The 121,896-nt window shown below is 43.0% G+C and overlaps 2 protein-coding genes across 2 annotated transcripts in view; one reads left to right on the top strand and one right to left on the bottom strand.

Moving 5' to 3' along the window:
- The first annotated feature begins 1,862 nt into the window (after positions 1-1,862).
- Positions 1,863-49,459, top strand: SLC25A17 (solute carrier family 25 member 17). The gene is made up of 9 exons (XM_047868260.1): positions 1,863-2,038; positions 27,632-27,692; positions 30,097-30,163; positions 31,582-31,733; positions 42,386-42,502; positions 44,176-44,321; positions 44,407-44,502; positions 46,633-46,715; positions 48,643-49,459. Exons 1-9 carry the CDS (start codon positions 1,985-1,987, stop codon positions 48,788-48,790), a joined length of 924 nt encoding a protein of 307 aa, XP_047724216.1. The 5' UTR covers positions 1,863-1,984; the 3' UTR covers positions 48,791-49,459.
- A 70,105-nt stretch (positions 49,460-119,564) lies between these two features.
- The window catches only part of MCHR1 (melanin concentrating hormone receptor 1), a 2,533-nt gene continuing 201 nt past the window's right edge, over positions 119,565-121,896 (bottom strand). The window contains exons 1-2 of the mRNA XM_047868043.1: positions 121,865-121,896; positions 119,565-120,544 (exon numbers count right to left, since the gene is read on the bottom strand). The exon at positions 121,865-121,896 is cut by the window's right edge and continues 201 nt beyond it. Of these exons, the coding sequence (XP_047723999.1) occupies positions 119,565-120,544; positions 121,865-121,896 (1,012 nt within the window). The remainder of the gene's footprint in view (positions 120,545-121,864) is intronic.

Here is a 121,896-nt window from a genome sequence, read left to right as displayed (position 1 = left end):
ATTTCTTGTATACTATTTGTATAGTGGGAGACTTGATAGTTCTGTAATTCAGGAAGCCCTCTTTAAGGAAAATACGTCATTATGAATACTAAATTAGGTGTAGAAGTGAATGGTTAGAATTAGAAAAATTGCAAACCTCAAAAATCACAACTGCAGAGATTTAATATGTGGTATAACTATGCAATTACTACTTTTTTCTTTTTGGCTGTATACTCATGACAACGATTTTGTAGTGTTTTCAGTAGGATAACGCTATCTTGATCAAAATATTTTTGAACGTTGGGGATGCAAAAAAATACACAGATTGATATGCTACCTTCTCTGGGTTGGTGCCCTACAAATGGGAGTTCTGATGAATTCTGTTGTGTTTACCAACATAAAGAAGTATTCATAAAATGTTTGTGAATATGTATGCTACGTGGTCTGGTATATTCTTGACCGAGAGCTTCCAATTTGGTAAGTCCGTGAAAACCGAGTCTTCTGCTTAAATTCTGCAGGGACCAGCCTATTCTCATTTGACCTTTGGACCTGTGCCTTTCTGTTGTCATATTAGGGAGTGGGGAGAGTGTTCTAGAAGCCATTTCTACAACCAAATATCTAGCAGTAACTTAACCATGCATACAGATATCACTGAATTCACCTGTGTCCCAAATTCACCTTTCACTTAGCTTGTGGTCACTAGCACCTTCCTAAATGAAGGGAAGATCGTAACCAGTACCAGTTAAAATATTTCACGCAAATTTTGTGAAAACATGACCAAAGAAACATTGTTCTTTGGGCCCTCTCCCAGGGAGTAAATACGATAACGCATAAAGCATGGAGCCTGGCATGTAGTAAACACTCAATTATCGAGGCGCCTGGGTGGGAGTTCAGCTAAGGTCATGATCTCTTGTTTCCTGAGGAAGAGCTCTGCGTAGGGTTCTGTGCTGACATCTCAGAGCCTGGAGCCTGTTTCAGATTCTGTGTCTCCCTCTCTCTGCCCCTACCCCACTCGTGCTCTTTCTCTCAAAAATAAGCATTAAAAAAAATTCTCATAGTGGGTATTAGAAGGGTAAACTTGCTGGTACTGAAACTGACAAGAGACACATGGGAATGACATCCCAGTAGAGTTCAGTTGGAGTCCTGAGACATCGTGTCTCACAGTATGACCTACGTTAGAGATTGAAAGTGGCTTCTGTAGTTCTATGTAGTTTGGTTCTTCACTTGACAACATGTAGTTATTTCTTCAGTATTTTATGAAGTACGTCTACATAAATTAGCTTTTGTAATTCTTACTGCAGTGGAGTTGTATTAACTAATTCTGTCACTTAAAGGAGAAAACCAAAAGGGTGAAATGACTTTAGTTGCTAACGAGTATGATCCCACCTGCATCTAATCACTTTATCTCCAGCTCCGTTTTGTTTTCCCAACACCCCAGGGTTTTTCAGAGTGCAGAACCTTGCCCAATCAGTATTTCCTTTTGGACAAAATGTGACTTTAAAAATACTGTCGATAGAAAATACGAGTTAACTCGCAGGTAAGCAGGAAGATTTGAGTCCCCATCTTGCCTGATTCCGGCCTGTCTTAACGGAGGGAAGGTGCCCATCTAGGCCTCCCTAAGTCCCCAGGTGGAAGAACAGCCAGTCAGGTCCCGGGAACGTGAGGGCACGTCCATCAGACCCAGGGCGTGGCTACCAGCTTTCTGCCTGTCCTGCTGCTCCGCTTGATTGGGCCAGCGCTTCTCTGCCCCGCCCATGCAGGCCCCGAGAGCCAATCAGAGCCAGGGGGCGTCCCCAGGCCTCCCTTTCCCCTCTTCCAGCCCAGTGGCTTCCGGCGGGGAGACAGCGTGCTCGCTAAGACCCGGAAGGGGATGTTCCGGAGGAGGCGGGCCTGAGGAGGTGGAGCTTGTGGCGCTCACATCCCGGTCTCCGGCGCTTCTTTCCTCTCTCGGCTAGCTGCGGCGCCTGAGGGAGAAGTGTTGCTAGGTCTGCGGGAAGCCGCAGCAATGGCCTCAGTGCTGTCCTACGAAAGCCTTGTCCACGCTGTGGCCGGAGCCGTGGTGAGGCGGGGTCTTCACGCCCGGGCCACTGCGGGGTGTGGGGCTTCTCTGGGGCCAGTCCCAGGATGTGGCTGGGGGATGGGGATGAGAGGGAGAGGGTGGGTTGGTATCTGCAGTCGTGACTGTGGGACGGAGAGCAATGAGACATAGGCGAGAAGATGCTGGAACAGTTTGGGGTGAGGGCCAGCACACCCTCCGCCCCTGGCTGCCGTTTTGGTCTCTTCGAAAATATCTGGGATATAGACAGCGATTGTCCCACATACCCACAGGGAGCTTGGAAGAAAATAACTGCTGTTTTCTTTGCCTTCTGAAGTTTAAAGGCCAACCATTTCCCTTAAAGGCCACCGCACACACATAAACTTTGTTTCCTTGGACTGGAGGAAAACGTAGGTGTGAAGCTGTGTTGCTTAATCACATGCTTACCTGTAGTCTGTTTTCACACCCTTGCGGCAGAGAAGTAGGATATCTTTGGCCAATACAGGCAGATGATACATTTTTTTTTTAAATCAAGATTAGGGTTGCCGTCCAGGTGTGGTTTACTATGAGTATGTGCGTGGTTCTTGGGTTTTTGGATGTCTCGGTTCTATTTGACACCACTCCCTTTTCCTTGAAACATTCCACTCCTGGCTTGGGTAACTTACTCAGCGGGTTGTCCTCTTTTCCCTCTGGCTTCCCTTTCTCAGATCCTTTTCTTGCTATCAACATGCACCTTTAGCAGTTGGAATCACTGTGACTTCAGAGGAATATCAGCGTCCTCTCCTTTTAGGGTGCAAAACTTTGCTGAGAGCTCACTTTTCTGTGCACACTAATCAGGATTGAACCCCAGCTCCATCATTCGTTAGATGGGTGACTTGTAAACTTCACTTTCCTAATCTCTAAAGTAAGGGTATCGATACCTACCTCACAGACTTTTTTTTTTTTTTAATGTATTTACTTTTGAGAGAGAAAGACAGAACACGAGCGGGGAAGGGCAGAGAGAGAGAGAGGGAGACATAGAATCCAGAGCAGGGTCCAGGCTCTGAGCTGTCAGCACAGAGCCCAGTGTGGGGTTTGAAGTCCCCAACCGTAAGATCATGACCCAAACGGAAGTCAGACGCTCAACCGACTGAGCCATCCAGGCGCTCCAGACTTGGTTTTTTTTGAGTTAGTTGACACAATACTTCATGGAAGTGCCTGTTTCATTTAATTAAACCAGAAGAGCCTTTCAGCCAGTGCAAAGGTGCTGAAATGGAAGCTTGCTTGACATGCTCTAGGATGGTCAGGGAAGCCTTATGTGTCTGGGGTGGAGGGAACAAAGGGGCATAGGCTTCAGGGGACCAAACTGTGTGAGACTTTAACACTGACTGGGAAAGAGAGCTAACTAGTTATTGGAGGCTTTGAGCACCCGGCAACTTGATGATTTACATTTTAAACATGATCACCCTGGGTGCTCTGTTGAGAGTAGACTGTAAGGGAGTAAAGGTGGGACACAGGGAAATTGTCGGGGGGCTGTGACATCGTTCCAGGCACGAGATGGATGGTGGCTTGGACCAGGACAGCAGCAGTGGAGGTGGTTAGCAGTGATCATTCACCTGGAATATATTTATAAGATAGAGCCACCAGGGTTTGGTGGTGGATTGGATATCGGGTATAAGAGAATGAGGGTTGGTTGGCTCCCAAGAGCTTTTGGCTTGAGCAACTGGAAGCATTTACATTTCCTGAGATGTAATATAACTATAGTACCTCTATTACAACCTCTTCACTATAACTGAACAGTTTCTGGGAGAAAGATTGGTTTGGGACTTTGGATTCTGTTTGAAATGCATAAGAATCATCATGAGACTAGATAAGTGCCAACTGAGAAAGTTGTGAGCATGCCAGAGAATGCGTGTTCTGAAAGTCACATGGAGAAAGGGGTATAGATCAACTGGGTCAAATAAGATGAGGGGTAAGAATTAACCATTGGACTTATTAACTTGCTCATCAATATGATAAATCCAGTGGTTAATTGACAAGACACATTTTGGTAGATAGTGGAGTGAATAGTTGGAGAGCATCTAAGGGAAAATGGGAAGATGTGGAAGTTTTGTTTCCCTTTCTTTCTCTCAGTGAACGCCTTTCACTGAGTGCTTTCTGTGTGTTATGTACTGTTCTAGGTGGTAGAAATATAGTGGAGAACAAAGTTTTTTTCTTCATGAAGATTGCATTCCAGTGGGGGAGTCAGACAATAATTGAGTCAACAAAATAAATAAAATAATTTGATAGTGTTAAGTGCTATAAAAGAAAATAAGGGTTGGCGAATTTTCTCTGTAAGAAGGCAGATGGTAAATATTTTAGATTTTGTGTACAGTCTCTGGTACAGGTACTCAACACTGCCATGATAGTGTGAAAGCAGCCATTGACAATAATAAGTAGATGAATGAGTGGCGCTGAGTTCCAGTAAAATTCTGTTTATAGAACAAAGCAGTGATTGGATTTGGCCGGAGGGCCATAGTTCTCTGAGCCTTACTATAGAGAGTGACTGTAGGTAGAGGTGATATATCTCCATATAACCTACAAAGACATTTCTGGTTTTTTGTCTCCTTGTTGCCTATTTTTCTCTTGTTACAGTTCTTTTTTTTTTAATGTTTTATTTATTTTTGAGACAGAGAGAGACAGAGCATGAACGGGGGAGGGTCAGAGAGAGAGGGAGACACAGAATCGGAAGCAGGCTCCAGGCTCTGAGCTGTCAGCACAGAGCCCGACGCGGGGTTCGAACTCACAGACCTTGCGATCATGACATGAGCTGAACTCGGATGCTTAACCGACTGAGCCACCCAGACACCCCTCTGTTGTTACAGTTCTGCTTGAAATTATGCACCCTGAGTTTGCTAGGGTTTTTCTTTCTCCCATTAATGTAAACTCCCATTAGATTATCTAATACTTTTTAAGAATAATTTTTTTCTCTTGCTTTCCCTTAGAGTAGTAATGTTCCTAGCACATATCTGGGAGGTTGGATTGTGTTTTGTTATTTTTTTGAACTGTCATGCTTAAGGGTGTTCTCAAACTTTTGCTTTCTTTTTTTTTTTTCAAATCCTTGTGTTAAGATTAAACATGTAATGCAAGTGCTAGTTTCTTCTGGTTGCTACTAAAGGGAAAAAAATGTCACCACAAAAATGTCGCTACAGTTGATAAAAAAAAAAAAATGGCATTGCGTTTAGTGCTATAGTACTATGGTGGCTTGTGTTTAATTAAATGTCCTGAGCATAGTGTTCAACCAAAGCTTTGAGATGACCAAGGAAAGTCCGCTTAGCATAATGGTAAGAACACTTAAGTGTTGATGTGCCTGACTTGAGCCAGGCCGCCTGGGTTGGAATCCTGGCTCTGCCTCTCATAGCTGTGTGACTTGCCTAAAACTCCAGGCAAGGCTGCCTACAGTAGTTGCTTCTTCTCCCCCAAAGGATTGTTGGACTGTTGCTTAAGATGTTGATTTACAACCTTTTTGAGTTGACATGTTTCATGTTTATTCACTTCCAAGTTCTACATTCTCTCATCAAGTATGACGTTCTGCATACACACACACACATTTTAAAAATTAAAATAAATTAATGATTTTGAGTGTTTTGTGGCACACTTTGGGGTAATTGCAGATAATCTCGAGTATTTGAAAATTAGAATTGTTGGGGCGCCTGGGTGGCTCAGTTGGTTGAGCATCCGACTCTTGATCTCAGGTCTTGATCTTAGGGTCGTGGGTTTGAGCCTCATACTGGGAGTGGAGCCTACTTTAAAAAAAAAAAGACTTTTACTATTTCAGGAGGATGCTGTAGCTCTAATTGATGACTATTATATGATACAATTAGTGGCCTCATAAACATTTCTCAAAATAGTGAGTATAATTAGATTCATAATTTTATCTTTTTGCTTCTCATTAGATTAGTTTTTAAAAATAGATTTGATTTGTAGAAATGTGGATTTGTAATTAAGGGAAATCTTATTAACCTACTCTTCACCTACCAATTTGAAGAATGAAATTGGTTAGAATTGCCTAAATGAGGTTCAGACACTGAAACAGACTTTGTAATTGAAATGCTAGTAATTAATTAGGACACTTCTTTTTTCCCTGTAGTTAATTTTAATTTTATTTTTTAATTGCATAATTTATGTTAAAAAAATTTTTTTAACATTTATTCGTTTTTTTTTGTTTTTTTTTGTTTTTTTTTTTTTTTTTGAGAGATAGAGAGCAAACAGGGGAGGAGCAGGGAGAGACATACACACAGAATCTGAAGCAGGCTCCAGGCTCTGAGCCACCAGCACAGAGCCCGATGTGGGGCTCGAACTCACCAACCGTGAGATCATGACCTGAACCTTAAACTGATTGAGCCACCCAGGCGCCCTGTGTAATTTACGTGTTAAAAGAATCACATTTCATTGAGTAAATGCTGGCTATTAAAAAATTCAGATCATACAGAAATATAAAAGAGCCCTCCTCGTTTCTCCTTCCACTTTACCTTTTATTGCTTTGTAACTCAGAGCCCAGGCACACCTATCTTTAGAACTGTGTAAGAAGGCTTATTCCAAACATTTTTCTCCAGTTGGTATCAGAAGATAAAATTAGGTCCAACTGCCCAACTCTGTGGCTCAACACTTAATATTACACTGGACGTTTTACCGTATAGACTCAATTCCTACCTTTTAGAAGTAGAAACCAAGTAGAGGAACTTTTTGGTTTGCTGTAAAAGACCTTCTAAATATAAAGGTCAGTGAAAGAGTCCCTGTCCTCAAGAAGCTCTTCTTAAGTGTATAGTAGAGGTACTACACGGCCCCTGGTGGTAGTACTAGGGGAGAAGTGGTGGGCTGCATTTGTGAAGGTGATGGGAAGCCCCCAAACTTGATGTGTTCAGGCCCAGTCTTGAAGGAAGAGTGGGAGTTTCCTAGGCAAAATGAAATAGGAGGGTGATAAGAGACTTTTAGAACAAAAAACGTGTTCAAAGGTCCTTGTGTAAATCAGTGTGCGGGGAATTTCGAATTCTGTTTCTTCAAGTTTTCCTCCTTCTGTTTTCTCTGTGTTTATATACAAATAAGCATTTACAAATAGATTTGTTTGTTTGTTTATATAACTGGTATTACAGAGTTGCATATCCTGGGTTTTTTGGTATGTTTATTTCAGAATATAAAGCATATCCCCATATGTATGAAGGTTCTCTGGTTGCAAACTGGAGAAACAGACTTTGAGTATTTTAACAACAAAAAAAAGAAGTTTATTGGCAGGCTTTTTAGGAGCTCCCAGGATCAGTGGGCAGGCTGAAGACTTGAAGTAGGAGAGAACCGTCATTTTCCGAAAAGATTTCTGAAGCAATCCCTGGAGAGTGTTGGGCGCTACCACTGGAATCAGTAGATTTTGTCCCTCTACAGCATTCTCAAGATTTAAAGTCATGGGAGAACCCCAGTTAGTTGTGCTCAAGATCATGTGCCGAGTCCTTGACTATAACAGGTGGGGAAAGGAAAGGTCCGGCAAAAGGAACCTTCAGGGGCTCTTCAGCAGGTGTAGTGGAGGGTGGGCATCTAGATTTACCATCCTACCAAGATTGTACACAGTGGGAAGAGGTCAAGAAAATCAGGCTGCCCTTAGAAAAAGGAAATGATGCTGTGTGGCCCAAAACATCAGATATCCACTATATCATGTCATTAAAAAAGACTTCAAACAGCATTGTTTTTTTTTTTTTAATATAAAATATTTTATCATGTAAGTGTTCCATAATTTATTTATGGTCATTTACATCATGTCTAACTTTAACTGTAGTAAACATTTGTACAATGTAAATGGTTTTTGGTTTTTTTGTTTTTGTTTTTATTGTTAAACTTACATCCAAGTTAGTTAGCATATAGTGCAACAATGATTTCAGGAGTAGATTCCTTAATGCCCCTTACACATTTAGTCCATCCCCCCTCCCACGGTCCCTCCAGCAGCCCTTTGTCTGTTCTCTATATTTAAGTCTCTTATGTTTTGTCCCCTTCCCTGTTTTTATATTATTTTTGCTTCCCTTCCCTTATGTTCATCTGTTTTGTATTTTAAATTCCTCATATGGGTGAAGTCACATGATACTTGTCTCTCTCTGACTAATTTCGCTTAGCATAATACCCTCTAGTTCTATCCACATAGTTGCAAATGGCAAGATTTCATTCTTTTTGATTGCTGAGTAATACTCCATTGTATATACTACATCTTCTTATCCATTCATCTGTCAATGGACATTTGGGCTCTTTCCATACTTTGGCTATGTACAGTGTAAATGTTAATGTGACCTCCCACAACCCTGTTATGAAGAATCTGTAGGATTGCTTAGTTAAGCGACTTCCCTGATGTCACTCATTAATTTATAGATGAGAAACAAAACGCTGTGTTCTGGATTCAGTTTAGTTTACTCATATTCTAACTTGTAAAATGTTAGTAGCCTCACAGGGTTTTGTGAACGTTAATAAAATAAGTAAGATAGCTTTTATAATATCTGATACATAATAGGGGCCCAATAAATGGAAACTATTAATCATTTTGTGCACAACTCTGTCTTTTAAATTTATTTATTTTGAGAGAGAGTGCATGCATATGCTCACACAAGTGGGTGAGGGGCAGAGAGAATGCCAAGCAGGCTCCACACTGTCAGCACAGAGCCTGATGCAGGGCTTCATCCCACGAGCCATGAGATCATGACATGAGCTGAAATCCAGAGTCAGACACTTAACTGACTGAGCCACCCAGGCCCCCCCACAACTATGTTTTCTAATTTTCTGTGCATCCTAACTTGTTTGAGTTAGTTAATTTCATGTTATATTTAATAATAATATTTAGTATTTAGAATTCCCTGACTTTTTTTTTTTTAAGATTTTTTTTTTTTTTAAGTAATCTCTATACCCAACCTGGGACTTGAACTCGCATCTCTAAGATCAAGAGTCACATGCTCCACCAACGGAGCCAGCCAGGTGCCCCTAGAATTCCCTGACTTCTTAAACCCCTCTCACATCTATTAACAACCCCTAGATAGGCATTGTAACAAGTGGTTAAAAGTGTGGACTCTGAAACCAGACTGCCTGAGTTCAGACTCCAACTCTGTCACTTACCATCTGTGTGAGTTTGGGCATGTCTCTCAATCTCTGCCTCAATTTCTCATCTATAGGAAGGGGGAAATAATAATAATACCCACCTAGTAGGGTTGTTTCCGAGGCTTTTGGACAAGTATCTTTATTCTCTTACAGAGACAGGAAAATGGAAACAGGGATGTTAAATGATTTGGCCAGGGTTACCAGTGAATTGGTCATAGGCAGAAGGCCAGAATCCAGGCCTTTTCTCTTTGCTATGCCTAGCTGCCTTCTCTTCTTGTCTCATTCCTTTGTGTATTTCAAAACCAGGTTAGATTATCAGAAAACAAGTGACATTAAATATTAAGTATACACATGTATAACCAAACTGGAGGCAATTGGACACTAATTGTTTATTGGGAGTACTTTTTTTAATGTTTTATTTTATTTTTGAGAGAGGGAGCGTGAGCGGGGGAGGGAGATGGCCAGAGAGAGAGGGGGACAGAGGATCCAAAGCAGGCTCTGTGCTGACAGAGAGCTGGCTTGAACCCACAAACTGTGAGATCATGACCTGAGCCAAAGTCGGATGCTTAACAAACTGAGCCACCCAGGCGCCCCTTATTGGGAGTACTTTAAACCACAGTTCTAACAATTCATATGTTCAGTTCTCTTTGAAAGGGTTTACTTTTCCACAGGTGATTCATTCACACCCAGATTTTAAATCCAGTGGCTCAGATTCCCATAGAATTAACTTAGGTTAGTATGTATCTGAGGGTATTATGTTACTTGGTTTAAAAACCTCAAAAGGGGGCGCCTGGGTGGCACAGTCGGTTAAGCGTCCGACTTCAGCCAGGTCACGATCTTGCGGTCCGTGAGTTCGAGCGCCGCGTCAGGCTCTGGGCTGATGGCTCGGAGCCTGGAGCCTGTTTCCGATTCTGCGTCTCCCTCTCTCTCTTCCCCTCCCCCGTTCATGCTCTGTCTCTCTCTGTCCCAAAAATAAATAAAAAACGTTGAAAAAAAAATTAAAAAAAAAAAAAAACCTCAAAAGGAGGTAATTGGAGAAAGTCATTATCGTATTATCTTTACTTCCTAGCTTGCTGTTTTATTTCATTTAGGCTTCTGCTAAATCATGATCGAATTATTATATAGTGTTTAGTCTTGAAGACTTCATTGCCTCACTACCCACCATCCGAAATATATCTTGATTTCTTAGTAAACTTTTTTTAAGATTTAATTTTTTAGAGCAGTTTTAGGTTCACAGCAAAATGGAGAAGAAGATACAGAGATTTCCCATATACCCGCAGCCTTCACCCATGCATGGCCTCCCCTATTATTAACATCCCCCCCTGGAGTGGACATTTGTTACAGTTGATAAACCTGCACTGACACATCATTGTCACCCAAAGTCCATAGTGCATATTAGTGTATATTCACTCTTGATGTTTTACATTCTGTGGGTTTGACAAATGTCTGATGACATGAAACCAGCATGAGAGTATCATATGGAGTACTTCCACTGTCCTAAAAATCTTATGTGTTCTGTTTATTCATTCCTCCTGACCCCCTTAATAAACTTTTCAGCTAACAGGGTCATTTCATTTCAGTTCTCCTAATCTTAAAGATTCTTATGCCATCTTTATGGAAATTATTTTTCTAAATTTGCTTCTTTATGCTTGAATCAGAAAAAGGTTAAATAAAGGAAATTGTATTGCCATACATACAGTAGTTTATAACTTAATTTTTTTAAATAAATGTGGTATGGATGCTGAAAAGTTTTGGAGTAAAAATTATCAATGTCATCTTGGGTCATTTATGTTTTCTTCTGAACCTGAGTTTTCTGAGCTTACTGGGGTTCCCAGAGAAGTAAATGTGGTAACACTTGTAGAGCACCTAGTGCAGTATCTGGAGAAGTGTAGTAAGGCCATAATTTATTTATTTTTCCGATATAATCTTGTAAATATAAATATAGTATTTGTACCCAGTTTCAGAAATTAAATACAAGTGAAGTTTGTTCTCTCTTCATATGACCAACTCTGTCCTTTCACTTGTAGCAGGTAATCTCACCTTTTATTCCCTAGATAAAATAGAGGCTTCTTGGGATGAGGTTTCTCACTTTCCATTTTGTCTTATTAAACAATCAATTGCAGTTGTACCCATATGTCCTATATTCTGCTGGCCTCAGGAAAAACAGATACATCCAGTCTCTGCTACCTTTGATCTTGACGCTTCCCCCTTACCCCATCCCCAATTATGTGTTAGGACTTTACTCCATTAATTTTCACTTCTTTCCTATAGCTTTAACCTCTCCATTGTTTGCTTCCCTTCAGCCCTCAAACATGGTTATTAGCCCTGTCCTGTCATACCAGTCTGGTCTGGAGACTTGCCTTTTTCTTTTTTTTCTTTTCTTTAAAAAAATTTTTTTTTGTAGTTTATTTTTTGAGAGAGAGAGCAAGCGAGCAAGGGAGGTGCAGAAAGAGAGGGAGAGAGAATCCCAAGCAGGCTCCATGCGGTCAGCACAGAGCCCATGCAGGGCTCAATCTTAGGAACTGTGAGATCACCACCTGAGCTGAAATCAAGAACTGGACGCTTAACTGACTGAGCCACCCAGGCACCCCCTTCTTTTTTTTTTTTTTAAGTTTATTTATTTATTTTGAGAGAGAGAGAATGTGCACACAAGTGTGTGAGCAGGAGAGGGAGAGAAAGAGGGAGAGAGAGAGAATCCCAAGCAGGCTCCGCACTTCAGCGTGGAGATTTAATGAACCATGAGGTCATGACCTGAGCTAAAGTCAAGAGTAGGATGTTTAACCGACGGAGCCACCCAGGCTCCCAGAGACTGCCTTTTTCTTAGCTGCTGCTGGTTCTCCTAAGTTTACTTAAAGGATATTCTGTACCTACTACCTCTCCTACTCATCCAGGCTAACCACTGGAACTACTCTTCCAGAGGCCATCACTGACTTCCTAACGGTGACTTTTTTCATTCTTACTTGATTGGACTTTTTAGTAATTATTTTATACTGTACACTCTCCTACCTTCTTGAGGTGTCTTCTGAAAGAGTAGTTATTCTTTCTTTTTTAATAAATAAAATTACAGTTGTTCTTTTGGAAGGAACTTAAGTAACCATTACTAATTTTAGGGTCCTAATTAAGATTGAGTTCTAGTGCTAAAAGGTGCTATAAAAAGGATATAGGAACCCACATTTGTTGAGTGCCCAATGTGTACCTGGTATGATGCTAGGTGCTTTTTATTAATTATTTCTCACTTCTCACAGCAATCCTTGATAATTATGTATTGGCCCTAAAATTACAGATGAGGAAATTGAGGTATGGAGATTTGAAGTTATTTATAGTATGTACTATAACTGGGACCTGAACATTGGTTTGTTTTATCCCAAAGCTCATGCTTTTTTCCATAAGACGCTTAGGTGCATTCATTATCTATTAGGCCTTTTGTTTAACTTGTATGTTAAACTTGTATGTTAAAGTTTTGTTTAACTCTGTGTATGGATATGAGAATTTGCTTGATTGCTTTATCAAGGGAAAGACATACTAACTCTGATAGGTAAATAACATTTTTGAATATGAAAGCCACAGTGAGTAGCTTTCAATCTTTGGGATTTCATTAGCTGGAGATCTACCACTGAAAATGTATTTTAGTTGTTTTTCTTTCTAAAATAGCCCTTTTATCAAATAATGCCATGTACTCCCTCAGGGGATGCTGTACACTGATTTCAGTAGTGTTGTGACTCAACCACCATTTCTAGGCTCCTCTCTGGAAATTGACTTTGGAACTGGCATTGCATTTTTTGACTATTTTTCATCCTTCAGGGGTGAATTAACATTTTGGAAATGGTTGAATTCGGTGACTTGGTTGGTAAGCTAACCTAAATGTTATTGTCCTTTAAAGGCATGATGCTCTACTTCTATATGTGTGTGTGTCCCTGTTATTCCCATAAGATTGCACATGCTTAGGGGACCACATCTTGACCAAGTTTACCCTATCGTCTCATTCTGACTCTTGTTTGTGGTGGTAGGTGTTTCAGCTCAACGGCATGTGTGTTTATGTTGGCCAAATAAAAAAAATGGACTTTGAATGTTTATTGACCTTTTACAGGTCAATAAATGAATAAACCACTGTATTTTGGATGTGTAACCTGAAATGTAGATGCTGATACATTATTAAGGAATCCAGGTGCTGACTATGGGACTGTTCACAACAGAGAGAAACAAAAATGCCCTAAGCTGAAACTGGTGTAGGTGACTTGGTTTGCCATTTTTATCTCTAGCTATGATCTGTGTCCTTAAGCTGTAGTATGCTATTACCAACTGCCTAAAGACTTTTTTTTTTTTTTTGCTCTTTAGTCATTAATTGTTAAGTTCCTGCCCTTGAGGTGCCCATAGTCTAATAAGGAAGACAAACTCATTAACAACTAAATACAGTACAGTGATTGCTGTGTAATAGAATTTTGTACACATGATGCACAATAGCATTAGAAGCATCAGGTGAGAGAGTAGTTAATTCATTGTCATCTGAAAGTCACTATGTCCAAGATTGAACTAGTAATTTCTTAAAACTATATCCCTCAAACAACTTTCCTAATTCTGTCGATGGTATCTTCATTTCTTATGACTTTCCCTTCTCTCTTACAATCCATATCCAATAAATCAGAAAATACTATTCTTTTAGATCTTCTGGCAGATATCCCTTCTCCATTTTTTTAAGTTTGTTTATTTTGAGAGAGAGAGAGAGAGCGCGCACAAGTGGGAGAGGGGAAGAGAGAGAGGGAGAGGGACAGGGAAAGGGAGAGAGAGAGAGAGAGAGAGAGAGAGAGAGAGAGAGAGAATCCAAGCAGACTCTGCACTGTAAGCACAGAGCCTGACGCAGGGCTTGAACTCAACAAACCATGATATCGTGACCTGAGCCGGAGTCTGATACTTAACTGACTGAGCCACTCAGGTGCCCCTCCTCCATCTTTTTACTGGTTGTATTTGTGGTCTGGTCTTTCAGGTTGAGAGCTCTTGTGGTTGGTTACTTGGATGGCCCTCTAAAAGGCCTTTGGGATGTATTTTAATGAGATACCTGTGTAGTAAAGGTCTAAATTTAGATTTCTGGCTTTTTTCCTTCTTGATTTTGTCATTTTCCTGATTTTTATATACAGGGTAAAATGGTACTATTTAATGTCTGTTTGATTTTCTTTTGTTTAGTATTACTGTACTAAATTTTATAAATTTTTTGGAGGTGGGTATTAAGTAGAAATACGTTTCTTAGTTCACTTGTTAAATGTCCAGGGAACATGTTAAGAGTGGTGTTATGCTATGAGTGATGTTATGTAGTAATAGATTTGAAATGTGAATGTTACCAACCTGCCCTTACACAATTTTATCATGAAATAAGAACAAAATTGAATAAACAGCAAAGGAATAAACACATTCACAAAGATTTAAAAATATTTATTTGCCAAGACTAGCAATAGTCCATTGTAAAATACTTAAAATGAGATTTTGGTTTCTAACTAAGGAACTAATCAAAGCATCTCCTGAAAACTTCCCTTTATAATTTAAAAAAAAAAAAAAAACCTGTAAAATATTTCTTTAAAAAAATTTTTTTTTTTTTACATTTATTTATTTTTGAGAGATAGAGCATGAGCAGGGGAGGGGCAGAGAGAGAAGGAGACACAGAATCCAAAGCAGGCTCCAGGCTCTGAGCTGTCACCTCAGAGCCCGTTGTGGGGCTCGAACTCACAAACCATGAGTTCATGACCTGAGCTGAAATCGGACACTCAACCAACTGAGCCACCCAGGTGCCTGTGTATAAAATATTTCTTAAGACAACACGAAAGCATTAATAAGGTGACAAGATAAGGAATTCTCAGACTAGAGAGTGAGTGAAGGCAGGACCTAGAGGGAAAGAGAACATTGGCCTTGCAAGAAGTGATTAAGCAGGTAAACATGAGCTTTAGATTTGTAGCTTTCAGACATACAGAGAAGAGAAGGAACCCAATCTGCCTGTAGACAGGAAGTCCAGTAGCAGATCACCCAGTAAACCTGGAATCCCAATGGAATCTGCTGTAGACATGAATGGAAAATAATCTTACTTCTCCCTAGGAATATCAGCTGTCTCCAGTCTTGGCACTGTTTTGAGTAGGGAAATCACTGAAATTTCCCTCTTAGGTTGCAGCCTGAATTCTCACTACTTGGATGATTTGAAAACCTGAAGCCAGTAATTGAACTTGAAGTGATTCAGGTGTGTGGGACCCCAAAGTGCCTTGCAGAAATCCTTTCCAGAAGCACATTATGATGTTTAAAAGAATGCCCCAAAATAAAATTGTCAGGGAAATGAGCAGTTCAAACTAAACTCACAGAGAAACAAGGCATTGTGAACAAAAACATAGCAGACAGCAACAACAATCGGAAAATGGAATTTTCAGTCACAATCTTAAGCTATTTAGTATGTATAAGAGAAAGAAAGACTACCAAATATGTGTGAGGGTACAAGAAACTAAGATTGGCTAAGCATACTTGAAAGTTAACCAAATAGAGTATCTAGAAATGAAAAGTAAAATAACTGAAATTTGAGAGTGGAAGCATGATAGTCGTGGGAACGCTGAATACTTATTTAAGCAAAATCACAGTTCTTAGAAGGATGGGACATGAAGAGGGTAGTAGAACAGAGCTAAATTCTCACTGTCTATAATATGAGATAAATAATGTCTGAAATTGATGAATCAAAAGATACTGGGATACTTTTTAATTATGTGGAGATATTTAGATTTCAAAAGAAACACCTAAAAGATGCTAAAATAATTGCCTGTGGGGAGGAAGATTGGGTAAAATGGAGAAGAGTGGGGAGGAACTACTGTATTTTGCCATTTGTATTACATGATTTTTTAATTTTTTTTTTTCAACGTTTATTTATTTTTGGGACAGAGAGAGACAGAGCATGAACGGGGGAGGGGCAGAGAGAGAGGGAGACACAGAATCAGAAACAAGCTCCAGGCTCTGAGCCATCAGCCCAGAGCCCGACGCGGGGCTCGAACTCACGGACCGCGAGATCGTGACCTGGCTGAAGTTGGACGCTCAACCGACTGCGCCACCCAGGCGCCCCCATGATTTTTTAAAACTATGTGCATGCTTTTGTTTTGATCAAATAAAAATTTAAAGGTAAGATAATTAGTGCATAGCTGTAAATTGATAATTGAAGTTGAGTAATAGGCTTATCAATAAATAAAAACAGGCTTATCAATATATTAGACACAACTGAGGATGGAATTAGCGGTAGCTGACCCCTGATTCTCATTTGCAGTGATTGTAATCAGAAAACTGTGGAGTGTTTTCTTCACTTTGCTGAGAGAAGATGATACTGCCCTAGAATGCTATATCCAGTGAAAATCTTTAAAACGTATGTGAAATGGGGGCGCCTGGGTGGTTCAGTTGGTTGAACGTCCAGCTTCAGCTCAGGTCATGATCTCGCAGTTGACAAGTTTGAGCCCCGCATTGGGCTCTGTGCTGACAGCTCAGAGCCTAGAACCTGCTTAGGATTCTGTGTCTTCCTCTCTCTCTGCCCCTCCCTCGCTCATGCTCTCTCTGTCTCGAAATAAATAAACATTAAAAAACATGAATAAATAAAACATACGTGAAATAGAGACATTTTGAGACCATCAAAAACACTTTGCCACTAGCAAGATCCTCACGAGAAGAAATTCTAAAGGATGTTATTCATGCACAAGGCAGGTGATGCTAGATGAAAAGTATGAGATGGAAGAAGGGATGAAGAGTAGAAAAAGTGGTAAAATATTGCATGTGTCTAAATCTGAACAACTTTAAATGATAAAACAGATCAACTCATTGGTGGACGTTAAAAAAGAAACAAAAGAAGTTAGAATTAAAGTAGATAACAATAGCAGGAAGGTGGGTGGGAGTAAATGGAATTAAATGTCTATTGTTTGGGAGGAGGATAATCATATTAAATGTTTTTAGCATTGATAAGTTAGGAATTTTTTGTGTTGTAATAACTGGATAGCTTGTAAAATTTTATACACACACATACCTCTCCAGAGGGAAGAAATTAAGTAAAAAGAAAAAAACCCAAAAAACCTCTAGTCAAATAAGAAAGCAGGAAAGGGCAGGAAAAGCAACAGAGAACACAAAATAAGATGGCAGCTTTATTATTTTTTAATGGTTTTTTTTTTTAATTTTTAATTTTTGAGAGAGAGAGAGACAGAACACGAGTGGGAAAGGGGCAGAGAGAGAGGAAGACACAGAATCTGAAGCAGGCTCCAGGCTCTGAGCTGTCAGCACAGAGCCCGACGCGGGGCTTGAACTCACGAACTGTGAGATCATGACCTGAGCTGAAGTTGGACACTTAACTGACTGAGCCACCCAGGCGCCCCAACAGCTTTATTTGTTTTTAAGTTAGTTAGTTAGTTAGTTAGTTAGTTTGTTTGTTTATTTTGGAAGAGAGTGCAGAGGGGCAGAGAGAGAAAGGGGGAGAGAGAGAATCCCAAGCAGGCTCCTCTATGTCAGCACAGAGCCCATTGCAGGGCTCTATCTCGATGAACCGTGGGATCATTATCTGAGCTGAACCCAAGAGTCAGATGCTTAACCCACTGAGCCACCCAGGTACCCCTAAGATGCCAGCTTTAAATCCAAATAAATGTCAATGAACTCAATGCTTTGGTTAAAAGAGAATGTACTAGATTGGTTTTTAAAAGAGAAAAATGCAATTTATAAAAGATACGTTTAGAAAAAAAAAGATGCAGAAAGTTTGAAAGCAAAAATATAAGAAAAGACCTATCAGACAAATACTAACCAAATGAGAGCTATTAACATCGGACAAAATAGACTTTATAGCAGTGGCTATATCATTGAGAAAACTCAGTATGTCAGCAAAATAAAGCAGTTTTAAGTTTGTGTTCATCTAATAACAGTCTCAAAATGTTTAAAGCAAAAATTTAGGAATATACCAATCCATCATCAAAATGGAAGATATTAATATATCTCTCAGTAATTGATAAAACAAGTGAGGAGGGCTATAAAAATATAAAGGATTGAATAATGTATTTAACAAACTTGACCTAATAGACATATTCAGAACATTGTACCCAACAACTGCAGAATACACATTCTGTTTAAGCCAAACATGAAAAAGTTATCAAAACTGACCACTTACTTGGTTGTAAAACAAAACTTAGGGTTGAAATAGTACAGAATGAGTTATTAAACCACAGAGCAATAAGTAGCAACCAACAACAAAAAGGTAACTTAAAACAAAAAGCATATATGTTTGGAAATTAAACACATTTCTGAAAGATCTATGGGTTAGAGAAGAAATCATAATGGAAATAAGAAAATATTTAGAACTGAGTGATAGTGCAGATAGTGCATATTGAAACTTGGTACACTGAAGAATATAAACTATCATTGAAAAACATTAAAGACTTGAATAAGTGGGAAGACATCCATGTTCATTGATTGGAAGACAATATAAAGATGGCAATAGTCCCCCAAAGAATCTACAATTCAGTACAATCCCTATCAAAATTCCAATTTGCTTTTTGTAGAAATTGATAAGCTGGTCCTAAAATTCACATGAAAATGCAAAGAATCCAGAAGAGTCAAAATAATCTTGAAAAAGAACAAAGTTGAAGGATTCATATTTCCCAATTTCAAAACCTAATACAGAGCTACAGTAGACAATAAATAGTGTGGTACTGCCATAAGGGTAGATAGATCAATGGAATAGAATTGGGAGTCTCAGAAAGAAACCCTCAATTTTTGTTCATTTGAGTTTTGGCAAGAATGTCAAGATAAATCAATGAGTAGTCTCTTTAATAAATGTTGCAGGCACAACTGGGTATCCACACACAGAAGAATGAAGTTGGACCCCTACTTTACACAATACAAAAAAATTAAGTCAAAATAAACCACAGACCTAATGTAATGGTTTCTTGGATATGACACCAAAAGCACAAGTAATAAATATATATATATGTGTGTATTGCACTTCATTCAAATTAAAACCTTTTTGTGCTTCAAAGACCCCATCATAAGGGGCATCGATTGAGCATCCAACTTAGGCTCAGGTCATGATCTTGCGTTTGTGGGTTTGAGCCCCACATCGGGCTCTGTGCTAACAGCTCAGAGCCTGGAGCCTGTTTTGGATTCTGTTCCCTCCCCTGCTTACGTTCTGTCTCTCAGAAAACAAAATAAAGTGTTAAAAAAAAAAAAAAAAAAAGACCTCATCAAGAAAGTAAAGACAACAGAATAGGAGAACATATTTATAAGTCCTATATCTGTTAAGGGTCTAGTATCCAGAATATATAAAGACTGCCTACAACTCAGTAATAGGCAAATACTCCAATTAAAAGGTAGACAAAGGATTTGAATAGCCATTTCTCCAATAAAGATATACAAGTGACCACTATACGTGAAAAGATGCTTGGCAGCATTAATTATCAGGGGAATGCAAATCAAAACAACAATGAGATACCATTTCACACCCACCAGGATGGCCATAATCAAAAGGACAGATAATAACAAGTATTGCAAATTTATGGGGAAGTTGGAGACCTCATATTTTACTGGTGAGAATTTAAAATTGTGCAGCACTGTGGAAAATAATTTGGTAGTTCCTCAAAATGTTAAAGTTACCAGATGACCCAGCAGTTCTACTTCTAGAGAATTGAAAACCTATATTCAAAAAATTTGTGCCCAAATGTTTATGGCAACATTATTCATAAAGCAGAAAAGTGGAAGCAACTCAAATGCATCAACTTGATGAATGGGTAAACAAAATGTGATGTGTCCATACAACAGAATATTTTTCAGCCATAACACAAAATGCAGTTCTGATTCTATAACATGGATGAGCCTTGAAAGAAGCCAGTCACAAAAGATCATGTATTATTTGATTCCATTTATATGAACTATCCAGAATAGGCAAATAGAGACAGAAAATAGATTAGTGGTTGCCAGGGTGTGGGAGAAGGAGAGAATGGAGAGTATTTGCTAATGGGTACAGGTTTCCTTTTGGGATAATTAAAATGGAGTTAGTGGTGATGATTGCACTTCTGTGAATATATTAAAAACCACTGAGTCATAAAGAAAAAAACCTATCAGACACAGCTAAAACACTTGGAAATGAATAGCCTTTAAATCAAGCTTGGAAAAGAAGAAAGACTTAAAATTAATCAACTAGGCATCCGTCTCAAGAAGTTAGATAAAAATATCAAATTTAGGGGTGCCTGGATGGCTCAGTTGAGCATCTGACTTCGGCTCAGATCATGATCTCACGGGTGGTGAGTTCGAGCCCCACATTGGGCTCTCTGCTGTCAGTGCAGAGCCTTCTTCAGATCCTCTGTCCCCTTCTCTGCTCCTCCCCTGCTTGCATTCTCTCTCTCTCTCAAAAATAAGTAAACATTAAAAAAAAATTTTAATTCTATCAAAATTAACCCAAAGAATGGAAAAGAGGGGCACCTGGGTGGCTCAGTTGGTTAAGCCTCTGCCTCCTGATTTAGGCTCAGGTCATGATCTCACAATTTGTAAGGTGGAGCCTTATGTCAGGCTCTGCATTGACAGCATGGAACCTGCTTGAGATTCTTTTTCTCCCTATGTCTCTCTCTGCCCCTCTCCTACTCTGTCTCTCTCTCAAATAAACATTAAAACAAAATAATCCTTTAATAAATGATTAGGTCTAAGGTGATAATTGTAGGCTATACATATTCTTCTTAGAGTTACTTGCCTTTTATTTTTTTTTTAATGTTTACTTTTTATTGAGAGAGGGGGAGAGAGAGAATTCTAAGCAGGCCCAGCGCCGTCAGCACAGAACCTGATCCCATGAACTGTGAGATCACGACCTGAGTTGAAACCAAGAGTCAGGCACCCCCTAGAGTTACTTGCCTTTTAGAGAATTTCCTGGAGAGGACAGTGGCCAGCCCAAAGGTAGTTGATGTTTTCAGTTGATGTCACAATGGCATAATGCAGTTGAAAGGGATATTAGAAGTGATGCGTTAAATAATTGTTCATAATGTACAGTTACCATATTCAGCGGCATGTTTGTTAACAGCAGTTCTCTTTTTGGTTGAGACTTTTTGGTCTCAAACTTTTTTTTTTTAATTTTTTTTTAATGTTTATTTATTTTTGAGACAGAGAGAGACAGAGCATGAACAGGGGAGGGTCAGAGAGAGAGGGAGACAGAATCTGAAACAGGCTCCGGGCTCTGAGCTGTCAGCACAGAGCCCGATGTGGGGCTCGAACCCACGGACCGCGAGATCATGACCTGGGCTGAAGTCGGACGCTCAACCGACTGAGCCACCCAGGCGCCCCGGTCTCAAACTTTTTATACTCTTAAAAATTATTGCAGACTCTGAAGAGCTTTTGTTTATGTGGTTGTAACTATCAATATTTATTAGAAATTAAAATTGAGAAGTCATTAGGTATTTCTTTATTAACAATATTAAACCTGTTACATGTTAACATATATAACATTAAAAAAATCATTTTCCCCAAAATAGTAAAAATAGCAACATTATTATTATATATTTTTGCAAACCTTTCTAATGTTTGACCTAAGAGAAGATAGCTGGTTCCTTGTATCCGCTTCTGCATTCAGTCTCTTACAATATCACATAGCCTGTACCCTCTAGAAAACTTCACTACATGCTGTGAGCAAATGAGAATGAAAAGGCAAATAATGTCATAGTGTTCCTATGAAAATACTTTTAATCTTGCGGACCCCTACAAAGTGTTTGAGGACTTCCAAGGAGCCCCAGACCATACTTAGAGAATTCCTAGGCTATATTCTCTTGTATTCTGATATCTTTAAAAATATATATTTGCCTAAACTAAATATGTGTTAGCTAAAACTAACACGTGCTTATTGTTAAAAAAAAGTTAATAATTACGTGGAGGGTCAATGAGGGAAATGGGGTTACCTTTAATTCCTTTCCTCTCCTCACATATTCACTGTTAAGTTTTTGTGTGTGTGAGTTTCCCAGATTGTGTGTGTGTGTTGTGTACACTTTTATTTATTTTTTTGAAGTTTATTTATTTTTGGGAGAGGGAGTGTGCATGCATGTGACCACGAGCAGGGTAAGGGCAGAGAGAGAAGGAGAGAGAAAATCCCAAGCAGGCTTCATGCTGTCAGCAGAGCCCAACGCAAGGCTCACTCTTGGAAATCATGAGATCATGGCTTGAGCCGAAATCAAGAGTTGGATGCTTAACTCACTGAGCCATTTAGGCACCCCGTATTGTGTTCACTTTGATAAGCGGAAGAGAAGAGTCAAGTTAAAAATCATTTATGTCTTGACTGAAAAAAGATTGAGAATAAGATAGAACCGTGAACAGGGAACTAGGAGTCCGAGAGCTCTGGGTTCTGACTCAGCCTCTGTCACTCGGGCTTTGGACATACCTCTTCACCATCCTGGCTCAGACTCCTCAGTTCTCGGGTGACAGGACTCCACACAAGGTGATCCAGGTGCCACTGATGTAAGAATTAATTTATTTCCCAAGATCTAATGGTTAAATGCCAGAGAGGGATGGTAGAAAGTTGTAACTAAAAATATTTCCTCCTGGTGAGACACCAGAAGGTTGTTTCTCTGGAAATGGATTCTTTTAAATGGTAATTAATGTTCAGCAGTAGAACTCCCACTTAGATGGTTAGAATTCTGTGGGACTCAAAATAATGGATTTATTTTTATGCCTCTCTGGCACAACAGTATTGTACATCGTGGTTATCGTCTCAGTATTTTGTGCCTCTAATTTTATGTCAGTGAACAGACAGTCCTAGGGAGGGGAGAAAAAAACCACTGAGTATTTATGAAAGAGGAATTTAATGCAGATTCTAAAAAGTCATGTGCTTTTATAGCTTTGGCATGAGACTCGCATCTATAATCAATATTGTCCTTCAGGTAGCAGCTGCTTAGGAAAACGAAAGCAGTCATCTGTGTGTTTGCTTGGTGAGGAGACAAATATAGCAAATCCCCAATGTACAGAATAGCTGTGTTCCAGATTTATCTTTAGCATTTTGAATACATTTTCTCATGGATGTTCGGTTTATTTATAGGTGCATACAGTCATACATGAATTTAACAAGTTCAGGGTTTATGCTATACCGGGCTCTATGCTGAGTTTCCAGACTGGTACACAAAAAAAGATTTGACACCTAAAATAGGTCCCATACTAGCCCCCTTTTTTTTTCTTTTCCAGTAATTTTTAGTAGTATATTAGTAAAATTTTTTTCAAGTATTAATTACAACAGTGGTTAAGAGCGTGAACTCTGGAGCCAGGCTGTCAATGTTTAGACACAGATTCTGCCACTTACAAAGTGTATAACTTTAGGAAAAGTTATAAAACTTCTTGGTGTTTTTTTTTCCTCGTGTAAAATGGAGAGAATACTAGTACATACCTCATCAGGTTGTTGCGAGGATTAAGTGTTTTTGTTTTTGACTGTATAATTCACATAATATAAAATTAACCATTTTATTTTTTTTTTAATTTTTTTTTTTCAACGTTTTTATTTTTATTTTTGGGACAGAGAGAGACAGAGCATGAACGGGGGGGGGGCAGAGAGAGAGGGTGACACAGACTCGGAAACAGGCTCCAGGCTCCGAGCCATCAGCCCAGAGCCTGACGCGGGGCTCGAACTCACGGACCGTGAGATCGTGACCTGGCTGAAGTCGGACGCTTAACCGACTGCGCCACCCAGGCGCCCCTAAAATTAACCATTTTAAAGTGTACAGTTCAGGGCCACCCATCTGGCTCAGTCCAAAGAGCATGCAACTCTTGATCTCGAGGTCCTAAATTCAAGCCCAATATCGGGTGTGGAGATTACTAAAAAACAAACTTTAAAGTGTACATTTCAGCAGTACTTAGTACGTTCACAGTGTTGTGCAACTCCTACGTCTGTATCATTCCAAAACGTTTTGAGTAAACACAACGTAGTATATATACACAATCGAATATTACTTGGCCATAAAAAGGAATGAAGTACTGATATATGCTCCAAAGTGGATAAACCTTGAAAACATTATGCTACGTGAAAGAAGTCATACACAAGAGGTCACATTTTGCATGAATGTTTTTATATGAAATATCAGAGTCAGGGCTGAGTGGAGGGGGAAATAGAACATGCCTGCTTTTCTTTTGAGGTGATGATCTTTTGGAATTTGATAGAGGTCGTGGTTGCACGACATTGTGAATATACTAAATGTCACTGGTATACTTTTAAATGTTTTTTTGTTGTTGTTTTTTTGTTTTAGTGTTTCTTTGTGTGTGTGTGTGTGTGTGTGTGTGTGTGTGTGTGTGTGTGTGTGTTTTGTGAGAGCACGAGCAGAAGGGGGCAGAAAGAGGGAGACAGAGGATCCAAAGCAGGCTCTGTGCTGACAGCAGCAAGCCCGATATGGGGCTCCAACTCACCAACCATGAAATCATGACCTGAGCTGAAGTCGGACGCTCAACCAAGCCATCCAGGCGCCCTGAATGGCATACTTTTAAATGGTTAATATATGTTATGTGAATTCCACTTCAATTTAAAAGTGGTAATGAAGCCACTTGATCAATTAGACTGGCAAAAAATTCTTAGGCGACCAAAGCCAGCATCTGCTTAATTCTGAGGGTTTCTACTCTTCTTTCTTTCTGCCTCCAGTTGATTTCCCTTACTTTCTTGTGAGCTCAGCTAAGCATTTAAAGGATGTTTGTTATATTTTTTTTTATGTTATGTAACAGTACTAGGTATTTTGCACCATGTTGTCTAGACCACCATATTGCTGGAAATGGAAGCCCTCATTTCACCCTTAAATTTTTAACTCTCACATTTAAACTTAGGTTTTCTAACAAAACCTGGAATAAATGTGTGTGTCTGTGTCTGTGTCTTCTCCTTAAATAGGTAAAACTGGTAAGCTTTTCTTTTCCTCCCCATTCCACACTCCTCCCCCCTGCCTATGCTTGTTTACTGCTGCTGGCCTCCAGGGGAATGTGATGAAAAGGTGGCATTGTCTTCCCGCAGGGTATGACAATGGCAAGCTTTCTGGTCTCAAGTTTTTCCTAGTTTCCCCCATTCTGACTGAGTGTTCCTGACAGATAAACCACCTGAGACTGAGACACCTGACTTCAGTTGTTAGGGTACCCAACTAATCAACCAGAAAGTCACCCCAGAGCTCCCTTCTGCTTCCCAATGCTCATTCTCACCATTTGTAGTAATCCTGTTGTATTAGAGTTCTATTGGTGCTGTAACAAATTACCCCAGGTTAAGTGGTTTAAAACAACACAGATTTTATATCTGTAGGTCCATAGGTCAGAGGTCGGATGCAGGTCTCACTGAGCTAGAATCAAAGGTGTCAGCAGGGCTGTGTTCTTTAATGGAGGCTGTAGGGGAGAATCCATTTCCTTGCCTTTTCTGGCTTCTAGAGACACTTTTTTCCTTGACTAGTGACCCCTTTGTCTAAAAGCCATCAGTAGTGGTTGAACCTGCACATTGCCTTACTCCCACGTATTCTAGCTCCTTCTACTTTTAAGGACCCTTGTGATTACATTGGACCCACTCACATAATCCAGAATAATCTCCCTATTTTAAAGTCGGTGATCAGCAACCTGCCATGTAATACAATGTGTTCACGGGTGCTGAGGATTAGGCCATCGACATCTTTCAGGGGACTGTTATTCTGCTTACCACACCTATCTCCTGTGCATTTTGTCTGTGAGTTCTTTCAAAATAGCCTCACTGCTATCCTTTTAATTTCTGGTCCACCAATAGACCCTTCTTTGTTTTTCTATACAACACTTTCATATATAAGCCTTTTCTGTGATTATTAGTGATTGGAATGAGGGAGGAGGCAATGCTGGGTTTTCAGTTCACTATCTTGATCTAGTCTTTCCACTACTAATAAGTTTTACACTTGATCTTAGTCAAAAGGCCAAGAAACAATTCCAGTACTAATAAATTTTAAAAAGTTTTTTTAGTTTTACTAAATTTGAACTCATTTTACTAGATTTGAACTTTTTATGTTAGTTCCTGAGGAGGTAATAGACCATTGAGCTCTTTGGACTGGCTGTTCTCTTTATCTTGGTGTAAGATGTACTTCCCTTTAAGATTTCAAGGTAGGTAGGCAGGGGTTTCTAAGTTAGAAACTTTGGGTGTATGTTTAAAGCTGGCAAGGAAGAGGAATGGAGATGTCCCAGTTGTTTGAAAAAGTTTCCAGACAGGATTTTTCTGCCTGAAATGCCCCGTTTTTGCAATACCGGCATGGACACATAGTACTATGCAATAGGAAAAAAAATGCCACAGCCTTAATAACCTTAGTAAGCATTGTCCAGCTTTGCAGTCCTCATTTTTCTTGGAAATTGCCTGTAACGCGAGCAAGGATGCCAGAAGCATCTCTGTAGACTATAAGCCTTTGTAGGTCCAGTGTTCCTTGGGACATCAAATATTACCTAGTCCTTACTAGAAAAGAACATTTATATTGGAGTCATCAAAAAAGCATAAATAACTGAAGGGTAAGTTGAATAAATATTTCATTAATCTATGTTATACAAAGAGATAGAGTGAACTGTCTTATAATCCTGTAGAGGAGACATATAAACAAGTGCCGTGGGAACACAGAGCATGAACAACATATCGTAATGTAACCTGATAGGCAGGGGGTGGTAACATTCAATCTGAGGTTTGAAGCATTCTAATAGGACAATACAGTGCTCTCCCTTGTCAAACAGGCTGACCTATTTAAATAACTAAGCGATCTGGCAAATGTTTCTTCTTATCTATAAAGTTGACCTAATTTCCAGTTGTTACCATGATTAAAATATTGTACATAACCATTATTAGATCAGTAGCTCAACACTTGATACTCTGCCTGAGAATATATACCAGTGGGCCTCCATCTAGGTTGAGAACCATAAACCCACCTGGAGATTTCATCTGTATAATTTCATCCCTAACTATATGCTTGTGGTTTTTATCTGTCATAAAGTTTTATGAATGGAAAGACCGGTTGCTGGCTTCTTTCCCTGATAATTTTTATCATTGTGTTACCCTGGATGAATTATTTATAGAATATTGAGCTGAGATTGTCCCTATTTTATTACAAACACAAGTAAACAAAGCTATTGTAAAGAACAATATGATTTTTATACCTCTTTTACTTTGTGGTAAATACATTGACTAAGCAAAGAGACTAGAAGTATTTATCTGTTTTATTACTAGATATTTTGGCTTGTAAGGTTATCAGAGAATAGGAACAGCAACTGATCTATAAAAGGTTAAAAAAATCAATTTATCTGCTATTTTTTATGTGTGTCCTGGGTTGCAAACCTCTATGTTTTTCTCTTCAGGGACCCACTTCATTTTCTTTTTCAGTATGAGAGAGAAAAAGATTTCTTCTGGAAAATGAAATACTTGTGTTTAAGTGTATAACTTTAGAACTTGAACAGAAAGAATCCCAATATTGTATATGTCTGTTCACTGGAAATCTGATTTGACCCCCGGTTAATAATGAACTTTTGTTCATTTAAAAGTTGTGGCTCTTTATTTTTGTGAAACTATAATGGCTAAAGTCTTTTCAAATTTTTCAGGGAAGTGTGACAGCAATGACAGTATTCTTTCCCTTGGATACAGCTCGACTTCGACTTCAAGGTGAGTAACTTTTCTAGGCATCATATTCTTTTCATTTGGTGTCAGGAAACAAACAAATTTTTCTAGTAATGTAAGAATATCTGTTTTGTTAGGGATCTACCCTTGTCCTTTTCCACTGACTTTAAATACTGGCCATCAGTGCTGTTTACTCATTAACAGAGAGGCGTTCATAAATGAGTCATAGCCTCAAGCATTCTCTAATCTGAGAGAACCTGAGGGGGCTTGCTTTAGTACTTTAGAATCATTACAATTCTTTCCAATAAACAATATGACTTTTTAAAAAAGATTTTATTATTTTTTTTAAGTAATCTCTACACCCATTATGGAGCTCGAACTTACAACCCCAGGATCAAGCATTACATGCTCTACCAACTGAGCCAACTAGGAGCCCCAACAATATGACTTTTTAAAGGCACAATGTGGAGAGTTTTTGCTGGGAGTAGATCTTCTCAAAAGAGAACAGAGAAGAAATAGGAAATGCATTGAAGCCAAACACCCACTGTCACTGCTAAATTGGGCATGTAGTCTTAGTTTGCCTTTTTTTGCATTATTGGACTGTGCAACCCTCTATAATTCCTGCTTGTTTTTCCCTCAGTATTTTTCAACTTGAAATTATAAACCTGTGCCAGAACTTACATGAAGAAATAAAAGAGTAAGATTAGCTTTGAATAAACTAATTCCTACAATAAAACCCTTCATGGCTATTATTTTACATTAATTTTAGAGTTTTGTGATTGGTAATAATTTCACATGACTCAAAAGCCAAAAATCTATAAAACGATACACAGTATGGTGGAAAATCTCACTGTAATCTGCCCCTTCTTTCCCTCTCTTCTCTCCCTTGGAGATAATGTCTTTATTAATCTCTCAAATAGTCTTGCAGAGTTTTGTTATGGAATAACAAGCAAGTAAAAAAATATATATAGGGGCACCTGGGTGATTCAGTTGGTTGAGTGTCTGATGTCAGCTCAGGTCATGATCTCAAGGTTCTTGAGTTCGAGCCCCACATCAGGCACGCTGCTGTCAGCCTGTCAACGCAGAGCCTGTTTCAGATCCTCTGTCCCCCTCTCTCTGCCCCTCCCCAACTTGCACGCTCCCAAAAATAAATAAATATTAAAAAAAAATAATATATACATTCTTAGTTTTCTCCCTTTCTTACACAAAAAGCATTTTTGCTACACTGTTCTGCACCTTATATTTTTCACTTAACAGCATATTGTAAATGCCTTCCAAATCAATGCTTTGGGAGCTTCTTCATCCTTCTGACTGTAGAGTGTTCCATAGTGTGGATGCTCCATAACCTGTTTACCCTTCCCCCTTTCTAGATTCTTGGGTGGTTTCTTCTCTTTTGTAGAATAGACTTGTTCATATGCTGCTTTGTTTTTGTAAGTTCAATGTGATAAATTCCCAGAAATGAGATTGCTGGATCAAAGGGTTAAACCTGTTTGTAAATTTTTTTTTTTTTTACAATCGTTGCATTTGTCTTTTATTTTATTTTTATTTCTTTTTTTTTAAATATAATTTATTGTCAAGTTAGCTAACATACAGTGTATACAGTGTGCTCTTGACTTCGGGAGTATATTCCTGTGATGTATCACTTACATAGGACACCCAGTGCTCATCCCAAAAAGTGCCTTCCTCAATGCCTGCCACCCATTTTCCCTGTAATGTTTTTTTTAATGTTTATTTTTGAGAGAGAGACAAAGTGTTAACAGGGGAGAGGCAGAGAGAGAGAGGGAGACACAGAATCTGAAGCAGGCTCCAGGCTCTGAGCTGTCAGCACAGAGCCCGAAGTGGGGCTTGAGCTCATGAACCGAGTTTGAGCCCTCCTAGGTGAGGCTCTTAGATGCTGAGTGAGCCTCCTAGGTGCCCCAATTCTGATCCTTTTGAGACCTTTTAGTTTTTAGGTTAGGAAACCGAGCACAAGCCTAAAACTTTGAAAACTTGAGTTTTAATCCTGGCCCTGCTGCCAACTACATGTGTCCTTCACAGCTTTTGGGTCTGTAGCCTCTTCCCTAACAGGGAGATGGTAATTTATTTCCACTCTACTTTATAAGATGTTAAGATAAAAATGAGAATATGTAACTTCGAAAAAAAAAAAAAGCCCCAAACAAGATAAGCCTTATGAAATAGAAGATCTCCTGTCACATCTTTTGCTTTGGAAATTAGGTGTTGAATTAAAATGCTTTATGGTTCGTGAATACCAGATGAAACCCAAGGGATCCACAGTTGGGAATTGAGCACATGGGAACAAGGAGGGTTGTTGAGTTCTGAGGCAAGCTAAGGAGCTCAAATAGGGCAGGAGATCGCTCAGGTGAGGTAAATGGCATTTCAGTGAAACTTGCTGATGCTGAAGATCATAATTCTCAGATTTAGTTTAAATGTATATTCTTTCATCTTATAGTTGATGAGAAAAGAAAGTCCAAAACTACACACATGGTGCTCCTGGAGATCATTAAGGAAGAAGGCCTGTGAGTACCAACCACCTTGCTCGTCCTTGTTAGAGCAGGCAGCCCGTTGGGAGATTGCCAGGCTTCTGGCAAATCTGCACTCTCTCTTCCCGTTCTCGCAGCCTTACAGTAGTTGTGGATTTTAATTGCCCAACTTATAAGTACATAATTGTTTTCACCTCCTTGAAGTTCTGTGGTTGGTTGGCCATTTTGACTCTTGATCATAGAGTCTTCCATGAAACCAATGCTTTATGGTTTTGTTTTGTTTTTTACAGTGAGCTGAAGAAGGTGATAATTTAGTTTGTTCTATGATATATTCAGACAGATTATGTACTTCTTTTGGTTGTTTTCTTTTTACTTTTTATTTGGAAATAATTTCAAATGCACAAAAAATTATGAAACTAAAAATAGTACAAAGACTATCAGTATATGCTTTATGCAGATGGACCTATTATACTTTTTCCCATTTATTTTACCATCTGTGCTCATATTCTCTCCCCTCTCACCCTCCCTCTTCTCTGTTACACACACACACACACACACACACACACACACCACACAAACTTTTTTCAAAATTATTTAAGAGTAAGGTACACACACACACCATACATCAAAGCTTTTACCCCTATCACATTAACAATTTTAAAGAATATAACTCCCCTCCCTTTTTTTTTTTTAATAACATACTTCTCATTTTAACTTTGCCTCACATTTCTTTATGATTAGTTTGAAGCTTTGCATTCTTGGCCAGAGTAATGCATAGGTGATATTGTGTCCTTAGGATATCACATCTGGAGTCACATATTGTCCACTGGCCCATCATTGCTTAATTATGGTTTCTCAGATTTGGGTTAGCCACTGAATAATTTTTCCTCTCTTGCAACTATAAACAGTCTATGAAAAGAAACTTTAGTATCAGTATTAAACTCAAAAATTCCTGCTTTTTCCGTGGCTTATAACTGATTACTATATGATATTATTTTGGTGCTTAAATTGTCCCAGGTGTGGCTAGTAGGAGCCCTTCAGCCATGTTCCTGTGCCCTTATAACATGCGCCCAACCACTTCTTTTTTTTATACTTGCTATCTATATTTTCTTCATTTTAAATGCTGTTACCTTGTAGTAAAATGTGAGTGATGCCACATTTACTAATAGCCATGAAGAAATTGTCTCTAATCTTACATAGTAACTTGCTAAAGGAAATCAATGGGAGGAAATCAGTAAAATCAATCATTGAAAGTGTGTTGTTTCTTTGGCATCATTAATGGTAGTTGGTTTGGGTATCTTTCAGAATATGAAATATATGTGCAGTTTGGAGCATGTTGTAATACAGAAGTGAACTTCGAGAATATGTGAATGATCAGCTTTTCCTGGGACTTTGCCCATTTCTACTGGCTTTTGTCCAGCATCTTTACTTGGCTTATTGTGTTTTTCCTCTAGCCTGGCACCATATCGAGGGTGGTTTCCAGTTATCTCCAGTCTGTGCTGCTCCAATTTTGTCTATTTCTACACTTTTAATAGTCTCAAAGCAGTCTGGGTCAAAGGTCAACGTTCTACTACTGGAAAAGATTTAGTAGTTGGATTTGTTGCAGGTAACAAAGTTTTCTGAGTATAAAATTTTTTATATTTTAATATTTATCTTGTGGTTCATATATTCTGTAAAGTTTATTTTAGCACAAATTAATGCTACAAAGAATGTAATTCGTTTTTTGACTTAGCTGTGTGTGTGTGTGTGTGTGTGTGTGTGTGTGTGTGTGTGATAAAAACACATAACATATAATTTGCCATTTTAACCATTTTTAAGTGTATACTTAAGTAGTAAGTTCATTTATATTATTGTGAAGCAGATCTTCAGAACATTTTCAAACTCTATAACCATTAGACAGCAAACTCTCCCTTCCTCCCTCCCCCTGATAATCACCATTCTACTTTCTATTTCTGTGAATCTGACTACTTGAGATGCCTCATATAACTGGAATCATACAGTATTTGTCTTTTGTGACTGCCTTATTTCATTCAGCATAATGCCCTCAAGGTTCATTCATGTTTTGCTCTTTTTTTTTTTTTTAAGGCCAAATACTATTCATTTGTATGTATATACCACATTTTGTTTATCTATTGATGGGCATTTAAGTTGTTTTGGCCTCTTGGCCACTGTGAATAGTTGCTGTTACGAACATGGGTTGTGTAAATAAATCTTTTTGAGTCCCTGCTTTCAGTTCCTTTGGATATATACCCAGAAGTGAGGTTGCTGTCATATGGTAGTTTCTTTTTTTTTTTTTTTTTTTTTAATTTTGTGAGGAACCACCATACTGTTTCGCACTGTGTCATATAATCCCACCAGCAGTGCACAGCGGTTTTAAGCTCTCCACGTCCCCACCAGCTCTTGTTATTTTCTGGGTGTTTTAGTTTTGATGGTAGCCATCCTGATGATGATAACCATCCTGATAGTGAAGTGATATTTCACTGTGGTTTGATTTGCATTTCTATCGTTTCATACGCTTGTTGGCCATTTGTATGTGATCTTTGGAGAAGTGTCTATTCAAGTCCTTTGCCCATTTTTTAATCAAGTTGCTTGATTTTTTTGTTGTTGAGCTGTAGATTTTTTTCTTATTTTTTTTATTTTAGAGAGAGAGAGCATGTGAGCAGGAGAGAGGGGCAGAGGGAGAGAAAAACCATATATATGTGGTCTTTAATCCATTTAGAGTTAACTTTTGTATGTGGTGGAAGATACAGGTCCAACTTCATTCTTTTGTATGTGGATATCCAGATACCCAGTTTTCCTAATACCATTGAAGAGATCGTCCTTTCCTATTTGAATGGTCTTGACATCCTTGTGGAAGATTGTTGACTAATTACACAAAGGTTTATTTCTGAGCTGAGTTGGCTTACTTTTTTCTTTTTTTTAAGTTTATTTATTTATTTTGAGAGACCAGCTACCCGTCTAAATAAATAAACTTAAATAAATAAATAAATGATTTAATTGAAAAACAGTTACCAGGGGGTGCCCGGGTGTCTCGGTCGGTTAAGCATCCAGCTTCAGCTCAGGTCATGATCTCGCGGCTGATGGGTTTGAGCCCTACCCAGGGCTCTGTGTTGACAGCTCAGAGCCTGGAGCCTTCTTTGGATTCTGTGTCTCCCTCGCTCTCTGCCTCTCCCCCTTGCACGCTCTCTCTTTTTCTCTCTCTCTCAAAAATGAATAAACATTAAAAAAAAAAATTAAAAAAACAGTTATCGGGCTAGGAGTTTTCATGTCCCCTCAGTTTTCCTCTTTACCTGTATGAAACCACAGATGTTTTGGGGCGCCTGGGTGGCTCAGTTGGTTGAGCGTCTGACTTCGGCTCAGGTCATGATCTCACAGCTCATGAGTTCAAGCCCCGCATCAGGCTTTGTGCTGACAGCTCGGAGCCTGGAGCCTGCTTCGGGTTTTGTGCCTCCCTCTCTCTCTGCCCCAACCCACTCGCATTCTGTTTCTGTCTCTCTCAAAAATAAATAAACATTAAAAAAAAAAAAAAAAAATTATGGGGGCACCTGGGTGGCGCAGTCGGTTAAGCGTCCGACTTCAGCCAGGTCACGATCTCGCGGTCCGGGAGTTTGAGCCCCGCGTCAGGCTCTGGGCTGATGGCTCAGAGCCTGGAGCCTGTTTCCGATTCTGTGTCTCCCTCTCTCTCTGCCCCTCCCCCGTTCATGCTCTGTCTCTCTCTGTCCCCAAAATAAATAAACGTTGAAAAAAAAAAAAAAAATTTAAAAAAAAAAAATTATGAAACCACAGATGTTTCATGGCTTGGTCTCTGAGCCTTTCTTCCATGTAATACTCCCGTTTTGGTCTTAAGTTGATTTTATCTAATTACCTTTCACTTGTACCAGGTTTTTTTAAATTGAGATATAATTAACATATAATATTATATTAGTTTCAGGTATACAACATAATGATTTGATATTTATATACCACCATAGTAATTCTAGTAAACATCTATCACCACACAGTTAATTTTTTTCCTTGTGGTTAGAACTTTTTTTTAAGATTTTAATTTAAGTAATCTCTATGCCCAACGTGGGGCTCCAACCCACGACCCCGAGATCAAGAGTCACATGCTCCAGGTGCCTAGGTGACTCAGTCAGTTAAATGTCTAACTCTTGATTTTGGCTCAGGTCATGATCTCATGGTTCATGAGATTAAGCCTCTCTGCCTCTCTCGCTGCCCCTCCCCTGCTCGGTCATGCATGCTCTCTCTCAAAATAAATAAACATTTTTTTTAAAAAGTGGGGGGAGGGGCACGCCTGGGTGGCTCAGTTGGTTGAGCATCCAACTTTGGCTCAGGTCATGGGTCTTGCGGTTCGTGTGTTCAAGCCCCGCATCTGGCTCTGTACTGACGACTCAGAGCCTAGAGCCTGCTTCAGATTCTGTGTCTCCCTCTCTCTCTGCCCCTCCCCTGCTTGTGCTCTGTCTCTCTCTAAAATAAATAAACGTTGGGGCGCCTGGGTGGCGCAGTCGGTTAAGCGTCCGACTTCAGCCAGGTCACGATCTCGCGGTCTGTGAGTTCGAGCCCCGGTCAGGCTCTGGGCTGATGGCTCAGAGCCTGGAGCCTGTTTCCGATTCTGTGTCTCCCTCTCTCTCTGCCCCTCCCCTGTTCATGCTCTGTCTCTCTCTGTCCCAAAAATAAATAAACGTTCAAAAAAAATTAAAATAAATAAACGTTAAAAAAATTTTTTTTTAAAAAGAGTCACATGCTCCACTGACTGACCCAGCCAGGCGCCCCTGTGGTGAGAACTTTTAAGATCTACTCTCTTAGGGGGCGCCTGGGTGGCGCAGTCGGTTAAGCGTCCGACTTCAGCCAGGTCACGATCTCGCGGTCCGCGAGTTCGAGCCCCGCGTCGGGCTCTGGGCTGATGGCTCAGAGCCTGGAGCCTGTTTCCGATTCTGTGTCTCCCTCTCTCTCTGCCCCTCCCCCGTTCATGCTCTGTCTCTCTCTGTCCCAAAAATAAATAAACGTTGAAAAAAAAAATTTTATAAAAAAAAAAAAAAAAAGATCTACTCTCTTAGTAACTTTCAAATACACAATACAGTATTATTAACTGTAGTCATTATGGTGTACATTACATCCCCATGACTTACTTATTTTATAACTGAAAGTCTGTACCTTTTGACCCCCCACCAGACCAAGTTTTACATAAAGAGTATAGCACACAGGATTTCATTCTTTGTGGAAATGAATACTTGTAGGTAACAGAAGACGTGAACAGAAGTTTCTCCAAAGAAGACATATACATGGCTAACAGACCCATGAAAAAATGCTCAATGTCACTCATTATCAGGGGGAAAAAATCAAAACCACAATGAGATACCGCCTCACACCTCTCAGAATGACTAAAATTAATTCAGGAAACAATAAATGTTGGCGAGAATGCAGAGAAAGGGGAACCCCCTTACACTGTTGGTGGGAATGCAAACTGGTGCACCCACTCTGGGAAACAGTGTGAAGTTTCCTCAGAAAGTTAAAGATGGAACTATCTTATGACCCAGCAATTGCACTACTAAGTATTTATCCAAAGGGTACAAAAATACTGATTTGAAGGAGCACATCCACCCCAATGTTTATAGCAGCACTATCAATAATAGCCAAATTATGGAAAGAGCCCAAATGTCCATCAACTGATGAATGGATGAAGAAGAAGATATATATATATATTATATGGAATTATGGATATATGGAGTATTGTATATTCCATATAATGGAATATTACTCAAATGTCCATCAACTGATGAATGGATGAAGAAGATATATATATATATATTATATGGAATTATATATATGGAATATTATATATTCCATATAATGGAATATTACTCAGCCATTAAAAAGAATGAAATTTTGCCATTTGCAGTGATGTGGATGGAACTAGAGTGTATTATGGTAAGCAAAATAATCCAGTCAGAGAAAGGAAAATACCGTATGATTTCACTCATATGTGGAATTTAAGAAACAAAACACAGGAACATAGGGGAAGGGAAGGAAAAATAAAATAAGATAAAAATAGAGAGGGAGGCAAACAATAAGAGGCTCTTAACTATAGAGAACAAACTGAGGGTTGCTGGAGGGGAAGTGGGTGGGGGGATGATCTCAATGTGTGATGGGCATTAAGGACGGCACTTGTTATGATGAACACCTGGTGTTATTTTTTAAAATTTTCTTTTTTTTTTTTGAACGTTTATTTATTTTTGGGACAGAGAGAGACAGAGCATGAACGGGGAGGGGCAGAGAGAGAGGGAGACACAGAATCGGAAACAGGCTCCAGGCTCTGAGCCATCAGCCCAGAGCCTGACGCGGGGCTCGAACTCACGGACCGCGAGATTGTGATCTGGCTGAAGTCGGATGCTTAACCGACTGCGCCACCCAGGCGCCCCGAACACCTGGTGTTATACGTGAGTCATGAATCACTAAATTCTACTCCTGAAACCAATACTATACTATATGTTAACTAACTTGAATCTAAATGAAACTTTGGAAGAGGAAAAAAAAGAGAGTGTGCCCAACTGCACAAAGTGGCTTGTGATCTAGCAAATATAATGCCTTAAAAAAGTAAAAATTTTAAAAATTCTAAAAAAATGAATACCTGTAGTAAGTAACTCAGGATAGAAACCCAGGAGTCATTATAGCAAGTGCTGCCTCACCCTCCACATTTGTTTCGTCATCAGGAACCATCAGTCTCAACCAAGAGCAAACTGTATACACTGCATATTAGCTAATTTGACAATAAATTATATATATGTAAAGGAACCATCAGTCTCAGGGATGCCTGGCTGACTCAGTCAGTAGATCATGTGACTCTTGGTCTTGGGGTCATGAGTTCAAGCCCCATGTTGGACATAGAGATTACTTTAAAAAAAAAAAAAAAGAACCATCATCATTCTGTTTCTTAAGTATCTCTAGAATCTGTTCCCTCTTTTCCATATACATAGCCATTTCCCAAAATCAAGCACCATCATCTCTCACCTGGACCATTGTTCTATTCTGTTCTTGCCTCTGAGGTCTTCCTCACTAACCTACTTTGCATGGTCTTGCCCAGCTAACCTTTCTGGAAGAATAGTTTTCTAACACTGTCATAACTCAAAGAACTCAAGTTTGAGATTTGTTCACTTGGGAAAAAAAAGTCAGAATAGATCCTGAGATGTCTTATACAGAAGGGATCTTCCTTTTTACACAATTGCAACAGATGGCAATCTAGTATTATCCTTAATACTTGAGACCAAGTATTTGTAATGTCTTAATTTTTTTTTAATGTTTATTTATTTTGAGAGAGAGTGTGCATGATCAGGGGAGGGGCAGAAAGAGAGGGAGAGAGAGAATCCCAAGCAGGCCTATGCTCTCAGCACAGAACCTGACACAGGGCTAGAGCCCATGAACCGTGAGATCATGACCTGAGCTGATACCCAGAGTTGGATCCTTAACCTACTGAGCTGCACAGGTGCCCCTGTAATATCTTGATTTCAATACATTTTAGATTCTATGGTTTTATGTATTTACATTTAAAAGATTACGAGTCACAGTCAAGGACTAGCTCATATAACTTTCCATGAAACTGCTAATTCATGAGATATATGATGAAATCTTTTTTAATTTTTCAGAAATGTTTATTTGCTAATATCTCACATCCCATTCTCCACCAGGCACACAACACCCTTGTTATTTTCTCTCACTGTGCTCTGTTTGTTTCCTTTCTGTTACACATCTACCATTACAGTAGATTCCCCTATACCTAACACTGCTAGACTGGTATAGTAGAGCACTTAGTTTTTAAAAGTCATTTCACCCTCCCCTGTTCATGCTCTGTCTCTCTCTGTCTCAAAAATAAATAAACGTTAAAAAAAAAAATTTTAAAAAAAGGGGGGGGCGCCTGGGTGGCTCAGTTGGTTGAGCGGCCAACTTCGGCTCAGGTCATGATCTCACGGTCAGTGAGTTCAAGCCCTGTGCTGACAGCTCAGAGCCTGGAGCCTGTTTCAGATTCTGTGTCTCCCTCTCTCTGACCCTCCCCCGTTCATGCCCTGTCTCTGTCTCAAAAATAAATAAACGTTAAAAAAAAAAATTTATAAAAGTCATTTGACCTAGGGAGTATCATAAATAGCATACTTTATATTTTATTTTAACTTAAGATGTATATATGTGTATTTTAATCCTTATTTATTTTTGAGAGGGAGGGCAGAGAGAAGGAGACAGAGGATCCGATGTAGGCTCTATGCTGACAGCAGAGAGCCTGATGTGGGGTTTGAACTCAAGAATGCGAGATCATGACCTGAGCTGAAATCAGTTGCTTAACCGACTGAGCCACCCAGGCGCCCCTCATTTTTTTTAGTATATGGCCAAGGTATATCAGTTCACTATGGGAGTTTTGTGCCTTTTCTTGTACATACCCCATATTTGCAGAGTTTTGCCTGCATAACAGATACAATTGACATAACTAGGTTGGAGAAAAGACATAGTATCAGTCTAATTCACTTATATTCTGTAGTGTCTTCTTGAGTATGTGAAAGAAAGGTGCAATGGGTCTGTGTCAGTTGTGAGCATCATCTGTTACATGTCTTCTCAGAGAGATGGTGGAGAACTGCTGTCCTGAAACCCAAATCTGATTAGGTTATCCCCAGCTTCAAACCCTTCCATGTCTGCCACCTGCAAATAGGATAAAGTCATGGCACCTGTAGTGTAAAAGGATGAGAACCCAACATACAAGATCTGTGTTGATACTGCTTACCTCTAGCTTGATCTCTATTGGCTCCCATCCTCTCTTGGAAAACTGATTCCTTGAACATACTGATCCATTTAATAACTCCATTCCTCTACAACTATTGTTGTCTGTCCGATACTGACTGTTGTTCATCTGATATACAGCGTCCCCACTCCTGCCCCCAAACAAAGGATTATCCAGCCCAGAATCAAAATGTCAGTTGTATCACAGTTGAGAGACACTTGGTCAAATGGATTTTGTCCTCCTTTATAATTCTGAGATTCTCTGATTATAGGTTGTCTTTTTCTGAAGGCAGGGAATTCTTTGGAAATGCCTTTTTGAGTTTTAAAATTTTCCTTGTAAAATGTTTTCTCACATCTTAATACCTATGCATTCTTAGAATTAGAACCACTTTTTCTTTTCCTGCTGTGGGCCATGTCATGTACTAAAATCACTGTAGAAATGAGTTTCTTTGTCTCCGAGGAGTACTGGAAACAGTATTATTGTTATTCAAGTTCTGCTCGAAACATAGAAATTTATTACTTACTGTATTTTCATAGGAAAAAGACTCATATAGCTTGATACCTTGGGAAAGGATTTGGGAACAGAATCTTAAAGAAAACTTAAATGAAGAAGATAATTGCCACTTTTATGAAATCGGGATTTTTACCAATAACTGTTTTTGAATGCCAGTGGTGTTACTGTTAGGACAGTTCATATTCCTCTCCTGCCCTCCGGTCTTTAATCTGGTAAGGCGGGTTTGTTCCCCCTTGGGTGTCAAGTTGCATTCCTTCATAGGGAGCCCTATGGTTAGATTTATAGCCTTGATCCGCCTACCCTTTTCCTTTATCAGTAGTAATTGCACTTATTTCCCAGAGGCACACACATAATTAGCAGACTTTCCGATGTTTTCTCTCCTTTAACAAAGAAGACTCACTGGTGATAAAACTATTTTGTTTTCAAGATTCCAGAAGTAGATAGCTGTATTCCAATTATTCCCTGAATCAGTGAATACGATTTTAGTATGTGTGTTCAGTTACTGTTCATCTCTTCTTACTTGTGCTTCTGTTTTCTTATAAATGATTTTTTACAAGTAAAAATAGAATCATTCAAATTGAAAGAAAAACAATTTCTTGTATTTAAGTAGATAAAGTGTTAGTATTCCCATCTTCGAGCTGAAGCATCAGCCACAGCTTGGAACTGAAAGAAGAATTTTCTACCCAGGTTTGTAAATAAGCAGAGAACTTTCTTTCCCCTTCAGCCATATCCCTCGTGCATTAGTGACGGTTGGAATCCCTCATCATGACCATTTGTAGCTTGTTTTTCTCCCATGGAATGCTGTCCTTTGCTTGATTATATAGGTTGTAAGTTTTTAGTAAAGTTTTGAATCCTCAAATATTTTGAGTGTCTTTTCTTAGAACTCGTAAAATTATAGTGGCCAAAAAATACCTCTCCATCTATTTTGGCTTAGAGGATGAACAAGTACTTGAACTTTTCAGATACAAAGCTTTGAAATACTAATGTTTTCACAAGGATTTTATGTACTCTTCTTTAGATGATGGAGTGCATTTTTGTACTTGAGATTGTTCTTAGAACCCTCTCCATTTTCAGCTCATGTTAATAACAGAGATATGAAAGCAGAATTTTTTTCTTTTTCTTTTTCTTTCTTTTTTCTTTTTCTTTTCTTTTTTTTTTTTTTTTTTTTTTTTTTTGGTGCAAAAAAGTGATTTTATTAAAGCATGGGGACAGGACCCATGGGCGGAAAGAGCTATGAAAGCAGAATTTTCAATGATGGTTACATCTTAACTGAGGCTGCATTGCCTCAGTTGTGTGTGCCTACCTCTTGAATAGAACATGAAAGAATTTTGATTTCTAAAGAATTTGTTTAACAGACAACCCATTTCATTTGTGTAGGAAGGTATGTATGTTGTCTACAGTATCCACAGAAGCCTGTGATCTCTGTTCCTGAGCTTTCCTGTCTTCGTGTTAAAAAAAAAAAAAAAAAAAGTAGACTGCTCAGTAGTACCTTCTAGTCTGATTTTTCCGGCTGTTGATTTTTCAGTCAAGTGATGTGTACATTGAATAGGAAGACATTATAAAGTCTGGGCAAAAAGCCATTAAAAAGTCATGTACTGATACTCTTCTGTCGTGGTTTTCTGGGCACTGGCACTTTTTAAAAACAAGACGAGCAAGAATCTCTAGGTAAGGCTTTTTCAGGTAATGATCAATGCCTTATGTGACAGTGCATGAATACAGTGAGTCATAGCTTAAAGATGACTCAAGTTATGTGACTCTTTAAAAATATAATAAATACAGCTCATAAAATTTTTTGATGTCTTTCATTTTGAGAAATGTGTTCTCATGATGCTCTTAAGAAAGGGGTAACAAAATGTCTCTCTTTAGCAACTGTATACAGCAAATGAAAAAATTGGACTTGAATCTCTTGGCTGTTTCCTCAAGCTTATCTTTAGTTAGACTGTGTTTTCTGAATAGTGTGTTTTGAGATTCCTTAAATCAAAACATTCTTTCTCCTATTGTATTTAAATGACTTTAGTAAAAGTAGATTTCTCTTCCTTAGGATTTTGCCTCTTGGTTCCTCAGAGCATGGCTAGAGCCAGACAGCTTTATGTGTGGTTGTTTGCTGAATTTGTTCATTGGTTCATTTGTTCAACATTTATTTAACAAATATTTATAAAGTATCTACTATGTGTCAGGCACTTTGTTACAACTCTATCTGGTATTTTTTTTAAATCATTCCAGGACTGATGAGGAATATTTTAAAATTTCAAGATGGTGTTAACTTGGGATCATGTGTTTTCAAAAAAGAAGCACCTGGCTCATTGTATTGTTCCACTCTGAGGCAACTTTGGGGGGCCAAGACCCCCATCCTTAAGCTTGTAAGGATCGCGATGCTTGCGGAGCTGTTTCAGGTGTTTTGTGGTGGTTCATAACTACTGCTTGCTGCCTGCCTATCCTAATTCCCTAAGTGATGAGGAACTCTTCTGTGAGCCTCTATCTAGTCCTTGGTGAAGCTCTTTCAAATGTCATCACTTTCTCCCACCTGTCACCCATTGTACCAAATCCATACTCATTTAAAACCATGCAAGCTACTTACGTGAGAGTTGTAAGTTGTATGTTTTATCGGATATTGTCATGGACTTAGCATGTGATCAATAAGCCTTCTGTTATTTTAAAAATGTACATAAGGCTAGATCAAAATTGCTGCTTTGGATGCTCTACAAATTGACAAATAGATCACGTCCTGTTATACAAGTGAGGAAACTTGCTCTTTTCACGTGGAAAGTGTTGCTGCCAGCCAGTTTGCTATCTGCAAGGCTTCTGAATTGCTTCTAACAGTAGTGGCTTGTGTTGTACCCTGTCACAGAGACACGCCTTACCTCAGGTCTCCTAGTAGGTCAGTGGCAGAAGTAGAAATGAAACATTGGTACATAGATGTAAGGTAAGACAGCAAAGCTTGAAAGGTTACATTTTGCTTTCCCTTTGTCTCCTCTTTGTTTTGGAAGGTGTGGTGAATGTGTTGCTAACAACTCCACTCTGGGTGGTAAACACCAGACTGAAGCTGCAAGGGGCAAAATTTAGGAATGAAGACATTGTACCAACCAACTACAAAGGTATTATTGGTAAGTGTTTCTTGGGTAAGTTCCTATTTAAGGAGTTTCTTTTCTCTATCTGGAATGTATTGCCTCCATAATGCTGCCTATCCGAGAGCCTCAAATCTTGACATCTAACAGTGAGCATTTGTTTAGCTCATGTGTCTGTGGATTGACAAGAATTTGACTCGTTGAGGCTGGGGCCAGCCTGCACATATTCTTCTCTTGGTGATGGCAGAAGCACAAGAGGACACGTCCAGTCGTACAAGGATATTTCCAGCCCCTGTTCACATCTTGTTTGCTAACGTCCTTTTGGCCAAAGCACATCTCATGGCCAAACCCAAAGTCAGGGGCTAGAGAAGTATACTGTTGTTACATGGACTATTGGTGGAAAGGGGTAAATATTTCTAAAAAATAATCTACACTGTTGTGGTTTTTATTGTTGTTGTTGTTTTTTAGTGTTGTCTTTGGATAAAACTATCTTATTAATATCTGATGACTTTGAGCTTAATAGTACTACATAACCTGGTTCTCCTTTCCCATGTTTCCATCTTTGTAATGAGAACAGTAGTTTCCTTATTAGTCAGATCCTATATAATGGACCCAGGGAGCTATCTCTTGTTGTCCTGGACTTTGCTATGAAACACATAGGGTATCAGTTCACAATTCTCTGTAATATAGAGTTCCCAATGGTGGTGGTGGTGGTGGAGGTGGTTATTACTTAGGAAAACCTGACTTTCTTTCTTTCTTTCTTTCTTTCTTTCTTTCTTTCTTTCTTTCTTTCTTTTTTTAATTTATGCATTTATTTTAATTTTATTTTTTACTATTTTTTAATTTACATCCAAATTAGTTAGCATATAGTGCAACAATGATTTCAGGAGTAGATTCCTTAGTGCCCCTTGCCCATTTAGCCCATCCCCCTCTCCCACAACACCTCCCGTAACCCTCGGTTTGTTCTCCATATTTATAAATCTCTTCTGTTTTGTCCCCCTCCCTGTTTTTATATTATTTTTGCTTCCCTTCCCTTATGTTCATCTGTTCTGTGTCTTAAAGTCCTCATATGAGTGAAATCATATGATGTTTGTCTTTCTCTGACTGACTAATTTCGTTCAGCATAATACCCTCTAGTTCCATCCACGTAGTTGCAAGTGGCAAGATGTCATTCTTTTTGATTGCCCGGTAATACTCCATTGTATATATATATATACCACATCTTCTTTATCCATTCATCCATCGATGGACATGTGGGCTCTTTCCATACTTTGGCTATTGTTGATTGTGCTGCCATAAACATGGTGCATGTGTCCCTTCGAAACAGCACACCTATATCCCGTAGATAAAGGACTAATAGTGCAATTGCTGGGTCGTAGGGTAGTTCTGTTTTTAGTTTTTTGAGGAACTCCCATACTGTTTTCCAGAGTGGCTGCACCAGCTTGCATTCCCAGAAAACTTGACTTTGTAATGCCAGATTGTCAGGAAGAGTTATCTATGATTTAGGTTGGTGTCTCAATAATCTGGTGACTGTCAGTGTCCAATGATTATCAAAAAGTAGTTAACTGATGAGGTTGCCCCCAGAATATCATTGCAAGAAGGAAATTTTAATAGAACCAGTATGATTTGTGTTCTGGGTACATTTGAACAAAATTCACATTGTGTTGTCCAGTTAGGGGATTGTCCTCAGAAGTCCTTGATTTCTTGCCTAGATGCTTTTCACCAGATCATTCGAGACGAAGGAATCTTGGCTTTATGGAATGGCACATTTCCTTCCTTGCTGTTGGTCTTCAATCCTGCCATCCAGTTCATGTTCTATGAAGGTTTAAAACGGCAACTTCTAAAGAAACGAATGAAGGTAATCCCTGATTGTGAAAGCAGCAAATAATCTCAGACATTGTCTTATTTGCATTGATGTGGTTTGTTCTTTTTTCGCTTTCCAGCTTTCTTCTTTGGATGTGTTCATCATTGGTGCAATATCCAAAGCGATTGCTACCACAGTCACTTATCCCATGCAGACGGTACAGTCAATTCTGAGGGTGAGTGCTGGGGTTCTCCCTGCATCTAATCAAACAACGTTCTAAAATATGTGGTGTCTCAGGGTGCCTGGGTGGCTCAGTTAAGCATCCGACTTTCGCCCAGGTCACAATCTCGCGGTTTGTGGTTCGAGCCCTGCTTTGGGCTCTGTGCTGACAGCTCAGAGCCTGGAGCCTACTTCGGATTCTGTGTCTCCCTCTCTCTCTGCCCCTTCCCCACTCATGCTGTGTCTGTCTGTCTGTCTGTCTGTCTGTCTCTCTGTCTCTCAAGAATAAATAAACATTTTTTAAAAAATTTTTAAGTAAATAAAATATAGGGGTGCCTAGGTGGCTCAGTTGGTTGGGCGGCCGACTTCGGCTCAGGTCATGATCTCGCGGTCCATGAGTTCGAGACCCGCATCGGGCTCTGTGCTGACAGCTTGGAGCCTGGAACCTGTTTCAGATTCTGTGTCTCCCTCTCTCTGACCCTCCCCCGTTCATGCTCTGTCTCTCTCTGTCTCAAAAATAAATAAACGTTAAAAAAATAATAAATTAAAAAAAAAAGAAAATAAAATATATGATTTCTCTGTTTAAAACAGTGTTAACAAAGCAATAAAGTAGTCAGTTGGTAGGCTGGAGCATTCCTTATGCATTTTTTCATTTGTTTGATATATTGCCCGCTAGGCTGGCTGTCACTTGGTTTCCTGTTTGGTTTGGAACAAAGATTATATTTGTAATTTCCAGTTAACATAGTGTCTCAGAAAACCCAAATGTGGGGCAAATTTCTTTAACAACCTTGGGAAAGTATAAGTTTGTTTCCTTCTCATGAAAGGTGATTTGGTTAGGTTAATCTTTACAAAATCAGAAGTTGATTCCTTTAGTTCATTCAGGAGGAATTAATGATTTAGTTTTTCTGGAGAGCTTTCAAATTTCTGTTTTTTTCATTCAATTATTTAATGCTCACTCTGTGTGAGGAGCTGGCTACACATGGTGAATAAATATCCTAATCCCTGCCCTCCTGGAGGTAACAGAGGAAAGAATGAACCAATAAATAAGCAGAATAAATAGGTTGTTATAAATTGAGAAAAGAGCTATCTAGGAAGTGAACTGCATTCTGAGATTTAGTGGAGGGGGGCATGGTGCAGATGTTCTTAGATGGGATGATTGAAGATGACTGGGCTCCTCTGAGGAGGCATGTATAAAAATCAAGACTTAAAAGAAGCTAAGGATCCAGGTATCAAAGAGCATTCTAGGTAGAGGGAACATGTTGTGCTAAGAGCTTGGTGAATATTGGGAAATGAAAACAGGCTACTGTGGCTGGAGAGTGGGCTCCGGATGAGATCAGGAAAGTAGCAGGGAAGCCCATAAAGGAGGATTCTAGATTTTATTCTCACCTGAGTGGGAAGCTTTTGAAGGCCTTTCAGCTAGGGAGTGGTGTGATCTGATTTACAATTCGAGAAGATTCCTCTGGTTCTTCTGTGGTGAATTGGTCATAGGGTTAAGAGATAAGGGTGGGAGGGCAATCAGGAGGCCATTTCCATAGTACAGGTAAGAGGTGATGGTGGCCTACACTGAGGTGGTAGCAGAGGAGAGGAGAGAGAAGACATGGACAGATTCACAATCAGTTTTAGAGAAAAAAATTCAAAGTATTTATGGTAGATAAAATGGGGGTGATAGTGAAAGTATTTCAGTTCAAAAATTTATTACCTTCTGTTAGAAGTATTTCTACTGATGTGCTATTTTTAAATTGATACTTAATACAAGGAATTCAGCAGCATCTAAATAAATGTATTTTGGTACTTTTACACTATAAACATGTAATGTGAAGAGCTTAGACCGAAGAGGTTCTGATTTGTGGTTATCAGAACTTTTAAAGGACTGGAGGGCAAACCATACCATCGGTATCTAAATCTTCATTGTGGGCATGTTTGTTTTCTTTTGAGGTAGAGTGTTCCCATAATTCTCTGTAAAGTGAAAATTCTCATGCTTGATTCATTGAAAAATATTTCTTATTTTCACTTATTTTATTGAAAAAGAGAAGATTCATGAAATCTACATAGTAATTGGATATTTTTATTACTGTATACTATAAGACCTTACTCAAACCTAATTTCCTCTGCAGGTAGAAATTGATCTTTTTTTCTTCTTCCCCAGTTTGGACGCCACAGACTAAACCCAGAAAACAGAACATTGGGAAGTCTTCGGAATGTTCTCTATCTTCTTCACCAACGAGTAAAGTGAGCTTTGTAAATGCTTCACATTCTGTCCTGTCTTTCAACAGCCATCTCTGCCAGGGAGTAGCTAATTCTGCTTAACTTGCACTACTGCCTTGGCAGTGGTAGCCTAGAAACCTCTTCTTGCATGTTGTGCTCAGACATTTCTCATTTTAGGGGCTTAGTGCAGTATGATAGCGTTTGGGGAAGTTACAGAAAAAGTTCAGGTCTTTATTCTTTGTTACTTAGAAATATACGGGACTCCTGTAGAGAGGGAAGCCTCCTATAATCTGATGTAGAGACTGTTCTGCCCTAGTAGTGCTGTCATCAGTGGTATATCCTGTGACTTCTCTTGTAGATACAAATAAACAGATATTATAGAGCAGTAGTCATAGTGAGAGAAGGAGGGGGTAGTAGAAAGAGTAAGAGTAATTATCGTAATGATGACGACAGTGATGATGATGATAAGAGTAGCTAACATTTTGAGTGTTTGCTTTGCAGCAGACCCTGAGCTCCGTGCGTCACGTGGGTAATCTCACTTAATCCTAACAGTAGCCCTGTGAGGCAGGTGCCTTCATCATTTCCCTGAATTCATTTCATTTAAAGAAGCTGACCCTTAGGGATGTCAAATAAGTCAGGGGCCTCCTTTGAAGCAAAAGCTGCCATAACTTTCTGTTCCTAGATGTAAGATATTTTGAAAATAAATGTATTGTAAAAACAGAATATGCTTGAGACACGTGGGTGGTCAGTCAGTTAAGCATCTGGCTTGGACTCAGGTCATGATCTTGCACTTCATGGGTTCAAGCCCCACAATCAGGCTCTGTGCTGACAGCTCAGAGCCTGGAGCCTGCTTCGGATTCTGTGTCTCCCTCTCTGTCTGTTCCTCCATGCTCACACTCTGTCTCTTGGGGGGGGGGGGGGGGGGGATTGTCTAAAAAAATCCAGAATATGCTCGGGATGAAAAAAAATCAAAGATAAAGAATTGGTATAAAGTAAAAACTATAAATAATCACCATACCAAGTGTTGGCAAGAATGTGGAGCATCCAGAACTTTCCTTGTGCTGCTGGTGGGAAAATGAAATGGTACGATGACCACTTTGGAAAGCAGTTTGCCATTTTCTTCAAAAGTTAAACATAGAACTACCATAGGACCTAGCCATTCCAGTCAATTTATATACCCAAAAGAAGTGAAATATGTCTGCACAAAAACTTTTATACAGATATTAATAGTTTCATTTGTAAGAATCAAAAACTGAAAAGAACACAGATGTCCCATCATCGAGTGAATAGATACACAAATTATATATCTACATAGTGAAATACTGCTCGTAAAAAAGAAGGACTCTCTAATGTTGTATACATGCAACAATATGGATCTCAAAATAATTGTGCTGAGTGAAAGAAATCAGACAAAAAATTCATACTGTATGATTCCACTTATATAAAATTTGGGAAATGCAAATACAATATCCACACCCCACCCCACCCCCCCTTATCTACAGTTTCCCTTCCCATGGTTTCAGGTGTCCACAGTCAGCCATGGTATGGAAACAGACGATCTTCCTTCTGACTTATCATCAGAAAGTCGATAGGACCTAGCACCAAGTCCCAATGCCTGTGTCATCCGCCTCACTCCCCCTCAGAACAGAGATGTTATGAGAGAGAGAGACCACATTCACGTAACTGTTATTTCAGTATATTGTTGTTCTATTTTATTATTAGTTTTTGTTGTTAATCTCTTACTGTGCCTAATTTACAAGTGAAACTTTATGATAGGTGTGTATGTATAGGAAAAAAATAGGGGGTTCAGTACTACCCACGGTTTCAGGCGTCCACTGAGGGTCTTGGAATGGATCCCCCCGGGGCTAAGCGGTGGCGTGCCTCTTTGATGCGAGAGTTGACTTTTGTGAAGAAAACCTTAACTATTTTTTTCAAACCTCTTTCCTCTCAGGCGGTTTGGAATAATGGGACTCTACAAAGGCCTTGAAGCCAAACTGCTGCAGACAGTCCTCACCGCTGCTCTCATGTTCCTTGTTTACGAGAAACTGACGGCCGCTACCTTCACAGTTATGGGGCTGAAGAACGTACGCAAGCGCTGAGACACCTCGCCCCGCAGAGTGCAGAAGGCTACTCAAGATGCGGGCTTCCCTCCGTGCGAAGGGAAGTGATTCTCTTTTTACTCGTGGCTGCCTGCTCCATGAATTTTACCCTCATAGGCTGGAAAAGCATCTAAGGGTAAACATGGAATAGAGCCAGCTGGACCTGTCGACCACTTCATTTTTATGATGGTTGGCTGAATTTTGTTGGGGAGGTTGGTCTGATGGTCATATGAAAAGAAAACATTATTGAAAACGTAAAAATGAAAGATTGTGGGTGTTTGTTGTTTTTCTTAAGGGGAATGGACTGTTGCTCTCGTGTGTTATCTTTTCCAGTTAAAATCTTTCTTAAATTTACCAGCTGTTCTTTTTCCCTGAACCCCCAGGTTCTAGGAATGTATTTAATACCATGTAATTCTCCTCTTAGGCTTTTGTATGTCTTAATCTTGGTATTTTCCTCACTAAACATACTATGATTGTGCCACAGGCATGACTTTATTTTTGTTGAGCTTTATTCCTCCTCCTTAGGGAAAGGTGTCGTCTTTAGTACATGAGCTGTTTATTTTGTGGGAGAAATGAAAACAATTCATCCCAAATGATTCTCTTATGAAGTATTTGTAAACATCACTTATTCATTAGTACTTGACATAATTAAAAAATATTTATTTTGAATCAGGCTTTTCATTACAAAAGGCTTGAAGTTTTATGTTTTTCCATGCAAGCCCCATCAAGTCAAGCCCCAATAAACTGTCAGCACAAAAGACATTTTAAAAAGTTGCCCCTTATTCAAGTATCACATTGGGTTTACAGCCAGATGGTAAAAATCATAGAAAAGAGAGAGAGAGCAGACACCTTGTTTAGGTTCTGGAGTATTCTCTTCCTTTCCAAAATCCTGGTGAAGGCTGTATATTTTGAGAATAAATGTCTGATTGAGGTGACTTCTATTTGGGAACATCCCTTATAGCCCTCCCACTTGGAGTACCTGCATCGAGCAGCGTCACTGACATCACTCGGGAGCTTGTTGGGCACGTGGACCCAGACCTTCTGAATCATAGTCTACGGTTTAACAAGATCCCTGGGTGGTTCATACATTAAAGTTTGAGAGACCTTAGAGCCCCTGACTTACCAGAAGCTATGACTGGTTTCAAGGATAGAAACCAAGACAAAGATTTTTCTTAAAGGAAAGTTGGACTAATGCATTGAAACCACCCCTGACAAAACTGAGTGTCCCACACATCACATCCTTTCCTTTCACCTCCGAGCCCGTGTTAAGGCGGTAGGACTTGAATTATGCAGCTAGGAGTGGATTTAGACCTCTCAAGCCACCCAAGGAGGAAACTCTGGTCATTAGGTGAACAGCTCTTTGGGCTCCTTTGACTTAGTTTTTGTCCCTATAACCAAACATCACGTTTTTCATGCATGAGTCTGATTCAGCCAGAGTCCAAGAGGAATAATGACATATCTGTGGGCTCTAGTATTTTAGCTCAGTTTTGAAAGTGGCAATGTCTTTCTCTTATTTCCTTTCTGGTTCCTGTGGTAATTTCAAATCATGTGATGATCGAACTCCTAATAACTGAAAGATGGTTGTGTATTCTAGAAAGCAAGAATTAGGAGGGGCTAATAATCTGGGAACTAGACTGAACACTCAACCCCTATTTAAGCCAAAGGATTGAAGACAGAATTGGCCCCTTTACTACTTTTCTTTTTTCTTTTTTCCTTTTTTTTTGAGAGAGCATCATGCGTGTGCAGGAGCAGGTGAGGGGCAGGAGGAGAGGGAGAGTCTTAAGCAGACTCCATGCCCAGCATCCCAGCACAGAGCCCAAAGCAGGGCTCCATTTCACTGACCATGAGATCACGACCTGAGCCAAAATCAAGAGTCAGATGCTTAACTGACTGAGCCACCCAGGCGCCCCCTCCCCCTGCATTACTACTTTTTATTTTACTTTAAGGTTCCTATGTGTCTGGCAGGGCTTGGGTGGGAAGCACAAGACTTATTTTTATACAGGAGAAGAATGATCATAAAGGTGCCATGTGTACTTTTGTTGTCTTACTTATGCAAGTTGCTTTGGAATTTGAATTTTGAGCTCAGGTTGGTATGTTAGAGTAATTTCCAAGTCAAATTATGTAGTTAAATGAGATTTTATGATGTGAAAATCTATTTGATGCTTCTTTTTTCTGATTTTATGAGTGAACAATTTAATATTGAGGTTTTGTGCTCCCTGTAGAAGCTTGCAGACTCACTAGTGAAACTAGGTAATGATTCACCCAGTTTTGTAACCTTTGGTTAATAATAAGTTATTTGAGAAAACTAAGGAGCTGAAGTCTGTACTGTAGAAATGGAAAATTTTTATTTTTGATTCTTTATGCAGTTTCTCTAGAATGTGAGGATGAGAGCCTTTGGGATTATATTAGTGTCACCACAGTGGAAAACTTAATTTCTGTAAGTATTTAATCTGTGTTTTGAAGTGGACACTAATATTTCTACCCTCATCTTAATTTTACTATTAAATTTGAAATGCAGAAATAGGCTTGACCATAAGATCATAAGCAGTGGGAGTTAGAATCTTGGGTTTTATTCCCAGCTCTGCCACCGACCAACTAGCAAATTACATCATCTCCTTGAGCTTCAGCTTTTTGATGAGTGGAGGTAATAATACTACCCACTTCAGAGGATTTTTGAGAACTAATGATGTCAGCTAAATCCCTTTATGATCTCAACAGGGAAAATCTGAATGAACCATGTGACTGTTCCTGGATTTATGTAGCAGTTTGTCTTCTTCAAGCTTCAATACTTTCTCATCTTATAATCCCAATGTCTCTGTGAGGTACAAGGAACACTGTCCCCATTTAATTAAGAAGCAAATTGACACAGAACTATCAAATGACTTGCGTGGTTGGAGCCAAAACTAGAGTTGATTTTCCTGCAGTCAAAGATAATGATGTAAAGATTGGGTTCTGGAATTAGACCTAGGTTCAACTCTGGCTCCACTTCTCACCAGCTGTGAGAACAAAGCAATTAGGGAATTTGTATAAAACTTCGTTTCTTTGACTATGAAATGGAGGTCTTGATAAAGCCACCTCAGAGGGTGATTGTGATGATTAAAGAGATCATCATTGTGATGATTAAAGAGATATTCAAATTGCTTAGCACAGTGCTTGCCACATGAGAAGAGCTAGATAAATGTTAGCAATGACTCATCATAATACGATTATTACTGTTGAGGGGTATGGCTGCTTGATAGATACCACTGCTCACTGTAGTGAAGTGAGTGGTAAGCACTCTGGGTTTTGAGCCAGACCTGGGTTCAGATTTTCATCTACTACTTAATAGTATCGTGGCCACAGACAGGTCACTTGCTCATCTTTCTGAATCTGTGTCTTCATCTGTCTGATGGAAATGATTACCTCACAAGGCTATAACACATCTTTATATAGATATAGACCTATCTTCTTTAATCTCAGAACAGCTCGCAAGACTGAAATATGTATCTGTCTATAGATGGATATACAGAGATAGATGTATCTATCTATAGATAGATACCTTCTTTAATCCTTAATCCTCAGAAGAGCCCTGCAAAGTAATACTTTCTCTGGGACAGATGGAGAGATATATGTATGTACATCTGGCACAGTACATGACATATATATGTGCTTCATAAATGCTGTTTTTTATATTGAGATGTATATAACATTAGTTCCGGGTATACAACATAATGATTCAATATATGTATGTATTGCAAAATGATCACCACAGTAAGTCTAGTTAACGTCTGTTACCAAAACATTCATCAGATAAGTGATGTTTGAACCAAGAAAATCAACTAGGTTTTACTTTGGGGCAGCATTTCCTCTTTCCATTTGTTTGAATTGTGAGCATGTCTTTGCTGGGAGTCTTTCAGTGTACCTCCCCAAAAGAGAAGCCAAATCCAGTAATTTCATGTGTCATTCAGTATTCAGATTAAGTCCCCCAAATATGTATCAGTTAATCAGTAAAATACATACCGGTTCAGTAGCAAAAAGTCACTGGCTAAGTTAGTGTCTCATCTTGGCTCTCTAGAAAAGCTAAAGAATAGTGACTTCATGGGGCCAGATGCCACACATCTAAGGAAAGCCCTCCCTCTGAGCAGCTGAATTACTTACCTGGCGATGTTAAATGTCAGCAGAATACCAAATATATACAAAGGCTCATTTGTAGGATGTTTACATATGCAGTAAATATAACTGTGACTTGCAGGGTTTTTACCACCATAAGAATGAAAGGGCCTTGGGTTAGTGCTGCTGTTTGGGGGGCAAACTGGTAGCCCCTGAAAAGTAGGTTCAGTGGGACATAGTGGACAAGAAAAAAAGTTTTCCATGGGCTGGTCAAGAGAAGGAAAGAAAAAAAATTACTATTTAAAGACAAAGTGAAAATGGGAGTCAGCGGAGGGGGGAGACAAGGCACCAATGCCTAGCAGAGCCCTCAAAGAAGGCGCACTAAAAAATGGGTGACAGGCACATAGACTTGGCAGTAAACTGTGGAACCTAGTAAATGAGGTCCAGTCTGTGATGAAGTGAAAAGAGAAAGAAACCCTGGTTTGAAAATGGGCAATGGAACTTCCATGCATTCAGTGCCTACAAAATGCCAGGCACAATTGATTTGCATACATCTTGATATCCTTGTAATAACTCTAAATAGATGAGGATCATTCCTGTTCACAGATGAGTTAGTTAAATCCTAAAGAGTAACTTACCAATGTCAACATACCTAGTGAATGGGGATCGGGATTTGAAATTTAGGCTGACTCCAGAACTTTCTACACTGCCACACCACATTCCTCAGATGTCCTTAAGAGTAAGGCTTCTAAATGAGTGTGTGGTTCTCTTTTACAACTTAGAGGAGCATGTAAGTGAAGATGTATTTGTTTCTGTAATGAACTGTCTTCACCCCAATATGACACCACAAGGCTCAAAAGAAGCCTATGGCCTCTGTGTCCAAGAATGGTTCATTGAATCCATTGAGGATATTTCTTGCCTCTGTGTCCAGGAATGGTTCATTGAATCTATTGGGGCTATTTCTTGCCTCACTGTCTTTGTTTACGCTTTCCAGTGTGTTGAGAATCCTCTTCCTACTCTTTCTGGTGAATTCCTGCCCAGATCCGTCATCACTTCTTCCCAGAAGCCTCTCTGGAAGTTTGTGCCCTCCCACTCACTCCTCCAACCCCAAAGACTTTTGTACAAAAATGTCTGTCATCACACCTACTACATTGTATTCTGAATTGCAGTAGTCCATCTGTATCTCTGCCTTCCTCTAGATACAAGTTCTTTTCAGGACAGGAAATGAGTCCTTTTTAAAAAAATGTTTATTTTTTTAGAGGGAGAGATAGGGTGAGCACACATGCATAGGGAAGGGGCAGAGAGAGAGAGAGAGAGAGAGAGAGAGAGAATCCCAAGCAGTCCCCACTCTTTCAGCACAGAACCTGACACTGGGCTCAAACTCACAAACCAAGAGATCATAACCTGAGCAGAAACCAAGAGTCAGTTGTTTAACCAACTGAGCCACCCAGGGGCCCCTGGACAGGAAATGAGTCTCACATGAGTGTTTCAAGTAGCATAGTGTCTCACTCATGGTAGGCACTCAGTTGTTGCAGGAGTGCTTTTGGTTTAACACAGGGTTAGGGCACCTGGGTGGCTCAGTCGGTTAAGCATCTGACTTCGGCTCAGGTCATGATCTCACGGTTCATGAGTTTGAGCCCTGCATCAGTCTCTGTGTTGACAGGTCAGAGTCTGGAGCTTGCTTTGAATTCTGTGTCTCCCTCTCTCTGCCCCTCCCCCACTAGCTCTATCTCTGTCTCTCTCTCTTTCTCTCAAAAACAAATAAAAACATTAAAAGAATTTTTTTTTAAAGACAGAGTTGACATTTCTCTAATCAAATTGACCTGTTAATTAACAGTTTACATGTTTTTAGGGGTGCCTGGCTGGCTCAGTCAGTAAAGCATGCAACTCTTGATCTCAGGGTCATGAATTTGAGCCCTACCTTGGGTGTAGAGTTTACTTTAAAAAAATAAATAAATAAATAAATAAAAGAGTTTACATGATTTCAGAATTCTTGCACTCTGGTGTTTTCTTGGTTGTTGATTTTCAGTTTTTCAGATTTCTTTGCCTTAATTAGCTCACACTTAAGGATAAAGATTCATTATTTCTTTGCTTTGGTTGGAGTCACCAAAATTATCTACCTTGTGGTATCACCCAAATTCTTTGATGTACTTCATCCTTTTTTGTTTTTAATGTTTATTTATTATTGAGAGAGCATGAGCATGGGAGGGCAGAGAGAGGGGGAGACACAGAATCCAAAGCAGGCTCCAGGCTCTGAGCTGTCAGCACTGAGCCCAAAGCGGGGCTCGAACTCACAAACTGCAAGATCATGGCCTGAGCCGAAGTCAGATGCTTAACCAACTGAGCCACCCAGGCGCCCCACTTCATCCTTGTTTTGCTTTAGTTTCTATAGAACCCACTGGCAGAGCAGATGGTTGGCCAAGTAAGTGATTCCCTATGTAAGGAGGACCTTATTAAATTGCAGATTCCTATTCTAGGAATAACATTTTATCCATTTATTCAAAAAGTATTACCTTCCATATCCAAGCACTATACCAATTGCTGGGATTATCCAGATGAATAATGCCCAGTGTCTGCCTTCATGTACCTCACTGTTTGGCATGGGAGACAGACAAAAAACAACTTGGAATTTTACCGACGATGAATTCTGATGAGAGTTCAGTTCAGTAGTTGTTTCGGGAGCATGGAGAAGCTGGGGCTAACTCTGTCTTTGTCTATGTGACCAGAAGGCAACATTTGAATTAGGAACATACCAAGAAGTAGGTAAAGGACCTTTTTTTTTTTTTTTTTTTTTTTTTAATGTTTATTTATTTTGAGAGAGCCTGCATGAGCAGGTTAGGGGCCATGAGACAGGGAGAGAGAGAAACCTAAGCCAGCTCTGGACGCTGGGCTCGAACTCACAAACTGAGACCATGACCTGAGCTGAAACCAAGAGTTGGATGCTTAACCAACAGAGCCACCCAGGTGCCCCAGGACCTTCTTGACAGAAGAAATAAATAGCATTTACAAAGTAGAAACGGGATGATGGTTTGTTATTTGTACATTGGTTGAATTAGATCCAGATGCTTCCCAACCTAGATCTCAGAGTTGAATACTTGTTGGAATGGGGGAAGGTTAGAGCATCATCAGGTCACTGACCGCCTGCAACAAGGGAAAAGAGGTGATCATGACCCCCAACTTTCCTGACAGTTTTGTCTGCAGTTATACTTGGATCTAAAGAGAGAAGATACCTTCCCTCTACTCTATGAATTTAAAATCTAATTTTGCCCATACTTTAAAAATTAGACATAACACGAATCATTAGTTTCACCTCTATGAAGATAGGCCAGCAAAGCAGTTTAGGCTTAACTTTATCTTGATCAATATGGAAATGTTTACTTGGAAAACAGCTTCCTAGTTGAGGCTAAGACCCTGAGTACTTTCTCATGCATTTGTTAGTGTGTTAAAAATTACTAAAGCAAAGGCGCCTGGCTGGCTCAGTCAGAAGAGCATGTGACTCTTGATCTCTGGGTCCTGAGTTCAAATGCCGCCTTGTGGGTAGAGATTACTAAAAAAATAAATAAATAAATAAGATTTAAAAACATATATATATGTAGTGAAGTCTTAAGGGAAGGGGAATTTAAAAATTGAGGAAGTCCTTTATTTCTTTTTTAATTTGCAACTAGGTGTGACATTTACAGATTTTTTTCTAATGTGTTCACATTTTATTCTCTATTGTGAGATTTATTTAAAGAATTTCTGTACTGTATAGACGGGGAAATTGAGACACAGATCTGGCTTAGGTCACGTAGTAAAGGATTAGAGAGATAGAAACAGGAATTCCTACCTCCTTGATATTCTAGCCAGTAATCTTTCACTGGCTTGTACTGCTTGAAGATAACGGTATTTTCTATTTTGGTTTAAATTTTTTCTTTTAGCTTTTTTTGTTTTTAAGTTTATTTATTTTGGGAGCAGAAGCAAGGGAGGGGTAAAGAGAGGAGGAGAGAGAGAGAATCCCTAGCAGGCTCCACACTATCAGTGTAGAGCCTGATACAGGGCTTGAACTCACAAACCAGGAGATCATGACTGGAGCCAAAGTCAAGAACTGGTTACTTAACCAACTGTGCCACCCAGGCGCCCTGATTTTGTTTCTTCTTATAAAAATGATACATTCATTATAAACATTTCAGAAAATATAGAAGAGAATAAAGCTATATTCCTATATATGTATATATACCTATACTCGCAATATCTAGAAATCCCTCCAATATTTTAGTATATCTATTTTCAGACTTGTTTAAATATATACAGGTATAGGGATTTAGTTAATACACACACACATTTATTTATAGAGTTTTTAAATAAATTTTGTAAAATTTCATCTCAAATATATATTTACTGTCAAATATGTCATAATTTTAGTTGCTTCATAGAATTGTACTGTGTGAACGTATCATTATTTAGTTAGACTCTGGGTTGTTGGACTTCTGGGTTGTTTCCAATTTTTTGCTATTATAAATGTAATAACATCCTTAATCTATGCGTCTTTTGCCATCATTTTGTTAAGAAAATTTCTAGGAATCCAGTTCCTGGGTCAAAAGGTATGCCTACTGTGACATTCTGTTACTAAACTAAAACTTCATCCTATCTGTTCCTTTATGTTCATTGTCACTTTGGACTATGTAAACACTGTTTGCTCACCTCTACTTGGGCTGCAGGAGAAATTCCATTCAGAGTGTGACAGGGAAGAGGCGCTGTATGCCACAGGCTGGGCTTTGCACGCTTTTTCTGGTAATTCTCACAACAATCCTATGAAATATACAATTAAATGAGGTATTATCAAAAGTGCTACAGGAGTTTAGAGCTGAAAATATGATTTCGTCCAACCAGTGACTGAGATCATTTAAATACCTCATACTAAAACATAATAATAGCTACCATTTACTGAGCACCTACTATGCACTGGTTGTCATCCTAGGTGCTTTACGTATATTATTTAATCCTACAAAGATTCCAAAGCCCATGCACTTTCCATACTTCTCCACTTCGACCTTTGCTTCTACGTCTGCATCCTAGTCCCTGTGCTTTTGTTAGATGGCAGATTCCAGAGTGCAGGGACTTGCTATTAATCATTTTGTGAATCACCGTAAGCACGGGGTTACATTGGGCAGGGAGGGGTCTCTGTAGAAATGCTTTATGATTATAAAGCTTTTGAAATCAAGGACAACTTTTACAATTTATCTTTGTTGACTTTTATGTGTCTGGTTTTTATTTAAATTCTAGTTGGTTAACATATAGTGTAATATTAGTTTCAGAAGTAGAATTTAGTGATTCATTACTTATATATGACACCCAGGGCTCATCCCAACAAATGCCCTCCTTTTTTTTAAATTAACTTCTTTATTTTAAAAAAATGTTTTTTAATGTTTTTATTTATTTTTGAGACAGAGAGAGACAGAGCATGAGCAGAGGAGGGGCAGAGAGAGGGGGAGACATAGAATCCGAAGCAGGCTCCAGGCTCTCAGCTGTCAGCACACAGCCCGACGCGGGGCTTGAACTCACAGACTGTGAGATCATGACCTGAGCTGAAGTCAGACGCTTAACCAACTGAGCCACCCAGATGCCCCCTCTTTTTTTTTTTTTTTAATGTTTATTTATTTCTGAGAGAGAGAATGTGAGCGGGTGAGGGGCAGAGAGAGAGAGAGACACAGAATCTGAAGCAGATTCCAGGCTCTGAGCTGTCAGCACAGAGCCCAGTGCAGGGTTTGAACCCATGAACTGTGAGCTCATGACCTGAGCCCAAGTCGGCCACTTAACTGACTGAGCCACCCAGGTTCCCCACAAGTGCCCCCTCTGAATACCCATCACCCATTTAGCATCCTCCCACCCACCTCCCCTTCAGCAACCCTTAGTGTGTTCTCTTATAGTTAAGAGTCTGTTTTGTGATTTGCCTCCCTCTCTTTTTTGTTCCCCTGTAGTTCATCTGTTTTGTTTCTTAAATTCCATGTATGTATGAAATCATAGGGTATTTGTCTTATTTTGACTTATTTCACTTAGCATAACACACTCTAGCTCCATCCACTTTGTTGACTTTTTAATATATAAATAAGCTCCTATTTGATGGAAAATGGCTGGGTTGTTTTGTTTTATTTTGTTTCATTTTGCAATCGCAGATACGGAAAAACCTTCAGGCCACCAGAGGGCCTTGCAGTCAGCCTCCTGTATCATCTTCATTGTAAATCACTGCTGTCAGAGATGTTTAGTGCAATTTGTTCTCTATGAAACCAAAAACAGAAGCATTCTTAGACCCGCTTAGCAATCTGAATAGGATCTGTGACTTGAACTTGGTGGAGCACTATCTTGGAGCATCTTTTTTATCTATAAAAGCAAAGAAGGGAGTAGGAAGTATTTTGCTAAAAATATATTCTTTTACTTTTTCCTTTCCCCAAGCGTATGCCCGCAGTTTTAATTTGTCATCCATAATTTATAATCTTCTCTTGGCCAGATAATAAAGCCAGTAGCGCTCAATATCAATAGAAATTGAAGTCCAGGAGATAGAGGACAGTTTTTGGCCGGGAGCTTCCACTGCTTTACTGGTCTTTATTGACACTAATAAAAACTTGCAAAATTGACTGATCCATAGTTGACTCCTTTGTTTCTGTTCACCATCTGGTGGAATTGCCACCAGGCAGGAAAATGATTAAAAGGCAGCAGGAGGGAGAAGAGGTAAAAGGCATTTTGATAACCCACAATTTTAAAAATCAATTCAAACCCTTACTAGCCGAGCGGTTTTGATGTAAACAGGTAAATCTTTCCACATTGTTTGAAGTAATGTAACTATTGAGGCTTCTAAGTTGTAGCCCACTAGAGCCCTCATTGATCTGTACTCCAGGAGCATTCAAGATATTAATTTATTTCACAAACATTCAGTATATTCGTACAGGCACCTGGTGAGCACTGGCATACGGATGTGATGTTTGTCCTTATATGTTGCTTTGTAGTCTGTAAAACAATGTGACATCTACTAATCTTACTTGGTATTCAGTTCATACCTCTGAGATGAATTAGGCAGATGATCTCCATTTTATAAGTATGGAGACAGGTTCAGAATGGTTAAATGGCTCTTTTATAGATGCACACCAGTGACAGAGCAGGATGCAAGCAGAGAGAGGTCTTCTGATTCCAAATGCTATCTTTTCCCACAACGTCATGCTGTGTTCCTGGAAGAAGTAAGCCTGTTACTCTCAAGGGAGGACTTGAGGGGTATAATGTGCCCACGGACCCAAGGTTAAAAATGGATATATTATAGCTACTTGATGGGTTTGATTGTTGAGTTTAGTGAGCTACTTCAGAAATAAGTTCAAAAGCTTTCCACGGGCACCCGGGTGGCTCAGTCGGTTAAGCGTCCTACTTCATTCAGCTCAGGTCATGATCTCGCAGTTCGTGGGTTCAAGCCCTGCATCAGGCTCTGCACTGGTGGTGCAAAATCTGCTTGGGATTCTCTCTCTCTTCCTCTCTCTCTCTGCCCCTTCCCCATTTGCACTCACTCTCTCTCTCTCAAAATAAATAAACCTAAAAAAAAAAAAACAAAAACCTTTCCAGTACTATTTCTCTTTTTATCCAAAAACAGAAGATAGATTCAGTATGCGGGCAGTGGGGAAAAAAGGTGGGGGGGGGGGGTTCTTTTTTACCTCTTGGTTGACGTATTTACTGGGATTTTAATTCTTTCAGGTCTCTGAGTACCCACATCTTTCCCTGAGGTATGGTTTATGCATAATGGTTTTTGCAGTAATGCCTACGTTAAAAAGAACAGGCCCATCATTTGAGTATCAAGCTTGGGTAGGGTTGTCCCTCACACAAAATGCTTTTTATTTCTTTGATAGTTTTTGGAACATAACACCCTGGCTGGAGCTTTATCCAGTACCTCCTGCACTAAGTTGTATTTCTCTGTTAACTTACGTACCTCTCTCAATAGATTAAGCTCTGAACCCTTGTCATCATTACTATGTCCCAGGAGTTATTATAAGTACTCTGTAAATATCTGTCCAGTGAGTTTATATATTGAGGGAGATGGGATACATTGTTGAATTTGGGTTTTTCTAAACCAGAGTACCTAGAGTTACAATGCCTGTGATAATATTTTGACAAAAAGTAAGACATGGCTTCCCAGAGTTAGGTGCCTTAGTAATGTCACCATATTAAATATAATATGATACATGTACACTTATCTTTGTTTGCACTGAATAAAGTATGGGATATGTCCAGGCAGAAGGGAGCTGAGAAGTAAATTCATAAGCTTAAAGCCTTATAATCAGGGGTGCCTGGGTGGCTCAGTCAGTTAAGCGTCTGACTTCGGCTCAGGTCACAATCTCACGGTTGGTGAGTTCAAGCCCTGCATCGGGCTCTGTGCTGACAGCTCAGAGCCTGAAGCCTGCTTCAGATCCTGTATCTCCCTCTCTCTCTGCCCCTCCCCTGCTTGTGCTCTGTGTGTCTCTCTCAAAGATAAATAAACATTAAAGAAAATTAGAAAAAAGATGGTGAGGGGCGCCTGGGTGGCGCAGTCGGTTAAGCGTCCGACTTCAGCCAGGTCACGATCTCGCGGTCCGTGAGTTCGAGCCCCGCGTCAGGCTCTGGGCAGATGGCTCGGAGCCTGGAGCCTGTTTCCGATTCCGTGTCTCCCTCTCTCTCTGCCCCTCCCCCGTTCATGCTCTGTCTCTCTCTGTCCCAAAAATAAATAAAAACATTGAAAAAAAAAATTTTTTTAAATAAAAAAAAAAAAGAAAAGAAAAAAGATGGTGAGAGCAGACATCCTATTCCTGATCTCGGACAGAAAGCATTCAGTCTTTTGCTGCTGAGAATGATGTTAGCTGTGGGTTTCGGTAGATTCCCTCCATTGTTTCTTTGCTTGTAGTCAGTCCGTTAACTGGGACTGGGTACTCAGCACTCTTAGCCGTTCTCAGGAACATGTGATAGGATGCGAACAGTTTTTCTAGCATCATTTGCAGTGCTACCTCTTTATCCACTAAAATGTTCATTTGTTGCTTTGTTTTGTCTTAACCATTTGTATATAAGTCTTTCTAAAATGCTAAATATTCCTGACTAAGCATAATTAGAATACATACAATTCAACTGTTTCTTTACAACTTGGACATAATTGTGATACATTACCATGCTAGCTAATAATGTGGTGATGTCTTTGGGAGGTTATAGGATAGTTTGGCCTTTCAACAAATCCTTCCAAACTGCTGTGCATTTTGGATATCTGTGTCTGCTTTTTACAAATACGGATTGTCCTGTCCCTAGTTGTTAATTGGCACTTTTTCTGACCTTAATATGCCTGCCTCTGAGAACATTCTCTTCTAGTAGGCAATTTTTTTTTTAATTTTTTTAATGTTTATTCATTCTTGAGAGATAGAGACAGAGCATGAGCAGAGGAGGGGCCGAAACAGAGACACAGAATCTGAAGCAGGCTCCAGGCTCTGAGCTGTCAACATGGAACCCAATGCAGGGTTCAAACCCACAAACCGTGAGATCGTGACCTGAGCCAAAGTCGGACACCTAACCAACTGATCTACCCAGGCTCCCCTAGTAGGCAATTTCTAATCTCCTGAGGTCCGGGATGCCAAAGAACCAAAACATTTAGAAGATTTCATAAACTAAGAGTAAATAAACAGGAATAAATACCTTGTTTGGTTAAATGCCTTTTGTTTCCTAGATGCTCGGTTCTGTTCTGAACGGATCACTGTCAGGTGTGAGGTATTACTATATCATAAATAAAAGTATTTTTTAGAGGCTTGTACAGGTACCCGCCACCTCATCCGCTTTCCTAGTCAATTTTCATGAGTTGAACTCCCCTTATTTCTCTTCCTCCTCCAGTACATGAATGTTCATAGCAGCCTTATTCGTAATAGCCATAAAATCAAAACAACCTAGGGGCGCCTGGGTGGCGCAGTCGGTTGAGCGTCCGACTTCAGCCAGGTCACGATCTCGCGGTCCGTGAGTTCGAGCCCCGTGTCAGGCTCTGGGCTGATGGCTCAGAGCCTGGAGCCTGTTTCCGATTCTGTGTCTCCCTCTCTCTCTGCCCCTCCCGCGTTCATGCTCTGTCTCTCTCTGTCCCAAAAATAAATAAACGTTGAAAAAAAAATTAAAAAAAAAAAATCAAAACAACCTAAAGTTGAATAAGCAACAATTGTCATATTAATTAGTGCAATAGAATGTTACGTAGCAATGAAAGTAAACAAATTATAGCTATATTCAGCAACATGGATGAATCACACAATGTTGAATAAAAGAGGCCAGACATAAAACTTTAATGTGTGATTACACTTATATAAATCTCAAAAACAGTGTTAGAAATCAAGACAGCTGGTACTTTTAAGGAGAAAGAGACAGGGAGAAGGACACTGCTAAAATAAGGTGGAAAGGTAGAAAGTAAAGAGGTGAAAATAGTTACACCAAACAAATACTAAACCAATGGAAAGCTGGTTGATGTTAAAGGAAAAAGCATTTTGCAGGATAGGAAAGGTCATGAGATAATGGTAAAATGGACAAATCACCAGGAATGGGTAAAAGTCCTAAACCTAGATGTACCTACTAACATAGACTAAAACGCATAAGATAGTCAGAATTATGAAAAGAAATTGACATACACTATAAGCACATGGAGATCTTAACATACCCCTTTCTGAAGATTAAGTAGGCTAAAGACTGTTTGAGCAATATCTCATAATTATTCACCCCCAGATTGGAAAATACATTTTCAAGCACACTTAGAACATTTAGAACAGTTCACTATCACATATTGAGCTGAAATCTGTCTCACTGAGGTTTTTATCTTCTGGTCCTAGTTCTGTCCATTGGAACCATAAAGACATGCTACTCTTCCAGTGACAACCCTTCTAATTTTTAAAAACAGCTAAGTTTGTGACTCCAGTGAGTCACATATCTGGTTTGACCAAACAGGGGTGATTGAAGGATGACCACCACATCCGGGTGGATGGTGGTGACATTTATTGGAATAGAAAACATTGGTGATCCTGGTGGAACAGGCAACAGAGATCTCCCCTTGGATGTCTAGTGGTCTTCTAAAACTTAATATGTCTAAAATTGGTCTCTAATCCTACATAAAAAATCTGCTTCTCTCCCAGTGTTTCTTACCTCCATGAGTGGCAGCATGTTTTTTCAAGCCAGAAATCTTGGAATCATTCTTTTCCTCCCCACCCCACTATAACAAATCTTTCCAGAATATGTTGTGATCATATCGTTTCTCCCCTTTACCTCTACCACCTCCATTGCTCTTGTCCAGACAACAGCTTCTTAACTGATCCCCTTGCTTCTATGGTTCCCCCACACATTCTCTTCTCAATATTGGAACCAGAAAGAGCCTTTTATGTGTAATCAGATCCTGTCTTTCTCCTGTTCTCATCCCTACAGTGACTTCCAACAAACTTAGAGTGCAGATTCCTTTGCATGGCCCCCCAAGGTCCCTCATGATCTCACCTCTGGCTACCTCTCTAACCTCATCCCATCTGTGCGTGCACACATACACACATACACGCACGCAAAACTTTGGCCACATTGGCCACATTCCTAAGACTCAAGCAAGTTACTTACTTGGGTTCTTTGCACTACGCCCTTCCTTCTGTCACTTGCCTATGTGGTCATTTCACTCAGTACCACTCAGGTGTCCTCTTCACAGGCTTTCCCTGGCCACTCTATCTAAAATAGCACCAGCTACTTCTTATTCCCTTAGCCTGCTTTATTTTTCTGCATAGCACTTCTCACTGCTTGATATTATATATTTATCTGTTCATGGTCTCTTTCCTCTAGTTTTAGCTTTTCCAGGGCAAGGCTTGGTTTAGTTCACCACTCTATCCCTAGTGCCTAGAACAGTTCCTGGCTCATAGAAACCCTTTTATAGGTATTTGAGTGGGTATTAATTCACAGTTCAAAAATCTTCAATGGCTTTTCATTGCCTGGAGCAAGGTTTCTCAGCAGTGACACTGTTGGTGTGTTGGAGAGACTGCCCGGTGCAGGGTGTTTAACAGTACCCCTAGCTTCCACCCACTGCATGTGAGCAGTACCCACCCCGAGTGGCCATCAGAAATGTAGCCATGTGTTACCAAATGCCCCCTGAAGGGTACAGACCTTCCATTTGAGAACCACAGACCTGGAGCAAGCCACCTAAACCAGATTTACCTGTAGAGCTTAAAGAAAAAGCAAATCCCAAGACTTATCAGAGACCAATAGATTCAGAAGCTCATCGGCTGAGGTCAAAAGTGGCTGGTTGACAGGTACGGGGGACTGGCTGGCTTGGTTATCATCTAGTCCCTGCCTCTCTAAGCATTGCTTCTTTGTCATCCAACCCTCCAGCTACACCGTGCTCTTTATGACTCCATTTTTTTCTGCACGTGTTTTCTTCCCTGAAGCAGAGATTACTCAATTGCTCACTACTAGCATTTCCTCTTTCTTCATTAGCAACAGAACCCAGAATGGTACTGTTGAATCATGACTGTGCACCCAGTTAAATAACACATTTTCTGACCTTCCTCACCAATGACAGCAGCCTCTCCTCCTGCCCCTTCCCCCACCCTCCTTCTCCTTCCTACTTTATTGGCAGAAGTTATACATGAATACATTCTGGTTGTACAGACTTCCAACAGTACAAACGTATGCCTTTCACCTGCCTTCCACACAGAAATAACTATCATCAAGAGTTTAGTATATGACTTAACAATTCCCTTCTAGGAATTTAAATCAATTTATTTTCTTCAGAGTCATCCAATGTTTTTGATTCCTTATTTCCTAAGTAATGTTCATCTAGCCTTTTTATTGAGGAATCTCAAGGCACATTTTTAAAAACGTCCCTTTTGGGGCACCTGGGTGGCTCAGTCAGTTAAGTGACTGACTTTGGCTCAGGTCATAATCTCATGATCCGTGATTTCGAGCCCCGCGTCAGGCTCTGTGCTGACAGCTCAGAGCTGGAGCCTGCTCTCTCTGCCCCTCCATGCTCACACTTTCTCTCTCTCTCTCTCTCTCTCTCTCTCTCTCTCTCTCTCTCTCCCTCTCTCTCTCTCTCTCAGAAGTAAATAAACATTAAAAAATATATTTTTTAAAAATCTCCCTTTCTAAGGAAATGAAATACTGAAAGTTTGAATTAGAAGATCCTTATGAAAGCCCTGCTATTTTAAATTTAATCAGGAGCCTCCTGGTTTTGAGTTCTTGTTTTCTAAGGAATGATGAAAATCTGCTTTTCTCTCTTAGCCCCCAAGTAGCCAGGTTCCAGTTAGTTTATCTCGACCTTGTCGTCTGCAGAAAGGAAGCACCACACCTTCCTTAGGACAGGGGCACCTGCCAGCGAAGGAGGCAACAGGGCAGGGGCACCCGGGTGGCTCAGTTGAGCGTCCGACTCTTGATTTCGGCTCATGTCATGATCCCAGGATCGTGGGATCGAGCCCCTCATCGGGCTCCACACTGAGCGTGGAGCCTGCTTAAGATTCTCTCTCTATCCCTCTCCCTACTTGCATTCTCTCTCTCTCTCTCTCTCTCTCTCTCTCTCTTTCTCTCTCTCTCTCTCTCTCTCTCTCTCTCTCTCTCAAACTAAAACAAACAAAAAAGAGGAGGCAACCGGGCTATACATTTAGGACTGACATATAATTTCTAGTCCGAAACATTTACCAAACATTACCTTACTGTATTCAAGGCACTGTGGCGATGCTGCAGGGTGGGTGAAGAAACATGAGACAACCCTAGCCCCCAAGAAGCTTACAGCTATTGTGGAAGGCAGTCAGCCACACAATATTGTTTCCTTTTATGTACTTAAGAGTTAGTATCTACAAATCTTCCCGTGTTGCCATGTCTTCATGCAGCTGAACTGTAAGGTTCACCAGAACAGAGACCGTATCCTATGTTTCATTGAATGTTCCAACACAGAAGCTCTCAGTTTGGATTAAGATGAAACTGAGTTACACAGATCATCATGTTCCTGAGTTTAAGCCTGTCTCTGCAATGAACAGTTGAGCTTCTTTGCAAAAGAAATAGCATCAGCTGCCAGAGATTTGATGTGAGGACATTTGTGCAATTTACTAACAGTGGGGACCAATTGCAGAGCATAGATATGTTCTTCCTCCTCCCTCCCCTCCAGCTGCAGCCAAACAGGCAGGAAGGTGACAAGGAACACTTAGATTCAGCCGTGAGAGTCAGAGATGCGCCCTCTCAGTTAACTGTGAAACCACAGTAGAACTGAGCAGCAGGAAAGAAGGCTGGGTTCTCAGGCTCATATGGGGCTGTGGGCAATATGACACCCGGCCACATGCCCCACTGTGGTACCCGTGCCATCCCCTGAATGACTATTAGGGTTGTGTGCGGCCCCTGTATCCCCTTATTATACTTTCTTCCCAGGCTAGCCCCCCATCTAATGCCAAGTTCAAGACCCGATCCTGTTCTGGCAACCTGAACTTTGAAATTTTTTCTAGTCTACACTCCTTACTCTCAGGCAACTTTTACCTATGTTACTCCCAACCGTGACATGATTTAAAATTTCATACCTTCATTATACAGATTTCCTCACTGAAAAAAACTTAGGCCAAGTAGATCAACGGATAAGGAAAAAGAAATCACCCAGGGTTCTGTCCATGCCCCCCCCCCAACAAAACAGCCATTGTTAATATTTAATGTATTTCTCGTTTGTCTTTGCATCCGTGTGTGTATGTGTAAAGCTAAGATTGAGATGTACGTAAGTATAGTTTTAAAACATAGTGCTAATGGGCAATTTTGCATCCTATGTTTGCTACTCTACATCAGGTTATACCTAGTTCCCATGTTATGGTTTGGTATGTATAATTTTTAATGGTCCACTGCATTGTTGTTGTTTTTTTAATGCTTATTTTTGAGAGAGAGAGAGCGAGAGAGAGAGAGAGAGAGAGAGAGAGAGAGAGAGAGAGTGGGGGAGGACCAGAGAGAGAGGGAGACACAGAATCTGAAGCAGGCTCCGGGCTCTGAGTTATCAGCACGGAGCCCGACACAGGGCTCGAACCCACAAACCATGAGATCATGACCCGAGCCAAAGTCGGATGCTTAACCGACTAAGCCACCCAGGTGCCTCTCCTCGCATTGTTAATGTAGCCCAATGAATGCTGGGGAACTCCACATCTCGCAAATTAGGGACCAGTGACTGGGTGGAGAGAAAACCCAGGAGTTTTCTGTCCAAACTGCTTCCTTCTGGAGGAAAAGTCAGATACATCTCAGACTTGGTCTCGTGGTTAAGACCTGGACTGACCCCAGGACAGCTCAGTCTCCAATCTCAGCTTTACCACAGACTGGCTATATGACCTCAGGCAAGCTCCTTGGCCTTAGTTTCCCCATCTGCAAAGCCAAGATGATAATAGTTCCTTTGTTCTAAAGTTTTGGGGAGGATTAAGTGAGTTAACATATGTAAAGTGCATAGAACAGTGCTTGGTATATGCTAAGTGTCTTGTAAGTGTTAGCTATTTTTCTTAGCTATGGCCCGAGATCCTACAGGGAGGTTAGGGGATGGTGATATTTTTATTTTGTATGTCTCTGCTATGATTTAACAGTTTTTATGCCTTTAGATGGTCCTTTATTTTACTCAGGAACAAGTGCATTGCTTCAGTATGAATATCAGAATTTAATTTAATTCAGGAGGAAAGGAAAAAGATTCAGGGGGAAAAATCCTCTCATAAACTTAGCATATCATTAATTTTTTTCCCTCAAAAATGCCAAAATCCTGATTCCTCTTGATAAATCTGCCACAGAGCTTTCTTAGGGCTCTGAGCTACTAGTTTGTAAAAGCCTCTCATGTGGCCCTCTCTGTGAGGTCTGTGATCACTTCCGTGATATTTGCTTCTAGAAAATCATTTCATCTAAGTTGTTTCCCCAAGGATTTAGACAGGAAAACTGGTTGTTTTTTGAATCATACCTAGAACTCATTGGCATGCTCACCGGATGTAGGGCTGGGAGACGTGGGTTCAAATCCCAGCTGCCTCCTCTGTCCTTTCACTAATCATCTGGGTGGCTTTGGGCAAACCGCATGGCATCTTTGAAGCTCGGGTTTAAATGGACATCTGCTGAAAATAGGAGTGGGCGTTGTACTTAACAGCCTCAGAAGAATGGTAGAGGCTTAGATTAAATTCAACCGTGCAAGAAAATGTAGTCAAAATTAAAAGGCATTGTATAGATATGTCATTCTTGTTTATTAGATGGAGTAACAAACTCACTCTGATTCCCCATCTGAAAGGGGCTGGGGTTTTTTGATTTCCCCAACATGTCTCCTGCATGTGCCTTCTGGAAGCCTGCCATGTCCAATAGCTAAAGATGTTCCACAATGAACAAATAATTACGGGGTCCAGCTTTTGTTTCCTCTTGGCTCTCATTATGGACTAGCCTGTTTATTTCCATCTGACAGAAGCAGACCCATTATTTTTATTGTATCTTGTTCTGTCACGTTCACGCCATTGAGTGTCACTTCATTAATTATAAGTTACAAGAGAAAATATCTCTATTTAGGCAGCGATCTACAGCTCATATGACCAGCATGGCCTTTTTAGGGAGCCTACCGCATGGTGTGCTGTGCTCCCTGAAAGACAGGCTTGTAGCTATAGTAACTGAAACCTCGTCCAGGCCAGTGGTGTGGAAAAGGCAGGGGTAGTGCTGACTGTCTCTTCACGGTGGCTCCAAATCCCCTGGGGACATTGGTAGGCTTATTGAGAGCTGGTTCCCCTGACCCCCACCAGTGTCTTTGTCCTTCTGAGACATTACATGTAAAGCTAAAGAAAATGGCACATAGAGGATTACATATTTTAATAGCCTTGGACCAAAACGATCTATGGCACTAAGCATAGTACCTACACCTGTGGGAACCAGGATATGGTTATTCATTTGTTCAAAAGACACTTATTGAATGGATGGCTTTCAGACCAATGTGAACACATTAAAAAAATTTTTTTTAAGCTTATTTAATTTTTTTAGTAATCTCTATGCCCAACATGGGGCTTGAACCCACGACCCTGAGATCAAGAGTCACACCCTCTTCAGGCTCTTCCACCTGAGCCAGCCAGTTGCCCCCTTTTTAAAAATTTATTGAGTGTGAACACATTTATAACATCCGCATTTGCAAAAACTGTTTTCAGGTTCTGTTCCTTACTGGTATTACTTTCGCACCCACGGTAGAACATACACTCTGTTTTTCTCAGTGAAGAAGGAGTAGCGTTGGTGGTCGGTTTCCCTCCCTGTCTCTCTAAGTCCTCTTTGTGTACAGCAAGGACTTGTCAAAAGGCTGGCAGGGTTGGGGCACCTGGGTGGCTCAGTCAGTTAAGTGTCCGACTTTGGCTTAGGTCATCATCTCCTGGTCCATGGGTTCGAGCCCCATATCAGGCTCTGTGCTGACAGCTCAGAGCCTGGAGCCTGCTTCGGATTCTGTGTGTCCCTCTCTCTCTGCCCTCCCCCACTCACGCTTTCTCTCTCTCTCTCTCTCAAAAGCGAATAAACATTAAAAAAATAAAAAAAGTAAAAAAGGCTGGCAGGGGTTAGAGGTGAACCCACACTGTGACCACATCTGAACTTGAACCCAGTGTCCTTTGACCAACATTGATTAAGTAAGTATGTGCCAGGTATATGCTAAGTTCTGGGAATAAATGTGACGTGCCTGTCTGTGCTCGTGATGCAGTGGGGGATACAGACTCGGAGCAAATGAGTCTGAGGGGTCTGGTGAGGGATATACTGGAGCGCTGTGGGAACATTCAGCCGTGGTCTAGCTGGCCCGACATGTGCTTCTCGCCCCTTCTTTCTCATGTGCTGGTTCCCTGGAGGAGAGGCTTTTCCAGACTCTTTCCACTTGGATAACTCCTCATCTGACCTTCCAAATTCAGTTCAAAGGTCACCTTTTCTAGAGAGCTTTTTTTTTTTTAATATTCTACCCACCCCCAAACCTGTTTCCTCAGAACCCTCTGTATTAAATTGTAGGTTTGCTCACCCAGTTCAAGATATTTTGACTATATACTATGTATTTAGCAATATGCTTAATACAAAATTAATTTGGCCCTTTTGAAGATTAGCTCATCTGATTGACACAAACCAAACTCACAAGAATCTAATATATTAACCAGAGGGATATGATCCTCATTTCCTGGGAGCAGGGGAGACTCAACGGGGAGAGCAGAGGAGAAGACTACACCTTTCCAAGGTCCCCCTTCTGGGCTCCTGCTGTCTGATGCACATCTCTGTGCAGTGGCAGGAGCTTGTGGGAACCTTCTCCCAGCTGGGCTGGGAGATCCTGAAGGACGAGGACTGGGTGTTCATGAGGATGGAAAGAAGAGAACAAAGATTCCACCTGAAGGCTGTATCGGTAACATTATCATTAACCTTGTGTCAACATGGCTAAGCAAGAGTACCCAGTTGTTTGGTCAAACACCAGTGGAGGGGCGCGTGGGTGGCTCAGTCGGTTAAGCATCGACTTCGGCTCAGGTCTTGATCTCGTGGTTCATGAGTTCGAGCTCTGCGTCCGGCTCTGCGCTGACAGTTCAGAGCCTGGAACCTGCTTCACATTCTGTGTCTCCCTCTCTCTCTGCCCCTCCCCTGCTCACGCTCTATCTCTTTTTTTCTCAAAGATAAGTAAACATTAAAAAACCAACACCAGTCGAGATGTTGCTGTGAAGATATTTTTTGGTGTGGTTAGCATTTCAGTCAATAGATTTTGAGTAAAGCAGATGACCCTTATCCAGTCAGCTGAAAGCCTTAAGAGCAAAGACTGAGGTCCCCTGAGGAGGACGGAATGCTGCCTCCAGACTCTTTTAGGACTCAAGATGCAACACTGACTCCTGTCAGAATTTCCAGCTCGCCGGCCTTACCTGCAGATTTCCAACTTCCCAACCCCTGTAACTGCATGAACTAACTGCTATTGGTTCTGTTTCTCTGGAGAACTTTAACTAATATGATTAGTACCACATGGGGATTTATACCACAAGACCATGAGAATTAGTACTCTTAAAGTTTTTGACATTTAATCAAAGGCACCCAATCTTAAATTTTTAGGCTCGGAAGCACTCTAAAAAGTCATCAAAATTACAGCTTCACGCTAGGGGCGCCTGGCTGGATCAGTCAGTGGAGTATGTGACTCTTGATCTCTCAGGGTCATGAGTTCAAGCCCCACGTTGGGCCTAGAGTTTACTTAAAAAAGAAAAAAAAATTACAGCTTCATTTTATTATTGAGAAAACAAAGGCTCATAGAGGCCAAGTTTACTATCCAAGGTCACCCAGTGGAAAAGTAATCGTAACAGGTGAGGCTGGTACCTGGTCTTCTGACTTAGACCATTTCTTTTCTTTCTCTCTCTCTCTTTTTTTTTTTTTTTTAATATGCTTTGCTGTGGAAGTATCTTTCTTTCAAATATATATTTTTTTAACATTTATTCACTTTTTTTGAGAGACCGAGACAGAGTGTGGGCAGGGCAGGAGCAGAGAGAGAGGGAGACACAGAATCCGAAGCAGTCTCCAGGCTCTGAGCTGTCAGCACAGAGCCCGATGCAGGGCTCGAACTCACGAACCGTGAGATCATGACTTGAGCCGAAGTCGGACGCTTAACCAACTGAGCCACCCAGGTGTCCCGACTTATACCATTTTTTATATATCAAAAGAACATTAGTGAAATGATGAAATATACAGTGTCTTTACACTGTGCCTTGATTTTATGATGGTTTAAGTAATAAATATCCTTTCAGTTTCTGACTTACATGTAAGAGTCACTCTGGTTCCAGTATGAAGAATAGAATGTGTGAGGGAATTGTAGAAGCTAGGATATAACTTAAGAAGCAGGTTTATAGGGGCACCTGGGTGGCTCAGTCAGTTAAGTGTCCGACTTCAGCTCAGGTCATGATCTCGTGGTTCGTGAGTTCGAGCCCCGCATCGGGCTCTGTGCTGACAGCTCAGAGACTGGAGTCTGCTTCAGACTCTGTGTCTCCCTCTATCTGCCCCTCCCCTGCTCATGCTCTGTCTCTCTGTCTCAAAAATAAATAAAAACATTAAAAAAAAATTAAAAAAAAAAAAGAAGCAGGTTTAGGGGGCACCTGGGTGACTTAGTAGGTTAAGCTCATAGCTGAGTAGGTTAAGTAAGTAAGCTCACCTCATGAGTTCACAGTTCATGGTTCGAGCCCCTCATCTGGCTCTGTGCTGACAGCTAAGAGTCTGGAGCCTGCTTCGGATTCTGTGTCTCCCTCTCTCTCTGCCCCTCCCCACTCCCACTCCGTCTCTCAAAAATGAATAAACACTAAAAAAAAAAAAAAGAAGAAGAAGAAGCAGGTTCATAAAATGACATCAATTGTAAACTCCATTTGTTACCTGCTGATACCTGCTTAAGGAAATACCCAAACTCCCATAGATGGTGAGTTTGTTTCCCCAACTAATTCTAAGAGAAGCACCTTCCTGATTCTATCACTAAAACTGAAGACGATCCTGAGGCTCCTGATCCCAGTGACTCCTCTGCTAATTAACCCTTGCCTGCCAGCCAGGCTGTACACTTAGGCATGGTTGGTGACAGCCTGTGGAGTTTGAAGGACACGAGGAAGACATCCCCTATCAGTTACTGTTGTTACTCTCTGAAATTCACTCACCAGAAGCTGAATCATCTGTGTTAAGTAAGTACTGTCCTGTGCCAGACACTCACTGAGCACCTACTGTGCACCTGGCCCTATGCTAGTTACTGGGAATAAAGAGATGAATAGATGAGGAAGACACATGGTCCTGTACTTCAAGGAGCTCACAGTCTGAAGGGTTTAGGAAGACACAAGAACAAATAGTTATAGTGCCATGTAGTAAGTCCAAGTGTGGATGAGTTCCCAAGCCAACCTCCAGGTTGGGTAGAAGGGGAAGTTGAGAGAGGGAGACAAAGAATGTTCCCTGGAGGTGGTAATACCCACACTGAGCCTGGAAGAGAGGCAGGAGAAGGCCTTAGCCAGGCGAGGTGAAAGGGGGTGGTGCTGGCAGGAGGTCTGGCAGATAGAGAAACTACAAGCAGTTGTCCATGTTGCCTGGGGGACAGGAACAGCAGGAGATGAGACTGATGGAGGATAAGAGCAGACCACGGGGAGCCTTGCAGGCAGCCGGGAGCCACTGGAAGGTTTTAAGGAGGAGAATGAAATGGTCATTTTAGACAGATTGCTGTATAGTTGCTGTGGGAGGAGGGATTAAGGGGTTGAGATTAGAAGCAGGGAACCCAGGGGCGCCTGGGAGGCTCAGTCAGGTAAGCATCTGACTCTGGCTCAGATCACGATCTTGTGGTTCATGAGTTGAGCCCTGGGTGCTGACAGCTCAGAGCCCGGAGACTGCTTCAGATTTGTGTCTCCCTCTCTTTCTGCCCCTCTCCCACTCCCACTCTGTGTGTGTCTCTCTCAAAAATAAGTAAACATTTAAAAAAAAAATTTAAAGGAGCAGGGAACCCAGTTGGAAGGGGTCTCAAGGAGAAATGAAAAGATGAATTTGAGAAATATTTAGAAAGATAAAATGTACAGGACTTGATGATTAACTGAATGTAGGCATCCCGCCCCAGGATATTTTGAAGCAAATCTCAGATCTTCACATCCTTTCATCTGCAAATAGTTCAGGATATCTATCTAAAGGGTGAGGATCCTTAGAAAAATAACCACAATACTATTTTCACTCCCCTCAATGAGCAATCATGCTTTAATAGTACCAAATATCTAGTCAGTGTTCAATTTCCATCATTGTTAGCTCCTTGATTTTTAAAAAAAAAATTATTTGAATCAGAATCAATAAGACCCATACACTGTGATGGGTTGGCATGTCGGATTCTCTCTCTGTTATTTAGAAACTGGCTCATTAGTCCCATAGCATTTCCCATGGTACAGATTGTGCTGATCACATCCTGTGATGGCTCTTGAATGTGTTCCCCTGTCACTTTTATTTTCTGTAAAATGTTCCTTGGTTATAGAGACCTGATCACATTCAGGTTTGATTTTTTTTCCCTTTTGGTCAAGATTAGGTGGTACTCTTCTTCTCACAAGGCTTGATTGTCTCTCTTTTTGTGATGTTAGCAGCCACTGGTGACAATTGCCTAGATTTATGAATTTGTTAGGTTTTGCAAAATGACAACACATACTTTTAAGAGGCTGTGACACACTGTCTATCACTGCAGTGTGAATAAGTGTGTCACACCTTCTTCTCGAGGGGGACACATGACACCTGTGCTGGCCAGGGGGAGAAAGGGGAGAAAGGTGACAGAGGACACATCCTTTACCTCAGGCACACTCCCCCTACCCGCTCTGCCAGTTCCTCCTAGGGGGGTATTCCGTTCCTCCGGGGGTGGAGGTACCTCAGAACTGAAAGATCCAGTTTCCCAGGGAGGATCTAAACTAGTAAAAGCCTTACCTGATGGGATGAGATTAGACCTGGTCCTTCAGGGAAGAAGTGTCTTCTAAATCAAAGCAGGACTTTGCTGGAATTAATCATGGCCATAGATGTGTCATCTTGGTCTGACTAAACAGAGTGTAAAAGCAAGCTGGGGTCTGATAAACGACACCGGTGAGCTGAGGAAGGACTATGTGCCCAGAAGGAACCTCTACTTTCATTTTAGGAAAAGGACAGCAAAAACAAAGAAATTAGCAGTGATTGCCCAGTGCTAGCGCCAAGGGAGGGAAAATGCTAAATCTGTGGTCACTAGGGCAGTACCTTCTGCCTTGGGCAGGGATATTCATTTACTCATTCAGCAAACACATATTGAGTGCTTACTGTATACCAAGCATTGTGTATCACACCCTAGGGGTTGAATGTAAGCTCTGCTCTCACCTTTCCCATTCTGGTGGAAACACAGAACAACATACAGATAGAGTTCACAGGGCTAAGTGCCTAAACGGGTAGGGCAGAGCCCCCCAGAAGCATGAGATTCTGAGTTCACCAAGCCCCCTGGGGAACCTGACCATGGAAAAGGACCTGCCAACATGAGACCACCACTGCCTCGCCCGTCTCCCCATTTTTTAATTATTTTAAGGGTTTCTTTTTTTTTTTTTTAATGTTTATTTATTTATGGCAGACAGAGAGACAGAGTGGGGAGGGGCAGAGAGGCAGACACAGAATCTGAAGCAGGCTGCAGGTTCTGAGCTGTCAGCACAGAGCCTGATTTGAGGCTCGAACCCAGGAACCGTGACATGGTGAACTGAGCCGAAGTCAGATGCTTAACTGAGCCACCCAGGCGCCCCCCCCACCCTTTTTGATTTTTAGGTAATTGTGACTTTTGCAATCCGCGATAACGTAACAAGATGGATACTTGTTTGGGTTCGAACACTCTTATCAGATCCTATGACACCCATTTTGCTGTGCCATAGGCAGGGAACAGGCAATGTCCTAGCCAAGGCTTGGCCCCATAAGAAAACTTACACACACACAAATATATCCCGTTGTTTTTAATTGTGGTAAAATTCACATATCAATTTACCATCTTCACCATTTTTAAGTGTACAGTTCAGTGGTATTTCATACATTCACGATGTTGTGGCCTGAAGTAAAGGGGATCCCTATATTAAGTAAAAGGATGAACTGGAAAACCTTTAAAGCTCCTTCTAGATAATAGGTTTCATAGAAATCACAACTTTTCTTCGGTGCTGGCAAACTCTACCCTCCCCATGACTGGATCCGGCTGTCACTTCTCTTGCCAGTGATACCAGAACGGCTGGCTTGCCTCTGTCAGAACAAATGATGAGGTTGCCATGCTCCAGTGGTCCTGAAGAGAATTCATTTTCTCCCCGATACAATGGGGAAAGCAGAAATTAATATATTGAATGTCACACTTTTTTAAAACCAGACATTTATTGTGCAACGAATCCTTGAAATCTTTTTAAAAAATGTTTATTTATTTATTCTTGACAGAGACAGAGAGAGAGAGAGAGAGAGAGTGAGACAGCGCACGCACAAGTAGGGGAGGGCAGAGAGCGAGAGAGAAGGAGGCACAGAATCCCAGGCAGGCTCCAGTCTCTGAGCAGTCAGCACAGAGCCCCACGCAGGGCTCGAACTCACAAACTGTGAACTCGTGACCTGAGCCAAAGTCCAACTGAGCCACCCAGGCGCCCCAGAAATCATTTTTTTATTTTATTTTATTTTTAAAAATTTTTTTTCAACGTTTTATTTATTTTTGGGACAGAGAGAGACAGAGCATGAACGGGGGAGGGGCAGAGAGAGAGGGAGACACAGAATCGGAAACAGGCTCCAGGCTCTGAGCCATCTGCCCAGAGCCCGACGCGGGGCTCGAACTCACGGACCACGAGATCGTGACCTGAGCTGAAGTCGGACGCTTAACCGACTGCGCCACCCAGGCGCCCCAGAAATCATTTTTTAAAGTTTATTTTTGAGAGAGCGAGCAAGGGAGGGGTAGAGAGGGGCCAAGCAGGCTCTGCACTTGACAGCAGAGGGCCCGATGCAGGCCTCGAACTCACGACTGCGAGATCCTGACCCGAGCTGATATCGAGAGTCCCACGCTTACCCCACGGCGCCACAGGCGCCCCTAATCCTTGAAATCCTGAAGATGAACTGGATTCTGCAACAGCTGCCCTCTTGGGGGAGGGGTTCTTCCTTCACGGGATCCGGGCCTGAATGCGCGGTACACACGTTTCGGGCGCCTCACGTTGACCGGCTCCCAGGGACGCTTCATCTTTTAGCCTTGGAGCTCTGCTTACACTTTCTCTTCCGCTTGCCGGGGGGGGGGGGGGGCGACTTCTGAAGGTGGCGGAGTCACCGCGGCGCCACAGCACGTGCGTCTTACCCTCTCGTTTCTGCGGCGGCGACGGAGGAGGCCGGAAGAGAAGACACTTCCGCTCTCTGAACACGGCTTTTCTCGGCTTTTCTCGACTCAGTTCGCCAGCGCGTTAGGGGACTGGCCCAGTTGCGGCGTGAAACTACCAATGGGCGTGAAACGAAGTATAAGGTGAGGTCGTATTTAATTTTTGTGTTGCGGTCATCTTTCATCCCAGACCCTCCCGTCTTGCCCTCTGGACGAGTGGGGGAGGGGCAGAGAGAGAGAGGGAGACGGAAGCCGAAGCAGGCTCCGTGGGGGCTTGAACCCACAAACCGTGAACCGACTGAGGCCCCCCCCCTCCCCCCAGGCGCCCCACCCTTCACAGTTTTTGTTTTCATGTTCAGCTAACTCACACGTATCCATCATGGTGTCGCTCCAAGGAGAGTACCGGAGGCTTGCTGGGGAGAGGCTCTGCTACCAAGCAGAGCTGAATTTCAATCCTGGTTCCGCCCCTTTTACTAGCGAGTGACTTGAACCAAGTTGGCCCATATTTGTGAACCTTCATTTCAGCATCTGTAAAATGAAAGAAGCCACACCCACCTGAGAAGGTTCAAGGAAGGACTGAAGCTCCAGAGCGGACATGTGCTGGTCATCTCCTATCAGTCCCTTGATTTTAAGCTGGGGACTCTCCCGCTCCCAGCCGTGTATCCTGAGTGGGAGACATCATCTCTGCCTCTCGACGCGGTTCCTGATTGGCTTAGGACAGCCAATATGCCTTCCCCGGTCACAGGGGTAGGGCTACTGATGGGCACGGACCTTAGAGCTGATGGGAGGCACAGGAACATAGGCTGGGGGTTTCTGGGAAGGAGAAACTTCTCTCATCCATGTGGACTTGAACAAGGAAAGATGTCACCCCAGGAGCTGCTCACAGCTCCTCCTTGTGAGGAGCCCCTCACAGAAGGTAGGGGAAGAGTCTGCCTGAGAATGGAGCCAGTCCTGCACGCCTCGCCTGAAGCTAGAGAGCTCCCCTGGACTGTTCAGCTAAATGGGCCAGTAGATCTACTTTGTTATTTCAGCCAGGTTGAGGTGAGTTTTCTGTTTCTTACAACATCGTCAAGATGTAGTGGGTTGCAATTGATTGTAGTGGGTTAAACGGTGGTCCAAGATGATACATTCACATCTTAGCCCCTAGAACTCGTGAACGTGACTTATTGGGAAAAAGGGTCTTTGCAGATATTATGAAGTTAAAGATCTCGAGACGAGATCATCCTGGATTTTCCAGGTGCGCCCTAAACCAATGACAGGTGCCCTGATGAGAGACGCAGAGGTGGAGACAGAGACCAGAGTTGTGGCCCCAAAGGCCGAGGCACACCCAGAGCCCCCACGAGCTGGGAGAGGCAAGGAGGAGTCCTCCTTTAGAGCCGTCAGGAAGAACATGGCCCTGCCGACACCTCGATCTTGGACTCTGGCCTCCAGAGCCCCATGAGAGAAGAAATGTCCATTATTTTAAACCACCCAGTCTATGGTTATTTGATACACTGATCAATGTGCATTTACAAATATTAATGTCCTCATCTTTATGTACATTTGACTTCTTTCCGTGACTTTCCCATTCACCTTCCCTAAAAGGGCTGAGGCAGTCCAGCCTCAAGTTCGGCCTCAAGCCAGGCTGCCTTGGTTACATACCAGCTTGGCCACTTCCTAGCTGTGTGACTTTAAGCAAATTACTTACCCTCTCTGTGCCTCAGTTTCCTCCCCTGTAAAATGTTTTTAGTAGGACTCAATGAGTGAGTACATGTCAGTGCTTAGAGTAGTGCCTGGCGCGTAGCAAGCTGTGCACATACGCAGTGGCTGTTATGTATTCTCCCCTGTTCTTGGGTGATTTCCTTTCCTCATCAGAATGCTGCTTCTTCATGGTAATGAGCCCGGTTTTGTTCCTGACTAGATTTTTAAAATTATTATTACTTGTGATTCAGTCACCTCATTATGCTTTGAGGCCATTAAACTGGGGGAAATGTCACTCAAAAAAGTATGAACACACTGAGTCCGGTGGGATCTTCCTAGAGAGCCAAAGTTAATGATTAGGAAAGTCAAAAGTCTACACCATTAGCAAAACAGAAAGACAAAGAGCCTGATTTAACTAATAAGCTGTTCAATACCATGGCTTCTAATTGACTTTCTCTAGGCTTCCTTTTGAAATGCTTATTTCAAAGGGTATAAATAATTTAATTGATTTTCAGAATAATTGACTTGTTTTTGGCAGGTATTTCTGCTTCTTTGCTTTGTGGTGGGAGGAGATCCTGGGAGAAGGAAGGATTACTAGATTTAAGGGCCCCTACGACTATCCTGTTTTCCAAATTTTAAACACAACATTTGTTTTTCAAATAAACATTGTTTTCCTTTCTTCAAAGGATTTGAAAGTAGGCTTTAGCTTAGAAGTCGTGGCACAAGGGCTTTTATGACTGTTTCTAATCAAGACACTGTCAATTTCCAGAAATGATAAACTTACTAGTACAGCTGGACCTCCAGAGCACGCCTTCCGTGTCTCACTAGTAGCTGCAAGTCCCTACCTCCCTGCTCACCCACGGGGCCTGCTCATCTTAAAACTGGACTATGTTCGGGGCACCTGGGTGGCTCGGTTGGTTAAGCATCTGACTCTTGGTTTCGGGTCAGGTAATGATCTCATGTTTCATGAGTTCGAGCCCCACATCCGGCTCCATGCTGATAGTGCTGAATAGGCTTGGGATTCCCTCTCTCTCTCTCTCTCTCTCTCTCTCTCTCTCTCTCTCTCTCTCTTTCTGCCCCTCTCCTGCGCTCTCTCTGTCTCTCTCAACATGAAAAAATAAACTTAGAATTTTTTTGAAAAACTGGACTGTTTTTTTCTTTTCACTGTCCTTCCTTCCTATAAATGGGGAAGGAGAGAGGGACAGATACGTCTGCTTCCCAAGCAGATTCCTTTGCCATATTTGCAAAATCAAAAGCCTTTTGTGGTACACATTAGCATGGCTAGAAACCTTGATTTATGTGACGTCAGATTTCCTAAAAGAGGGAGACCTCTATGTGGCTGTCACCTTCATGAGCAAGACCTTCATGGGCAATTCTTGGAGCAAGTGACTTATTAAGAAAGCTCAGCGGGATGCCTGGGTGGCTCAGTCAGTTAAGTGTCTGATATCAGCTCAGGTCAATCTCATGGTTCGTGGGTTTCAGCCCCGCATTGGGTTCTGTGCTGACAGCTCATAGCCTAGAGCCTGCTTCAGATTCTGTCTCCCTCTCTCTCTGCCCCTCCACCACTTGCACTCTGTCTCTCTCAAAAATAAATAAACGTTGAAAAGAAAAAAAAATGAAAAAAAAAAGCCTGAGAGAATAAAATTATTGCTACCGTTGTATAGAACAACAATGACAACAACAACAACAACAACAACAACAACAACAACAACAACAAGACTAGTACCATCTTATCAATGCCATGTTTGAAAATGAAGACCTAATTCTTTGCACTGTGATTTTATGGCATCTGGAGGCTCTTATTCAGTATGGTAGGTGAATTACTCATTTTGAAAAAGGCACTGGCATGGCTCTGTGCCCTGGGTAAGCTCTGACTTCTCTCCTTGAGCTGGGTGGGCACTGGTGGGTGAGTTTCAAGATACAACAGTGAGAGGCTTTGACATGATACCTGTCCCAATCTTACCAGAAGCCTCAGAGCCAGAGGCCAGCCGTATCTTCACCTGGGCTGAGCAGCAACCAGATGGTGGGTTTGGGGTTCAGGGGTGGAAGTGGGAAAGGCAGGGGGGAAAGAGGAGAATGAAAATGAGGGGTGGGAGGAGGGAGAAAAAAAAACCAAACAGATCAGACATTAGGAAGAAGGAAGCACAGGCCTTTGCCATATGTCAGTGTCGTGTCTCAGTCTGTGCTTTGTGGTTTCGGTGCTGTTAGAGAAGCAGAAGGAGTCCAAGATGGCAAGAGAACATTTTCCTAAAAGAATACCATTCTAAAAAAAGGTTTATGGTGGTAGAGATAAAACTGCTTAAATTGGTTTTCTCACTATTCTTGCTTTTTCTGCAGGCTGAGAATGGTGTCATGGAACAAAGAATAATCACCATTTCTTAAAAGGCTGAGGTCTAAAGTGAACACAGGTATGTACAGATCTGTTACTTTCTACCTGTCCCTGGTCTGTAGACTGTAGACTGCTATAGGTAGATGGAAGGCAGTAAGGATTGTGTTTGGAGAAATCTATTCCTGGTGGCTTTACTGGAAGGGAGTTATTGTTCTTATACACCAAATCCGGAAGTAGTCAGTCCACGGATAGCATTTGGGCTTTCTATCTTCCATTTGACCGTCTTTAGCGTGAGCTTCCCTCCACATGGTCATAAGATGGCTACCAAGCCTCCGAGCGTTGCCTCCAAGTTCCAGGCAGGATGGTTAAGAGCCGAAGGTAAAAGACACACGTCAACTGAGTTTATTTCCTTCCCCAAAGCTTATTATCTCATCGTCCAGAACTGAGTCACGTGGCCTCCCAAGGAACAAGGGGGCTGCTACTCCAAATAAAGTTGGGGTCATTAATAGGGAAAACAGGAAAAAGAATGTGAATAGGCAACTCTCAGTGTCTGTTACACAGGGGTCCTTTACCTAGCTAGGCTCTGTGGGCCTCCAGAGAGCTATGGTGAGTATTCATAGAAACATTTGCACAGATGTGTCTATGTGCATTTTTCTCCAAATTCTCAGCTTTATCTCTCCAAATATTTCCTCTCCTCCATTCTCCTCTGTCTTTTCTTTTTGGACTCCAAGTAGGCATATACTAAACTTTCCCACTTTGGGAGTTTACTCTCTTTGATATTTCTATCTTGTCATCTCTGTGTTATACACTGTACGATAGCCTCAGGTCCAATTCACTAATTTGCTCTTCAAATTATCTATAACCTTGTGCTTAACACATCCACAGTTGTTTTCATGTTCTAAAGTTCTAGATGGGGCTCCTGGCACTCAGTTGGTAAAGCATGTAACTCTTGATTTCAGGGTCATGAGTTCAAGCTTCACTGTTGGGCATGGAGCCTACTTAAGAAGAAAGTTCTAGTTAGTTCTTTTTTTTAAATTGCCTTCCTACTTTTCAACAATCTCTTTCTCGTTTTCATTCTGTCTCTTAAAAAAATTTTTTTTTTAATGTTTATTTTAAGAGAGCAGAGCATGCACATGCATGTCGGGGAGGAGCAGAGAGAGAGGGAGAGAACGTCAAGCAGGCTCCGTGCTGTCAGTGCAGAGCCCAGTGCGGGGCTCGAACTCACTAATGGGAGAGCATGACCTGAGCCAAAAACAAGAGTCAGGCATTTAACTGACTGAGCCACTCAGGCGCCCAAGAGATACATTTTTATTTTTTATTTATTTATTTTTTTAACTTTTTTTTTTTTTTTTTTTTTTGAGACAGAGAGAGACAGAGCATGAATGGGGGAGGGGCAGAGAGAGAGGGAGACACAGAATCCGAAGCAGGCTCCAGGCTCTGAGCCATCAGCCCAGAGCCCGACGCGGGGCTCGAACTCACAGACCGCGAGATCGTGACCCGAGCTGAAGTCGGACGCTCAACCGACTGAGCCACCCAGGCGCCCCCCAAGAGATACATTTTTAAAACATATTTGAGGGGCGCCTGGGTGGCTCAGTCAGTTAAGTATCTGACTTCGGCTCAGGTCGTGTTCTCCCGTTTCATGAGTTCAAGCCCCACATCAGGCTCTGTGCTGTCAGCTGAGAGCCTGGAGCCTGCTTCGGATTCTGTGTCTCCTTCTCTCTGCCCCACCCCCGCTGGCACTCTGTCTCTCTGTCTCTCTGTCTCTCTCAAAAAAAACATTAAAACTTTTTTTAAACATATATTTGAAACTTTAAAAACACCTCTCTCAATAACTCGTGGGTCAAAGTTAATGGATATTTAATTAATGGATATTTAAATTATTTAGCATTGAATAATGAACATGCCTCATGTTAAAACTTGGGAGATGCCATAGAAGCCATACTTCAAGGGAAATTGATGGCCTTAAATGCTTCTATTAGAAGAGAAAAAAGGATAAAAGTCATGAGGTAAACATCCAACCCAATAAACTTAAGGACAGGAGAAAGAAGGTGATGGTAGAGATAAAAGGAGTATCTAAACCATGGATCTGGGTAGAGGCCCAGGTCATCCACCAGAGGTCATTGCTTTTCACCATGTGATGGGGTCTTGGACACCCTGGTTGTAGGCTGCTACCCTTGGGGCTGGGGCCAGGCCATGCTGTCTCCTTGCCAAGAGGCCCAGTTGCTGTCACCCACCAGGTGACACCTTCCCATGCTGCCCCCTGCTTCTTTTCCCACCTGCCTCCAACCCAAAGCCGCCGGCATGAACGCTCCTCATTGGAACCCTGCTTAGTGGTGAGCCATCCGGTTCCTCGTTCTTCTCCCTGCACACCCTGTCCTCTCCTGGCTCTTCCCCAAGGTCACCATGCCTTGGCAGCCAGCCAGGAACTTACTTCTCATTTCCCCACACCTGTCACACCAGTGGTCTGGGGATGCACTTTGCATCCTCCTGCTCCAGCGCCCCCCACCTCCAGTCACATCTTCCTTCCCTTCCTCTCCTGCCTGCTACCTCTGCCCTACGTCAGACCTCATCATACTTGTCCTAATTTTTGCAAGAGCCTCCGCACGGTCTCTCTGCCTTCAGCCTGGCCCTCCCTTTTCATTCTCCCCACAGCAGGTCATTCCCAGAGTAACCTTTGTAGAAGCACAGATCACGCGGCCCCTCTTTACACTGGCTTACATTTCCTGGAGGTCTCCATTAACTCCCCAGGAGTTAGGGACTCTGTCCCTGCTATTCCTCTAACACCCAGAGCAAACCTTGGTCATATTACCTGTTATGTCCCTGGCACATGTATGGACCTTGTGGAGAGGGACCACGTAGGTGTCGCTGTTCGGAGTGTGGTCTGTGAACTAGCCACCGTCAGTATCCCATGGGGGCTCCTTAGAAGTACAGAATCTCAGGCCTCACCCAAATCTACAGAATCTTAATTTGCATTTAATAAGCTCCCAGGTGATTCATTTGTTCCTTAAGATTTGAGAAGCACTAATGACTGATGAGAAGTTTCTGCAAGGGTGGAGGGCAAAAGAATCTGAAGTTCAAGTTGGTCTTTTCATTTCCTTTGTTTTGGTGAGCTCCGGGTGGGGGTGGAAGGGTGGAGGCAGCCTATTGAAATGACCTACACACATCCTAGACTGAATAAAATCAATGCACGCTTTGAGACTTAGATCAGAAAGAGAACTGATTATTCTGGAAACAGCTGACAATTTCAGGTTAATGCTGTGCTGCTGTGAATAAGGCAGACAGATGCCAGGATATGTCAGCAAAAGGACCTGTCATAGCATCAATTAGGAGGAATACTGAACACTCACCCCTTTGTTGGAGCCCAGCATGAAGGGGAGTACAGCGGGAGGGTGAGAAGAAGGGAGACAGCTCTGTCCTGGCAACAGGAAATTGCCTTAGGAAGATTGATTTGCGCATAGTGCAAAGTCATTGTTAGACAGAAAAGACTGTGTGCTGAGCCTTTCCTGCATGTTTCACTCACCCAGGCTGTCCTACCCAATATATTCTTAGCACTCCTCTTGCTCATCCAGCAGTCACAGGAGTGGCACTTAAATAATGGGCCCTGAAGCCTCACTTCCTGAAAGGCTCCAGTAATCTTTTATTGATACAAAATAGATCTCCAGGGCATATCTAAGCTTTCCGACGTGGAGGCTGCTTGGTGGGGTCTGGGGGAGGGCAGGGCTGTAACAATAGCCTTCGGGTAGCCAAGAGAGCCCCTGCTGAGGAGAGCATCACTATTTGTTAAAGATTTGTCTTCAAAAAGGGCACATGGGTGGCCCTTTTTGATTCTTGATCTCAGCTCAGGTCATGATCTCATGGTCCCTGGGATCAAACCCCGAATTGGGCTCCTTGCTGACAGCGCGGAGCCTGCTTGGGATTCTTTCTCCCTCTCTCTCTTTGCCCCTCACATGCTTTGTCTCTCTCTCTCTCTCTCTCTCTTTCAAAAATAAATAAATAAACTTAAAAAAAAAAAAAAAAGATCTACCTCCATATACCGAGCACCGTGCTGGCAAATGGACATACACGACCATACTCGTTCCTCTGTCTGGCCATATCACCCTGGTATTCTCATTCCTACAGCTGAAGGAGCTCAGAGACATTGGCACGTGGGTGGCATCCCACAGCTAACAAATGGCAGAGATGGTATTATAAATGGCAGAGGGTTAAATTGTGACACCTCTCCCCCCCCAACCAAAAAAAGATACGTTGAAGTTCTCACCCCTAATATTTCAGGACGTGAGCTTATTTGGAAATAGGTTCATCGCGGAGGTCATTGGTTAAGGTGATACTGTACTAGGGTGGGTCCTAAATCAAACATGACTGGCGTCCTTATGAGAAGAGACACAGGAGGGAGAAGGCGGGGGTGAGAATGAGGGAAGAGATGGGACGGATGCAGCTGCTGGGCAAGGAGCACAGGACTGCAGGAAAACATGAGAAGCTAGATGTGGCAAGGGAGGGTCCTCCCCTACAGATCTCAGGTGGAGTATGCCACTGTTGACACCTTGATTTTGGACTTCTAGCCTCCACAGCGATGAGGCAATAAAGTTCTCTTGTTTCAAGCCACTGCTGGCACTTTGTGGCAGCCCAGTGCACCTGGGAGCATGGTTTTCCCATTGCCATCACCCCACAGACAGATTCTCAAGGGAGCCATTCGGGGCGCTCAGATCGACAGCATCCACACTCACGTGCCCACTCCAGACCCTTCCCGTGCACGTGTGAGATGGTCATCATGGTGGAGAAGCTCAGCTCTGCTTGGAGGGCTCCTAAGGTGGGGCTGACAGATGAACAGCAGGGGAGCCAGGGGTGCCTGGGTGGCTCAGTCAGTTGGGCGTCCGGCTTTGGCTCCAGTCATGATCTCGCAGTTAGTGAGTTCAAGCCCCGTGTCGGGCTCTGTGCTGACAGCTCAGAGCCTAGAGCCTGCTTCAGATTCTGTGTCTCCCTCTCTCTCTGCCCCTCCCCTTCTCACGCTCCCTCTCTCTCTCTCTCAAAAATAAATAAACATTAAAAGAAAAAAGCAGGAGAGCCAAAATCCTTCCTGGAGAGACCCTGGAAACCCCACCATTTTATAAAGAAAGAAAGCAGGAGAGAGTGTCAGAGTCAGACCCCGGGAGACTGGGATCCTTGCAAATCTTTGCAAGGGATTTTTTGAGGGAGGACTCTCAGGAGAAACCTGTAAGAGGAAGATGCTGAGGAAAGATGTGGTTTCGGGAGATGACTGGCCTCCACCTGACCCTGTGGGAAGCTCAGAGCACAACTTGCCCCACAGAGGTGGTTTCCCCCCGCAAAAAGGCAAGGGATGTTGTAAAGGAATCCTGGCCTCCACCCACCACTGGCTAGGCTGAGGCTGTTTTGTTTTTGCACGGTGTATATTCACGTAATGATGGGAGGAGATGGAGTGGGGTGGAGGGAGGGGGGAAAGAAGGAACTAACTAGAAGTTAATTAAGGTTCCTTCTTGGTGTGACTCTGGAGGAGTAGGGGGCACAGGAGGGAAAGATAGTGTTGACAGAATCCCTCATTGTTTAATGATCAATGTTCCAAGAGCAACACAGCCTTTGACTTCTTCCCCCTCTGAAACTCATTACTTAAATAGAAGTTTGACTAAAATTCAAAATACCTTAAAAAAAAAAAAAAGATTTGGATCAATTAATGAAGCAGGTTTTCTAAATAAGGAGGACCCGGGGGTGCTTGGAGCACATCCGCAGCTCTCTGAAATGATGATGCTCTCTTCCTTCCCCATCCTTATGCCTCAAAAATAAAACCAAACACAGCAAGGCCTTCCTTGGTCCTAACATCAAGGTTAAAGCCCAGGGCCGACGACTTTCCTTTACTGGAAGGCAAGCACAACGATGTGCGGTGGGGGGAGAATGGAAGACAGAGAGGCTTCTGTCCCCAGTGCAGGACAGCCCCTGGGGGAGGCTGATCCTGGGGACTATGCAGAGACCCTACGGAGCTGCTTCAGGGCTGGCCTGGGGCTCTTTGTGCCGCTTCTTCATTTCTTCTCACCTACTTCATCTGCTGCCTCTGTGAGCTGGGGAGACAGCGTGTCTTTTCTCTTCTCACCAGGAATGGGGAATGGAAGTAAGGACAGGGCTGGCCGTGGGCCAACTGGGAGACGCGGGGACAGTCCCCCACTCCTCCCTCTGCTCCCTGCTGGTGCTGGTGCGGGTGCCGCCCGCCCACACATGCCTCCATCTGGAGGCATCTGGAGCCTCCTCTGAGTTCTTCCTTCCTGCTCACCCTGAAGAGCTTCCTGTTCTCCCCACTCCCCCCACCCCATACCTTTGCCTCCAATTATCCAGTTACCTGGTTGGCAACCAGCCAGAACTAGAAGCCATGCTCCTCTCCATGCTCACCTGTCTCCCTCACACTTCCGTTCATACCAAGGTGCACATGGCTGATAGGAGTCTCACTCGCCCTGGGATGGGGGGGAGAGGGTGTCATTCTTTTATATCCATCAGAGTACTGAGCTGACACATGGAGCTCCCCAGGGAAGAACTGTAGACTTGGGAAGTGAGTGGCAGAGATGGGAGTCCCTGGAACCACATGTTGATTACTAATTCATTTCACAGTATTTATTGAGCCAGGGCAGTGGGGGCGGGGGGAGACGTAGAAATAGAGATTTGGCAAAATTTTATGTACGAAATGGATCTCATAGGAGCTCTCCTGTTCTCGATCTACATCATAGACCACTCCTAGTGGGGTATGTCTGTGTGATGTGTGTGTGGTGTGTGTGCGTGAGGCATGTGATGTGGGGTGTGTGTGTGTGATTTGGTGGTGTATGTTGGGGGATGTGTAGTGTTGTGTACAATATGTGGGATGTCTGTGATGTATGTATGATATGCTCAGTGTGTGTGGTGCCGAATGCATATTGTGCTTGTGCGTGCGTGTATGTGTGTGTGTAAAGGAGCACCTTCCATAGCACCCTGGTTGGCATAAAATACTCACCTTTTGTCTATACCCCAAATACTCAGTCTACCTCCATCTCTACCTGCTCAAGCACCATTTGGGGGCACTGGGACAAGTGAGGACACTCAGTCTCTCAGCTGTTATTTATTGAATCTCTACCTCAAATCAAAGATGGCCATTTTGCATTCATTTCTGTGTATGGTGCTAGGTGGGGGTCCAGCTACATTCTTTTGCATGGGGACACCCAGTTTTCCCAGCACCATTTGTTGAAAAGACTGTTATTTCCCCACTGAATCACGTGGCCCTCTTTATTGAAAACATTTGACTTATATACAAAGGTTTATTTCTGGGTTCTCTATCCTATTCCATTGGTCTACATATCTGTCTTTATTCCAGGACCACATTATCTTTAAAAAATTTTTTTAATGTTTTATTTATTTTGGGGACAGAGAGAGAGACACAGCATGAGCAGGGGAGGGGCAGAGAGAGAGGGAGACACAGAATCTGAAGCAGGCTCCAGGCTCTGAGCTGTCAGCACAGAGCCCGACGCGGGGCTTGAACTCACAAACTGTGGGATCATGACCTGATCCAAAGTCAGACCCTTAACCTACTGAGCCACCCAGGCGCCCCTCCAGGACCACATTATCTTGTAGTACGTTTTAAAGTCAGGAAGTGTGAGTCCTCCAGCGTTGTTCTCTTTCAAGATTTTTTGGGTATTTCAGGATCCCTTAAGGTTCCATATGAATTTTAAAATGTATTTTTCAGGACGCCTGGGTGGCTCAGTCGGTTAAGTGCTGACTTTGGTTCAGGTCATGATCTTGCGGTTCGTGGGTTCAAGCCCTCCGTCAACCTCTGTGCTGACAGCTCAGAGCCTGGAGCCTGCTTTCGATCCTATATTTCCCTCTCTGCCCCTCCCACACTCATGCTCGCTCTCTCTTGCTCTCTCAAAACTAAAATAAATATTCAATTTTTTAAATGGGTTTTTCTTTATTTATCTTTTTATTTTTTAATATAATTTATTGTCACATTGTTTTCCATACAACACCCAGTGCTCATCCCAACAAGTGCTCTCCTCAATGCCCATCACCCACTTTCCCCTCTCCCTCACCCCCCATCAACCCTCAGTTTGTTCTCAGTATCCAAGAGTCTCTTATGGTTTGCCTCCCTCCCTCTCTGTTACTTTTTTTTTTCCCCTTCCCCTCCCCCATGGTCTTCTGTTAAGTTTCTCAAGATCCACATATGAGTGAAAACATATGGTATCTGTCTTTTTCTGACTGACTTATTTCACTTAGCATAATACCCTCCAGTTCCATCCACGTTGCTGCAAATGGCCAGATTTCATTCTTCCTCATTGCCAAGTAGTATTCCATTGTATATATAAACCACATCTTCTTTATCCATTTGTCAGTTGATGGACATTTAGGCTCTATCCATAATTTGGCTATTGTTGAAAGTGCTTTTATAAACATTGGGGTACAAGTGCCCCTGTGCATCAACACTCCTGTATCCCTTGGGTAAATTCCTAGCAGTGCTATTGCTGGGTCATAGGGTAGTTCTATTTTTAATTTTTTGAGGAATCTCCACACTGTTTTTCAGAGCAGCCGCATTTAATGGATTTTTCAATTTCTACAAAATAACAGAGATTGCATCGAACCTGTAGATCAATTTGGGTAGCATTGACATCTTAACAATCCAGGAACAAGGAACAGCTTTCCAGTTATTGTCTTCTTTAATATCTGTCAGCAACATTTTGCAGTTCTCATTGTATGAGTTCTTCACCTTCTTGGTTACATTTATTCCTCAGTATTTTATTCTTTATGATGCTATTGTAAATTGAATTGTTGTCTTAATTTCTTTTTAAGATTGTTCGTTATAGAAACACGACCAATTTTTGTGTTGATTTTGTATCCTGCAACTTTGCTAACCATATTAGTTCTAACAGTTTGTTTTTGTGGAAAGGAAAGGTTTTTTAATTTTCCAGTTGATGAGGAAAGCGATGGATCTTAATCAGCAATATAAATCTTCTACCCACCAGAGTCTCGGCAGAAACACGTTGGGTAAATGACTTTCATGGAGAACTGAGCTGAGGGATGTGTGGGATTTCCATTCTCCTGGGTAATCAATATGTTGTCCTTAAGCTTGACCATAAAGGAGGGTCTGTATAGAGGTCCTTGTGTGTAACCACTCTCTGATATTTTTGCTTGCATGTTTATAACGCGTTATTTCATTATGTTGAATGTGTAATACACTCCCAGAGTACAAAATGCAGAAGGTACAAAAGACTGTATAATGAAAAGTCCACTTCTTACCTTTGTCACCCTCTGCCTGGTTCCCCTCCCCAGAGGTCAGCAGCTGCTTCAGGTCCCTTCCAGAAATGATCTAGGGTACATGCGAGCATTTAAGTGTATACACTTTTTTTTTCATTTATAGGCATCATTCTACCCCTTGTTGTGGTGGTTTTTTTTTCATTTCCCAATACATCTTGGTGATTGTTTCATATGAATACCTAAATTGTTCTTCTTTCTTTTTAACAGCTGTGTAGTACTCCATTGGAAGTTTGTACTTCAGTGTGTTTGAGGGACATTGAGGCTGTCTCCACTTTCTGATCTTACAAACAGCCCAAAAAGATTATTAGGATTACTCTGGGATGACATTTTACTGCCACAGTTAACACTGAGGCACATTATGAGAAATGGTTGTTATTGTATCTATTGTCAGGGTACCATTGAGGGCGTCCATTTGTCTCCTGCATCCCAGGGTCATCTTTAGGTGGACGATGGGGGAACTCCTGCCAGGTTTCTGCACCAGGGTTAAGGTGATACTTCTGAGTTCTGCGTTTTTTCCATTGACTGTCAGTCGCCCTTAGCTTTGGCCACTAAGGTTCTCAGAACCAAGTGTACGGGCCTTGTTAGCAACCGCACAAAACTATTTATTGCACACTTATGGATGCTAATCTTACTCCTAGTTTCATTATTTTCCCTCCCTTTATTTCCCTCTCACGGCAGCTCCCAAAGCTATTTGTTTTCTTCCTTGACATTGTGCACATTTTTTGCAAACCATCTCAGGATCTTTATGTAATGAAGTGGGTATAAATAAACATATATAAATACATCCATCATACATAAATAAAATATGAGTTTGAGTCGTGTATCTAGAAGCACACTTGACCTCCCTTCAACCGTCTTATTTGCATGGGACACAGGTCTCCCCTCCCTGAGCCTCTGTAGGTAGGGACCCCAGCCGGCCTGCCCTGTGGCCCGGGAGCCCGCTTTCCACTGACTCCAGGAGATACGCTACTCCATCAAAATGCTTCTAGGCCCTGCTGTCCCAGTCAAAGGCTGAGGAGAAAACCTGACTCTCACACTCTGTACACCTGGGAAGGAGGAGAGAATTCCTGGTGGCTGCACCCTGCCCGGCATCAGAGGCCCCTCTGGCTAGAGGGTCCTGCTGCCGCGGGGCTCCCTCTCCCTCCCTCTTCCCCCAGCAAGCTGCATCCCCTTGTCACTTCATCCCACCCACAAGCATTCTCCTGCTTCAGTGTGAAAAAGCAATTTGCATCCAACCAGCAGGACTAAGTGAGATAGATGGAGGTAGGCTGCTTTCTCATCTCAGAAACCCCTTTCATCTTGCAGGGCCCTCTGTGCAGCCAGGGCGGTTTTGTTCTAATGTGGCCCCTGCAGGCTGAGTGTCAGATTTGTGGTTTATCTGCCTCGGGGAGGCTGGCTGAGTGAACAGCTGGGAATACTGCAGTCTAAGGACGCAACGCTCTGGGACCCTGCCCGAGTGGCCTCTGGGTCCTGCACAGGGCCGCTGTTTTAAGTCAGAGGGAGAGAGGACCAGGTGCGTTTGCAATGCCTGGGGTGGGCTCGGGGCACCTGAGCAGTGCTAGGGGACATGGGATTCAGGACTCAGAGATGCATGTGGGGCGCTGCTCTGTCCCAGGGCTTCTCTGCTTGGGCCTTTTCCAGAGCTGAGTTTGATCTTTGCAATCCTCAGTGTCTTTACCTGCAAAATGGGCATTTAATAGTACTGGGCTCACAGAGTTTTGAGGATGAAGTAATAATGGCTAGTGCTTTAATAGCTCTTATTACATACCAATCATCATTGTTAAGTGCCTTACATAGAAATAACTCCTTTGATGCTTACAACACTCTTTAGTTATTATTATCCCATTTTTCAGAGGAGGAAACTGAGGCTCGGAGAGTTTAAGTACTTTGTCCAAGTTCACACAACTAGTGAGTGACAGACCTGAGATTTGGACCCAAGTAATCTGGCCCCAGAGTCTGTGCCCTTAAGCACTCAGGTTCTAAGACTTGTCTGCAAAGGGGGGGTGCCTGGCACCCGGAAGTCACTCATTCAAACATTGTTCTGGTGTCTGAGCCTCTGAGCCGGTTTCCTGCCTGACCTGGGAGGTGAGATCAACCCAGGTGATCTAGGTGATTCCCTGGCAGCTCCCCCCCCCCCCCCCCCACCACATTCCTTCCCCGGGTTGGCCGCCCTTCTGGCCCTGGTGCGTATCTCCATCAGTGTACTTAGCATCTTGGGCTTGGGCTGAGATTCTCTGTTTATATCTGTCTTCCCTGCTCTTCTGCCAGCAACTCTTTCCTCCCATATCCCAGAACTTAACATAGTTCTTGATAGATAATAGGTGCTTAACGTTTATTTAAGATTGTTTCTTCCAGGGCACCTGGGTGGCTCAGTCAGTTAAGCATCCGACTCTTGGTTTCGGCTCAGGTCATGATCTCATGGTTCGTGGGTTCGAGTTTGGGATTCTCTCTCTTTCTCTCTGCCCCTCCCTGTCTCTCTCTCTTTCTGTCTCTCTCCCTCTCAAAATAAATAAATAAACTTAAAAAAAAAAAAAAGATTGTTTCTTCTTTGTCTTGCACTGGGGCTCTGAGATTTCCCTGGGAGAGCTTACTGCTAGGTGACCTCGCCATCCTGGAGGCCTGAGCCAGAGATGTCCCTTACCTAATCTGTCCTTTTGCTTTGTCTGCTCATATCTCAAGCAGGCTGTGTGGAGGCTTTAAAAATATCTTTTTAATTGTTATTATTTTCCAGCACAAAAGCAAACTATGCCTTTAAAAAAGGAACGTGGGGCGCCTGGGTGGCTCAGTTGGTTAAGCATCTGATTCTTTTTTTTTTTTAATGTTTATTTATTTAGAGAGTGTGAACAAGAGAGAGCAAGTGGGGGAGGGGCAGAGAGAGAGGAAGAGAGAGAATCCCCGGCTCCGTTCTGCCAGCGTGGAGCCCCATGCTGGGTTTGAACTCCCAAACCGTGAGATCGTGACTTGAGCTGAGATCAGTCAGTGCTCAACCAACTGAGCCACCTGGGTGCCCCAGGCATCTGACTCTTGATTTCCTCTCAGTCACGATCTCACCATTCATGAGATCAAGCCCCGCATCAGGCTTTGCACTGACAGCACAGGCTCTGTTGGGATTCTTTCTTTCTCCCTCCCCCTCTGCCCCTCCCCCACTCACATACACTTGCTTTCTCTCAAAATAAATAAATAAACATTTTTAAAAAATAAAAATAGGGGTGCCTGGGTAGCTTAGTTGGTTAAGCACCCAGCTCTCCATCTCAGCTCAGATCACAATCTCATAGTTCATGAGTTCAAGCCCCAAGCCAGGCTCCGCACTGTCAGTGCAGAGCTTGCTTGGGATTCTCTCTCTCCTTCTCTCTCTCTGCCCCTTCCCCGCTCATACTTGCATGCATGTTGTCTCTCTCTCTCAAAATAAACTATAAATAAACAAACAAACAAACAAACAAATAAATAAATAAGGAATGTGAACATTACAGGAATTTTGAAAATGAAAGTCCTCCTTAGTCTGCTAGCGTGATTTCTGGCTCAGCATCACCTGGGAACTTGTCAGAAATGCAGAGTCTCAGGCCGCTCCTACCCTGACCTGCTGAGTCGGATTCTGCATTTAACAGGATCCCACTGACTCAGGCCACCTGAAAATGTGAAGAGCTGGCAGTAACCCTCCTTCTCCCCGACCCCAGCTGAGACAACAAGTGTCACGGGTCTGTGTGCATGAAAGCCTTTTAAAAAGCACGCTCTTCTAACCTCCCAGTAATTATCTGCAATTTTCCATCCTCATCTAAAACCAAAATGCTCGTCAAAGCTGTTCAGCAGGAAGCTAATAAAGACATCATTATCTGGTCTGTCTGCTTTCACTCTTGCCCCCTCTCCAACCCATTCCCTCCAGGGCAGCCATGGTGATCTTTTTAAAACATAAATTAGATCATGTCACTCTTCTGCTGAGAATCCTGCAGCCCTGGGAACCGGGAACACGCCTCGGCCTCCTCTCCTCTAGTCGCCTACCCTCTCCTTCCTGCTTTCAGTCCTGACACATTGACCTCTCTCCTCAGGCCCTGGGTCTTTGGAATCACTTCTCCTGGGCCCAGATCCCCTTCCTTCCTTCCCTGCCTGCCTCCTTCCAGCTTTCAGGTCTCAGCTTAAATGGCACCTCCTCAGAGGTGTGAGAGGACATGGGGAGAGCAGTTCTTGCCTTCCAGTATTCTCTGTGTCTTGGCCCCAGCTGTGCTTAGACTGTCCACTGTAGGAGTGTAACCCCAAGGAGGGCAGGGACTCTCCCTCAAACTTAGCACAGTGCCCGTACACAGTAGGTTAACATCAATAAATAAATAAATTCATGCCTGCTTCCTGGTATCAGGTATGTTAATATCATCTTCCTTCATTTACCGGTTTGTTGAAATTACAAAAATAATAAATGCTAATTATATATGTCTTAAAACTCTGTGGGAAGGAATAAAATGAGAAGCAATATCCTGTTTTTCCTCGATTCCTTCCCACTGCAAAAGGAACCACTGGTAACAGCTTATTTTGTCTCCTTCCCAAACTGCATTGCCATTAAACACACACACGCATGCACATACTCATGCACACGCAAGTAAGATTGTGCTGTCAGTATTGATTCTATTCTGCAACTTGCTTTTCTGGAATGTGGTGGTAAAATACGCAAACAAAATTTACTGTCTTAACCGTTTTTAAGTTTACGGTTCAGTAGTGCTAAGTATATGGACATTGCTGGGCAACTGATCTCAGAACTTTTTCATCTTACAATACTAAAACTGTACACCTATTTTGTTTTTTAAAGATTTTACCTTTAAGTTCTCTCTACATCCCACGTGGGGCTCGAACCCACAACCCCGAGATCAAGAGAACATTCCAGCAACTGAGCCAGCCAGGAGCCCTTGAAGCTGTACGCCTATTAAACAGTTCCCCATTCCCCCCTCCCAGTGTTCTCTGGCAACCATCATTCCACTTTCTATTTGTATGAGTCTGAACAACTTGCTTGAGCAACTTGCTTTTTGAACTTAATGCATCTTCCCATGGGGACTCGTGGGATCTAGCTCATTATTCCCACAGTCACATAGTATTCCACAGTAGCCACGGCTGATATTTAACCCTCTCAGTGATATGAAGATTTCGCTGCTACAGAAATGCTGAGGTGCCAGGGTTAAATCCCAGAACTGCGAGGTCAGAGAGTATGTACTTCCATTTGACTAAATTGCCAAAGAAGTTGTTCCAGCTACCTTCCCACCTACAGAGGAGGAGAGGGTTTCTTTCCGGCTCTTCCCAATGTAAGCCAAGTAAATACTGTCCCATCCCAGGGACAGGAGGCACCGGCTTTGAAAGGAGGGTCAGTGGCTCCCTTCTGTGGTGGTTTCCCTGGGGGAGAAGCCTGGAGGGTGAGCTGGTGGCGAGATGGGAATCCAGCTGCTAGATGTATACACAGGAGGAAGTCTAATTCAAAAGCCATATAATAAGTGGACTTGGGAAGGAGCTCGTTGCCATGGCAACCTGACTCCCCTGCTGCCAAAAGCGGGGTTTTCTTCTTTCTTCTGCACCTGGCAGAGGCTTCTCTCCTCTCAAGATTACTTGAGGAAGAAAGACGGAGTTTGGCATTCTTTTATTGAGGTCAGTGCACATTTTCAGACAGAGACCACCCTGTCACTGACAAAATGTGATTCTCAGATGTCCTCTGGAGGCGAGGAGCTGGCTGAGCCCCATTCACCCAGCGCACGGCTGCACCTGTGTCTCTTGCCTAAAACACTGAGACAATGGACCCCACCGACCTGCACTGTCTTTTCTGATGCTCTTCGGAGGCAGCAGGTGGGCCAGGCTCCCAAGGAGACTGCTCTGTTCCCTTCACAAGAAAAGGTTTTCTAGATCGTGTTTTTTAAGAATGCCAAAGGTCAAGGTCAGGGGAAGCTTGCTTGGTCAGGCTTCTTAAACCAGTCCCTGGTTTAAATCACTCTGCTCTGGGGTGCCAGGGTGGCTCAGTCTGTTAAGCATCCAACTTCACCTCAGGTTATGATCTTTCAGTCTGTGAGTTCGAGCCCCACGCCGGGCTCTGTGCTGACAGCTCAGAGCCTGGAGCCGGCTTCAGATTCTGTGTCTCCCTCTCTGCCCCCTCCTCTCAAAAATAAATACAAACATTAAAAAAAAAAAAAAAATTAAATCACTCTGCTCTGCTTTCTCCAGAGCATTTAGCCTTGAAAATGATGACTGGAACAGAGCAGAATGAAATTATTTTGACCTGTTCCCTGTATCAGGCTCTGAGCTAGGCACACTGTGGACATGCCCTCGTCTAACCCTTCAGCCCTCACTCCATAAGGGGAAGTATTGCCCCCATTGTTCTTTGTTGTTGTGGTTAATGCTTTAGTATCTCCTTTTATTTTATTACTATTTTTTTAATGTTTATCTTATTTTTGAGAGACAGAGCGGGAGTGGGGGAGGGGCAGAGAGAGAAGGAGACACAAAATCCGAAGTAGGCTCCAGGCTCTGAGCTGTCAGCACAGAGCCCGACGACCTGGGACTCAAACTCACGAACTGTGAGGTCATGACCTGAGCCCCCCAGGCGTCCCCATCCCCATTGTTCTAAGAATGAAATCAGAGGCCCCAAAGCTTAAGTTATTTGCCCAAGATCTCACTGCAGATACATGAACCTGGCCCTGCCTGGGTCCCAAGGTCATGTTTCCCACCCCCAACCAGTAGATAATTTGGAGATGACAAAGAGGTCTATGGGGACTTGACCCATGAGCTTCCTGTGCTCCCCTCACCTGACAGTCCCCTCCTCCTTAACCTCCACCTGCCTCTCGAATCAGGCAGTGAGCTATGGTGGGGAAAACATGGGGGCGTGGAGGTTCAGACCCATACTAGCTGTGGATCATGACCTCGTCTGAACCCCCATTTCAAAACAGGAATATGGGAAACCGGTGCTCTGGGTCTTGTGTGTTTTTTATAAGAACACTTAGCGCTGTGGGGAGGATGAAGTGAACCGAGAGGAAGGATCCCATGATGTGACATTTCTGTTAAACAGCCCAGATCTCCACCCAGCCAGTGGCTTGGGAGCCTTTTCTGCTTTCTCTTACACCGCCTCTCTGGTGGGAAGGTGCTTCCCTAGCCTCCAGGGTATATGACAGTATAGATTTATATCCTCGAATTTGATTTTTCTACATCCCGTGCCAGCGGCAACCATCCCTGGAACCATTCCCAGAAGACTCTTGTCCCATTCACACACACAGTTAGTCTCCACGGTCCAGACCCACAAGCAACCCTGTCCCACAAGCCCACCCCTTGCAGCAGGCCTCAGAAATGCCGCCCCACGCGTGCCGTGCTGCCCAGCTTTCGGAGCGCCGCCTGGTGACCGTGGCAAAGGGAGCAGGTACAAAGATTCAAGGAAAAATGGTTCCTGTAACTTCTCTGATGAGCCCCTGCCCCTCTTCGGGGAGGTAGAAAGGAAAGGTAATTTGCCAGTTCATGATGACTCAGTTTCTGGAGGGTAAATGCACAGTCCTTTAAAGTTCCTTTCCTTGGGGCGCCTGGGTGGCGCAGTCGGTTAAGCGTCCGACTTCAGCCAGGTCACGATCTCGCGGTCCGGGAGTTCGAGCCCCGCGTCGGGCTCTGGGCTGATGGCTCGGAGCCTGGAGCCTGTTTCCGATTCTGTGTCTCCCTCTCTCTCTGCCCCTCCCCCGTTCATGCTCTGTCTCTCTCTGTCCCAAAAATAAATAAACGTTGAAAAAAAAAAATTTTTAAAGTTCCTTTCCTTTCTACTGCCACTATCCACGGTGGTGGTGGCCAGGGCCACCGAGGGCTTTCTGGAGTGTCTTGCTGACAGCCACTGCTGGAATCATGCCCTACAAAGGGCGGTTTCCGAGACCCTCTGGGCCCTCCAGCACCCCAGTTCCCTTAGTGGATCCCAGAGGAATTTCAGGATCCCCTGCAGCCAGGGGGACCAGGGTCACTTAGCCAGTCATTTCCCCACCTCCGTGTTGCATTTTTGCCCCTCTGCTTGCTGGACACACTGTCTAGCCCACTGTGGGTCTCCTCCTAGGGATCCAAATAAGAAGGAGGGCCAAGAATGCAGTGCTTTTAGCTACTCCTCAGCCCTCTCACACGCCGCCCCCCTGCCCCTGGCTTTGGCCCAGAGGAGGAGATTGAAACCCTGTGTGTCCCTGGCCTCTGCCTTCCACTCCAGGCTCGTAACAAAACTCGGTGGCCTAGTCCACCAGGCCTGGCTCTTGGTATGTTAATGTGGGTTTACATTATTTGGAAAATCTTGTCTCTCTTGGCAGAGACTGGCTTTCAAGGCTATTCGCTTTTGCTTTACCCGCTGGAATATTTTTGGGGATGTGCAAAGCCAAGCAGCGATTCCCTCTTTCTCTTTGCATTCCCAATGCTCTCCAGGGCAAACAGACGCTTCTGGCGGAGGGGGGACTTGACACAAAAACGGAGGACACGAGGGAAAAGCCCGTTAATGTCTTTCAACAGATCCTCTTCCCAGTCCACACACTTCTGACCAGGCATGTTTAAGGGTCCTTCCAGCCCTGAAAGTCTGTGAATCTGTGGATTCTGTCCTTCTAACATTGTTGGGCATAGGAACTCCTATGAGCAGTATTTTGTAAAAAACAAAAGCCAAACAAAACAAAAACCTTGCGGTGCCTGGGTGACTCAGTCAGTTAAGAGTCCAACTTCAGCTCAGGTCATGATCTCGCAGTTGGTAAGTTCAAGCCCTGCGTTGGGCTCTGTGCTGACAGCTCAGAGCCTGGAGCCTGCTTCAGATTCTGTCTCCCTCTCTCTCTGCCCCTCCCCAGCTCACACTCTGTCTCTTTCTCTCTCAAAAAATGAATGAAAAAAGTAAAAAATAAAAGCCCTTTCCTTTAGATGACCTAGTTTTAGTTACTGCCCTTGTCTCCTCACCCCTCTAGTAAAGCTTCCTGGAAAAGGTGTTCCTACCACTTCAGAACCCACCATGGTCAACCAACAACCACTCTATTTCTTTTTTTCTTTTTAATTTTGTAATGTTTATTTATTTTTGAGAGAGAGAGCACAAGCAAGGGAAGGGCAGAGAGAGAGGGAGACACAGAATCCAAAGGAGTCTCCAGGCTCCGAGCTGTCAGCACAGAGCCCGACATGGAGCTCGAACTCACAAACCATGAGATCGTGACCTGAGCCGAAGCCAGACTGAGGTCCGACTGAGCCACCCAGGCGCCCACAACCACTCTATAAATGCAAGGCGTCCTCTAATTAGTTCCCGGAGTTGCTGTAACAGAAGACCACAAATGTGACAAAAGCAAACGTAAGAGAAATGTATCCTCTCACTGAGGCCAGAAAACCGAAATCCAGAGATCGGTGCCTCTCTCCTAATTTCTGGTGTTCATGGACACCTTCATCCAGTCTCTGCCTCAGTCTTTACATACCTTGCCCTCTGTGTCTCTGTGTCTCTGTGTCCCTGTGTCCCTCTCCTTTAATAAACACCAAGGATATCAGTCATTGGATTTACGACCCACCCTAAATCAAGGGCAATCTTTTTTAAAAATTTAATTATTTTTAAATTTACATCTAAGTTAGTTAGCATATAGAGCAATAATGATTTCAGGAGTAGATTCCAATGATTCATCCCCTGTGTATAACACCCAGTGCTCATCCCAACAAGTGCCCTCCTTAATGCCCCTTACCCATTTAGCCTGTCCCCCCACTCACAACCCCTCCAGGAACCCTCAGTTTGTTCTCTGTATTTAAGAGTCTCTTATGTTTTGTCCCCTTCATTGTTTTTATATTTTTGCTCCCCTTCCCTTATGTGCATCTGTTTTGTACCTTAAATTCCTCATATGAATGACGTCATATGATACTTGTCTTTCTCTGACTAATTTTGCCAAGCATAATACCCTCTAGGTCCATCCACGTTGTTGCAAATGGCAAGATTTCATTCTTTTTGATTGCCGAGTAATACTTCATTGTATATATATACCACATCTTCTTTATCCATTCATCTGTCGATGGACATTTGGGCTCTTTCCATACTTGGCTATTGTCGATAGGGCTGCTATAAACATTGGGGTGCATGTGCCCCTTTGAAACCACACACCTGTATCCCTTGGATAAATACCTAGTAGTAGAATTGCTGGGTCACAGGGCAGTTCTATTTTTAATTTTTTGAGGAACCTCCATACTGTTTTCCAGAGTGAAGGGCAATCTTATCTTGAGATCCTTAACTTAATTACAGCTGCAAAGACCCAATTTCCAAATAAAGTCATATTCACAAGTGTGGGGGGTTAAGACTTGACACATCTTTTTGGAGGACAGTATTCAAACTCGTGACATGCCCTTTTCAGTTCTCTACTTGACCTTTCTGCAACGTTTGACACTCGTGATCACTTTCTCTTGGAAACTAACTTTTTCTGGATGCCAGGCCTACCTCTCTACCTGGCCTTCTACAAGCTCCTCTACTGGGTCTCTTCCTTCCAGCCCTGAAAGGCTAATGTCCCCAACCTTCTGTCCTGTCCTTAGGTCTCTTCATCTTTCAGTCCCCCTCAGGCAATCACAATCATTCCCATGGTCCTCAACAAGACACAGTGGCGTCATCCTGGGATATATGAGGCCATGCTATTGCACATTTTAGGACTAGAAAAGGTCTTCAGCTTTACCTGATGGCAATAGCAAAGGACTGTTGTAGGGTCAGAAGAGTGGGAAAAGGAACACAATATTTTGAAATTTCTCTGGTCTTGGTGTTTGGATATATTGGATTGGAGAAGGAGATTAGAAAACTGAGGACCTTTGGGAAGTATGTGATGAGGAGGGTTTAGATTAGGATGCTACCAAGGGAGACAGCAAGGGCAGAAGAGAACTTGTTCGTGTTTTATGGGGCAACTAGTGGGCGCCACTTTACATATGCTTCAAGTCCCACAGCAACCTTGCAAGGAATATATTCTTACCTACATTTTCCAGATTATAAAGCTCAGGGAGGTTGGGGCACCTGGGTGGCTCAGTCAGTTAAGTGTCTGACTCTTGGTTTTGGCTCAGGTCATGATCTCACAGTTCATGGGTTTGAGCCCCATGTCAGGCTCCACACTGACAGCACGGAGTCTGCTTGGGATTCTCTCTCCCTCTCTCTCTGTCCCTCCCCTGCTCACTCTCTCTGTCTCTCTCTCAAAATAAATAAACTTAAAAAAAAAAAGCTCAGAGAGGTTAAGTGATTTACCCAGGGTCACACAGCAAGTTAATGGCCATGCTGGGGTATAAACCCATGTGTCTCTGAGTCTAGAAATTAAGTAGAAGGAATGAATCTGTGAAATAATTTAATATAAGACATGCTGGGACTTCATGATGGAACAAATATACTGGATGAAAAAGAACAAAGGACATGATGCCCTGAAGAAAAATGGGGGATTGGGAGAGTTAGTGTGAGGAGTAAGTAGCAGGAGGATAGTAAAAATATAGCTCCTGGGGCACCTGGGTGGTCAGTCAGTTGAGCCTCCAGCTTTGGCTCAGGTCAGGATCCCATGGTTCTTGAGTTGGAGCCCTACATCGGGCTTGCTGCTGTTAGCACAGAGCCCACTTCGGATCCTCTGTCCCCTCTCTCAGCCCCTCCCCTATTTGAGCTCTCTCTCTTTCAAAAATAAGTACATTAAATAAATAAATTAATTAATTAATTAATAATAAACATATGGCTTCCACCATATTGAGTCTGGGATGGTAGAGAGGCCATGTGGACAGATGGGAACCTTGGACCAGGGGTCAGGAAGGGAGATAGGAATTTGAGAAGCATCACTAAAAAGGGGGGAGTGGTCAACTGGTCAAGGAGATGGAGATGAGGGCAAAGGCTGTGACTGGTGACTTTCGGGTGCTGTACCTGCTTTATCTACAAGGTGCTCTGGCATTTAAAGTTCCCTTCCCCATTTCCTTCAGGAAGATAGTTGGCTTGATTTCTGATTTCTTCCTCTTAACTCCATTTCCCGAAGAAGGAAGGAGAACTGGGGAGGCCACCAGAAATAACGAAGGTCTCCAGAAAAGCTCTTGTTGGCAGGCAGCCAGGTGAGCCTGGGTAGAAGCTGCCGGGGACCTGGCTGCAGGGCAGAGCACTGATGCTACTCTCAGATGCCCTGTAGCAGGGGTGCGGGCTTGGTAGCAGGGGTGGGGGAGCTGACCTAGGAGCACCAAGCAGTGGCTCTGCGGTAGGGTGGTTTGTGCTCAAGATCCATTTGTCTGATGAGTCAGAGCTTTATCAAGTATGGGTGGTAATTAAGCTGGCATTTGGGATTGCAGCCTTTTTATTTTTATTTTTTCTACTGAGATCCAGGAGAGACCAGGATGGAAAGACAGCAGAGCTTCTATGAACCAAACTCTCGTTTTTCCCTTTTGCAATGAATGGTTTGCCCCCAGACTGCTATTACAACCACAACCACAATTACAACCACATTTCTTTCTTTTTAAACATTTTTTAATGTTTATTTATTATTTTGAGCAGGGTAGGGGCAGAGAGAGAGGGAGACACAGAATGCGAAGCAGACTCCAGGCTCTGAGCTGTCAGAACAGAGCCCAAAGCGGGACTCAAACCCACGACCGCGAGACCATGACCTGAACCAAAGTCGGATGCTCAACTGACTGAGCCACCCAGGGGCCCCCAGATTTCTTTCTTGTTTCGCACTGTAAAGTAGACCCAGGAGGACATGAGAACACAGTAGGGCTCACCCTGGGTTCACCATATCAGGGCATCCATCAGCCTTTCCTTCACCTCCTTCCAAACACAAGGCTCTTGCACAGGTAACTCCCTTTACCAGGAAGGCCCCTCCCCTCCTTATCCTTTCTGGCTTGGTGGGTGAAATGTCACTTCTTCAGCTCTATCCTTGTCCAGCACTTATTCTCTCTCATACCTCTCTATTGTAGAATCCCAACTGTTTACATTGATGTGTGGGATTATCTGATGAACGTTTCTAGATTTCACCTCTAGGAATTGCTCATTCCTCAAGGTTCTTCCTCGGGCCTCCAGGGAGGAGGTTAAAAAGCCTCCACACTTATTTGCAGTATTTTTTTTTTAAGTAGTCTCTATGCCCAATGTGGGGCTCCCAACTCACGACCTGGAGATCAAGAGTTGCACGCTCCACGACTGAACCATCCAGGAGCCCCTTACTTGCCGTATTTTAAGTGCATGTGGAAATGTTTATTTGAGATGGGGAGAATCCAGATTTTCATCAGATTCAAGATTAAAGATTCCTTCCTGTGCAAAATCCTCAACAGCAAACAGCTCTCATTCTTGGAGTCACCTAAATCCTTTGCCCATTTGACTTTCTATGCCCTCCTCTCTACTACTGAGACCCAGCCCGGCAGAATATCTGTTGATTTTGTCTTCCTATCACCTTTCTGTCTACTCGAGGTAATATAAACGCTCTTTTTCCTTTTTCTCTTAAAAAAAATGGCACACAAGCACACAATGGGGCTTCCAATGAAATGGCCCCACTAGGGTGAACACGTGACCTGGACTAGGCAATAGGAGTGTCCCATTTTCCTAGTTCTCACACTTGGTTGAGTGGAAGTGGGAAAGTCTGTGAACACAGAACCAAAATCAGAGGCCTTTTCCCGTTTTGAAACGGATGTTGTGGGGCCAAGGTCTTATCAGGTGACAGGACGGAAATGCTGGCTAAACCTAGAGCTGTCGTCTGTGAGGACAATGCAAGTTCATACACCTGCTGGTGGCCATCTTTGCTACCACATGGGCGGACATCCCTTGAACATGAAGTTGAGGAAGAGCGAAGTTAAGGAAAGCCATGAAGAGAGGGAGGGGCATGAGGAAGAGAAAAAGGGAGAGTGTGTGCTAATCGCAGAGTTTGAGCCCTTGGATCCAGTCATGACTTAAAACCTTAGCCAGCCCTGAACTTTTTACTTAATAGGCCAATACATTCCCCTTTTTTGCTCAAATCAGTTGGAGTTGAAGTTCTGTCACTGACAATCAAAAAATTCTTGCAGATTGTCTCAGTCAGCTCAGGCTTCTGTAATAAAATACCATAGACTGACTGGCTCAAACAATGGACTGTGATTTCTTCCAGTTCTGGAAGCTAGAAGTCTAAGATCAAAGTGCTGCATCCCTGAATGAACCACTGTAGCCAGGGAGATGGGATACAGTGATTGGTTAAAGCCAACTGGGGCCCATCCCTGGAGCTGGGAGGTGGGGTCAGTCCTTTGTAAACCACAAGGTTACAACAAGTTCAGGATGTTATCAGGAGAGTTAACAGAACCGTTATTAAACAAATAGAAGTTATTTTCTTGCACAACAAGAAGTCTGGAGGATGGTGTTGGTTCAGCAAGTCAGTGATAGCTTCAGGGACCCATGCTCTTTCTGTCTTTCTGCCCCACCAACCTCAGTGCATTGATTAGCATTCTCATACTTGTCACCTCATGATGCCAGGAGAGTGGCTGCAGCTCCAGACAAGGTATCTGCATTCAAGGCAGGGAGAAAGGAGGAAGAGCCCAATGGTCTGAAGCTCATCTGTTTCCTTCAATCAGGAAGGAAAACTTTTCCCATCAGACATCTGCTTAGGTCCTCTTGGCCAAAACCGGATCACATGTGCACCCTTAGCTGCAAGGGAGGCTGGGAAAGCAGGAGACTGTTTTGTCCAATGGTGTTGGACTAATCATGATCCATCACATGGAGATTCTGTTGGTGAGGAAGAAGAGGGCATGACTATTGGGCGGGGGGTGTCACCGATAATGTTAGGCAGAGTCCTTTAAATACATTGAAACCGGGGTGCCTGGGTGGCTCAGTCAGTTAAGCATCCTGCTTCAGCTCAGGTCATGATCTCATGGTTCATGAGTTTGAGCCCCTCATCAGGTGAGCTCGATCCCCACTTTGACACGCTGACAGTGTGGAGCCTGCATGGGGATTCTCTCTCTCCTTTTCTCTCTCCCCCTTGCTCATTCTCTCTTTCTCTTGCTCTCTCTCTCTTTCTCTCTGTCTCTCAAAAATAAATAAATAAACTTTATGGGGCGCCTGGGTGGCTTAGTCGGTTAAGCATCTGACTTCAGTTCAGTTCATGATGTTGAGGTTCACAAGTTCAAGCCTCACATCAGGCTCTGTGCTGACAGCATGGAACTTGCTTTGGATCCTCTGCCCTCCCCAACCTCCCCACCCCCACATTCTGTCCCTCCCCTGCTTGTGCTCTTCCTCTCTCTCAAAAGTAAATAAACATTAATAAATAAACAAACTTTTTAAAAAAGTTTAAAAGATAAATACACTCAAACTTTCTCTACATATTTGTTCAAGTTTTTTCCACCTTTCTGAAACTTGTTCTTCTCCATCTTTGCTTATCACAGTCCTATCTGCCCTCCAAAATCTTTTCAAATGCCCCAAACCCCCAGTGAGATGTGAAGACTTCTTCAGCCTCCTCCATCACCTTCTACTTTTATTCGGGGACTTAATTCTGTCTTGTGGATGGTCACGTGCATGAGGCAGTATTCCACTGTGGTACAGCTTTATGGTTATGGCTTGGATCAGCCGCTGAACCTCTCCAGGGCTTTAATTTTCTCATCTATAAAATGGGAGTAATGATAGAACCTACCTCACAGAGTTGCTGTGAGGATTTAGTAGGATAATTTATTTATGGTAAATATTTAGCCTAGTGCGTATCCCATACCCAGCACTTGATAGCTATTAGCCATTATTATTATTACTGTCCTGTTCTCCTCATCACCTCCCCTAGTCTCCACCTCCCTCAGCTTTGCATACTCTGCCACTTTTCTTAAAATTGAGATATAATTCACATACCATAAGAGTTACCCTTTTAAAGTGTACAATGCAGTGGTTTTTAGTAGATTCACAAGGTTGTGCAATTGCCACTGCTGTCTAATTCTAGAGCATTTCTATCATCCTCTCCCCAAAGATGGCAACCACTATCTATTTTCCGTCTCTATGGATTTGCCAATTCTCGGACGTTTCATATGAATGGAATCATACAACATGTGGTCTTTCGTGACTGGACTCTTTTGTGTAGCAGACTGTTTCCAAGTTGACCCACGATGTAGCATGTGTCATTTCTTTTTCATTCTTTCTGTGGCCTAATATTATTCCACTGCATGGATTTGCCACATTTTGTTCATCCAGTAATCAGTTAATTGACATTTGGGTTGCTTTTACCTTTTGGCTATTACGAAGAATGCTGCTAGGAACATTTGTGTACAGGTTTTTGTGTGGATGTATGTTTTTATTTCTTTTGAGTGTACATCCAGCAGCAGAATTGATGGGTCATGTGCTAACTCTGTGTTTAACCTTTTAAAAAAAATTGTTTAATGTTTTTATTTATTTTGAGAGAGAGAGACAGAACGTGAACAGAGGAGGGGCAGAGAGAGAGGGAGACACAGAATGTGCAACAGGCTCCAGGCTCTGAGCTGTCAGCACAGAGCCCGACACGGGGCTCAAACTTGTGAACCACAAGATCATGACCTGGGCTGAGGTCAGACGCTCAACTGACTGAGCCACCCAGGTGCCCCCCCACCTTTTTTTAATGTTTATTTATTTTTGAGAGAGGGAGAGAGAGACAGAGTGCGAGCAGGGGAGGGGCAGAGAGAAAGGGAGACACAGAATCTGAAGCAGGCTCCAGGCTCAGAGCTGTCAGCACAGAGCCCGACGCGGGGCTCGAACCGACCAACGGTGAGATCATAACCTGAGCTGAAGACGGAAGCTTAACCTTTTGAAGAACCGCCACACTGCTTTCCACAGTGGCTGCACCTGTTACATCCCCGAGAGTAGTGTTTGAGGGTTCTGATTTCTCCGCATCCTCGCCAGAACTTGTTAGTGCCCGTCTTCCTCTGCCCCCATGACTGCACGCGGTAGGTGTTCAACTCGTTGAACTGAAGCTCTCTGGGGCTCTCGCTCCTCCACAGTTCTGTGAGGCTGGCACAGGAGCGTTAACCGCGACACCATGGATTTAGGGAGAACTGCTATTTCTGCTTTCACTCTGCTGACTTTGTATCAGGCCCAGTGCTGGACCCTGGTCTCCATGTTGTCATGGAGCCCAGAGTCTATGGAGGCACAGATAAGTCAACAGACTAGGGAATTGCAATGTAGTGAGTATAATCCTGGAGGGTCACCCAGGGCACGGTGGAGAGATGACAGCAGTTCTCCCATCTAGGAGGGAGGAGGCTATTCAAGGAGGGCTTCCTGAAAGAGGCACCACCTGACCTTTGTCAGGAGTTACGTGGGCAAAAAAGGGGGGAATAATGTTCCCAGGCAAAGACATTGGTACAACAAAAGGCGTGATGATAGGAAACACCTGGACTGTGCTGTGGAGGAGGCGGGAGGAGAATAAAGTGGAGTTTCAGTGGCGAGGGAAGAAATAGAGAGCTCGGAGTGTGAGAAGTCTAGCTTCCACACAGGAGAAATGGGAAAGATGGGAGGTCTGCCTCAGTCTCCTCATCTGTAAAATGGGGAGAATGGTATTATCTACCTTGTAGGGATCTTGTATGGGTTTAATGAGCTGAACAAAACGTTTGTACAGCATGTGAAACCATCCCTGACACACATTCAATAAGTGTTGGCCATGACTGCTGCTTTCTGCCAGGAACTTGGTGAGACATCTTTGTATGTTCCTGTCAGGGCCTCAGAGAGGAGTGAATGGGCAGGGAAGAGGGTTGAGGTGGCAGGTGTTCCCCAGTAAAGACATAATGCTTCTTTTGTCACCATGAGGGGGGAGGGGGGAGGCAGAGGGACAGTAGCCATTTTCCAGAAAAGGAAGATGGATCTGTCAGACAAAACAATAGGTGCCCACTTCTAGGAAGGTGTGATTAAGTTATCAATCAGCCATTATGTTGGGACCTACTGTGTGCAAGACGATGTGTAAAAATTGCTGGGATGTATAGAAATATACCTCCCTGACCGCAAGTTTACAATTAAGTTGGAGAGACAAGGCAATAATTCAAGTAGATAACCATCCAAGTCACATGTCAGAGCAAGATTAATCACTTAAGTGGCCATAGCTAGGAAGTTTTATCAGAGTCCAGAGAATGATTCACTCACTGGAGACTAGTGAGGGCTGGGAAGGCTGTACAGAGAAGCAGGAAACTGAGCTGAAACAGAAGGGTGGGTAGGATTCAAGTAGGCACAGGGGATGAAAGGTCAAATCAGATGGAGGAAACCCCACAGGGCAGGAGCAGAGGGTGTTTTGTTTTGTTTTTTAATGTTTATTTTTGAAAGAGAGAGAGAGAGAGAGAGTGAGAGACAGAGTGCAGGTTGGGGAGGGGCAGAGAGAGAGGGAGACACAGAATCTGAAGCAGGCTTCAGCCTCCGAGCTGTCAGTACAGAGCCCAACACAGGACTTGAACTCACAGACCATGAGATCTTGACCTGAGCTGAAGTCAGATGCTTAACCAACTGAGCCACCCAGGCGCCCCTGGGGCAGAGCTTTTAAGTTATTTGCAATCAACCAGAGAAGAATAGAGTCTGGAGCATCCCGTGGAGGTTTATGGAGAACAGGACAGGAAAAAGTGAGATAATTAACCACTAACATTTATGAAGTGCTAGGCCTAATGTTAAGTGTTTTTTATGTTAGGAGAAAGAAAAATCACTGTTTTAAAATTATGCTGCAAAACAGGACTTGCTGCTCCAGGGCAAGGGTGAGATGTATAGATGCCTCCAGGAACCGGACAAAATAAATGTGACTCTGAGCCAAGTGTTAGATGGGAAGGAGTGGTGGGGCTGTGACAAACTAGGGAGCATTTGCTTCCTCTGAAAGGAAGCCATCACTCCCCGGCCCCAGTGAGCTGTGGTCTTCAGTGACCACAGTGATCTTAAATCCAATGGACCCTTTCATGCCTCATTGACCTGACCTCCTAGGCAGCTTTGCTCCAGCTGACTCCTCCTCCTTAAACTACTCTGTTCTTGCTTTGATGATGCCATACTTCCTCGGTGTTCCTACTACCCCTGTGACTCTTCCTTTACAGATTTGTTCACTGGCCTGTCTGTTCCTCCTCAGTTCAGCCTCTGCATGGGAATTTCCCAGGACTCAGGCCAAGCCTCTTCCTTTTTTTTTTTTTAATGTTTATTTATTTTTGAGAGAGCGTGAGCAGGGGAGGGGCAGAGAGAGAGGGAGACACAGAATCTGAAGCAGGCTCCAAGCTCCGAGCTGTCAGCACAGAGCCTGATGTGGGGTTGGAAACCAAGAACTGTGAGATCATGACCTGAGTGAAAGTCTGACGCTCAACTGACTGAGCTACTCAGGCGCCCCGAGGCCTAAGCCTCTTCTTATCTGACTCTGCACTTACTCTCCCCTTAGGCCATCTCATCCATCTGTGGGCCAGTGGCCCTTGACTTTGTATTCCCAGCCTGGCTCTTCTGAAATCAATGGGATACTTGAGCGGCTCACATATGAACAAACCCCATACGGGACTTAGGATGTCCTCCCATAAATTTGCACCCCTTTCGGGTCCCCCGTTTCCATAAACGGAAGCCCTATCCCCCCCAGTTATACATTCCATCAACTCATTCTCCACCCTCCACATCCAGCTCATCCCAGGCCCCATGGCTTCTTCTTCACAAATGTGTCTCGCATGTGTCCACCTCTCTCCGTCTCCATGGCCACCACCCAATGCAGGCCGCTGCTTGCCAGAGTTACTACTGTAGACTGGCCCTTTGCTTTTATTCTCTACCCGCTCCTAATCCACTCTCTACACAGAACGCAGGATGATGACTTTCAGATACAAACTTAAGCATATCATTCACATGCTTAAAGCCTTTTGATGGTTTCTCTTATATTTGGTATAAAATCCAGAATCACTGGGCACCTGGCTGACTCAGTTGGTGGAGCAGGCGACTCTTCATCTTGGGGTTGCGAGTTCAAACCCCACCTTGGGCATGGAGCTATAAACAAACAAACAAAATAAATAAAAATAAAAATAAAATCATTGGTATGGTTCACAATACCCTGTATGAGCTGGGCCCAGGGCTAGGCTGTGAAATCAAATGTCTAGAGGGTACAGGCAAGTGACTTATATAAATGAAACTAGCAGAGTCAAGGAAACAATAAGGAACAGTGGGGACTGTGGCAAACTGTAGCATGCATGCCTGTGAAAGGGGATGGTCTCTCTCGAATCCAGCAGATTGTTGGCCTGGGAGAAGGCAGGCCCCATCGCCAGACCTTCTGATATTTTAAGAGAAGCTAGGTCATTCAGATTTTTAAGTAAATCTAGGAATTTAAAAGTTGGCAACTAACTCGCAAACTTTTTTATCTTAACAAAACAAAACCCAAAAATTCACATCTATAGGTCAGATGCAGCATCTTAGGCAGCCAAACATAGACTTCTGCTCTAAAGATCATGGACGGAAAACTCTTCTTCGAAAAATGACTGGGGCACCTGGGCAGCTCAGTTGGTTGAGCATCCGACTTTGCCTCAGGTCCTGGTCTCACAGTTCTTGAGTTTGAGCCCCACGTTGGGCTCACTGCTGTCAGCCTGTCAGTGCAGAGCCCACTTCGGATCCTCTGCGCCCCCCTCTCTGCTCCTCCCCTTTTTGCGAGTTCCCAAAAATAAAATAAATATTTAAAAAAGGAAAAAAAAAGAAAAGGTACTGACAGTTTACTGTGAGAAGCACTTAGTGCGGTTAGGAGGCGGGGTTTGCAAAGACCAAGTGTCTCTTCTTCCCCTGTCAGCAATGAGATAGGTTGACACACAGAGACTTAAATACATTGCTCTGCATAATAGAGTAAAAGGGTATATCTTCTTTGGCAGGAACAATTTCGCATTTTACCTTGGATTGTGGGTTTTCTTTGAGCAGGCTAGGGAAGAAGAGATTGGAGGCCTTAAAGCAAGGAGGAAGAAGGAGACGGGGAAAGGGTCCAGGTCCAGTGTCCATGGCTCAGAAACAGGGCAACAGTCCCAGCCCGTGAGGAGGGGGCAGAAGTGACTCCCTGTGACCTGGTGTCACAGACAGACTGCAGGAATCCTGAGACCTGCTGGCCACCTCAGTCCTTGGATTCTGGGCCCTCCCCTCCTTCCCTGCTTTGACAGTCTCTGAGTCCCGCTGTCCCAGGCTTGGGCTAGCCCTGGCTGCCTCAGGGTGAAGCCACCTGCAGAGAGCCAGGCAGGGGAGGGTCTGAGCCAGCGGTGGCTGGTGATACACAACCACTGGCAGAAATGTTTGAGGAGGCACCGGCCTGCCCACAACCCCCGCCCCCCCCCCCCCCCCCAGGACAGAGATGTTAAGTTCAGGTGAAGGTGAACCTGGGAATCCCTCAGGGTGCATATGTGACATTTCCTTTAATCACCCCAACAGCCCACCGCCCAGGTGTTGTTCTCCCCATTTTACAGATAAGGAAATGGGCCCAAGGGAGGAAGTCACTTGTCAAGGCCACCGCCTACTAAGTGCTAGCAAGTCGTGGGATTTACCTGCACGGCCCTTGTGGGGAGAAAGGGAGGCGCAGTATTTCTGAAGAGACAGAGCCTGAAAGGGGGCCATAGAAGTAGAAATGGCAGGGGGATGAAAACCTGGTTTGCTTTGGCCAATTTGTGAGTCAGTCTACAGCCTTTGGGCCTTCTCTGGAGCCTCCTGGACCAGTCTGTTTATGATGGGCTGGACTAGAAGACCAGTGCCGGCCTCCCAACCGCATGATTCCATGATGTTTCATGTGGATGATGTATGTGCTTGAGCTTTTGTGCTGGGGGTCCTGTGAGAGAGGCTGAGAAGCAAAAGTGAATAATCCCCGCCTGGGCAGCTCACTCACTGGAGGAGGCAAATGCACTAAAGAGCCCTTCAGCAAGGTGGTAACTGAGGGGGAGTGGGGTGCTTATGCAGACTCTGGGAATCCAGAAGGGAAAGCAATTAAACCTCAGGAGGGGAGGCCCTTGTCCTTCCAGATGAGAACACATCAGAGATGAGACGTGGGGGGTACATTAGTTTCCTGATGCTGCTATACATAACAAAGTACCACAAAGTGGGTGGCTTAAAACAACAGAATTTGTGAAATGGGAAGTCAGGGGGTGGGCAGGACCAGAGAGGTGGTCTCTCTGAAGATGCTAGAGAAGGGTCTGTCACAGGACTGTCTCCCAGCTGCTAGTTGCCTCAGGCATTCCTTGGCTTCTAGATGGATGACTGTAAACAGCCATCTTCCATGGCATTCTCCCCATGTCTTCACATGATCTTCCCTGAGTGTGTGTCTGTTCATGTCCAAATTCCCTTTTTTCATAAGGACACCAATCATATTGGATTAGGACCCACACTGATTGGATTAGGACCCTCATCTGGATTTGGGTAAATCCGTAAGACCCTATTTCCAAATAAGGTCACATTCTGAGGTATTGGGAGGTAACACTTCAGCGTGTCTCCTTTTGGGGGATGCAGTTCATCTCAGAGGGCAAGCAAGAATTGCACCTGGGAGAGGAGAAGGGGTTCTTCAGCTCAGGGGTGTACAAGCCAGAGAGATGTGAGACCCAGGGTGCAGTTATTGGAGGTCGGTGGAGATGAGACTCGGGCCAATTTGAGGAAAAGCATATGATTTGAGAAGAGATAATACAGTATGTGGACTTCAGAATCAAGCATATTTGAATTTGAATCTTGGCACTGCCACTAACTCTGTGACCTTGGGCAAGTCATTTAGCCTAAGTCACAACTGACCCGTCTCTAAAATGGGCATAAAGTTCTCCCTCCCACAAAAGGCTTGTGGGGGGATTAAATGAGTTATTAAGTAAACATAGTATTTAGCATAGCACTTGGCAGAAGAATGACCTTAAAGAGAAACAGAAGCTACTCTTTTTCTTTTTCTTTTAACAAAGGATGTTGCCTTTCTGTGTCACCTGAGACCACCACTACCCATCACTAATGGAGGAGATAGCTTAGCAGATAATTAAGTGAATGGCTTCTTTATTCCACCCCTGACCTTCTAGAAGGTTCTTCCCTTGGTTATCCTTTGAGAGTTAGACATGAGGCTGGGGTACTCACAGTAGGTTGCCCATCGCTGTTCAACAGGAATCCCGCCTCAAAGAGGAATTCCCTCCCCTTCCCCATCGCCATGACCACCACCCCCATTTCCACAATCTCAAAATTTAGGTATAATTAGTAAGTCATCACTAATTGTAAAATTACGTTTAGCCTGGCCTCGCCAAACCTCTTCCAAGATGGGATGCTGCCTTGCTTTCTCTGACCTCTTCACCTGAAGCTACTGGATCAGTTTGGCTCTTGCACATCATAAGCCAGGAGGGAGGAGGAGGTTTTGGAGGCTTTGTGGTTTTCCATCCGAACGTTCAAGGCCGTGGAGGAGGGAGGCAGGTGGGCAGAGACAAGTAAACTCATTGAATAGCAAGGAGAAATAGCCTAGCTAAAATAATGGTTTTTTTCTTAGTAATAAGGCATTAAGAACCTGCCTTATTGAGGTTGAGTATAATATTATTGCTAACAATAAAAAAGAACCCAATTTTATTTATTTTTATTTATTTATTATTTTTTTTAAATGAAATTTATTGACAAATTGGTTTCCATACAACACCCAGTGCTCATCCCAAAAGGTGCCCTCCTCAATACCCATCACCCACCCTCTCCTCCCTCCCACCCCCCATCAACCCTCAGTTTGTTCTCAGTTTTTAACAGTCTCTTATGCTTTGGCTCTCTCCCATTCTAACCTCTTTTTTTTTTTTTTTTCCTTCCCCTCCCCCATGGGTTCCTGTTAAGTTTCTCAGGATCCACATAAGAGTGAAACCATATGGTATCTGTCTTTCTCTGTATGGCTTATTTCACTTAGCATCACACTCTCCAGTTCCATCCACGTTGCTACAAAAGGCCATATTTCATTTTTTCTCATTGCCACGTAATATTCCATTGTGTATATAAACCACAATTTCTTTATCCATTCCTCAGTTGATGGACATTTAGGCTCTTTCCATAATTTGGCTATTGTTGAGAGTGCTGCTATGAACATTGGGGTACAAGTGGCCCTATGCATCAGTACTCCTGTATCCCTTGGATAGAACCCAATTTTAAAAATGGGCAAAGGGCTTGAACAGACATTTCTCTAAAAAAGATATACAAATAGTCAATAAGCACATGAAAAGATGTTCAACATCATTTATCAATAGGGAGGTGCAATTCAAAACCACAGTAAGACCACTTTATACTCATTAGGATAGCTATTAGTTAAGAGAGAGAAGAGGGAGAAAGAAAGAAGAAAGAAAGAAAGAAAGAAAGAAAGAAAGAAAGAAAGAAAGAACTATTGTTGGCAAGGATGTAGAGAAATTGGAACCCTTGAGCATTGCCAGAAGGAACGTAAAATGGCACAGCCACTGTGGAAAAAGTATGGCAGTTCCTCAAAAAGTTAAACATAGAATTGCCATATGATTCAGCAATTTCACTTTTGGCTGTAAACACACAAAAAAATCGAAAGCAGGATCTCAAACAGATGTTTGTACACCCATGTTCATAGCAGCATTATTCACAATAGCCAAAAGGTAGAAACAGGCTAAATGCCCATTGACAGATGAATGGATAAATGAAAGGTGGTAAATATATACAATGAAATGTTATTCAACTTTGAAAAGGAACTATTTTGATACATGCTATAAACTGGATGAACCTTCAAGGCATTATAGTAATTGAAATAAGCCAGACACAAAAGGACAAACATTGTATAATTCTACTTATATGAAGTACATAGAGTAGTCAAAATCATAGACAGAAAATAGAATGGTGGTTGCCAGGAACTGTGGGGAAGGAGAATGGGGAGTTGGTGTTTGATGGGTATAGAGTTTCAGTATGGGAAGACCAAAAAATTTTGGAGGTGAGTAGTGGTGATAGTTGCGCAATAATGTGAATTATTTAATGTCACTGAATTTTACACTTGAATGTGGTTAATATACAGAAAATATGTATGTATTATATATTTTTTGTGTTAAAATACACATAATTAAAACGTACCATCTTGACTTTTTTTTTTTTTGAGAGAGAGAGAGAGAGAGAGAGAAAGAGAGAGAGAGAGAGAATGAGCAGGGGATAGGGGCAGAGGGAGGTGGAGAGAGAATCTTAAGCAGGCTCCATGCCCAGTGCAGAGCTAAACGCGGGGCTCGATCTCATGACTGTGACATCATGACCTGAGCTGAAATCAAAAGTTGGACACTTAACAACTGAGCCATGCAGGCACCCCTATTTTGTTTCTTATTGTGGTAAAATATACATAACAACTGAACTGTACATGCAAAAGCAGTCAAGATGAGGGGCACCTGGGTGACTCAGTCGGTTAAGCATCCGACTCTTGATTTCAGCTCAGGTCATGATCTCCAGGTGTTGGGATCAAGCCCCACATTGGGCTTCTGCACTGTCAGTAAGGAGACTCCTTGGGATCCTCCCCCTCCATCTCTCTCTGCCTCTGCCCTAATCACTTGCATGCTCTCTCTCTCTCTCTCTCTCTCTCTCTCTCTCTCTCTCTCAAAATAAATAAATAAACATTAAAATAAATAAATGGGGTGCCTGGTGGCTCAGTTGGTTAAGTGTTTAGTTCTTGGTTTCCACTCAGGTCACGATCTCACGGTTAGGGAGTTTGAGCCCCGCTTTGGGCTCTGTGCTGACAGTGCAGAGCTTGCTTGGGATTCTCTCCCTCCCTCTCTCTCTGCCCCTCTCCTGCTTGCTCACTCTCTCTCTAATTAATTAATTAATTAAAAAAATTTTTTTAAAAAGGGGATGCCGGGGTGGCTCAGTCAATTGATCGTCCAACTCTCGGTTTCAGTTCAGGTCACAATCTCACAGTTTTGTGGGTTCTAGCCCCACGTCAGGCTCTGCGCCGGCAGCATGGAGCCTGCTTGGGATTTTCTCCTCCCCTCCCCTCTCCTCTCCACCCCTCCCCCACTTGCACTGTCTCTGTCTCTCTCAAAATAAGTAAATAAACTTTTAAAAAATTTATTAAAAAAATTAAAAATCAAATAAAACTGATAATACAGGAAATAAAAATATCATTGCTAGTCCCTTTATTTGGTATTCTTGTCAGTATTTCTTTAGTGAGTATGAATTTGCAGAAGGGTTTCCCTGCAGTCACTTAGTCACTTGCAATTTTGGCTTGCGTCATCTGTGAGATCCTAAGTCCCCTTGCTGCAGAATCCTTCCACCACAGGGGATTTTAGGGACTTAATCCTCACAGTTGGAGAGGAAATATCTTCTGGGGAGTAGAGGAGGGGGCAGTGTAGAGGGCACTCACCCGGTTTGGGGAGATGGCGTGACGGGGCCCGATGAGAGAGATGGTATTTGTTAGGTATGGAAAGGGGAAAAAGAGCAAAGAGATCAGTTTTGTCTTCTTCACCCACTTCCGGTACTCTCTCTGTACCTCACCGTGGCCCCCACAGTTCTCTGAAGTTTGGGCTGTTCGTAGCCCCAGCTCGAATGAGGAGGAAAGGAAAATCCCACTCATTCCTCAGACCAGCCACAAGCCCTACTCTCAGCCCACCTTTCCCACTAACCATGTCACGAAGAGGGTCCTGCCAGTGCCACCACCCCCTCTTCCTGCACATGCTTGTTCTTACCCGGTGTCACCTGCGGGTTTGGGCTGGGGAAGGATGTGTTGGCGAAGGTTCCCCCATTATAATCTCCCTGCCCCCCTCCTCTCTGTGTGCCCATGTTCCTCCAACTCTTCTCCAACTCTCCCCCATCCTCTCCCTTCCCTTCTGTTTACATTTCCACCCACTCACTTTCTGTTTCAACCTACTTTGCTTCAATATCAGTTTTCAGTAGGGGTCGAGAGCTGAAGGAAGGGGTGTCCCCTCTCCAGGGCTTGCTGGGCCTTCCTCAGCCCGCCTACCTCAGTGAGCTGTAGACTGGGTCACTTGCATTTCCTGGGAGAGGCCACCTCACCTATTTCTCCTCCCAGATTCCTTTTTGGAGGGGGCGGGAGGGGTAGACCCCGCAGGAAGCCTTTCACAGGCAAACCAGATGCAGGAAAACCTCCTTTTCTGGAATTGGTCGGTAGGAGCTGCCTCAAGGCTCCCCTAAGAATCTTTTTTCTTTTGTTGGATGTGAATCTGAAATACCTTGGGAGTTTACCTGTGGCAGCTAGAGCCCCCACTGTCAGCGAGTAAGGACAACTGTCAGCTTCTCGGCTCCCCCTGGTACCCAGGTGGAGTGGAACGCAAGCCCGAAGACACTACGGCTAATGGCGATGACAAAAAGAGCTGCCCACGACCCGAAGTTTGCTAGGCAGCCTATACCTGCTGCAACTGTGCAGTGAAAAACACCCAGCAAGAAGAGGCTGTGCCGCGGCACCCGCTTTAAAGATGCGTCTGGACAAGCTGGGAGCTCGCAATGTGTTGCCACCATCTCATCCACATCTGCCCAGCAGTTTGCCCCGGACTCCTGGTTCCCAGCTCCTCTCAGAGAAGAAGCTGAGAAGCAGCAGGCTTGGCTGCCGCCCAGCGGCCCGTCTGTAATCTTCCTGCTCAACACCACATCTTGGCAGCAGCAGGAGGCAGGCTCAGGCTGCCCCAGAAGCCAGCCTTGAGACTGGTGACTCAGCGGGGGAGGTGGCGGGTGGGACTTGGGGCCCCGGGGGCCAGGACCGATGACAACTGAGCAGAAGACAGGAAGATGAGTCCTGAGCCCAAGCTGAGCAGCAATCTAATGAATTCACAGCAATTCCGTTTGTGTGGCTGAATCCTCCCTGTGGGTTTAGAGGATCCCTCCCTGTGGGTTTAGATCCCCTGCTTCCTGCTTTCTAAAATGCAGCCTGACCAAGGTCTAGATGCGGCAGCCAAGTGACCCCTCTTTTCCTTTGCTGCCACCCACCCCCACCCCCAAACCCAAGCAATTATACAGGAACATCCAAAGAGATGTGGGTGGAGATTTTCCTTTATTCGTTTTTTATTTTGGAGAGGAAGGGCTGGAGCAAAAAGATTATGCCAACACACCAGGCATCAGAATGACCTTTGCACATGCAGGACTCTGATGGGCACTCACTCCAGATCAGGTGATTAACAAATGTGCCTCATGACAACAACGTCCGCACAGCTGCAAAAGCCCCCTTGCTCTTCCCCATTTTTCTTAATTTTAAAGACTTCTGCCCATACCCACCTAAGGTAGCCTTGTCATTCTCAATAACTGGCTCTCCTACTCCTGTGGGCTCAGAGCCCCACCCCACCCCACCCCACCCCGCCCCAAAATAAACATGCATCCCCTAGAGATACAGGCAAATCGACACAGGATGCTGGAACGCAGAGAGATGGCATGCTTCGTTTCATCACCCGCCAGCTTGGGAGAAGGGCTGCCCTCCATCGCACCAGGGAGAGATGGGAAGGAGCGTTGAGGCCACATCACTTTCCAACCTCCCCAGGGCCCCGCTGCTCACACCCTGGCCTTCCCAGGTTTTAAATAAAGCAGCAATTGAGAAAAAGACACTGGGGAGCCAAGAGATATAGGGCTCAACTGAACATCTGAATGAAAATTTTCTTCTTGTTCAGTTTCTGTTCAACCCAAAGGTCTCTTCCTCCTCTCCCAAGGGGATGTCTGATGCTTGAAGCCCCCAAAATCTGGCTGCCAGCCTCCCCGGCAATTTGTGGACCCCGTGGAATGTTTTTAGTTGCAACAACCCCTCACCACCCAGCCTCCCCGCATTCTCCCAGAGGGGTCTTGGGTTCTTCTCAGCGTCTCTCCCCATCATGGTCCACCGTGCTGTCCCGACTTGGAGGTGCCCAGGGTTGTAGGGGAAGCGTCAGGTGCCCTTGCTTTCTGTCCTCTCCTCATCAGCTGTGTGGACATTGCTGACAGCTCGAAGCCGCCCCTGGGCAGCCGGCTTCACCGATAGGACCAAGCGTTTGCGGAATGTCTCACAGAGCACGATGTACACAAAGGGATTGAGGCAGCTGTTGGCATAGCCCAAGCTGATGGCTGCGTTGTACAGGTACACAAAGGTGAGTGTCGGGCGGCTGATGTACAACTGGGTCAGCTGCAGCACATAGTAGGGGGCCCAGCACACAAAGAAGACCAGGCAGATGGCGATGGCTGTACGAGTCACCCTCTTTGTCCGCAGCCGGATGCTGCGCTGAGAGGCGGGAGCTACGGAGGACATCATGCGCTGCAGGATCCTCACATACGCAGCTGTGATGACCACAAAGGGCAGGGCGAAGGCCAGGAAGAACTGGTACAGGGTGAACCAGTACAGGTCAGTGTCTGGGTTGGGCAGGCGGATGCCACAGCCCACCGTGCCCCCTGGGAAGGGGATAAGCCTAGCGTAGAGCCACACGGGCGTGATGCTGATGAAGGAGAGGGCCCACAGGAGGCAGATCACCAGGGTGGCCACAGAAGGCTTCCGGAACTTGGTGGAGGAGATAGGGTGGACGGTGGCCAGGTAGCGATCAATGGCCATGGCGGTCAGGATGTAGGTGCTGGTGAACTGACTGTTGGCGTCCATGGCCGTGATGAGTGTGCACATGGTCTCTCCAAAGTGCCAGACTCCATTGCCCATGAGCTGGTGGATCATGAAGGGCATGCCCAGGAGAAAGAGGAGGTCCACCACCGAGAGGTTGATGATGAAGATGTCGGGCACGTTGCTGCACCAGTGCAGTTTGGACTTCTTCACCACCGCGAAGATGACTGTGGAGTTCCCGATGATGCCCAGGAGGCAGATGGTGCCAAACACTGAAGGCATGATGATGTTGATGTAGGAGACACTCCCTCTGCGAGGAGGTGACCCTGGGGACAAAAGGAGCGAGCTGTGACCATTTATCATGGACTCCTCTCTAAGGGCTAATGTCCTACTGGGTGCTTAGCCTCCAGCAATCATGTGCTTGCTTACGTCTTTATCTTCTTTCCGTTTCACTCAGGGCTCGCCATTCATCTGGAATCCTTTCCGACTGTTCTCCCTCCCCACACCGTTGCTAATCCTGTCCCCTTGCCCTCCTCCACCGGTTCCCTGGCTAATTCTACCAGATTCTCCCTCACCACCTGTTAGTTGAAGGACCTGGTCCTTTGCTTCCTGCATTGTCTCAGAAGGCACAGATTCAAGAACCACAGTTGTCTGTAGAGAATTATTCTGTGGGCCCCTAGGCTTTACCAGGAAACCTCATCAAAATAGCCAGAAGGACATGAAAGTGTGTGTGTGTGTGTGTGTGTGTGTGTGTGTGCGTGCGCGCGCGCGCGCATGCGGGCGAGCAAGAGTATGCATGGGCGCATGCATGTGTTTTCCTATTTGCAGCCCTGATCATCTCATTTTAGAAATCACTGGTTGGAAGCTGTGTGCTGATTCCTAGGCATATCTGTGGGCTACTCTCCTGTGGAGAGAGGTTTTTTGCACATCAGGCCCGCAGCCCTCTCTTCTCTTGGGTTCCTATCAGGGACTTCCTTGGTCTGTATCTTCTGAGCCTGGGCTTCCCAAGTGAGCAGAGACCAAAGCTGTGTGTTGCAGCCTAAGCCGCTTGAGATTTTTCTCCACCAAGCCTTTCCTCTTTTTTCCTTCCTCGGAGCTAGAATTTCAGGGCATCTCAGCTCTAGAAATGTCAGGAAGCTTCATTCAGGAAGTTAATCCTCTCGTGGCTCTGTGAGTTATCCCTTCCCATGGCCTTTCCCAGGGGTCAGTAAGGATGTTTCAGATCCCACTACCACAGTTTCAGTAAAAAGACAGGGGGACCGGCAAATGAGTGAGCCTACCCGGCTGTCTCCTCACATACTGTCCTCTGTCTTCTCTTGTTTGCTTTTCCAGCCTGGAATTTTTATCTGCAAAGCATTTGGAACTCACGGGTGAATCTCCTCCTGTCTCCCTCAGGGCTGGCCCCCATCCCCTGCCACTTCCCAATGTGCCTTTTCGCTCTTCTCATTCTCCTCCTCCCCGGCCCCCTTCTGCCGCTGCCTGCCCCGCCCCCTTCTCCCCTTCCCCTCCGGGCAAAGCAGACTGCAGGTCTGATCCTCTAGAACTGTAATAAAGTTTCCTGAGCAGTTCCTGAGCGCAGAGGTGAAACCTTCCCACTCCCCACCCCCAGCGCAGAGGAGGGAGGACTCCCCTCCAACACTACTCACCGGCCAAGGTGAGGTTATCGGGGCCGTCCGAG

This window comes from Prionailurus viverrinus, chromosome B4 (genome assembly GCF_022837055.1).
Source record: "Prionailurus viverrinus isolate Anna chromosome B4, UM_Priviv_1.0, whole genome shotgun sequence".
Taxonomy (NCBI): domain Eukaryota; kingdom Metazoa; phylum Chordata; class Mammalia; order Carnivora; family Felidae; genus Prionailurus; species Prionailurus viverrinus.
Note: the sequence above shows the minus strand (reverse complement) of the source record. Positions and strands in the feature narration are given on the sequence as shown.

Bases quoted from the DNA above. Each gene is read 5' to 3' on its own strand.
- SLC25A17 (XM_047868260.1), top strand. From the start codon at position 1,985: ATGGCCTCAGTGCTGTCCTACGAAAGCCTTGTCCACGCTGTGGCCGGA. The intron at 42,503-44,175 runs GTAAGTGTTTCT...TTTCTTGCCTAG, and splicing joins CAACTACAAAGGTATTATTG to ATGCTTTTCACCAGATCATT. The intron at 44,322-44,406 runs GTAATCCCTGAT...TTCGCTTTCCAG, and splicing joins TTCTAAAGAAACGAATGAAG to CTTTCTTCTTTGGATGTGTT.